The sequence below is a fragment of the Xenia sp. Carnegie-2017 genome, unplaced genomic scaffold (assembly GCF_021976095.1).
Source record: "Xenia sp. Carnegie-2017 unplaced genomic scaffold, XeniaSp_v1 HiC_scaffold_6, whole genome shotgun sequence".
Classification (NCBI taxonomy): domain Eukaryota; kingdom Metazoa; phylum Cnidaria; class Anthozoa; order Malacalcyonacea; family Xeniidae; genus Xenia; species Xenia sp. Carnegie-2017.
In genome coordinates, this window is record NW_025813526.1 from 7,633,669 (window position 1) to 7,760,852 (window position 127,184).

At 33.7% G+C, this 127,184-nt stretch overlaps 7 protein-coding genes, 10 long non-coding RNA genes and 1 pseudogene across 20 annotated transcripts; 9 read left to right on the top strand and 9 right to left on the bottom strand.

Annotated features, from left to right (window-relative positions):
* Positions 1-1,221, top strand: part of LOC124457045 — a 6,563-nt pseudogene extending 5,342 nt beyond the window's left edge.
* Positions 1,222-4,389: 3,168 nt separating this feature from the next.
* Positions 4,390-4,596, bottom strand: LOC124457533. The gene is made up of 2 exons (XR_006952649.1): positions 4,560-4,596; positions 4,390-4,440 (listed from the first exon to the last, which is right to left on the bottom strand). It is a non-coding gene; the product is annotated as an uncharacterized LOC124457533 (long non-coding RNA).
* A 9,648-nt stretch (positions 4,597-14,244) lies between these two features.
* LOC124456814 lies at positions 14,245-14,505 on the bottom strand. The gene is made up of 3 exons (XR_006952479.1): positions 14,470-14,505; positions 14,360-14,394; positions 14,245-14,257 (listed from the first exon to the last, which is right to left on the bottom strand). It is a non-coding gene; the product is annotated as an uncharacterized LOC124456814 (long non-coding RNA).
* Positions 14,506-24,635: 10,130 nt separating this feature from the next.
* On the top strand, positions 24,636-29,379 carry LOC124457047. Its single transcript, XM_047007339.1, has 7 exons — positions 24,636-24,959; positions 26,709-26,841; positions 27,012-27,205; positions 27,784-27,931; positions 28,181-28,249; positions 28,620-28,691; positions 29,126-29,379. Exons 1-7 carry the CDS (start codon positions 24,834-24,836, stop codon positions 29,377-29,379), a joined length of 996 nt encoding a protein of 331 aa, XP_046863295.1. The 5' UTR covers positions 24,636-24,833.
* Positions 29,380-33,154: 3,775 nt separating this feature from the next.
* On the bottom strand, positions 33,155-34,786 carry LOC124457600. The gene is made up of 2 exons (XM_047007823.1): positions 34,627-34,786; positions 33,155-34,371 (listed from the first exon to the last, which is right to left on the bottom strand). Exons 1-2 carry the CDS (start codon positions 34,658-34,660, stop codon positions 33,716-33,718), a joined length of 690 nt encoding a protein of 229 aa, XP_046863779.1. The 5' UTR covers positions 34,661-34,786; the 3' UTR covers positions 33,155-33,715.
* A 193-nt stretch (positions 34,787-34,979) lies between these two features.
* On the bottom strand, positions 34,980-36,190 carry LOC124457601. The gene is made up of 4 exons (XR_006952677.1): positions 36,169-36,190; positions 35,378-35,536; positions 35,237-35,306; positions 34,980-35,032 (listed from the first exon to the last, which is right to left on the bottom strand). It is a non-coding gene; the product is annotated as an uncharacterized LOC124457601 (long non-coding RNA).
* Positions 36,191-36,643: 453 nt separating this feature from the next.
* Positions 36,644-39,509, bottom strand: LOC124457599. The gene is made up of 8 exons (XM_047007821.1): positions 39,378-39,509; positions 39,141-39,249; positions 38,654-38,877; positions 38,172-38,221; positions 37,932-38,016; positions 37,560-37,736; positions 37,318-37,461; positions 36,644-36,752 (listed from the first exon to the last, which is right to left on the bottom strand). Exons 1-7 carry the CDS (start codon positions 39,399-39,401, stop codon positions 37,357-37,359), a joined length of 774 nt encoding a protein of 257 aa, XP_046863777.1. The 5' UTR covers positions 39,402-39,509; the 3' UTR covers positions 36,644-36,752; positions 37,318-37,356.
* A 12,578-nt stretch (positions 39,510-52,087) lies between these two features.
* On the bottom strand, positions 52,088-54,161 carry LOC124458340. Its single transcript, XR_006953136.1, has 2 exons — positions 53,788-54,161; positions 52,088-53,654 (listed from the first exon to the last, which is right to left on the bottom strand). It is a non-coding gene; the product is annotated as an uncharacterized LOC124458340 (long non-coding RNA).
* A 2,049-nt stretch (positions 54,162-56,210) lies between these two features.
* LOC124458251 lies at positions 56,211-59,824 on the top strand. 3 transcript variants are annotated; one of them, XR_006953097.1, is made up of 4 exons: positions 56,211-56,780; positions 57,100-58,221; positions 58,300-58,360; positions 59,589-59,824. It is a non-coding gene; the product is annotated as an uncharacterized LOC124458251 (long non-coding RNA). The 3 variants fall into 3 exon arrangements; XR_006953099.1 differs by having other exon boundaries at positions 57,107-58,221; XR_006953098.1 differs by lacking the exon at positions 59,589-59,824 and having other exon boundaries at positions 58,300-58,394.
* Positions 59,825-60,271: 447 nt separating this feature from the next.
* LOC124457048 lies at positions 60,272-61,498 on the top strand. Its single transcript, XM_047007340.1, is given in 3 exon segments — positions 60,272-60,601; positions 61,149-61,446; positions 61,448-61,498. Coding segments are annotated over 3 exon segments (366 nt in total). The 5' UTR covers positions 60,272-60,584.
* A 1,326-nt stretch (positions 61,499-62,824) lies between these two features.
* LOC124457919 lies at positions 62,825-65,139 on the top strand. The gene is made up of 2 exons (XR_006952885.1): positions 62,825-62,943; positions 64,731-65,139. It is a non-coding gene; the product is annotated as an uncharacterized LOC124457919 (long non-coding RNA).
* A 1,437-nt stretch (positions 65,140-66,576) lies between these two features.
* On the top strand, positions 66,577-67,957 carry LOC124457921. Its single transcript, XR_006952887.1, has 2 exons — positions 66,577-67,165; positions 67,310-67,957. It is a non-coding gene; the product is annotated as an uncharacterized LOC124457921 (long non-coding RNA).
* A 2,460-nt stretch (positions 67,958-70,417) lies between these two features.
* On the bottom strand, positions 70,418-70,831 carry LOC124457920. The gene is made up of 2 exons (XR_006952886.1): positions 70,747-70,831; positions 70,418-70,508 (listed from the first exon to the last, which is right to left on the bottom strand). It is a non-coding gene; the product is annotated as an uncharacterized LOC124457920 (long non-coding RNA).
* Positions 70,832-71,683: 852 nt separating this feature from the next.
* LOC124457049 lies at positions 71,684-73,497 on the top strand. Its single transcript, XM_047007341.1, has 5 exons — positions 71,684-71,692; positions 72,253-72,323; positions 72,400-72,487; positions 72,901-73,059; positions 73,378-73,497. The coding sequence occupies exons 1-5, from the start codon at positions 71,684-71,686 to the stop codon at positions 73,426-73,428; spliced, it is 378 nt and encodes a 125-aa protein (XP_046863297.1). The 3' UTR covers positions 73,429-73,497.
* A 3,266-nt stretch (positions 73,498-76,763) lies between these two features.
* Positions 76,764-82,847, top strand: LOC124457050 (DNA gyrase subunit B-like). Its single transcript, XM_047007342.1, has 9 exons — positions 76,764-76,809; positions 78,124-78,360; positions 79,123-79,359; positions 80,009-80,059; positions 81,625-81,738; positions 82,121-82,137; positions 82,199-82,285; positions 82,373-82,553; positions 82,629-82,847. Exons 2-9 carry the CDS (start codon positions 78,130-78,132, stop codon positions 82,845-82,847), a joined length of 1,137 nt encoding a protein of 378 aa, XP_046863298.1. The 5' UTR covers positions 76,764-76,809; positions 78,124-78,129.
* Positions 82,848-85,515: 2,668 nt separating this feature from the next.
* LOC124458511 lies at positions 85,516-86,260 on the top strand. Its single transcript, XR_006953239.1, has 3 exons — positions 85,516-85,538; positions 86,046-86,112; positions 86,190-86,260. It is a non-coding gene; the product is annotated as an uncharacterized LOC124458511 (long non-coding RNA).
* Positions 86,261-100,398: 14,138 nt separating this feature from the next.
* On the bottom strand, positions 100,399-104,011 carry LOC124457865. Its single transcript, XR_006952848.1, has 2 exons — positions 103,888-104,011; positions 100,399-100,645 (listed from the first exon to the last, which is right to left on the bottom strand). It is a non-coding gene; the product is annotated as an uncharacterized LOC124457865 (long non-coding RNA).
* Positions 104,012-104,107: 96 nt separating this feature from the next.
* LOC124457866 lies at positions 104,108-115,213 on the bottom strand. Of its 2 annotated transcripts, XM_047008035.1 has the most exons (3): positions 114,750-115,212; positions 114,271-114,337; positions 104,108-104,167 (listed from the first exon to the last, which is right to left on the bottom strand). In XM_047008035.1, the coding sequence occupies exons 1-3, from the start codon at positions 114,974-114,976 to the stop codon at positions 104,144-104,146; spliced, it is 318 nt and encodes a 105-aa protein (XP_046863991.1). In that variant the 5' UTR covers positions 114,977-115,212; the 3' UTR covers positions 104,108-104,143. The 2 variants fall into 2 exon arrangements, with proteins under 2 accessions (XP_046863991.1, XP_046863990.1); XM_047008034.1 differs by lacking the exon at positions 104,108-104,167 and having other exon boundaries at positions 113,794-114,337; positions 114,750-115,213.
* Positions 115,214-127,184: the final 11,971 nt, after the last annotated feature.

Sequence of the window (127,184 nt, forward strand, 5' to 3'; positions counted from 1 at the left end):
TCTTATGAAGCAAGTGCTTTCTACAAAACATTTAAATTATTTAATTTCAGTGAACTTGAAGAATCATTGCTTGTTTTACCGTTTGACTATGTTATTGATGTACTGAAATTTCTTCTTGAGTAGATTAAGGTAAAGTGAAATGTATTTTGACTCCGGTGTCATTAGTTCACATGGTACAGGTTTTCAAATTTTGCTAATCCCAGATGTACGTGATTGTTTAGAATGGTTGGGAAACAGAGTTAAGTTGTCGATGTTTGTTCTTTCTGCTGCGGTAAGATTAAGACGTAATTTTGTTTTTGGTTTCGATCGATATTTTTCAATACGTCTGTCTTTAAATCATTCCCTAAGAATTTCATCACGTTCCTTCAGTATTGCTGAATATATGATACAATTGGTGAGATACCTATGTACAATGCTGGATATTTTTCATTTTTTCATATTTTGTTACGATAGAATACATCACAACAAGATCATATCCATCCTGAACTACTGCCAGTAATAGACTCTATCAGATCACATTGTCGTAGCCGAGTTCGCGAAATGAAGGTAGGAAGTTGTACGTTTATGAAAACGCAAGTATCGCCAAATTTCTCCCGTAATTTTACCATGCGCTACACGACCGTTAATTTATTCGTGGTAAATTTTGTCGACACTTTAATGACTGTAAACTAAACATGAAAAAGTCGTCAATTTGATTGGTTAAGAGCAATTAAGGCTTTCTTTCACAATACAGTGCCAATCTTAATACTGAGTTTGGCTTTGTATTAAAAGATTCATAGAATATTCTTTTGTGTATTAACAACAGAAAAAGTATGTATTTAGAAACAAAATATTCAAGAGTATGAAGATTTCATTTTTCTCTAGTTTTTAATTTTTGCTAAATTAATCGTCTTGAGTTTTTGAATTGTGTACTTCAAACTGCCACAGATGACTTTTGCAATTATATGAACTGAATAAATTTTCTTGAATTTTACATCGACGCCGATAAAACTATTGCACACTTGTAATGATTGCTTTATCTTTAGGATACTGTTGGATTCAATTTGGCGGGACTACAGTTTATTCAAAGACAGCTTGAGAATCGTGACGTCACATTCTTTGGCGAAACACGCGAGAGACTGGGACAAATACGAAAAAGAAGAAGACGATTGTGAGGAAATTTCGATGAAGGTTATTTTGTTGTTGATACTTTGACAATTAAAACGATTGTCTTCAAAAGTACACAATGGCTGCGGTTGATTTCTGTCTATAGCCATCTTCGAAGATCCCTAACCCAAACTGTACCCCTAGAGGGACAAGGAAAATCCCGTGTGCCCTTTAAATTACAATTTTCGTGATCAGCAGACGTTTAAATTTTGCATGATTCAGCAGTTATTGATACTGGATCAGGCTTAAAAGCTAAAGAAAGAATTTCGATCTTGGTATTTTAATAACTAAATAATGGGCTAGCCAGACAAGGACAATCGGAGTCTTTTACTTCTATGACATTGAAATACATTTTTTGCGTCTAATCCTAGCTCCCAGCTACATAAATAATCTTACTGCAAACTGATTTCAGAAAAGTTAAATTTAAATGAAAGTGAGATCATCAAATTCAACATCACAACTATCGGTGAATACCTCCATCGAATGAAAATATAGAATTAAAATAAGTTATTACATTACGTAGGGGAGTAATTCCAACTATAAACAAGAAGAAATAATGAATCGATTAACAATTATCAAGCAATTCACCCATCTACAAAACATATAAACAAAAAATGTATTTTATGAGTTACCAAAATGAATACAGAAAAACTGCATCCTCATATGACAAAAGTCTGGTCATTTCAGCATTCAACAAAGGGATGTAAAATTGTCATGGTTCTTCTAAGATATGGATTTATTTTCATGAAAATGACCCAACAAACACTTCACTCATTTTAAGGAGCTTACAACTTCAGACTAGATAGATTGCAAACGTACTAATCTCATATACACTGTAAAAGTTCCATACAAGTTTCTTAGCTAACAAAAAAAACTGTTCCAGTAACTAAATGACTATTGAAAACTTGAAAATACAAATGTTTGTATTGAATATTATCAAGAATATATTTAAACTTTTTTATATACAACTGTTGTTGTTAGGACTTTAGTGTAAATTTTTTCTTTAATTCACGGACTCCAAAATCTTGTAGAAATGTAGAGAGATTACCAGGAACACGTAGATACCAAAGATAGATAATCCACGATAGATTTAAGAGCTAAAATTTTCGAACGAAGATGAGCGCGTGATAAACAAAACAACCGCCGATCGAACAATTTATAAACTTTGATTTCTCGGCGAAAAAGGACCAATTTCAGCCAATAAACTCTTGAAATGATCGCTAGACTTTTAGCTACAAGATTATACCATAAAGTAAGGCCAATGAACAATTTTGAAGGAAGAAGATCAAAATTTCGAAGAGCACTGCCGGAAAATTCAATGGCCTTGCATTTTGACCTTACTGTGGCAAGATATCAGGCCGTGTAATTTAAGTAGGCCATGAAAGCTTCAATGTTAATTTCTTTAGTATTGCTCGTTCATAACAATCTTTTGCTTTTGTACTCTCCCATATCACTGTAAACCAAACCCAGATTGTTGTACGTTGTCACGATATTAACATGGTCAGGTCCAAATGCTTTCGTTTGAATTTCCATCGCTTGTATGCAAAAATGTTTGTCTTTTCGTACTCTCCTATTTTACTGTAAACAAAACCCAGATTGTTGTAAGTTTCGCGATACTAACATGGTCAGGTCCAAATACTTTTGTGTAAATTTCTAATGTTCGTTCGTAAAAATCATTTGCTTTTTCGTACTCTCCCATATCACTGTAAACGAAACCCAGATTGTTGTACGTTGTCGCGATATTAACATGGTCAGGTCCAAACGCTTTTTTTTTGAACTTACATCGCTTGTTTACAAAATGTTTTGGCTTTTCGTATTCTCCTATCTTACTGTAAACAAAACCCAGATTGTTGTACGTTGTCATGATATTAACATGGTCAGGTCCAAATGCTCGTTTGAATTTCTATGCTCGTTCATAAAATGTTTTGCTTTTCGTACTCTCTATATCTATGTAAACCAAACCCAGATTGTTGTACGTTGTCGCGATATTAACATGGTCAGGTCCAAATGCTTCCGTTTGAATTTCCATCGCTCGTATGCAAAATGTTTGGCTTTTCGTACTCTCCTATCTTACTGTAAACAAAACCCAGATTGTTGTACGTTGTCGCGATATTAACATGGTCAGGTCCAAATGCTTTCGTTTGAATTTCCATCGCTTGTATGCAAAATGTTTGCTTTTTCGTACTCTCCTATTTTACTGTAAACAAACCCAGATTGTTGTACGTTGTCGCGATATTAACATGGTCAGGTCCAAATGCTTTTGTTTGAATTTCCATTGCTCGTTCGCAAAATGTTTGCTTTTCGTACCTCCCATATCACTGTAAACCAAACCCAGATTGTTGTAGGTTGTCGCGATATTAACATGGTCAGATCCAAATGCTTTCGTTTGAATTTCCATTGCTCGTATGTAAAATGTTTGGCATTTTCGTACTCTCCTATTTTACTGTAAACCAAACCCAGATTGTTGTACGTTGTCGCGATATTAACATGGTCAGGTCCAAATGCTTTCGTTTGAATTTCCATCGCTCGTATGCAAAAATGTTTGGCTTTTTCGTACTCTCTATTTTACTGTAAACAAACCCAGATTGTTGTACGTTGTCGCGATATTAACATGGTCAGGTCCAAATGCTTTGTTTAAATTTCTAATGTTCGTTTGTAAAATCTTTGCTTTTCTTGTACTCTCCCATATCTTTGTAAACCAAACCCAGATTGTTGTACGTTGTCGCAATATTAACATGGTCAGGTCCAAATGCTTTGTTTAAATTTCTATTGTTCGTTCGTAAAATCTTTTGCTTTTTCGTACTCTCCTCCCATATGTTGTAAACCAAACCCAGATTGTTGTACGTTGTCGCAATATTAACATGGTCAGGTCCAAATGCTTTCGTTTGAATTTCCATCGCTCGTTCATAAAAATCTTTTGCTTTTTGTACTCTCCTTTATTTCTGTAAACAGAACCCAGATTGTTGTACGTTGTCGCAATATAACATGGTCAGGTCCAAATGCTTTGTAAATTTCATTGCTCGTTCGTAAAATCTTTGTTTTTCGTACTCCCATATCTTTGTAAACCAAACCCAGATTGTTGTATGTTGTTGCAATATTAACATGGTCAGGTCCAAATGTTTTCTTTAAATTTCCTTCGCTCGTTCATAAAAATCTTTGCTTTTTGTACTCTCCCATATTTCTGTAAACAGAACCCAGATTGTTGTACGTTGTCGCAATATTAACATGGTCAGGTCCAAATGCTTTTGTGTAAATTTCTAATGTTCGTTCATAAAATCTTTGCTTTTTCGTACTCTCCCATATCTTTGTGAACCAAACCCAGATTGTTGTACGTTGTCGCAATATTAACATGGTCAGGTCCAAATGCTTTGTAATTTCTATTGTTCGTTCGTAAAATCTTTTGTTTTTCGTACCTCCCATATCTTTGTAAACCAAACCCAGATTGTTGTAATATGTTGTCGCAATATAAACATGGTCAGGTCCAAATGCTTTCATGTAAATTTCCATCGCTCGTTCATAAAAATCTTTTGCTTTTTTGTACTCTCCTTTATTTCTGTAAACAGAACCCAGATTGTTGTACGTTGTCGCAATATAAACATGGTCAGGTCCAAATGCTTTTGTGTAAATTTCTATTGTTCGTCGTAAAAATCTTTTGTTTTTCGTACTCTCCCATATCTTTGTAAACCAAACCCAGATTGTTGTACGTTGTCGCTATTAACATGGTCAGGTCGAAATGCTTTTCATGTAAATTTCCATCGCTCGTTCATAAAAATATTTTGCTTTTTCGTACTCTCCCATATCTTTGTGAACCAAACCCAGATTGTTGTACGTTGTCTATATTAACATGGTCAGGTCCAAATGCTTTGTTTGAATTTTCATCGCTCGTTCATGAAAATCTTTTGTTTTTCGTATTTCCATTCTCCTGAAAGCAACCAACCCATCTCGTTGTACGAATATGAAACATCAACATGATTAACACCTAACACTCTAGTTTGAATTGTTGTTATATCCTTAGTACATTGATGGCCTGTTTAAAGTTGTAAAATTTTTTAATACATTTGCAAAGTATTAGCAATTTTCCAATTGCTTAATGTTCTTGTTTTGATGATTTTACATCGATCAACTTATTTAGGAAATGTTGAAATGATGAATTTGTTATGAATTTAATTAGATGGGGAATTATTTTGATTTGATCTCTGTCTTCAAAATGATAGAGTGCCCAAGCGACTTGACACGCAAGTAGAGACATCTTAGTCGAATTATTTTCTTTTGTTTACTGCAAGAGGTCTGCCAAATTTGATAATTTATGATGGCTTCATGTACAACGCGATGCAGGCGGATGTCGTTGTTTTCCGATTGAAGAATTAACGAACAATGCTTTTAATTGAGAAGACATATATCTTCTGCAGACGTATGTGGATCAGTGCTTTTAATAAATTGTATGATAATATCTTTGTAACGGATCGAAAGATATTATCGAGAAAAGACCAAAAACTTTTCCCATTAATATGGATTCTGAGTACTTTTTTTGTACTGCCAGCTCAACAGTTTTCAATATAGTTGATTTACCTCCAGAATATGCTGTATTGATCTTTGAAATGTGGCATCCATGCTCTGTCGCTCTTCAGTCAACTTATCGAAATATTGTCTCCACGTGAATTCCAGATTTGCACTATTTACACTACCTACGTAGTAAGCAGCACTTGCCAGGACCAATGGTTGACGATCTAATTTTTCTGACAAATTCTTTTTAAAAAACTCTTCATCATGATTATGAATATCGGAATAGACAGATAGAATTTGACGACATTCTTTATCATTCATACCATGACTGATTGAAATGTGTTTGTTTAAATTGTCATCTGGTGGTATAGCATCGGTATTTTGGACAGTTATATAATTTGTCCATTTTCCAATTATGATCACCAACTTGAGGTAATAATGGATAAATTTTATCCAGTTCAACCACGTTATCAACAACAATCCACCATATTCTCCAAGATTTCAGTTTTGTGTCAGCAGGAAATGAAAGTGTTTTATTCTGTCTTCGCTTTTACATTTTAAAAACATTTTCAATAAAATGTTCATGGATGTTCAAACGTTGACATAGGTCATTATAAGTTTTTAAGAGAGATTCCATCTTTTCCTTCGAGGTCATCACAAATGTAGTTTTATTTTTCCCAGTCAACAGAGTTAAACATTTTCACGCAAATTTGTCTAGCTAATTGAGATTTACCACTGCCAGGATACCAGAAATATAGTAGTATGTCAGTTTATTATTGTTAGTACAAAAACAAGCTATTGAGATCTGCTGTGATTTGATTAAGTAATTTTAATACGTTTAACAATGCCATGATTTGGTTTGCAAGGAAGTACTTGAAAAGAATTAAATTTGTTTCGTTGTCTTTTATTTTATTAATTTCATTGAATGAAAATCCTAGATCTTGAAACGAATTTTCAATATCACAAACCATTTTGTCAAATTCGGAATCAGATACTTTACCACTACAATCATGGATAAATTTGTTTCTAACAATACGAAGTGCATCAACTGCAGATCTAACTTTTGAGTTAACTTTGTTCCAATTGAGTTGGAATACAAGTATTGCTGCAAATAGTTGTACAATCCCACTTACTGGAAATGAAAAATCCACTAATGTTGTGAAATAATGAATTCTTTTCATAGCAGCAAAATGATAGAATGGGGAATGCAAATTTTATATGTTTTTGCTATATGACGACTTGCAACACAATATATAGATAAAACTTGGTATCAAACCATTTTGTTCAATAGCTATAAATGATGAGTAGTGTAGCTATTTATAGACCATGCCATTGAGCTAAATACAACTGGGACGCTACCTTTTATGAAGCCAAAACTGCGGGAAATCACCTCTGCGGTGTAATGGGTGGTGATAACGTTCCAGTGAGGGATTTTAAACTCATTTGTCATTCCTTTAATGAAGCTCCCTACAGTTCAACTGAGATTCGGTGTGTTTCAGGTAGCCTTCACTTACAACATTATTTTGATCAAACACACTCAAATTTGGAAATATGATTGCAGGATAAGAATGACAGTAAAGTCTAAAGATGCTTGAATAGGATAACTGTTCGCGTTGTTGTGGCAACCATGTCTCATTTTCTTTTACACTTTTATCGTCAAGGTTTTTGGAACTCATGGTATCGTTTTTTCGGTTCAGTCAATATTTCTGATTTTTTGCTTGACGATTGTTATTATTCAAGAAGCATTTTGTTTAACAACAAAGTAATTCTTTCTATTTGAATCTATTTGAATTTCGTTTGCTCACGGTATGTAGATGGAACTGTTCATGATGTTGTTAAAGATATGTAAAATAACTACATGAATCTTCCTTACAACGACGGAATCTGATTTCGAGTGAAGAGGAAGCAATCACCACAAGAGATTTGCAAGAAAATTCAAAGTGCACCTGCCAAATTTGTATATAGATGGAGTATTGTGAGAAGAGTACTCTAAGGATAGCCATTGACGAGGAATAGTACAAGGACCAACAGAGAATGTGGTTGATTCATCGTGAGATTGTGGAAAGGTGCTGTCTAATTGCAAAATTACCCGAGAAGAGAAGTTATTTTCTAGATTGGATCATAAAAATATTGTAAGGCAAGAAGAAGTTTATCTTCCAAATTAATCAAAATTATATAACATAATGGTTCAAAGCGAGGTTCAATTTAGACGATACAAAATTCTTTGGCTTATTAAATGTTATCTTTGTGAAACTTGTAAGAAAGTGATAATCCTTTCTTCATGAAGCCCATGGATACTTTTCTTCATTATGGGAGAGTCATATTATAAAGAGGCTCGTTCATCACGAGAGATTTTGAGGAAGTTACATTGTAAAAGGTAACAAGTAAAAAAAATGTATGAACATGCTTAGAGTCGGTTTACGTTATGAATCAAAAAGCAGAAATTGTTTGAAAATTTGCAATATCTTTGGATGTTCTAGTTTCCTTTCAAAGAAGAATTATGTTAAAGAAAAAGATAAATTTTTTGAAAATGAAATCCTGTTTTGTTCTATGCCTCCCGTTGCCCCGAGATATATTTGAGCACTGAATGTCTCATGTTAATTAAGGGAACCAGATAATCCTATCAGTCCTGTAGCCCATGGATGGTTTGCACGTGATACGCGAGAAACAGTAAATGAGAGCTCAATCAGAAAGATATAAACCAATAAAAATTGTATAAAACATGTTTAAGGTTGTCTTAAATTATAAGTGCAAGAAAAAGCACAGTGTCAGAAGAAGTTATTGAAACATTACTTGGTTTATTTTATGAACATTGGTTTATTTTGTAAACAAAAACATAAATTGAAAAGCAAAAGACCTGTTTTCGGTCCATGCTTCCCGATACCCTCTTAAGCGTAAGGCACTAGAACGCCGCATGTTAACGTTTTGGTAGAGATATCGGCCCTCCACGCTGTCCCTTGGGAGATGCAATAGCAAGCTTCCGCCCATCAAACCACGAGATCACCTGCGATAGGTTTTGCTTGGGGTACGCAGGAGAGGCGGTCATGACCGAAGTCTGGGCCCTAACACTGCATACTATATCGCACCCAGCTTCCACTGCTAGTTAACATCTAGCGCATGCCCAGATGATTTCTCTATTATATTGTTACTGCGCGCAATTTACTTTCAAAAGTGGTGCTAGTAGATGTAGTTGGTCGTTGCCATGACCATGAACTTTGGTGAATGGTAAAGTTGACTGCGCATGCTCATTGAGATCACGCATGCGCAGATGATTTATCTAAAAATTTTTGTTAGATGGAGCCATTATTCATAATCGGTACTTTAGTACATACAGTTGGCCGCTGGCTAACCATGAACATGAAGTGTTGGTGCAGTAGATACGCATGCTAAGATTAATTCTCAATTAATTTGGACCGAGCAAGCTCTGAAATTGTTGCTTATGAATTTGCTTAGCAATTTTCAATAAAATTTTTGGCACGCTGTTTGTCTCTTAAGATTGTTTAACAATTGCATATCAAACACATAAACACTTTGTTACGCCACTCGTAATATCTGTGACAATGCAGATGATTTTTTTTCCAAACTTTGTATTCCATATTTTGCGGATAAAAAATCCTCTAACATTTATGACAGATTTTACATTCAAAGATTGAAGTAGAAGAAATACTGAAAATGAAACTTCCAACAGTGAAACAAAATCAAGAGGACAGAGATGACAACAGCTTAAACGACGGCGACAGCTTAAACGACGGCGCCAGCTTAAAGATAGCTTGATGAAATTGGAACGTATTAGCACATAGTCTACGCTCGAGGGTTTTGGATGAGAACACGTTCACCTATGAAAACACCAATGATTCCAAGCATGTTGACGACGATAAAAACTCTAACGAGGAACATGCTCCAATACAAAACAATCCGTTACTAATAACACAAAGTCTGCTTTCAAATTTGTTCAAAAAGAAATATCGATGAATCATATACAGTTTGAAGCTCGTTGGCTCACGTAATATATAGTAGTAAGAATTGTCTTGATGTTGTTGAAAATGTGTAAAAATAACTACCATGCTAGCGTCTGTGCTACAAACATGCACCATCGCCCCCACTGTGGGACGATACCATTGACAACACCCTTCCTCCTGGTCTATATTGGCGGAAATTGACGCCATAAATCCCAAACGTGGAAATCGTGACAATTTGTAGTATCTCAAGATGAATTTCCACTATTTAGACTCTTCTTCTCCTTTAAAATGGTCTTAACAAAATCTTATCTGCGTTACGTCGAAGCTGGAATCTTTATGTAGTGGGAAGCAGTTAGAGCTAATGTGTGTCTTGTTCAAAGTGGCGAGAAAAAGACGTGAAATTTGCCGCGCGATTGTTCCCGCACTAGAAAATGTATATATTTGGGACGCTAGACTTGGCGAAAAGTATTAGAAGAGAATTGTTGAAACCTTAAAACAATGTTGATTTTCTACTATTAAATGTGTTTTTATGATATGCTTATCTAAATGTCTAGGTGAATGTCTTACAAGGTAACAAGAGCGAAGTTACATGTCTCGCTCTCAGTCCTAACTCTGAACATCTTGCTGTTGGGTGAGTAAAACAATCTTATCTAATTAAATAATCAGTCAGTCGAGCAATTCGACAGTCAGGCGAGCAAAATATACTCGTAAAGCAGCGGCCAATTCCAAATTTACAAGCGACTACAGGCAATAGAAGCTTTCAGGCAAGTTGGTACTCAGAAAGATTGGCTTCTTTGTAGCTCAGAAAAGAATGCATTGTTCTGTTGGCCTTGTCTTTGGTTTTGCCCTGGATCGTCATCTTCATGGACGCAGACGGGATTCTAAAACATAAAGAATTTCCATCCGATTGTAAGAAGCATGAGAAGGCAAAATCGCACATGGGTGCCTACAAGACCTGGAAGACTACGGTTTTCAGCCCGTATCGACTGTCTCATGTCACAAACTAGACGTGAAGAGATTCAGCGTCATAACGAGGAGGTAAGGCAAAACAGGGAAATGTTGAAACCATAACAGAAGCTGTTTTATACTTGTCTAGGCAAGAGTCAATAGGGGGCATGATGAATCTGGCAAGCATGAATAGAGGAAATTATAGAGAGCTACTTGAAAGTTTTGCCAAAATGGGTTCTGTTTTTGAAAGGCGATTGCATGGAAGGCTTGCTGAAACCCACCTTGCTGGGGGAGGGCGGTTTACTGGAGTCTCTCCTAATATTCAGAAGGATTTGATTGATTGTCTTGATAAGATAATAGAGATGAGATTTTTAAAGGAAATATATTGCTGCACTTCTTAAGTATACAGGTTGATTAGGCAACTGATGTTTCTGTACCAAAGAACAATTGAGTGTAATTTGTCTGAATGGAAAGGGAAAGCGTCATTCAAAGACAGTTTGGGTTTGTTGATGTTAGTTGTGATAGGACTGACACTGCTATATCATCAGTGGTTAAGGGTGTTAAGTCAATATAATAATGTGAAAAGAAATTTATTGGACAGACTTATGATGGTGCATCTGTTATGTCTGGTCATCTCAATGGTGTTCAAGCTCAAGTTCAGCAGGATTATCCTTATGCTCAATTTGTTCACTGTGCTGCCCATAGACTAAATCTAGTATTACAAGCTGCATCCTCCATCTCACCTGTTAAGATTTTCTTTGTTAATATTAGTGCTTCTGCACCTTTACTAGCAATTCTAAAGAAAAGCTTTACTATCATCCCATAGGCTTGAGTTTCCTAGTCCCAGACACAAGATGGTATTATAGGCCTATGTCAATGTATTGCATTCTAACTATGAGAAACTGATAGACATATTTGAAAATCTTACTGATAATCCAATAAATAAGGTTACTGGTTTACTTGGAATTTTAATGGCTTTGTTTGTTTCTTGGTACATGTTTGTCAGAGAATTCTTGAGCAGTCATCCATACTTTTATTCTATCTTGCAAGACAAGGACACTGACTTTCATTATGGAATGAGTAGGTTTGAGAGATTCAAGGCCTTTGTTGCTTCTCTGAGAAATGATACAGAATATTGTCAGTGTACAACCTGGCTGTTGAGAAAGTGGGACCACCAGTAACCAGGTATGACCAACGGCATAATTACAAACAAATGTATTTTGAAATTTTGACACAATTGTACTATGCTGACTGAGCGATTTCAGGATATGGAGCGTTTTAGATTTTTGACCTTGTTAATCCTAGGGTGTTTAAGATGAAAGGTGAAGTGCCCTCAGAAAAGATAAATCTTCTAAAGGAGGTTTATGGTGATATGTTTGACATACCAATGCTAGTTAGCCAACTTTGTTTTATTTACAGAGATAAAGACTTTCACTGTGATTCATGCGATGAATTATTGAAATAATTTTTAATTCCATTATCAATCTAGTATTCTGTGAAGTTAAAGATAAATGGGGTTTTGTCAATTACAAGTGCTTCAGTTGAGAGGTCATTTTCATGTTTGAAGAGGGTAAAAAATTATCTTAGAAATACTTTGAGCCAAGGACGTTTTAGTTCTCTTTGGGATTTCCATTCACAAAGACATACTGTCAGAGAAAGAAAACGCCAACACATTGCATGATGAGGTAGTAAAGAAGTTCATTGAAACCACGAAGATTTGCTTTACAAATAGGTATTCATATATGGCTGATAACAAGCTGATGATGTCTTACGTCCATGGCATGTGAGAATTTTCCGAACTTTTAATGCAGTCAATGATGATTGTCATTTCAGCACGACAATTTCATCACAACTTTTGATAGTTGTTGATGACAAATCTGAGCCTTTTCGGTTCTTTGTTAAAGTTTCTTTACAAGATGTACATAGGTATCTATTTATGTATGTGGTGTTGAGAAAATAAATCACATATCTGCAACTATTTTGAACTGTTTTCTGCTTTACTATAAGATCCTTCGGCAATTAACCAAAAATGGTTCTATTTCCTGCATAAATATCACGCATTTGCTTTCTAAGATTGCCGTTCGACGTTCTAGGGAGTCTAAATTCGGTTCGCTCGGCGCCAACCATGGTGGCGCCTCGTGAGCCCGACCAAATGTTTTCGCTAGCTACGCCACTGTAAATAATATTATAACATTTCATTATGTCTAGTAAATGATACTTGTATATTTACTTCATTGTGGCTAATCAAATAATTTCAACAGTAAAAGGTATGGTTGTAAGAACACAAGGTCAGGCAGGGAAGGCCTTCAACCCAACTTGCTTATAAAAGCCAAATCCTGGACCTCTAACTTATAAAAGCCGATTCACCCTTCCCCTTGTATTTGATATCTTGATATCCAGGAAAAAATGTCAGTCAACCTAAAGTATGTATGTTAACAAAATGAAAATCATTGGTGTACATTCCACAAGTCCCAAACTATTTTAATTTCTACATTTTTGTTAGACTAGATAAATTACATCCCTTGACAACAGGTAATAAATTTGCCGAAATAAAATAATTTTCTTTGCTTTTGAAAACTGAACAGCTTTTGATCTTAATGTATGTAATAAATTTGCAGCTGCTTACAGGGAGAAGAATGTAAAGCTTAACCTGCATACATGCACCTCCACCTGCAGTTTATTTAAATTTTAGGTATGGCGATGGTGTCATCAGAATTTGGAATATAAATAATGGTACATTCGTGACATTTAGGTACATTCTGTCATGGAATATATATTTTTCAATTTTGGTTCATGCTCAACCATTTTTACCATCGGTACTCTGATTTCCATTACTAAACGGTCCAGAACCTATTTCAAAAATTTTCAGTAAACAAACAGTTAATATAACTCATATGAAAAAAAAAATATTTAAAATTTATTTTCTCTTGTAAGGTTTATCGCAGGTGCTGCAAATTGTTCAGCACGTTTTTGACTGGTAGGTTTGTTTCCTACACTGCTTGGCAACATGGCCCAATCTTTGCATATGTAGCAACGTCTTCCTGTTAAATATTCATAAGGAAGTTGTAGTTCATAACACTTTTTATTTGTTTGTGTCATTAGCTTATTTCTGTTAACAATAATGCATGCAACTTGAAAGTTTTCAACCATCTAATCACGTTGATGTTTTATCACTAGGTCAATCAAACTTCTCTCATACATTAAACTCTATACAAAAAAAGTATATAATTGTCAATTACAATGGCCATGAAAGAAATGTTATTTCATTTTTTCTCATTACTTTTCTCGCATTCATTCATTTTGTGGCCTTTGTGGCCACAATTATAGCATCTTCCTTCATTGAAAAAAACAATGGCAATTATCAGCCTGGCATCAAAGGCAATTAGTACATGTATATACTATACCATGCCTTTTAAATGAATTTTTTTGCTTTGACATTGTTCTCTACATAAACAAATCGTTTGTTAGGTGCTGTTTGATTTGTTATGTGTGTATGATTAAATTTCAGGTTAAAAGACTCATGGTGAAAGACTCATGGTGAAAAAGATTCAGGTGAAAGATCAGTGAAAAGTGCTCAGGGTGAAAAAGACAAAGTATCATGAGAAAGCTGATGGGCATATATCATATATGAATGAGAACAGTATTGTATACAAAGCACTGTTTTACCTTCTTTATTTTTTTGGTTTTCAGAATTGAGCCACCTCAAATGTAGTAGATTTTAGCACATTTTGATGCATTGATGTATTGTGTAATAATGCAAAACAATCATTAAACAGTATAACCATTTTTGGCTAAATACACACTTGCATTTTCGTTATCTTCTCTTCAGTTCCCTGACCTGTTTTGAATGCAATTGAACTATTTGAGGATTTTCAGTTTTCAAAACAAAACAAATTTTATACACATTTGATACCAGTGTCCATTGCTTTTTCCCTCATCTGTGTAATCTAGCATCTGGTGTTTTGTATGCAAAAAACGATAAAGTGTAAATAGATATTTTGTAAGAAGGGATTTAAACCATGTAAATGAAATAATTTCAAGGAATAGAACTTTCATTTCAGGCAAAAGATCGAAGACTCTGGGGACCTTCCAAGACGATTTTGGTGACATAAGCTTCCTAAAAAGTCTACACACTTACGTGATAAGGTGATCTCACTTTTCTAATGATGTTATCTTTGCTTACCTTTCTGAGAGATTTCAAACCCGAAAATCCCATAGGATAGCATTGCACCAACATTGTGAAAAACCATCCGTCAGAAGTACCTCGAACTGGAATTCGATCCCGATAAGATCAAGACTGTGTCCACTGCTGCCGAAGGTTTGTAAATGGTCATTGCGATGATCAATATGATAAGTAAAATGAAGCATTTACTTGTTATTCAATGTTCATTATAAAATAAAATCAATGCAACGCATGCGCTGATTGCATAAGCGTGGAGTCCGTTCGATTCTGAGCTCAATCAATCAAATCAATCAAAGAGAATTTTGCAAATGGACCATGAATACATGTTGCTGAGAAAATTTAAGCGTTTGTTTTAAGTTGTTTGTTTTGCATTGTTGTTATTTTATAGAAAAAAATCAAAATTTTGTTTTGTTAGCTTGGCTTATGCAAACCTTTGAGACGTTTGTGAGAGCTCTAAAGTTGGTGCGTATTATTTACATAAGATACATTGCAGTACATCACTGTACATCATTTTACATGAGGATACATCACAGTGCATCAATGTACATCAGTTTACATAAGGATACATCACAATGCACCACTGTACATCAGTGCTTCATCTAGATCTGCTCTCGAGTTATACCAATGGTCTCCTCAGTTTGCATATGCCTTTGCAAACACAGTAAACATCTTTAATTTTTTAATTACATTCAATTCACCGTGATTCACTGTCTATTATAAGGTAAACGCGGGGAAGAAGGTGTTCTTATGGGTAGAGGTACCATGAGGAAGAAGTGGAGGATAAAGTTTGACAAAGAAGTGTGAACGGGGGAATGGGGATGGAGAGTTCTCAAATGTGCAAATGTTCCTTACGGAACGTAAGCTGTTGTGAGGTTAACAGCGTACAGGAGGATTTTCGTTCACATGGAGTTGATTTCTGTTTCATTTAGGGTTGCCCGATGGTAGCCCAAAGAAGGAAGCCATTGCTGCTGAGGCTGAGTTAGCTGTATATGGAGGCAGGATATGAGGGCAAATAAAAGTTTGTGTACAAGTATTTCAATTCATCAAGCCGCACCAGAGTTACTTCAAATTGACTGTGTTCTTTACAGTTTTATTACACAAGGACACATTTGGATCAACATGCAGGGTCTTCGTAAGGAAAGAACGTTTAATCGTTCCTGAAAAGTTCCGGAATCGCTTTGACCAAGTCTCAATCCCTTTGACCAACTCAAATCAGTTTTGACCAAATTATAGTTTCGCCCAATCTTTTATCGCTTCGACCAAACTGTACATCAGTTTACTATCAAAATCCTAAGTGGTTCAAGCAAATTCTAGCGTTCGGTTTGATGTTGAATTTTATCACAAGTGACGTTAAAAATTGAGGATTCTTTCGCATCGGGAGACCTTTATTATTCGATGTCTGGGACGTGTTAATCTAAAATGAGGTCATCACTAGAGTATTGTAAACGTTCGTCGTCCTCTACTAGGGTTTGGAGAAGAAGCGGTCTGCGCTTCGTGAAATCCAGGCTAAAACTCGGGAGATTGCAGGAGAAATTTGAAGCAAACCTGAAAAGAGAATGTCGATTTTATCTCTGTTTCATAATCTCTTGCTCGCCCTGACAGAGATTATTGAGGCAAGTTAAAGAAACGACTGAAAACTAGATGCAACACTGAATCTGGTAACAATACGCATCGTTAATTTTACTGGTTTCATCTGTTTTTGCTGAGACATTAAATTTTCTTGTCATAGAGTTGACATGTAAAGCAAGGACGAAAGAGATTATTGAGGCAAGGATGAAAGTACATGTGTATACGACGTTGGTTATTTCAGATCTTTACGGTCTGTTGTTAATGTAACCTTCGTGATAAACGCATGTTTCTTTGTATGGGTCTCTTTAATTTCGAAGAACAGCTCATCCCGCATACGTCACATCCGTTCGAGCTGTTTTATTCAGCTATTCTGCATTATTCCGAGCTCGCAAGAACGGTTTCCAACTTTGTTCTGATATCATGTTTTATAAAATTTTTTATCGTTTTGGCAGGAAGAACTTTACAAATGTAAAACTGCAAGCTAAAATATGCAAAAAGATACACTACCAAGATGTAATGACTCATTTTGCTATGGCATTTTGAGATATTTACCACCAAAATTACAAATGAATAAATTTTGAATTAAGCGGCAATTTATGCGATAGTTCAAACAAAATGCACGTATAATAGGCAAGATTTCTTCAATATTGCTCATGGACCCGCATCGAGGTGTGTATGGATGTAGATTGATCTATTACAGGGGTAGGCAACATACGGCACGCGGGCCGGGTCCGACTCCTGAAGGGATTTTGACTGGCCCGCCGATTGTATCCGTCTATATCTGTGATTAAAATATTAAATATTATTCATGTAATAATCCGGCCCACCAATAACTTCATTTTCCTAAATCTGGCCTGCCGACTGGAGAAACACGTTGAAGAAATCGAAAACCTTCTTCCAGCGCAAACAGGGTAAGGTTATTGATTATTCGGACCTCGAAATTTTTACAGCCATTTGTTGTAACAGCGCCAGTAATATCGTTGGTTGATGACACGTGATAAGTGTCGCTCTTGATTGTAGCATTCAAGAATGGATGCTAGAGACGTGACGTGAAACAGAGTTGAATTTTACATTTCTTGACCGAAGTCTTCGCTTAAATATAAAGTTTGAAGACGACGAGTATACTGTGAAGGATATTGACCTTGCGACCGACTTTCCAGGTTTTTTATAGTATTTATAATATGATCTTGACCTTGGCTAACACAGTGAACTGTATTATAAACTGGAACGCTAACTTTAATGCTAGCTCAATACGACATTTTGAAGCCAGTTAAGATGTATTTGTATCTGAGTTTTTAGGTTTTCCTAACAAATCTTGTGTGCTAAAACTTTTCATGACAAATTGTGCTACTGTATTTTATGTGGATCGTTGTTGATTTTCTGAATAATATCATGAAACTTCTAAAAACTCAGAAAAACAAGCTTCGTTTCGGAGATGACGGAAGATGGCGGTGTTGTTAACGTTCCAGTTGATATTTACAGTTCACTGGGCTGATGATAGAGAATTCTTGAGGTAGTGTTGAAACATGATGAGATCACGGGGTGATATTTGAACACGATGGGATTATAGGGTGTATCTGAGAAGGGAACACAAAGCCTAGAATATTGTAAGTGGGCTAGATGTGATAACTCATTTCTATACTTCTTACTTAAGCTGAGCAAATGCATCTCCTTTGTAAAAAACGCAGTAACCATGCGCGTTGGATCATATGTTGCATTTTAGGCACCAGTCCACCCATTAAAACACTCGCCATTTCTTTGATCAAAGAGCATTTTGCCTACCGTCAACTCTCTTCGCTATTTTCGAATCGGAGTAAAATCTTAAAGGTAAGATAGCTGTCCTCTTAAGTTAAACCCTTTAGTACGCCCCATACTACGAATTCTGATGAATGCAATTTCAGCTCCTTCATCAAGTGTCGTACGCAAGTGTACAAGCGAGGATGTTGGTGAAAGCAATCGAAAAATTTACTGTTGATCACATCATTGTAACTGAAGACAAGATGTAGGTATAGTATGGTCTGCTGTTTTTATCGGGGAATCTGTGAGGTTGAAAGAGCAACAGTTGGGAATTTGCCTCATTCGAACGTTTGAACCCAAAAAACTTTACATTTCTAATAAACCGGGTAGAATTGTCGAGTCATTCATTTTGAATAATGAACAATTTCAATGACTGGTGAGAATTATCAAGCATTATATACAATACCTTCACGACCAGGATTACTCTGACCTAGATCGTCCAGGTCAGAGAAGTCCTGAGAAGGACTATTGGTGTTGACGTTGGCTGTCACGTGACTAAGAAGATGGCTATCGCTGACTGTATCTATCGCTAGGCCATCGAAACGTCAGTCAACATCAACACCAAGTTATTTTAATGGACTTTATACTAACCTGGACAATCTATTATCTAATGTTCGAACATGTAACGACACTACAGCGTTCGAATCTATTAACATGCATAACTTAGTTGTTTGTTACAATGTTTGAATCGGTTGGTTTGTTAGCTAAGAACTGTTTTTTCTGAGGAGGATCGCAGAAAGTGCAAGCCCAAACCTCTATTTCACAGTTTCTCGAGTATATTACTCTTTGTACAATCCTAGACTCTACGACTCCAATTATAGCGCGTTCATACTGAGTGCCGGAGTCGATACCTTTGGTTTGTCATAAATCTGCAGGTTGTTCACACTACGTAGTACCTACTAGATTCGTCTATTTTATAATTTCATGTTTTTCATTGTGCCATCAACTTTTGAACCATACGCCTGAATACGCTGTCTCTCTGTACATGTTACCAGGTGTCGTCGTTTCACATTGGTGTCCGTGCTTCGAGAACTCTTCCGTACTTCTGGTACCGCCTTCTTTCGTGGTGCCCAGACCCGGCATTTGACTGGCACCATCAAAATGTCGTGTTCATTACTTGGTGTCCGTGCCGGGGCACCAGTCTGAATGCGCTATTAGTTTTCCGTATCTAATAATAAACTTTGTTAAGTAAAACGAATTGTTGAGAAATTTATCGTGTTTTAGTTTGAAGACAGAATTTTCGGAGTTACGAAAGGTTTTGAAGTTTGTCGTTACATTTGATCTGCGCTCTCTCGTGATAGATGGGAAAAATACTGTTCACAACCCAACAATCATCGGCACTTGCGTAAGGTACGTTTATTTGATGAAGGCAACGGAAGTAAAATGCTGAAAGTTCACGTGATTGATTTCACTCACCAGTCTACCGTTTTAGAGTTCGCTAGGGTAACGCTCGAAATGTTGACTAAACATCTGCCTCAATTGTCAGGCGTTTGTTGATGATGTTATGACGTGCAAACGCTCTGCTACGTTGAGTTTTAAAATGATAACAGAAAGGATCGTGGAATAAAATATTCCTCGACGCTCAGCAACTGCGTATATATCTATACAGCCACAATATTCAGTTACATATACGGTTTGTTGAGTGTGTTGTTGCAAAGCACTAAATAGTGTTGAGAAACGTTTCAGGAGTGTGGAACAATGAAAATGTAAAGCGGTACGCTTTGTTGAGTGTTGAACAATGAAATGTTGAGGTAATGTTTTGTTGAGTGTGGAACAATGAAAATGTTGAGGTACGTTTGCGGAGTGTGGAAACAATGAAAATGTTGGAAGTATACGTTTTGATGAGGTGGAACAATGAAAATGCTTGAGGTAATGTTTTGCAGATGAGTGTGGAATAAATGAAAAATGTTGAGGTACGTTTGTTGAGGTGGAAATGAATGAAAATTGTTGAGGCATCGTTTTATGAGTGGAACAAACGTGAAAAACAATATATCGTCTTTATTGAGTGTGGAACAAATCGAAAATGTTATATGCATCGTTGACAGAGGTGGAACAAATGAAATGTTGAGGCATCGCTTGGCGGAGGTTGAACAACGAAAATGTTGAGGCATCACCTTTATGATGTGGAACAATGAAAATGTTTGAGGTACTGCCTTTGCGGAGTGTGGAAACTAAATCGAAAACGTTGAGGCAACGTCAATTGATGGTGGAACAGAACGAAACGTTTGAGGCATCGTTGGCGGAGTGTGGAATCAATCGAAAACGTTGAGGCACGTCTTTGTTTGAGGGTGTGGAACAACGAAAACAAGCTTGAGGGTACTGCCTGGTGAGTGTGGACCAACGAAAAACGTTGAGGTATCAGTTTGTTGAGTGGAACAATGAAAACGTTTCGAAGTATCGTTCTGTTGAGGTGAAATCAACGAAAAACCGTTGAGGCATTTCCTTGCGAGTGGCTGAACAACTGAAAATGTTGAGGCATCGTCTGATGAGCGGACAAACGTGAAAAACGTTGAGGTACTGTTTTGACGAGTGTGAATGGAAATGAAAATGTTGAGGTGCGTTCTATTGATGCGTGGAAATCAACGAAAACTGTTGAGGCATCGCCTGCGGAGGTGGAAATCAACGAAAACGTTGAGGCAATTGCCTCTTGTCGAGTGTGGAACAATGAAAACCGTTGAGGTAACGTTCTGGTGAGTGGAACAACGAAAATGTTGAGGTGATTGAGTGCGGAACAACGAAAACGGTTGAGGTATCACTTTATTGAGCGTTGAACGAAAACGTTGAGGCAAATTATGTGGAACAACGAAAATGCTTGAGGTATCGTTTTAAGGAGTGGAAATCAATGAAAATGTTGAGGGCATCGCCTGGATGTGAGCGGCGGAATCAAAGGAAATGTTGAGGCACTTTGTGATGTGAAAACAATGAAAATGTTTGATACTTGCCTTGTTGAGTGCGGAACAATGAAAAACGTTGATACCTGCCTTTGACGATGCGGAACGAATGAAAAACGTTGAGGCACGCCTTGACGAGTGTGACAATGAAAACGTTTGAGGTGCTGCCTTTGGTGAGTGTGAACAAACGAAAATGTTGATGGGCATCACTTTATTTGAGCATGGAACAATGAAAAATGTTGAGGTAATTGCCTTTGTTGAGGTGAAACAACGAAATGTTGAGGTACTTTATGAGGAGTGTGGAATCAACGAAAACAAGTTGAAGGTAATGTTTGATGAGTGTGGAACAATGAAAATGTTGAGGTATCGTCTTGATGAGTGGACAATGAAAAACGTTTGAGGTACTGCTTTGATGAGTGTGGAACAATCGAAAATGTTGAGGTATCGTTTGCGGAGGTACTGCCTTAAGGGAGTGTGGAAATCAATGAAAACGTTGAGGTACGTTTTGTTTGATGCGGGATAAATGAAAATGTTGAGGTACGTTTTGCGGAGGTGGAACAAATGAAAAAAAGCCATGTTATCGCCTTTGTTGAGTGTGGAACAATGAAAAATGTTGAGGCAATCGTTTTGGGAGGTTGAACAATGAAAATGTTTGAGGTACGTTTTGTTTGAGTGTGGAAATCAATGAAAATGTTGAGGTACCGCCTTTATGGAGTGTGGAACAATCGAAAATGTTGATATATCGCTCTTTTGTTGAGTGGAACAACGAAAACGTTGAGGTACTGCCTTTGTCGATGTGGAAATCAACGAAAACGTTGAGGTAACGTTTTGTGAGTGTGGAACAAAAAATGTTGAGGTAATGTCTTGATTGAGTGGACAACGAAAACGTTTGAGGTAATTGCCTGATGAGTGTGGGACAAATGAAAATGTTGAGGTTTTGTTGAGTGTGGAACAATGAAAATGTTTGAGGTACGCCTGCGGAGGTGGAACAATGAAAATGTTGAGGTATCGCCTTGTTTATGGAACGAATGAAAAATGTTGAAAGTCGTCGGTGAGTGTGGAATGGAATGAAAACAAGTTGAGGCATCATTGAGGTGGAACAAATGAAAATGTTGAGGTCAAGTTTCCAGGAGGTTGGAAACAATGAAAATGTTGAGGTACTGTCGGTTGAGTGTGGAATTGAAATGTTGAGGTAAAGTTTGGTGAGTGGAATGGAATGAAATGTTGAGGTAATGTTTGTTGAGTGGAATGAATGAAATGTTGAGGTATCAAGTTTTGTTGAGGTGGAATGAATGGAAATGAAAAAGAGGGTGGAATGGATGGAATGGAATGAAATGGATGGATAAATGGAAATGGAAAGAGTGGAACGAAAATGTTGAGGCAACACTTGGTGAGTGTGGAACAATGAAAATGTTGATGCGTACTGTCGGTCAATGAACAACGAAAATGTTGATAAGTATCGCCTTTATATGCGGAACAAACGAAAATGTCAGGCTAACGTTTGATGAGTGTGGAACAATGAAAATGTTTGAGGCACGGCTTGATGAGTGTGGGACAAACGAAAAACGTTTTGAGGTATCACTTATTGATGCGGAACAATGAAAATGCTTGAGGCATCGCCTTTAGAGGTAATGTCTTGGTGAGTGCGGAAATCAATGAAAATGTTGAGGTACTGTTTTGTTGAGGTGGAACAAATGAAAATGTTGAGTCAATGTGGCTCTTTGGTGAGTGTGGAACAACGAAAACGTTGATAATTGCCTTGGTGATGCGGGAAATCAAATGAAAACGTTGAGGTATCGCTCATGAGTGTGGAACAACGAAAATGTTGATAAGTAACGTCTTTATTGATGTGGAAATCAATGAAAATGTTGAGGTACGTTTTGTTGAGGTGGAACAACGAAAACGTTTCGAGGCACGTTTGGCGGAGTGGTGGAACGATGAAAACGTCGAGTAACGTTTTGTGGAGTGGAACAATGAAAAACAAGTTGAGGTAATGTTTGACGAGTGGCTGAACAACGAAAACGTTGAGTATCGCTCTTTGCGGAGTGTGGAACAAATCGAAAAATGTTGAGGTACGTTTTGTTGAGTGTGGAACAAATGAAAATGTTGAGGTACTGCTCTGGTGGAGTGTGGAACAACGAATGTTGAGGCATCGTTTTGGTGAGTGTGGAACAATTGAAAATGTTGAGGTACATTGCCTTGTTGAGTGTGGAACAATGAAAACAAGCGAGGTATCACCTGGTGGAACAATGAAATGTTGAGGTATCGTTTGTTGATTGTGGAACAATGAAATGTTTGAGGTATGGTTTTGGTGAGTGTGGAACAAATGAAAAATGTTGAGGTAACAAGCCTTGGTGGAGTGTGGAACAATGAAAATGTTGAGGTACGTTTTGATGAGTGGAAATTGCAATGAAATGTTTGAGGTGGTTTTATGAGTGTGGAACAATGAAATGAGGTATCGTTTTAGTAGTGGAACAATGAAATGTTGAGGTAACAATGGTGGAGTGTAAACTGAAAAATGTTGATAATCGTCTTTGCGAGTGGAACAACGAAAATGTTGAGGTATCGTTTTGTCGAGTGTGGAACAATGAAAAAAACCAGGTACGTCTTTGCGAGTGTGGTTCAAACAATGAAAAACGTTTTGATATACGTCTTATGAGTGTGAATCAATGAAAAAAGTTGAGGCACGTTTTGGCGTGGAACAACTGAAAACGGTTGAGGTACTTTCGCGAGTGCGGGAACAATCAACGAAAATGTTGAGGCATCGTTTTGATGATGTGGAACAACGAAAATGTTTGATAACGTCTTTGCGGAGTGGAAACCAATGAAAATGTTGAGGTATCGCCTGGCGGATGTGGTTCAACGAAATGTTGATAATCGCCTTAAGGGAGTGTGGGAAACGAAATTGAAACGTTGATAACGCTTTATGATGAACCCAACGAAAATGTTGAGGTACGTTTTATTTGAGTGTGGAAACAATGAAAATGTCCAGGTAACAATTTATGAGTGTGGAAACAACGAAAATCGTTTGATATAACGTCTTGGCGGAGGTGGAACAATGAAAATGCTGGATAACGTCTTTATGATGCGGAACAACGAAAATGTTGAGGTAATGTTTTGGTGAGTGTTGAACAATGAAAATGCTTGAGGACGTTTGGTTGAGTGCTGTTGAACAATGAAAATGTTGAGGTACGTTTTATTGAGTGTGGAATGAAATGTTGAGGTACGTTTTGGTGAGTGTGTGGAACAAATGAAAATGTTTTGAGGTATCGCCTTGTTGAGTGTGGAACAATGAAAATGTTGAGCGCTGTTTAGTGAAGAGTTTGAGCAAGTTTGAAAGTTTTAATAGTTTTTCTCGATTTTTACAGCGAAGAAAGCATCAAAGAGAGGCTAAACGCGTTTCCAGCATTAATTCAAAATCTTCCCAAAATTTTAGCACGGCGGATGAGTTACTTCATGTTGTTCTTGAACGGACACGAGTAGTCCAAAATTATTCGAAAGTTATTGTTGAGTTTATTTTACGTAATCCAATCATATTAGAAATGAATTGATTACGTAAAGTAAAAAACCTAACGTATTACAGGCTGCAACATCATTTCTATGTAACATTTATATATTCAATATATTACACCCGTTTCACCAATTCTAAAACGCTTAAAGCGTTAGTTCTAATTTTTAGAAATGCGTTACGAAGCGTCAATAAAATGTATTCCGCGCATTCTGATGTATGGGATTCACGAATTTATGAAATACTTTATTTAGTCATCTTTATTTTCCTGTTCTGTGATCTGGCTATGGCGGAAAACGTTCGACGTTCAGCTTCTTATGATATTTTAAATGACGAACAAAAAAAAGATCTTGAAGGATTATTATGATCGAGGAATGATTTCAACAGCAGCTAGTATGAGGGATGTCATCCAAGAAGCTGCGAACCAAGCTAATATCACGTTTGAAAGAGTCAAGGTAAACAGAATGCACGAGTTTATATTTTTTACCCGCGCTTTCTTTTTCATTAGCAACGAGTGATCTTCGCCAGTATTTTTTGATCTGATGGGTTTAGTTATTGTTGCTGTAACTGACATTAAATATAGTGTGCATTTTATATCTTCTAATTATACCCTTAACTTATATAATAGACAGTTTACAAGATGTCAGAGATATATAAACAGATATACTTAGGATTTTCCCTTTATTGGGGAGAGCATGGTTTATTTTTTGACTGTACCACAATACCAGTGTGTTTATATTTAGTATTGCTTGACAATTGAAAATTGCAACGTTTGCTGACGATGTTTGTAAAATTTATTCTACTGTTAAAATTTTAACTTGGCCTATTAAGCGTATAATTATTATATTTTTATACTCACACTTGTTTTTACTATGTACTATAAAAAACAAGCTTGTTTTTATTTGTATTCAACCCTCTCGAGCTTTTATCTTTCTCTGTTGTCAGATGTAATATGTATGTACCACTGGTTACTATATCTTTTTGCATTAAATCGAACTGTAGTTTTCTTCAATAATGCAATTTCTCCTTTATAAAAGTAATAAGATTATAGTATTTACATACATATACTCATTTCATAATATTCATATCATAGTATAGAGGTGCCACAGGTAGTACATCTTAAAAAGGGGTGGGAAAACTTGGTAATTTTTCTATTTTTGAGTATGCCTTCAAGACTGTTGATCACAAATTTTTCGTAGTATTCTGAGTTTGTTGAAACTTAAGGGCAGGCATTCTGTAACATTATCACAAATCTTATAATCAGAAAACCTATGGTTTTCCCTCGATTTTCCCTCGACAATGGTTTTCCAAAAATTAAATTATTAAATGCATTTTCTCTATAACACATTTTAATGCCCACTGGTGTTTCCCTTTTCCATGAAAGACTTGCCTGGGATTCATGCTATAACAAACAGGGACCTTATCATTTTGCAAATAATAATCCTGAAATGTAGGTAAATTTGAGAATATTACCATTAATTAATTGTTTTTTAGAAATCCATAGTTTTCACAGCAAGTGAAATTTTACATTGCATGAATAAATAACTGAGCAGACTATGCTGTATTCATTGCATGTTTTGAAAGTTTGCAAATGACAGAATCGTTGCAGTTTATGGAGACTCAATAATGTTGAATCTACCTTAAATTGTAAATGCTAGAGATGTTTTTCTAATTTCTACTCTCTGCTAGTCACCCCATTATAATGTATATAATTGCTTTGAAGGTTTAATTGCATTGGGTGCATACCATTGAAGGTGATCAAGGCAAAACCTAAATTAATATACCTTAACAAATTTTCTTATTAATTAGGTTAATAGTCCCTAAAAATTTTATCTTGTTCAGGAATAAGTCACATTTTTACTTTTTGGCTCTCCTAATTTACGAATAATTTGAGAAAGAAGTTTCATATAGATGGTGGTTCAGTAGTTACATACTTAATGAATTCTGTTACTGGTGAAATAAGCTCATGCTTATTGCAGAATTTTCTAATGAAATTGTTTGATTGTTTGGTTTGCAAAGAAGCATTTATATTTTTTAACATAATAATTTTTTGTTGTTTAGACTAAGTTAGCATATCCTATTCTTCAAATAACTTGAAGGCTTCATGTTAGTACTCTATTTGTTCATACACCATGTAGTAAATAACCTTGGTTAACCAGGTTAGCTACAAGAAAAAGAAAAAGTTTTATTTTTATTTCTTCTAGAAATGGATTGGGAATGAAAAGCAGTCCAGAAAAAGAAAAGCCAGCTCTCATCAAGATGAGGAGTTAAGACTGTGCCCTTCAAAGCGTAGAACTACAGCATATAATCTTTTTTGCTCGCATATGCTGAACTCAGGTTCTGATCTATAAACTGTATGTTTTTTATGGCCTGTACAATATGTATCATCTTTATTCCACCAAAAGTGCTAAGACAAAACCTGTGCAGTCGTCATTTAAACCCAAAAGAGTACTTTGTTTCTTTCTGTTGTTATATGCCTTTTGTAAATATGCATTTTGTAATTTTAGAGGAATGCAAGCAGCTGAGCTCTAATTCTGAGAGGTTGAAGTTAGCTGTAGACCACTGGAACTTGTTAGGGGCAGAGGAACGTGTGATTTGGGCAGAAAGAGCAAAGGCTGTTCAAAGCAATGACATTCATGACCTGACAGTTAAGCAGCGCACAAACCAAGTGAAAAAAGGGAAAAAGCAGCTTTTGTCACAGGTACAGCTGTTATTACCCACTGTACATATGTACAGTATTATGATATAAGAGAATGATTTTTACTTTGATTGTTTGTGTAGATTTAGTTGAGCATCTCTATAAACATAACGTGATGGTTTGTAAATTTCAATCCATTCTAAAGGAAAGACAATTTACCTAAAGAAAACTTCTACTACAAAAAAATTTGTAAAAGTTGTTATGAATTGTTAGAAGTAGCAAATAAATGCTGAAATTTAGCCAAGTCTACTGGGTTACAGATCCACAAAGTTAGCATTTTGTAACGTTTGCAATTTTACTGTGGAAAATATTAGCATTGATAGACCAGTGTCATGGATGTGAAGGGGGAGTATTTTGTAAGAAATTTTGCAATCCCCATAGCTTTAGATAGATTAGGGTGTGAGGGCTCTAATTTCCCCACAAAATAATAGTATACGTATCATAAAATAAGGCCAAAGCAATTATGATAAGTGTTTAATCTAACACATTGTAGATGTGTTGATTTTATACTTTTGTTTACTTAGAGAAAAAATTGCTGAAAACTTATGCTGTGTAAATTCAATTAAATTTCTCTTTGCTAGCTTACTTACTTAGAAAGTCTTGGTTGTGAAGCAGTTGTTTTATTCTTGGAGCCTGGTGATTCTTGTCTTCAACAGTTTGGAACAGAAAAAGGAATCAACTTTTTGAATAAAAATGAAAAAATTGGTGTCAATTTCGTTGAGTATTTGGGTAAGTGCTGTACCTACACAGTTATTTTCAGAAACTTGTGGGTCTTGGAATACTTGGCATTATTTCTCAAGCATTAGTGCTGTTCCAAGAATGTTTATTCAGTTGTGCCCTTCGGATTTCTTTTGAAAGTAAATTGCTTTCAAAAGTAATCACTTGGGCTCAGTTGGATATATGAATAATCCTCTCCTCCCTTTCCATTTATTTTACACGAGCTTTATTTCTTTATCAATGTTTTTTTTTGTTAAATAGATTCTCCAAAACAGGTTGTCAGAAAGTACCGGGTGTGTGATGTGATAAAACTATTCAACCAGAAATACAGTAAGTGCAAATTGCATTTGAAATGATTTTCCATTTTCTGAGCTTGTGTCATGGTTGATATTTTTTAGTCCATTTTATACACAATTCCTTTTTTGACAATCAAGTTATTTTAAGTCAGCATGAATGTTTTGCACCATTGTGAAACATTTCCAAACTTATCAAATCAAATCATGGGAAAGAATGCTGTTTCGTAAAAAATGAACAATGTGCATTACAGTTTACATATTTAGGAAATATCATTTATTGTGTCTGTCCTCATAGTTTTGTACGTGTTAAAATCTCTCCCCATAAATATGCGGGACTTTTGTTATTGTCATTGATTGTTGCTAGCTACATTTATGTATTACCCATCATTGTAATTTTCTTGAAGGTGAAGCTTGTGGGAAAATGTGCCGAGTACCTTATTTAAAAGGAGGATTTACTGTTACTGGTTTGCCAGAAGGTATTACATTTAAAACCCAGTCAGTATGGTATTAAACAGATTTCCAACATTATGAAAAATGCGCAGAATATTCATTTCAAAATAATCGAATCACCGCAAGTAGAAAAGTTTTGACAGAGAATCGTAAATATTCTGATCAGAGAGAGAATGTTACCGATCTGTGTTGAAGAAAGTTGTTTTTGAAGAAGCCAAAGTATCAATGTGCTTGATACGTAACTAGCTGATTGAAGAATGCGATTTGGTGGTAACTGATGTAGATTTGACAAAGTCAGAGCTCGATTTGTTGACTGGGAAACTTAAAAATTTTTTCAAACCTGATGCCTTTGCGACTCTTATTGCCAACTGTAAAAGCAGTCGAACACACGAAGGATACATTCTTCCGGTTTATACTGACTCTGATGAACCGTATTGGCTCTTCTATTATCCTGGTGCAGCTGAAGGCATTGAATCATTGTCTACTGAAGATAAGATTTGGGGATATTGGTTAGACAAGATGAGCTCAGAGCTAACTTATAAACTCATTAAAACCCAAAAAACAAACATTATTGGATTAAACCTAATCTGTTACCAGGACAAAGAATTAGGAACTTTAAGGTTAAAAACCAAAATTTTTACATCCCAAATAAGCATACCTTTCGGTTTTCACACGTCTGTTCTGGAATGCCTTGCTAAACAGGATTTCCTGTAGTGTGTTAAACTTTTTTTTGTATAGCATGTTCATGTTGTTACCAATAATTGTATGCACCTAAAGTATTCGTATTCTTATATTATGCACAAATGTAGTTTGAATGTTAAGAAATAACTATCGGGGGAAACGCGTAAAAAAATTTCCAAATGTTCTTGTTTACGTTTTGTTGTTTTTCTCACGCTATTTCAACACCACGTCTATTGTCTCCACTATATATTGCCTTTGCTCATTGCATTTATGCCAACTTGTGATTTTGCATGACATTCAGATACCAGACCAAAATACTTAAGAAATTTCCTGGAATACTCAAAGTTTTGAGGCTCACAAAAGTCTCAAAATCTCTAATTTTGAATCAATGAATTAAGCCCATTTTCGTTCTTTGCCAATTTTATTTGTGGATTGTTTAATAAAGCTTCGTAGCTACCCCAATGATAAGTAAAGTCATGTGGCATTTGTCAGAAAATGGGTAAAGCACATTGCAGGTTAAAGGAATAACTAAAAAATATAGACATTGTCAATTGTTAACCCATTACCCCTTATACTAGAGTATACCATTTAAAAAAAAGTTTTAGAGATTTGGTAACAGTTTTACAAAGTTATTCTAATGGAAAAGCAATCGTTTTAAATAAAATATGCAGTTTTAATCGCTTTAGTAATCTATGTTTTTTTTCAAAATCTGTTTACCCTCCATACAACGATGGAATGTGCTGTAATGATGAGTTGCAAATGAATTTGCAAACATGTGAAAGATTGGTAAATGTGTTGAATAAGATTGCAAATAAAGATTAAAAGGAAATTTTATATGAAGTTTTGTTTTCATCTAATGAGAAACGTGTTATCTTTGAACGTGATTTAGATAATAAATTAAGTTTGAAAACACAAAAATCATACCATGTTGTGGATTAAAATGTAACTGTTTATGTTAATGATGATGATGAGATGATTGTTTCAAACCCACTGATCTAAATGATATTACAATGATTGATTGGACGGATGAATTTTACAAAATATATATCAGAAAAGATAACGATTTAAAAACTATATCACAAAAATTTCGACAATTTGTTGGATTTTGTCGTGATTTATTAAAAAGTGAAGAAGAAAAGAAAAAATCAAAGGAAAGGAAGCTAAAGAAGAAAAAGTAAAAAAGAAATGCCAAAAACTGTACCAAGTAAAAAAAGACAAAAAGATATTGAAAATAGTAATGACATTTAAGCTATTAATGTATTGAAAGAGTTTTCTAATAAATTGGATATTCCAATACATGATTGCAATGGTTATAGTGAATTTATGAATGAAATTTTAGAGGAAAAATTGGAAAGAAATATGATTTTGTAGAATTTTATAAAAAATATGGCAATGATAAAATTGAAAGAACATATAATGATATATTTTTTTCAAAGCTTGATTTTCATCATCCTCCAACGTTTGTGAATGATGGTGATGAGGAGAACGAAGAAGAAAACTAATAATTTAATTAACAATGACTTTATAAAAAGAGCTGCAAGATTATTAAAAGGTGAACATTTAAAAGATAATAAACAAAATATACATAATTTGTATCAAAAAAATATAAATTTTTAAATATAAATGTATGAACAAAATTTATTTATGGAATATTGATTTAGCTGAAATGAAAGATTTGGCAAGATATAATGATAATTTGTGTTATTTGTTATGTGTAGTTGATGTTTATTCAAGATATGGTTTTGTTCAGTTATTGCAAAATAAATCTAGTAAAAATGTTATGGAAAAATTTGAAGATATTGTATTGAAAGAAAATGAATTTCCTAAAGAAATAGTATCACACGAGGGAACTGAATTTCAAGGGTTTCGAAAAGAATTGTCAAAAAAATATAATTTTCCAAATTATAATATTTATAATCGTGAAATTAAAGCTACTCATGCTGACAGATTTATACAAACAATTAAACAGATGACTGGAAAAACTATTGACTTTTTGCAAACAAGAAAAGGAAAAAAAATTTACTTATGAAAATACTTACATTTAATTGTGGAAAGATATAACGAAAATCCTTATGTGGATTACTTTCTGACAATCCTTCACCATATGATGTTTATTTAGGCGGAAAAAAATTACATCAAAAGATTATCTCATATTATGAACAAAAAAAGAGATAAAAATTTAAGTATATTAAAGAAAAATGATAAAGTGCAAATTTCAAGAATTAAAAATAATATTTTTGAAAAGGAAAGTTTAAGACAGTGGGTTAATGAGACTTTTTATATAAATAAAGTTTTTTTGACGGATCTTGTTACTTATAAGCTTTGTGATAACAACGGTGAAGAAGTTCAAGGGAAATTTTATTGTGAACAATTAAAAAAGGTTACAAAATGAAAAATATTACATTAATTTGTAAAGTTAATAATAAAAATTGTTGAAAAAAACTATATTAATCATTTTGCTACAACATTACCTGGTCAAATTGATGCATTAAATAATAAAAAATACATAACAGTGTTAAACGTTTTTTATCCAAAAACAGCAAAAACATTAATGTAGATGAATTCTGGTGTGATTTAGAATTAAAATTTTCGAAATCTTTTATTCAAACGGATGTTACAACTAAAAATATTGATATAAGTTTATATCCAATTTTAAAGGTTAATTCACCAAGAATTAAAATACCATTGGGAATATATAACAATAAAAAATTATATCGCTTTTGAATGATTATTTAAACGATTGTAATATTTTTTAAGAATAGAAATTGTAAAAAAAATATAATTTTAACAAATGGATATATTTGTTACTATGTTCAAGGGAAAGAATCTTATCCTAATCAGGGTAAAAATATGATTTTAAAAATTATATATGGATAAAACCTATAATAAGCAAAATAAAATATACTGATTATGCTTCAGGAAATGATACAATTGAATTTAAATTAAATTTTTCAAAAAAATTAAGTTTTATGTTGGGGTTAGACAAAGAAGTAATAAAATATACATTTGACTCTGGATTTGATTGTAAGAAACGCGAATTTGAAAAAAATAAAATTATTCCATTGTCCATATCTTCCTGATGAGACAGTTAGAATCAATAAAATGTTTATATATCGTGACAAAATTGATAGAGAAATTGTTGGTAATTCAAAAAGGGAATTGTTATGTATTGTTCCTTTACATTATGCAAATGAAAGTGGAGACAATTTATTTGTGTACAATCATCCAATTATAAAAAAACAATTAATTTCTTCAATTATTAAAAATTTAACTATAAAAGTATTGCATCATCAAGGCAATTATACCATTTGATTCTATAAATATAACGTTGGAATGTCAAATTGATTTAAAAAATGGAAATTAAAATACGACCTATTAAATTACTGCAACATACTGATACTTTATCTCGAAATTTTTTATTCCACAGATGGATATATTATATCCATTTAATTTAACAAGAATTAATAAAAATAATATTTTATATCGAATAAGGAGTTTAAAACCAAAAAACCTCAAAAAAGGAGTAGTATTAAATTAAATATTTTTTCAGCACTTCCATATAATTTACTCATTTTACAAGTGGAAATGTACAAAAATCCCAGAACTTGGTGAAGTAACTAATGTGCAAAATTGTTTACCAAACAGTATAAGAAATTCGATAGCAAACCAAATAATATTTCATCTTTTTATTATTACATAAAAACCTTTTTTTAATTTAAATGGTGGATTATCTAAACTAGATGCTAGTGCTAATTTTAATTTACAATCAATACATATAATGAAATATAAAAAAGGTCCTTTGATTCTATTTTCAAAATATATAATATTTGAATTGGAGTATGATGATTCAGATAATAACTAATTACTAACAAAGAACTAGATATACTTCTGGACTTAAAATTTGAAGAAACTAATGAATTTCAATAAAAAAATATATATTATTTATAAAAATAATTTGTGTAAATACTATGGAGATGTATTAGAGGGTAATAGAATGAAATATTGTAATCCATATTATAATTATATAAAATATAAATTTAATTCTATCACTGAAAAAAAGGAATTTTTTAACTGATGCTGCACTTAATTCTTTATTATAAAAACAATTATCAAAATATGTTGCAAAAGAGAAATATAAACTTCCTATATATATACATATACATAAAGTGTATAACAATGTGACCTCCAGCTATCACCCTAGTAAAATGGTGAATGCTGCACTTGGGACACAGGATGTATGGTTACACATTGTATGGATTGTTTTGTACAGTCCCCAGAGCGCTCAAACCTATAAAGTTGAGCTTTGCATATAGCGAAAGCGTTCACTATTAACTTATAATTATATATATATACACGTGTGTATATGGAATTATTCTAACTCGGTGTCTGATTCAAAATCTGAAAATTGAAGCAGTGATTCGCAGTCAGTCTCGTTATCAACTGAACTGGTTTCAATCTCTAATGTATCCTCAATTATGTTTGTTGGACGCAAAATAGATAATGCATGCTCTGCTTCTATCTTGAAGAATGGTAATTTACTCTTACTAGCTTCTGTTAAATAGTCATTTAACATATGTTTCAGTGAATACAGTGCATTATTTATGTTAATTAGATCTTTCTTAAAATTTGCTACAGTTCCTCTCAAGATTTTGCTCTGAACTTCCCCATTAACATTGATATAGGACTCCAGTTCTTGTTTCTTATCCAAGTAATAGTGTACTAGTCTTTCTGTTTCCATTTCTAACATCTCTTGTTCCTCTTTGCATCTTTCAAGAAAGTTATGCAACTCAATAGCAGAACGTTTAGCAGTGAACGGTACTGTATCTTTATTTGTTTGAAAGTTAAAATCACAATAAAGTTGCGACCTTGGATCTTTTGCTTCGTCGAATTCAATTTTTCTAGGTAGTCCTTCAATCCAATCTTCCAAAGACTTTAGTGATGCATTATACTTGGCTATTGTAGTTTTAATGGAATTTGTTCTCTGCGTTATTTGTTTGGAAAGTTTAACGGCTATCGCTTGGCCATCTGAAACGCAAGATAACGCTCGGTTCAATAAATACAAGTTAAAGTCATATAGCATTCATAATTTTACTAAAGCAGTATACCACCAATACAGTTTCTGTAAAAACTACTATTCAATGGGTTTTTTTCATAATTCCAATTCGAAGTATTAAAAGTATTAAATGACACTCACTTAAAAGGACTGGGCAAGTACGCACTAAAGTGAAAGACGTTTGAAATGCTTAGCAGTATATTTAAATGTTACATTAGGAAGAATACCTGCATATTTATTCTTTAAGGATACAAGGAACATCCTTTCAATTGCTAAAGAAAATGCTGACTCAATAACAGACTCATTCCGTTTCAGCTCCAGCGACAAAGCTGCCGTATTAAATTCTCTCTCCCAGGTTTCCACCTCTTCGCCACTTTCTTTCTTCTCTCAATGTTTTCAACCTGTATCGTTACTCTAAAAAAATACATCAAAACAAATTTAAACGATAATATTACAACGAAACGACTATTGGTTTAAGGAGATTGAAATTCTTCTCAACACTTATTCACGAGGTTTTATCAGCGACAAAAAAAATGCACAATTCATATAGTCAAAAGGCTTGCCTTTCTTAGTCTTTTTACAATATCCGCAAAGTGACCATGATCAACTTCCTGAATACAAGCAATCTGCATTCTATAACGAAAAAATGTCATCTGATAGTAATGATTAATTACTTCAGTATTACATAAACAAAGCCATACACTACAAAATAAACAGTGACGACATTACGCATTTATCTCAGCAACCTATTGAGCAAAACTACAGAATCGCATTTGTAAAAATATTTATTCATGCACTTGATAAACTTTATATATCAAAATTGTATACCTACAGTACCTTAGCTGGTAAAGTTGCAATAAACTTTCCACATATTTTTGTTGCCATGTTAACGGAAGTGCCCGTTTTGCTACAAGAAATAATCCAGTCATCTAATAAAAATTATGAGCCAACAAGTTGATGGAAAGGCACATTACATACAATTCTTCTCATTAATTAGTTTTTCTTCTTCCTTCATCCATGTCTCTAATAAATCAGAGTCATACAGAACATCTAGCTTCGAAAATAAGTCTTGTATTTGTGATTGCGTGTTAGTAATAAGTTCAGGACATCTTTTAAGTTTAGCAGCTAATGAAGATCCTAAAAAAAATCAACAACTTCCAGCACTAAATAAATAATATACAAAAAACAGAAGGGGGGGGGGAGGGGTTACTAGTTTACAAAACGTTGACTGATCAAACAGTTGTGTGTACATTACTAAAGTGATTATATCAGGGTCTGGGACAGGATTTCTTTAAATAGTTAAATCAATTTTAAGAGCCCTTGCAAAAGATCAAAACACACGTGCATTGAAGATATAGCATTTTCTATACCGGTTTCAAGTAAACAAAAAACGTTTACACAGTACAAGTTTTGGGACGCTATTTCCTTCTAAAAGTCTATAATATTGTATGGTGTTGATACTTTTTGAAGCGATCGTGTTGTCCTATATATGTCAATTCCAGCTTTCAATCACCTACTTGTTGGCCAAAAAACCCCATCAAGATAAAATTTTTGTCTATCAAATACACGTATTGCAAATGTTCTCAAAATCAACTTGACTATTAAAAGAAGTTATTTCCCTGAGCCTAACACGTGTACTTTCAGTAAACACACCAACCAAAGTGTTCAAGTCGACGAGAAGAATAGTGCAGTAAAGCATCTGTCAGAATATCAAGACGGCGACCAGAGCTCATCTCCTTGGTCATGCCGGAAAATCCCGAAGAAATGACCATAGTCTTTCCACTCCTTCCCATCAGTTAATCCATATCCTTTTTTTCTTCTTGGGTTAAATTGTATCTACACGACAACAAATAATTTGCTATTAGCTGCTTATAACTATTTCTATTGAGACCGAACATTATTTTTCGTACCCAATAAATATTGTTCACGTGGATGCAATGATAGCAAAACATTTTGAGTACGTACAGAACAGTCTCTTTTAAATCTATCATAAGATGTATTGTTATCATCAGAGAAATAAAATTAATAAAATGTACAAACCTGACACGAGGACTTATGACCATAGCAGTGGAAGACAGGAATAGCATAATCGGCTCTCTTCACAAAATCATGCTTTCCATTTTTCTGAAAAGAACAGAAGATGTCAATACAATTTTACTTGGTTTTATTACGGTTTAATGAACTCTACTGCACAAAGTCATTATAAGCAAACAAAATAAACTATTAATGCTTTAAAAAACCAACCATTAGGTGTGCCTTCAAAGTACATGCAATGTCATACATGATTTTTATTGTTGTGTTTTCGTTGGAGTTAGAGAGCTGGTGTTTGACACTAAAAACTGAATAACCAATCCTAAAAAAAGAAGCAAATACTGCAGCTAGGACATTACATGATTTTGGTAAAACCTCTTAATATTGCAGACACAGCAACATTCAACAGAAGTTTCACGAAGGTCATTAGCGTGTTCAATTGAAATTTGAAATATAGTTTCAAAAGGCGAAGTGCAATGGGCTAGTAGCCCAGGGCTAACTGCTACAATCGAATTAACATAACATGTTTGTATCATTTTGGGGAATGACTAAAGCTATACAACAGAAAGAGCCTGCCACTTGGAAAGATTTTAAATGGTACACAAAAGATCACTTCATTGCATGATGAAAGTATGTCATGACTGTTACCAGACTTTCTACTTTTTATTAACTCTAATGGGGTTAGACAATCTTGCCTGCTATAAATCATTGCAATATTTGAAACAAAGATGGGGTGGGGCTAGTATGTTCACATGAAAGCAGGTTTATAATAAATGATGCTTAGATAGCCAGACTATAAGCTGTAGGTCATTGTGGTATGGTCATGGTAAGTGGATAATGATTGCCTTAAACATTAAAGAAAATATGTTAATGACTTCAAAAAATACCTTTCTCCATGTTTGATATTCATAAATCCTTTAGGGTAATCATGCCGGCAGACACAACCAAAACACCTTTCTCATCGAATAATTTGTTTCTACCTTTGATCGAATCATGTCATTTACTTCACCTGCCTTAAACTCATGACAATCCTTAACAATAAAAGGCTTCGTAATATTCAAAAGTACATAAAATAGCAAACTTGAGGGAAGACAATTTCTGAAATTCAACCACATTTCCCAATACTTACAGTTTTAGCTTGTTCAGCACTTGAAGTGTAGTTATCAACAAATGAATCAACTTCTTCTTGATTGTGGAACAAAATGGAATTATGCCTTGACAAGAACTGAGCCTTCCCTGAAGTCTTTTTTCTCACAAGACCAAAACAAGCATCCATTGATTCAATCAGAGTACCAGCTTCATCAGGCTATCAATGGATGAAATGAATAACAATGATGCTTTTAGAATGAAGACATTAACAACTTCCCTACAACTGTTTTTAAATATTGTGTTTAATGGCTAAATGTGTACAACTCCGCAGAACAAATGTCTATTAAATTTTTAGAATAAGAAAGCTAGCTATGAACGAATTGCAAGAGATGCACAATTATAAATTTCGTACTTTGGGACAAAGAGGGCACAAATATCTCCCTGGGACATGTTGCTTTACAAGCGGGTAACCATTTCTCAACAAATGCCGATGATACCTGCGAAATAAAGAAACCACTAAAAATTCAATCATACACTATTACCAGAGCAATCATGAGACTTCAAGATCACATCCCTCAGTCTTTCTACAGTACTTTTCGCATCTAAGTTTACACAATAATTATAGTTTATGAAACTAATTTATATTACAAACCGAAACTCATCAAATGAGTTGCTGTTCAGTGTTGAATACATGTTCTTAATCTATAATGAAATAAAACAATTACAACAATATACACATGCACAACAAGAGCAGGAGCAGGGTGAAATATTTAATCTTTTGTAATGTGCCTTTCTATGAAAGATTAAGGTTACAGTTCAAGAAAACCAAGTTTTTCTATGTTTTAGGCAGGTAACTAGTAATTGTTACAAACTTTTAACAAGCTGTTGCACTGCTCTGGGGTATCTATATCATGGGCAGCTGTGCAAACAGGATTTTTGGGGAGGAGATGGGAAACACTCCTAAAATGTCCCTTAAACTTACAATGCACTGTTTGATATCACACACCTTTTCAAGTTCTATAAATAAAGACCAATGTGGGAGAAATATTGGGAGGGGGGCAGTACCCCCTTGTTGGCAACACAGAATGAAGGTACACATGTATTTCTTTTTACACAGTTGAAATGAATACTTACCCACAATGGTAAAGAGGAGCACTTTGTCCATATTTTTAGAGCATCGCAGAATTTTCGAAGTGAAACATGACATTCAAGAAGTAAGGTTTCAGCCAACTCCATCATCTTAAAATGAAAAGCTAAAGAGGGACGAGTAGCACTGCCAGGCCAAAGTTTCAATCTTATTAACGTTATTGAATCTTTTTCACACTCACAAAACAGAATTTGTTTCTGATGTTGCCGGCCTATTTGAAAAAATACACTGCAAGTTCTGGTTATCATCATCATCAGCATCATAATGAAACATACAAAGATCACAAAGAAAGAGGGTAGGTGGTAATTAAACATGAACTTTGCAATAAAATTTAGAATTTACCATGAAGCTAGTATTTAAAGAAGAAATATTGATTTAAAAAAATGAGCATGCAAAGACCTTATGTATCAACAAAATGCTAAGGTTGATAAATTATCAATCATTAAGTGACTATATCTAAGCTAGTAAACAAACCATATTGGTCAATGCAAATGACATTTCTTGCTTGAGCACTATGGCAAGATTTCTGATGCCTTGCTGCAAGAATACCATGATTGGGAAAGTAAGGTAATGTATACCCATCCTAAAAACATAATGCAAGCTATGTTTCAATAGCAGTTCATACAAATGTATGATACAATGACCATGATGACATGAATTGAAATCAACGTTTGATCACCAAACTTATACACCACAAAACGTCATCATAACTGAATTTATCTTTATTCTTTCCATCCATACATTAAACCGTTCAAGCACATGGAAGTAGTTGCTTGTTTCGTGAGTGCTGTCAGCACAACCTTTGCAAAAATATTTTTCGTGTGCGCATTCGTTACAACAAAATTCCACCCTAATCACACCACATTCAGAGCATTTTTCTTCGTTAAGAAAAACTTCTTCTTCAATTCTTCCGTTTTACAAAACTCTCGTATTGTTTACCAGCCTTGAAATTCTTTTTCCCGTGTGTTCTGATAGTTTGTTGCATAAGTATGCTCTTCATCACAGTAACCTTCACCTTCATTAGACTCGTACAAACTATGTCGTTCTATCGCTCTAGAAGGGACATTTGTTGACTTTAATTCTTTTGAAATATGATTTGAAGCTTTCACAGCAATATTCTTCGTGATTTTCTTGCCACTCGTAGAGATAGATCGAACGCGAAGTTTGCAAGATTTGAATCGCTTTGAGGGGCGAGTAGCCATTTTGAACCAAATGTACGGAGCTGCACGGAGCTACACATTATCTAAAGAAACTGGAACCTAGTGTAACATATCTTGTAGAATGCGCGGAATACATTTTATTGACGCTTCGTAACGCATTTCTAAAAATTAGAACTAACGCTTTAAGCGTTTTAGAATTGGTGAAACGGGTGATGTGAAATGCAAGAACAGCACAGAATAATTGTACAGCGAAAAGTTTTAAATTAAATGATCATTCTACCCCTGACTCATTCCATCAAGGCTTTAGGAAAATATTGCAGCATATGTACAAACAAGAAACTTGAAATTATTCATCGTGATAAAAGCAATCTTTGGAATAAACGCAGTAAACTGTACATGAAGTATATCCACTCGCGCAACGTTTTAAATTACCGCACGCGTCAGCAATTAAATAGCAAAGCAAGAGACAACCGTTTTTGTATTATTAGATGCCTGGAGATTGCTTTGGCAAAATTTTGAGAATTTTAATTTCTTTTATTATATATACGCTCTATGGTATTGAGCACTTTTATTCACTTCAAAAAATTTTATATGTATTGCACGCCATATTAAGTTCCATCAAAATCTATTGTCTTAAACGGATTTATGTTATATATTTATGAGCGTTTGCCCCCCTATCCCCATTCCTACCCCCATTTAACGTTTTGCGGCGCTGTACTGGTAATATATGGTATAATTAAAAACATAAAACTGCATGTTATTTTGTACATTTTTATCTGAAAGCGACGATTGCAAGCACACTGTTTCATTCAAAGGATATAACGTCATAATCATACTCTGAATGATTTTAAACTAATGTTCTCACAAATATGGAAATATACTCTGTAGCGTGTAGGGCTGGAGAGAGAAGCTATGCCTTGGAACGTAAAGCACTCGTAGCTTATGTGAAAATAGTCCCAGAGAACGCACAGAAATCTTATTTTCGAGTATACTATCTAGCGATTATCGAAAGAAAGTTGAAATTGTGCACTCGTAAGATGAAATTATGCACTCTGAAGGGTGAAGAACAACACAATAAAGACTGATTTAAGTGATTTTGAACTTAATCATACACAATTGCGCATAAACAACTTAATTAAATGATAAGGGAATCAACATACTATATCTGAAAATTTGTTACCATAAGTTTATCAACGACAAGTTGCACAGACATCCACTTCTCTGAGCGGCGATCAATTAAACCAGCGAAACCCTTTTCTCTCTCATCAGGACTGCAAACAAAGAGTGAAACGATTAACTTAAGACAGAGTGAAACCATTTGTATATGAAATAATGAGGACATGCATGTTTGTAATGAAAATTTGCATAGCAATGAGGTGGTATAAGCGTTTCTTAATTCTTTAATTTATCTTAAGAAATTTCAGTAAAACTTAGGTAAATATTCGTTTTCTTTTTGAATAAAAAGCTAGCAAAACTACGTTTATCAAGCCGTGAATAAAATTTCACAAGAACAATAAAATTCTTAAATGTCCCTCTCCCAAAAATTATTTCACTTAAAGAATACAGCCTTCATGTATATTGCTCCTATTTGTTTGAAAATGAGCATTTATTGGGGGAAAAGAATCGAAGACAACTTGAGTCACAGAGTCATTTAGTAAGAAAATAATTTTTTTGTTAGAGGGGAAGTTTTATAATTATCTAGAATGTTTTGGTGAAAAACAGTTTTATGAGTGCCAAGACTTTGTGAACACGTGACTTACAAAGCAAATGAAGACATCGAATTAGTTCTTTTTCGCTTTACCATCCCAAACACAGCAATTTATGACGCTTGAAGACGTTACAGAGGCATTAATTAGCTAAAATCAACACTAATTTTCAAATTTCAAAATTTCGCTGTTATAGTTGATAGCAAATTATATGTCAGAGTTAAGCCCAAATTTGGTAAGTTGTTGCTAAATGTGTTGCTTTGCATCATTTCATAGTATTGAATACGACAATAATTTCCACAAATTATTTGAATTATTTGGATTATTTGGATTGCCGTATGTGGATGAATTATTTGAGAGTGTAATGCTGTCAATGAAAGACAAAGACGCATTATCAAATTCACAAAATCTTTTGAAAGAAATGTCCCCACCACCAATGAATGTCATGCTGCAAAAGCAACCCAGATCTGAGGTGCTACTAAAACAGGTCCGTCGAAAATGCATTGTGGTCAATGATGTCCCCCGCTCAATTCCAGGTAATTAATAATGATTATATAACATGTTGTAGCTAAACATGGTTTGAAAATCATTTTAAATAATAAAAATGTTTTTGTTTCATGCCAGCAGCTACCAGTGTGCCATTCTGCGACTCTTTTTGCAATAATCCACAGTCTATTAGTGTAATATTTGTCAAATTGCGTCGTTATTAGCAAAATTATCATATTTTTAAACGTTACTTACCAACAATGACAAGTGCATTTCTAGTGCCAGGCATTACGCAGTTTAGTCGGGCTCTGAAAATTCAGCCCGACCAAGAAGTAAAATCTATAGTGGAATTATCTGCGATCTGATTGGTTGACAACAACAGAGCAAACTCAAATGCGCTGTTTCGCAACATCTAGTCGGGCTCTGAAAATTCAGCCCGACCAAGTAGTAAAATCCATAGTGGGAATATCTGTAATCTGATTGGTTGAGAGTAGCTGTGAACACACTCAAACGTTTAACAACATCTAGTCGGGCTCATTTTCAAAAGCGTGACTTGAATTTTGAGCTTTCGAAATATACTTTCGGAAATCGTGATAACTTACATTACAATGGCTTCGGCTAACGAAATCGATATAATAAGTGAACTGCAAAAGAAACCATTTTCTGTTCGACAATCAGGCGAGCAAAATATACTCGTAAAGCAGCGGCCAATTCCAAATTTACAAGCGACTACAGGCAATAGAAGCTTTCAGGAAAGTTGGTACTCGAAGAAAGATTGGCTTTGTTGTAGCTCAGAAAAGAATGCATTGTTCTGTTGGCCTTGTCTTTTATTTTGCCCTGGATCGTCATCTTCATGGACGCAGACGGGATTCAAAAACATGAAGAATTTCCTATCCAATTGTTAGACCTACGGTTTTCAGCCTAGTGTTGACTGTCTCATGTCACAAGCTAGACGTGAAGAGATTCAGCGTCATACATTAGTGTCACAAGTTCTAATTGAACAAGCAGAATCTATAAAAAAGGTTGACGTGCGGACAAAGTTATCTACAATGAGATGCACGAGGAATGAAGCCGAATCTAATGATTCTAAATACTTTAAAGTTCTCTGGAATACATGGCACTGAATTTCTGAAAACGGGAGTTTTTTCCAGTGAAAGAACCGTTGTTAAAAGTTCTTAAAAACAGGCCTGCGAACAAAAAATAATAATCGGAAAAATTTAATCACTGTGAGTGAAAATATGGACTCTATTGTAGAAGCTACCAAAATTTCAAAGAATTCAGGGCTGGCCAAAGTTTGTAATATGTGCATTATCATAAGAATCGTCAACTGAATAATCGCCTAATTTATGCTGCCTTGCAACTCCTTCAATTCTCAAATTATCTATATTACTATACCAGTTTCATGTATGGCCGTCTTTGAACTAATCAAACTAGAAACCGACTGTTCGTTCGTCTAATTTATGCTGCCTTGCAACTCCTTCAATTCTCAAATTATCTATATTACTATACCAGTTTCATGTATGGCCGTCTTTGAACTAATCAAACTAGAAACCGACTGTTCGTTCGTATTGTATGCCATTTGGGTATAGTCACATTCAAAAATGTAATAAAGACGTTAAAGTCCCGCATGATATATGATTAGTCGGGAAATCAAGAAATTAACGCCGTCTAGCTGTAATGCAATTATACAACGATAAAGTTTGTCAGTCAACGACTCAACGCATAGGACTTCTTCGCTCAGATACTGACCGTAGAGCATTTTTATTAATTCCAGCAAATTGCAACAAATGTAAAAAATAAGCGACATTCATGCTATGTTTACTCGAATCACTGCACTTAATGCTTAATATTAACGAGATAGTGCTTCTCAACACCTCACTTTTAATATATTTCAAAACTAATAAAGCAGTCAAAATCTACGTAAAAGCTATAGCAGGAATTCAGAACTACCTTCATTTAGGAATCCGTACCATATCCAACTGTTATCATCACCTTTATCTTCCAAGCTTGCTAAATTCTCTCTTTCATCCATAACCAAAATCTACGTATCTCTGATGAAGCATTTATTTTCAAGCGTTTCTTACAGCAAAGAAATTTATTGTAGAACTCATCATATTGCATTTATTGAGCACCCTAAACTCTGAATAAGGTATTAAAGACCAATGATATGCGATAAGAGTCAATAATCTTTCAGCTAAATCATATGGCGTTCAAAAGCAATGTCAGGCAATTGAAATTTACTTTACTTTGACTTGTTATGAAAATTTTATATTAACTTTTAACACAAATTTGCATATTCAATTGATATCGTTGCCCAGTCAACCACAGTGAAACGATATCAATAAAAAGCCCTAGTAGTAACCTAAAAGACATTTTGCTATGCAGTTGCTAAAGATTCACAGTGCGATGTATTTATTCTTTTAATCTTAAATCCTGATCTTCCATCCAACGATCACAGTGAACTGTAAAGCTCGCCAAGCATTCTTTCTTCTTGCTTTGGAGTTAATCTCAGAGATGATGTATTACATAAAGTTGTTTGTGTTTTCCACTGATAACGACATTGATTGCATACTTTTAAATTTGTCGTGACCAGACCATTTAGTTGCATCAACCTTGCTGATAGAAATGAAAAATCTATTTGTTGACTTTGGGAAAGTAGCTTCAAATATTACCAGTATACAGGGTGTATAAAAATGAACAAACAGGCGCGAGATCTACCAAAACGTTTGGATGGAATAGGTAGTTGGACTTCCACTAGTTCATCTGACAGTAAATTTTGCAAGTGAAAATAGTGCATGTTACCGAGAGCACTTTTGAGATCTTTTCCGCACAAAATGTCAAAGCTAAAGAGCAATTGCACTGCACAGGTTTAAAATATGGTAGATGTTCAAGGTAACATAGTTTTAGGACTGATTTGGCATTTTTTCCATCCGCACGCGAACGCTTGCCATCCAAGACGCGGTTTATTTTTGCTACTTTGCTACTTTCTATTTGCCGTTTTCAAATCATCATCAACTATTCATATTTCCATAATTTAATGTAATATTTATGTATAATTGATGAGTATTATGAAAAAATAGCATTTAATAACGAAAAAGTAAAAATTACGCGCAATCTGAAAGGTAAGCGTTCGTTTACGCATTAAAGCCAATTTTCCTAACGATAGCTTAAACAACATGTGTCATAATTCAACCCTGTGTGTTCCAATTTCTTCTTAAACCTTGGTCATTTCTAGAATCATTTTAGCTAATTTTCTGCTTTGGAAGGTGCTTTGATTACTTAACGTATCGCCAAAATTGTTCACTTTACAGTGATAAACATGAAACTTTGTATGATTACTAAGTTCACCTAGATGAATAATTTTGGGTATGGAACCATGCAAATTTTGCACTTGACGCTCAGGGGCTGATTACATGAGCCCGGGTAGCCGGGATTCAGTCAAGCGTTAAATGAATTTGGCAAATGGAAACGATTCAAAACTTATCATCAGGTGATTTAACCAAAATGATTTAACACATCGCTGAATCCCGGCTACTGGACTCATGTGAACAGCCCCTTATTAATGAGTATTCTCAAATAGCGCCTCCATGAAAATGAGGCTGATCATTAAAATGCTAATTAATGACTAAATTTCAAAAGAAAAAACAAAAGCAATAAGAGAGTTATTTAGCAAACACGACGTTTCGTCTAATACGCCGTGAAATTTTCGCGAGGGATCTGAGTCTAGGACACCACCACGTCGTAAAGTATTTATGATTTAGCAAAGCTTTTGTAGGACTCCTGCAAATGATAGTATGAAACAAGTTTCATCTATTTCGGCATTTTTCCTGCTGGATCGTGTTTTCCGATTATTTTAAACTAATTTTTTGATAGCAAAAATATACTGCTGTTTATTCGTTTCAATAAAATTATAAATAAAAGCAAAATCACTTTCTGAAATATTACCTGACAAAAACAAAATTTAGTAAGAAAAACTGCTTGAAAAAGATTTGCTTTTACTGTTTACAAAAAGTAATAAGAAATTTTGTAATTAAATTTATGTAGTGAAAGTAAAATATAAGATACAATGAAAAACTGCTTTTGAAGCACGCGTGAGTAGATTAACTACGAGTCTGAAATAAGCATTAAAAAAGAAAAAAGTATCATCGTGAAATTCTTTATGTTTTAAATCGCTCCGGGTTTTGTTTTCAAAAAACAGCGCACAATAATTTGTCAATTACGGAACGATTGTAAACAAATTTCAAAATAAATTTAAAAGATGAAGAATGTCTTGTATTTGAATAATTATGTAATACTGTATGCCATTTATGACCTGCATGTCAGCAGGATGCCCGATAAAAATGAACCATAACAATTTAGCTACATTACATATCAGAGGTGAGTTTTTTTGTCTCATTTTGACAACCCATTCATGTCATTGAGAAAAATATTGATAAAGTAAGGAAGTAAAATATTTTCAAACATAAATAATGACTGAAAATTTTCGTACGTTCAAATAACTCCGGGTACCCGTAGGGTAACTGGTGTTTTAAATTTGCCCGTGTTTTTGTTTATTGTCGGTGTTGAGAATTGGCAATTCCACATTTCTGGCATAACAAATATTGGGGAACAATTATTTGGTATTGCTTTGATTAATTTGCCTTTGCAATTGTAAAGTAAATTAGTATGACTTGCTGGGATTTTAATTCACCAAAGTTTTCCAAAGTGAACGATTGTGTTTAATCAGAATGATTGCAAAATACAAACTATATTTGATTATTATAACACGAGATAAAAATTATATTGTGCCATGAAAGCTTGGAATATCGTTATAACATAAAACTTCTTTACGTCAGCAGGGCTGCGAATGCTGAGTTTATGTCGTTTTGAACTGGATATAGGACAAAATAAATTTTACATGGATAACAACACGGACTGATCAACATGCAGAAAAATGTGTATACAATTATAAAACTTTCCACATGAAAGAATTTAATGCTGCAAAATAACGATAAATAGGCTGTCGTTGAGCTTACAAATCAACTGTTTCCATCTGTAAAATTAAACAGAATTCGAAGAAATTCCACATATCATGTTGAAACGTCTCCAGATTTTTACGATATATACGAGTACAAAACCCTACCCAATTTGCTTTTTAAAATTGTGGAGCTGTGTAATTATGAAAATTATATCTTTATAATATTGCCTTGTGTTTTCTGTTGTGTATTATATCATATTGTATTTTTATCAATTTTTCAAAAATTTCCCGGCAAATTGCTGTAACTTGCCCGACTAGACCAAAGATTGAACGAATTGGGGGTTGTCTCTCACACACACACACCTACCTCCCTCAGAAGTTTCGGTCCTGTTTATATTCATTAGTCTGACTACGCATTGAAAGAATATAACACATCAAAGGAATCCGATTCAAGTTAAAACACAAGACAATAGAAACTCTGTATAAAGTAAACATTATTTAATCTTATGTCTGAAATTAATTTTATGAAAAGATTTTCAACATGTAATGGTTTCCCACGTTGGCTTACAAACAAATTTATCAATATCTATGACTAGACCTCTCAAACATAACCGTGAAGAAATGACACAACCTGTTATTTAGATTCTTTCCAGAGGATGATAAAGACACTTTTGTGGATTGTGATATGTGATGTCAACACAACAACAACAGCGGGCAATGTTACCGATTTAAAGTTATTCATTTGTGGTACAATTTGCCAATATGTATCATACAACGTGTTCAAGATACATTTTACCGGATGTTCTAAAGTGAACGCAAACAATTGGTGAAAATTAATTTTTTGGAAGAAGTGACCAAACTGGACCGGGCAGAACAGGGATTGTGATGACCCAAGAGCAACTAAAAGTCTAGACGCGATTAAGAGCCCAATATCACCCTCAGGGAAATATGTATTTAGATAGAATGAATACTTTTAAGAATATTAGAAATTTATTTAATAGTTAATAGGACGAAATTTGATCTTCCTTGATATTTTGCTCCTCAAGTTTGGCTTTTTTCGTAAGGTACTAGTTTACCGGACGTGACGTGTTCTTAAGAGCACGGTGCATTTCAACGCTTAAGAAATATAGTGTAAATTCTATAATAAAATGCATGATGTGATCATTTATTAATTATTCATTTCATTTTTAATTTCCCTCGCACGATGTCCTCCAGATTAAGATATTCAACTTGATTTGGATTCTTTCATATTGGACTACATTATGGAGATGGAAGCATTGCTGTTTGATACCACGCATCTCAATCACGAAAATTCACTCAACACAAGTTTAATAAAAATAAATTTCTCGACTTTGCTGCAGATTTCAGTTATGTCACATACATGAATAATCAATAACCATATACCATGATAATCATATTTATTATTAATAATTTTATATGATATTTTATATGATATTTTATGATACCATGCTGTTTGCCGGTTATGACATTTAACAGAAAACTTATTTGACCCTATTGACCTTGCTTAAAACTTTACCATAAATGGGGCTCATTCGAAAAGTTTATTACCACAATACATTACCCATATTTCATGTTTGGGATGGAACTTAGAAAAATTCTCACTATGTTATCTTGTAACTGCCTTTATCTATTTAACACTGTAACACAAAGGTCAGATGAACATAGTAATTAATTCTTAAGTATCGCTAACTGTAGATGCACGCTATTGGGGTAAAACGCAGATACGGACGGACGAATGACATTTGTGAACCAGCAGATGATCTAGATGATGTGCACGTCAAGGCTTATCCGTCAGTGATGAGTGATCCGCATACACGAAAGGATAAAACACGAATATGGGCAAAATAAGTTTTAAGCTATTTCAAAGCTTATCTAACGCAGATATGGTTTGAGGCTTTTTCAATGATCGAGAAAATTGACTGAAGAAAAACAAGAACAATTATTATTTGATTTATAAGAATCATTTCTTTTATTCGCTATTATACATTAGCAAAAAATGTTATGTTAAAGTGTCTATATTACCAATTTTAGCCCCTCCCCCCATTTTTTAGTAGCTAAATTAAAAGAATAGCATTTGGGGATTCCATTTCTGCAATTATAATTTGAATGTCAGCATCTGATTTCCATAAATTATTTTATGAACGTTCACAGTTGCCATTTTCAGCCATATTTTTGCGAACTTTTTGATCGTATGATAAGGAGTTGTGACGTAGATGGTTGAACACATCCAATCAACATGGCATATTTTACTAGTAATCTATACAAAAACGCGATGGAAACGTTGTGTTGCTGGGCCAACCTAATCAAGTTGGTTGCGCCAGTCACACAAAAAATAAAGGAATATCTATTGATTTGTTTCCTAACGAAGAAAATGAGTGGCAAGGACGCGAGAAATAGATAAATTTAATTTAGTGGGTAAACATTGACAGGCTTTGGGGCTTTCTCTACCTCGCAGGCTTTTTTCCATATTTTGAGGATTCTTGTTTCGACCTTAATTTGAGTGTGCTAGTGAAACTGATAAGAATATTGACGAAAATGCATCCAACCATTGATGTGGCCGGTATACCAGAGCCGTAAGAAAAGCAGGTAACCGATCGAAAGCAATGACAATGACAACAAAGTCCAAGTTTACGATTATGATTAACTATCCAGTTTAATAATATACTGCCATAGGCGGCCCAGAATCTGTTTGGGCTTTTTATGCAATCGATTTATGTAGTAAATATCAGTGTTGCCACTCACTATTTTACAAATTCCCAAGATTTTGAGCAAAAAGTCCCAAGATCCTTTAAAATATCCCAAGATCCCCCACAGTCATTTCTGGGGGACCCCTTTGTCATGGGTACACGATTAGCCGCACTAATGAACGCTAATGTAAGGACTGGAATGAATTGATTTTTGTTTTAATTTTAATTTCATAAAAATCGATAGTTTATGTATATAAGTGTTGAAATGATGAAATATAGTTGTCAAACTTCCACTTTAAAAATTATTTTCAATATTCACTCCCTCCTGATTTCTACTGTTCAATAGTAAAGACAACCAAGAAATGCAATAACAATTAATAATATTTTCGATCCAAAGAAATGCTTCAGCGTTTTATGGAATACACGTACATTAATTTAAAGAATATCCACGGTAAAAGAACTTATATTATGTTCAAATAAACATCAGATTCAGACGGCATCTTCAGTGGGAGGGTGTGAAGGTTGTCAAGCTTATTTATAAACACGTGTCACACTTATTTATAAATTCATAATACGAGATAATATTACCTATAAAATATTTAAACAAAATATCCCAAGATTTTACAATATTTCGAAAAAAACTCCCAAGATCCCAAGCTTGAGCAGAAAATCCCAAGATCTAGGGAGAAATCCCAAGGCGTGGCAACACTGGTAAATATATTTCTTGATTTATATGCAATTTTTGTCACGCTTGCTATCTCGCGTGAGTTACACGTATGTATGGTCTTCAAGCTATTAGCCATAATTTAAAAAGGTAGGCAAATCTCAACACAAAAAAAAGAAAGTGTTTTCTTGACGATGAATTATCGTCCACCAGCGGTGTGAAGTAAACATCTATATAAATTATAAGAGCGTGACCACAGTACAGTATGTAGCTACTATTCAAGACCGTGACTTTGTTAGTCTAATGTTGCCGAGAAAGTTGTGTATGACCTCATCAAAAACTTGAGGTATGGGTTTATCGTTAAAATGAACCTCAACAAAAGAAGCAAATATCTTATCTGCGAGAAGCGACAATATTTCATTTCGTGAACATTATCACATCTAACAATCGAACAAAGTTTCTTTTTTTTAAAGAAATGTGTTTAAAACAAATGTAGTGTTAATAAACAATATCAGTTGTGTAGAACGCAATGATATACACAATGATTTGTTTTTTGTGCGAGAAAATCTAAGTTTTGGCGATTGGTAAGTGTGATTTTTTAAGTCTAAAAATGTTAAAAACACTTAAAACAGTCAAAATTATCGTAATGACAGAGTACCAAAATGGTTTTGAATTGCAAAATCGTCAAGACTACGAACGGTTGAGTTTACATAATTAATTGAATTTACTCATGATGAACAATTTGGTTATAATAAACAAAATGAATTTGCAGGAAATGTTTGCAAAAAGTATTGTGTACCAATTAATTTCTACTGGTATTGCCACATTGGTTGTTTCGACCTAAGTAAATTAGTTTATCTCAGACCAATCTTTATATCATATTTTTTTGGTGTTAACATTCAAATTGTTACAGTGATGTGTCTAAAAAATTTAATTCTATAAAACACTTAAGCATTTCCTCCTTTTCGAAAATGTTTTTGTATCGTAGTTTTCACTGATTATCTTTCGTGTGAAAACAGTATTTATAAAATAAAAACAAGAAAACGCGTGCGCTGATTGGTCTAGAGCCGTGTTTGCATTAGCCCGTGCAAAACACATCTGAGCTCAACCAATCAAATCCATGAAAACAATCAACCAGTCAAAGAAAATTTGCAAATCGATCATGAATACATTTCAGAGGAAAAATTAAAATGTTTGTCTTTTTCGCATTATTTTTATTTTATAAAAGAAATAAAGATGTTTTTCATGTTCACACTTGCTTGTGCAAACCTCGGAGACGTTTGTGGGAACTCTCGAGCAGGTGCAACCAACGGCTTGCACTGATCTGCTCTCGAGTTCTCCCAAGTCTCCTCGGTTTCCATATGCCTGCGTAAACACAGTAAACATCTTTTAGTTCTTAATAGAAATCAAGAGAGTAAATGATGGAAATATTATGAACTATATATTTGAACAGTAATAAACCGGTATGTTCTTAAAAGCAAGTATACCTGACCGCTTGTTCGCTCCAGATCTTAAAAAATCATTGGTTTAACCATTCAAAAACCATTAATCTTAAAAAACCATTGGTTTAATCATGGTTTAACCGAATTTGAATATACATCACAGCTATTTGTAACCAAGAGATGGCGAGGAAAATGTATTTGATATCAAAGTCTGGACAGTATAATTTTGAAACGTAGAACGAAAAGTTTTATCACGGAACAGAAGTGAAATTTAAGAATAAAAAAACAATTCAACAAGTTTACGTGCTTGATGACTGAATTAATTAAAGGACTTCTTGCTATTATAACAAATAATATAATAATAATTACAATAATGTAACGTAACAGTACAATTACGATAAGAGCTGATTTTGCATTAACACTTCCTTAGGAAAAAGATATAATTATACGAAAATGCAACATGCTTATGCATCTCTTTCGGCATGGTTGAAGACATTTGACGAGCATTGAAAGAAAGGTTTATTCAATCAACACAAATTCCACACAAGAAAATAGAACATGCAGTTTTTGACGCAGGTTTTAATGCAAAATCGCAATTTTCAAATACTTATTTTCAATAAATTAGTTGGGGGAGTAGATTTTCTAACGATTCTATCATGCCTATTGGTAAGTTTACGAACGTTTGTAACACTATAGCTAAATACCTTTTTTACTCTGAAATATCATCAGCATGCATCCTTCATATAAATAGACGTCGATCACAATTCAAGTTCGATCTCTATCTATCAATATTGAGATATATATACTATACAATAGAATCTATACGTGAAAATTTGTCAACACGCCTTTATACACTGGATATCAACAAGAAAGTTTCCTTTGTAAAAGTACATAACGTTCAGAAGAAAGTTCAATGTTTTTATTTAATTTTCGACATTACGGTCTTATAATTCATTGTTTTCAAAAAACAAACAACGCATGTCATCATAGAAATAGGTTTATCATAATTTAACAAAAGTATTCGTATCGTTTCCAAGTAATTTCAATCTACTTGAATCAGCTGTTACGAACGTCCCGACTAATAATAAAATGGCTGCTTTTGGTTCAATTGCTCGTAACAAAAGGAGTAAAACCTTGTGGAGAAGTTGTTGTCAATTCTTAAAATATTTATTTAATATACTAATAATTTTGATATAATCGTTATAACATAAATGTTTAAATGTTCAAACTTATGTAGACAACTGCTTTCAGACTTTCAGTGACTCTTTCGTTGATGGATAGGATATATATCTGTATTCTTTGATTCTTTTCTTAAATAGTTCGTCTTCTTTTACATGAGCTTTCTTCTGATGTGGACTTATACTAAGCACCAACATCACTACAACGTTCGATTTTCGGCTTATATATGATTGCACAATGAAGTACGATTAAACGCTTGTGCGTAAATTGTGGTCAGTTGATTAACCATGTATCCTGTAAGTTGTTTGTGGTCAGTAGGTTGACCACGTCCTGTACGTAAGCTTTCCTGTTATTGTGGTTAACATACACATGCATGTATGAGTAAGGCATTTTACTAATTAGTTAACTAATAATATTTAAGTATATACCAATAATAAGTATCATTTACATGATTATGTATTACCATGTAACACCCTTCCCCTTAAGAAAAAAGAAAGATTGAAAAGCTTTCTTTAAGATAATAATGTTCTAAGGTCGTGAGAGACAATCAGCGATGAGGTTGTCTCTACCTTTAATGTGTTTGATAACAAGGTTGAATTCGGATAATAATAGACTCCAACGGAGCAAACGTTGATTCTTGTTCTTCATTTTACTGATGAAAACGAGAGGGTTGTGATCGCTAAAAACTTCGAGAGGATTTCCACATGAAGAAACATAGACATCAAAGTGTTGTAGGGCCAAGATTAGAGCTAAACATTCCTTTTCAATAGTGGAGTAATTTTGTTGATGAGTATTAAATTTTCTTGAAAAATAACATACCGGGTGATCGACACCATCCTTGTCTTCTTGTAACAAAACTGCTCCTGCTGCAACATCACTTGCATCGACAGCAAGTTTGAAGGGGCGTTGAAAATCTGGAGCGGACAAAACCGGGGAATGTTGTAATAGGGCTTTTAGCTGGTCAAAAGCGTTCTGGCATGAGGTTGTCCAAGTAAAATTGACATTTTTCCGTAGCAAATTGGTCAACGGTTCGGTTATTGTTGAAAAGTTTGGGCAAAATTTTCGATAATATCCAGCCATACCGAGAAAACGCATTAAGTGTTTCTTTGAAGTGGGCTGAGGAAATTTGGAGATCGCTTCGACCTTAGCATTGACTGGTTTTACTTGACCTTGTCCGACTACATGTCCAAGATATGTCACATGACCACATCCAAATTCCTTTTCGCAAGATTGATGGTGAGACGAGCCTCACATAACCTTCGAAAAACTGCCGCATTATTTTTAGATGTTCTCCCATGTATCACTATAGATAATTACATCATCAATATACGCTTCACATCCTTTGATGTCCATTATGATGTGATTAATCAAACGTTGGAATGTCGCTGGAGAGTTTTTCATACCAAATGGCATGACTTTATACTGAAAAAGTCCCTTGGGTGTAACGAATGCAGATATTTCTTTTGCTCTGTCGCTTAATGGTATCTGCCAAAATCCTTTTAGAAGATCGAATTTGCTTCGATCATTATATGAACATTTAATGATCGAACTGATTTTTATTATTTTACAAAGCAGTATTTATCTGTCAGGCAACTGACAGATAATATTTTATTTGCTGACTATATACATCGACTAAAAGGCAACTGACAGATAATATTTTATTTGCTGACTATATACATCGACTAAAAGGTGTTAAGTTACATGACGGCATGCACTAAACATATCGGAACGTTTATTTAAAATGTTCTATATATATATAAGGTATAGATATCTATATATCTATACCTTGAGTATACTCTATACCTTGAGTAACAACCACGAACGAACTTAATGATCGAACTGATTTTTATTATTTTACAAAGCAGTATTTATACTATTTATTACAAACAACAAATAATATTATTGGCAGGAGTAGTTCCTCTGTTTACACTATATATGGTATATAAGGAAATTTAACTAACGTCAATAACTGTTCCTTGGCTCTTAGCCGTGTGGGAACGGATACATTAATAAACTAAACTACGCACATTCTATTTCCTTAACATGTTTTTGTGGTTTATGAGCATGACTCAACACCAATTATTTCCAAAATATTGCCAATACGGCAGTTGTCAAGTAGTTTCATGCATTCTGACTTACTCTGCAGCGAAAGTAGTGTTTGCAATTCAGTTATTGTATGTGCATATGCTTAGTGTGATGAAGCAATTAAACTTGCAATACCTTCGTATTGTTATTCCACATACCGCTTTTTACGAATAATAAAGAACTCAGAACGTTAACATATTCAGTGGCGTAGCTAGCGGTCTGGCTGGTCGGGCCCAGCCCGACCAAATATTTTCCCAAAAATGAAAAATTTGTTTTCTTTAAAATTGGATTTGCGAAAATTTTAAATTCTGCGACTCTTTTTGGAATAATCCACAGTCTATTAGTGTAATATTTGTCAAATTGCGTCGTTATTAGCAAAATTATCATATTTTTAAACGTTACTTAGCAACAATGACAAGTGCATTTCTAGTGCCAGGCATTACGCAGTTTAGTCGGGCTCTGAAAATTCAGCCCGACCAAATAGTAAAATCTATAGTAGGAAGTGAAGAAGAGAATTGCTGTTGCAAAATTGAAATTTCAAGACTTGCGATCCATCTTTGTCAACCGAAACTTATCAATGCCACTCAAAATACGATTACTCAAATGCTACATTTGGTCAATCTTGACTTACGGCTGTGAAGCCTGGACTCTAACTGCTGACCTGGAGAAAAACTTAGAAGCAGCAGAAATGTGGTTTTTGAGAAGGATGTTGAAAGTGTCATTTATTGATCACGTCTCAAATGAAGAGGTTATGAGAAGAGCCGGTGTGAAGAGAGAACTACTCTCCGTAATAATCGAGAGACAACTTCGTTTTCTTGGCCACGTAGTTCGGAAGGAAGGCCTGGAATGTGTTGCGCTGCAAGGAAAATCGAAGGAAAAAGCACGAGGCCGTCAACGCATAACGTATTTGGACAGAGTTAAGAAAGTTACCGGAATCGCCAACACTGCAGAAATCTTTGCCTGTGCTCGTAACCGTCAACGTTGGAGAGACATGGTAGCCCAAGCATGCATCATGCATGGCACCTGAACAGAACATAGTGGGATTATCTGCAATCTGATTGGTTGACAGCAACTGAGCAAACTCATATGCGCTGTTTCGCAACATCTAGTCGGGCTCTGAAAATTCAGCCCGACCAAGTAATAAAATCTATAGTGGGAATATCTGTAATCTGATTGGTTGAGAGTAGCTGTGAACACACTCAAACGTTTAATTAACAACATCTAGTCGGGCTCATTTTCAAAAGCGTGACTGGAATTTTGAGCTTTCGAAATATACGTTCGGAAATCGTGATAACTTACATTACAATGGCTTCGGCTAATGAAATCGATATAATAAGTGAACTACAAAAGAAACCCTTTTCTGTTCGACAGTCAGGCGAGCAAAATATACTCGTAAAGCAGCGGCCAATTCCAAATTTACAAGCGACTACAGGCAATAGAAGCTTTCAGGAAAGTTGGTACTCGAAGAAAGATTGGCTTTGTTGTAGCTCAGAAAAGAATGCATTGTTCTGTTGGCCTTGTCTTTTATTTTGCCCTGGATCGTCATCTTCATGGACGCAGACGGGATTCAAAACATGAAGAATTTCCTATCCGATTGTAAGAAGCATGAGAAGGCAAAATCGCACATGGGTGCCTACAAGACCTGGAAGACCTACGGTTTTCAGCCTCGTATCGACTGTCTCATGTCACAAACTAGACGTGAAGAGATTCAGCGTCATAACGAGGAGGTAAGGCAAAACAGGGAAATGTTGAAAACCATAACAGAAGCTGTTTTATACTTGTCTAGGCAAGAGCTTGCATTTAGGGGGCATGATGAATCTAGTAGCAGCATGAATAGAGGGAATTATAGAGAGCTACTTGAAAGTTTTGCCAAGATGGGTTCTGTTTTTGAAAGGCGACTACATGGAAGGCTTGCTGAAACCCACCTTGCTGGGGGAGGGCGGTTTACTGGAGTCTCTCCTGATATTCAGAAGGATTTGATTGATTGTCTTGATAAGATAATAGAGATGAGATTTTAAAGGAAATATATTGCTGCACTTTCTTAAGTATACAGGTTGATGAGGCAACTGATGTTTCTACCAAAGAACAATTGAATGGACAAAGGGGAAAGTGTCATTGAAAGACAGCTTGGGTTTGTTGATGTTAGTTGTGATAGGACTGACACTGCTTATCATCAGTGGTTAAGGGTAAGTTAAGTCAATATAATAATGTGAAAGAGAAATTTATTGGACAGACTTATGATGGTGCATCTGTTATGTCTGGTCATCTCAATGGTGTTCAAGCTCAAGTTCAGCAGGATTATCCTTATGCTCAATTTGTTCACTGTGCTGCCCATAGACTAAATCTAGTATTATGTCAAGCTGCATCCTCCATCTCACCTGTTAAGATTTTCTTTGTTAATATTAGTGCTTTCTGCACCTTTACTAGCAATTCCCCCTAAAAGAAAAGCTTTACTATCATCCCATAGGCTTGAGTTTCCTAGTCCTGGTGACACAAGATGGTATTTATAGGGCTCATGTCATCAATGTATTGCATTCTAACTATGAGAAACTGATAGACATATTTGAAAATCTTACTGATAATCCAATAAATAAGGTTACTGGTTTACTTGGCTACCTTAATGGCTTCTTGTTTTGTTTCTTGGTACATGTTTGTCGGAGAATTCTTGAGCAGTCATCCGTACTTTATTCTATCTTGCAAGACAAGGACACTGACTTTCATTATGGAATGAGTAGGTTTGAGAGAATATTGTCAGGTGTACAACCTGGCTGTTGAGAAAGTGGGACCACCAGTAACCAGGTATGACCAACGGCATAATTACAAACAAATGTATTTTGAAATTCTTGACACAATTGTGACTATGCTGACTGAGCGATTTCAGGATATGGAGCGTTTTAGATTTTTGACCTTGTTAATCCTAGGGTGTTTAAGATGTAGGAAGGTGAAGTGCCCTCAGAAAATATAAATCTTCTAAAGGAGGTTTATGGTGATATGTTTGACATACCAATGCTAGTTAGCCAACTTTGTTTTATTTACAGAGATAAAGACTTTCACTGTGATTCATGCGATGAATTATTGAAATATATTTTTCAGTTCCATTATCAATCTAGTATTCCAGAAGTTAAAGATAAATGGGGTTTTGTCAATTACAAGTGCTTCAGTTCAGAGGTCATTTTAATGTTTGAAGAGGGTAAAAAATTATCTTAGAAATACTTTGAGCCAAGGACGTTTTAGTTCTCTTTGTAGGATTTCCATTCACAAAGACATACTGTCAGAGAAAGAAGACGCCAACACATTGCATGATGAGGTAGTAAAGAAGTTCATTGAAAAACCACGAATACTTGCTTTAATGTCGAATGAATGTTTTATGAAGTGCGGTATTTGAAATTAAATGAGGATATGATCTTCGCACTTTGCTGGACAATTTAAGCAATCGTCTCAGGACCTGAAAAAATCAGGTGACTCAACGGGATTCGAACCCATGACCTCTGCGGTGCCGGTGCAGTGCTCTGACCTACTGAGCTATGAAGTCACACAGTGGTGAGCAGGTCAATATTGTTGGGCTCATGTTTTCTCGTGAAAGGAATGTCGAATGAATGTTTTATGAAGTGCGGTATTTGAAATTAAATGAGGATATGATCTTCGCACTTTGCTGGACAATTTAAGCAATCGTCTCAGGACCTGAAAAAATCAGGTGACTCAACGGGATTCGAACCCATGACCTCTGCGGTGCCGGTGCAGTGCTCTGACCTACTGAGCTATGAAGTCACACAGTGGTGAGCAGGTCATATTGTTGGGCTCATGTTTTCTCGTGAAAGGATGTCGAATGAATGTTTTATGAAGTGCGGTGAAATTAAATGAGGATATGATCTTCGCACTTTGCTGGACAATTTAAGCAATCGTCTCAGGACCTGACTTCATAGCTCAGTAGGTCAGAGCACTGCACCGGCACCGCAGAGGTCATGGGTTCGAATCCCGTTGAGTCACCTGATTTTTTCAGGTCCTGAGACGATTGCTTAAATTGTCCAGCAAAGTGCGAAGATCATATCCTCATTTAATTTCAAATACCGCACTTCATAAAACATTTTCATTCTTTCACGAGAAAACATGAGCCCAACAATATTGACCTGCTCACCACTGTGTGACTTCATAGCTCAGTAGGTCAGAGCACTGCACCGGCACCGCAGAGGTCATGGGTTCGAATCCCGTTGAGTCACCTGATTTTTTCAGGTCCTGAGACGATTGCTTAAATTGTCCAGCAAAGTGCGAAGATCATATCCTCATTTAATTTCAAATACTGCACTTCATAAAACATTCATTCGACATTCCTTCACGAGAAAACATGAGCCCAACAATATTGACCTGCTCACCACTGTGTGACTTCATAGCTCAGTAGGTCAGAGCACTGCACACCAGAAGGGTTCGAATCCCGTTGAGTCACCTGATTTTTTCAGGTCCTGAGACGATTGCTTAAATTGTCCAGCAAAGTGCGAAGATCATATCCTCATTTAATACTTGCTTTCTTACACAAATAGGTATTCATATATGGCTGATAGCAAGCTGATGATGTCTTACGTCCATGGCATGTGAGAATTTTTCCGGGAACTTTTTAATGCAGTCAATGATGATTGTCATTTCAGCACGACAATTTCATCACAACTTTTGATAGTTGTTAATGACAAATCTGAGCCTTTTTCGGTTCTTTTGTCAAAGTTTTTTTACAAGATGTACATAGGTATCTATTTATGTATGTGGTGTTGAGAAAATAAATCACATATCTGCAACTATTTTTGAACTGTTTCTCTGCTTTACTATAAGATCCTTCGGCAATTTAAATTAACCAAAATGGTTCTATTTCCTGCATAAATATCACGCATTTGCTTTCTAAGATAGCCGTTTCCGACGTTCTAGGGAGTCTAAATTCGGAAAATTTCTCGCTCGGCGCCAACCATGGTGGCGCCTCGTGAGCCCGACCAAATGTTTTTCGCTAGCTACGCCACTGAACATATTTAGCTTTATTATAGAGCAATACAATGGAAGGAGAACAAGAAAGTTGACAATGCGCATACGATGATGTTTTTTTTTACAAAAAAGTTAAAGTGGGTAAAATCGTTTTCGCGGCAAGAGGATAAAACAATTCGCGCGCGTAACGATGGTGACATTTAATATTTATCTTTCAGTTCACGTTTCACGTGACTAATTTCAATATGACTGCTGTGTTCCGATCTCTCGATTTAGCTACAAGTCATATATCTAGTGATGCTAATGGCCCTTGTATTTCTTGCACAAGTTTAACAAAATACACTTGTTTAAAGTGCAAAAAATTTATATGTACAAGGTGCTCTATTTTTGAAGACGACGAAGAGAGTGTTGGTTGGAAAGCAGGACGAGCGGTTTCTCGTTGCGATGCATGTTTTCGTGAAAAGATTGGGAGTGAGGAAGTCGATCAAGAAAGTGGTAGGAGTTCATCTTCTCGGGCGAGCATACGTTCATTTCGACTGTCCTCTTGTGAGATCACCGAAGGCGAAGTTATGGGTCCAACTGAAAGGTATGTATGTAAGTTATGAAGTATGAAATCCATTTATGGTATGTAAATATGCTATGGTATTTTATAGTATCATTGAGCTTAATAAATAGTGTTATTATTTCTATTATATATGGTTGTCATTGTAAATTTTTTAAAATTCTGGCTTAAATAGTGTTAGAAATGTGTTCATGGAAGTAGTCCTTTACTCGTTTGAAACAAACAGGTTTATTTTAACATAGATTTAGAAAAAGCATGTTAGATTTAGTTAGATTTACTAAGGTATTTTATTTATACAACTTTTGCATACAAATGCACATCATGCTAGGTATTGATATTACTAAATTAACAGTCATAATTTCTACAAGCCATCACATTAGGGAGTCATTACTTGTTTACAGTGCAACTTCTTGTTTCTCATTACATTTGTTACAATTTGGTTTTTTTCGTCATAAAGCATTTTTATTTATTATCTGTTCTTTGCATGGTCGATAGTTTGAAATTTTGATTAATTACAAAAAATTGAATGAGTAAATCATGTTAAGTTAAATTTAACTTTGTTTCTTTTTAGTGTGGAATATGATGAGTTTGAACATGATTTACTTGATCAGTCAAATGACGATAGTGATTTGAAAGAAATTGATGAAAAGAGAAAAAAGAGACCTGGCCGTAAGTCTACTTGGAACCCTGATGATGTAAATGATTTAATTGACATCGTTTTGAACAGTGATTATTACAAAAGAAAACTTATATTCACCAATACAAAGTGCCAACGAAATAGTGAGAGTTATGGGGAAATTTTAAGAGAACTGAAAAAGAGAGCTTTAGCAAGAGGTAGTGAGTTGAAGTCCAGTGTAAAGCAGTTACATTACAAAGTTCAAGAAATGTGTTAGTGACTGTAAACATGCTGCTTACAATTAAAATGCATCTGGAATCAAATGTTTTCAAGAGAGTCGTGGTCTTGGGGACTGGTTTAAAGCATTGTATCCTGTAGTAAAGACCAGAGATTCTTGTAATCCAGGTCTGGCCATAGAGCCAGATACTTTTGGAGCATCGCCAAGTCCATCTAATTCTGAAGCTTTAGATGATGATGAAATGTTAAGATCTTTGGAAGTAACTTTTAAGACAACTTTACAGTTTCGATAACAACAGGAAGCAGGGCTGGATTAACCACTCGGGAGGACTGGGGACCACCTTATGCTCGATGGCCTTTTTTTACCACATTGTTGAAAGTCCTTTGCACCTCTAAAAAGCAAATAGACATTCATTTCATTTGAGATTATAACTGGCCTCTGTCCAAGGTCTGGCGCTGGTCGTTGTTCAACACCATTAGTCCATTGTTATTACAGACATTGGACTATTTCTCCTGTTGTCGTCACTTGTATTATCAGTAAGCAATTTGACTAATCGGGTGGGCGATCCCTTTTCTCTTGTTTTGTTGGTGGCCAAGGACCTGAACTATTATGTCCACCCCTTAATCCGGCATTGACATGAAGCATATATGAATTGCACTAGCCAATTCTCTAATGGTGTTTACCATAAGTTAGAACAAAAACCAAAAGAAGATACTGCTCAACATGAAGAAATGGGAACTAATAAAAAAATCCAATTCGTTCTTCACGCATAGCATAAATCGACGAATTGTGAATATAGCTTGCTAATTTTTCATTCTTAGATACGAGCAACAAGATTAAATCTCTAAATTAATTAGATGTTGATCAGCCAAGTGAAATTAATACAGAAGGCCGTGTCAATTTTTTTAAAATCACTACTGAGAATATGTCTGGCCCAATTTGCTATACAATCCATACTTTCGCCAAAAGTTCGACTCGTTTTTTAGCTCCTTGACCCAACAGCATGTCGTGAAAAGTCAAAACAAATCTAATATTGCCTAAACAAACACTCCAAATCAACTATATTGTGAACCCTTCTGGATTTCTTATCAATTCCTTGAATATCAATTGTTCACCTACGTCACTTTTTTATTTCATATAGTCCCACATAAAGACGAGGAGAGAAATGTTTTGAAATCAATCAAACAAAGTAATATTGATAACATGCCACGGACAAAAGATGACTCAAGTCCCTTTGTACTGTTGATGAACAAACTGTCGCAGACATTTCCGTCGAAAACGAGGCAAGAAAACAACCACTTTTTCATACGATAGCCATTTTTCATCGCAAGCATTTCAATTTTGTTTGGAAATTATCTTTATCGACAATACGTAATTGACTGTCTTAGAGAGGAACTTGTCGAGTTGTTAAAGATAGCCAAGGGGACTTTCGGAGATAAAGGTTTTAGAGGAAAGAAAATAGAAGAAATCGTTAAGCGAGTTATGAAAATCACTGTTTGAGTACATAAGCAGGTATGATTCAATCGTTTACAATGATTTGTAAGCGTTTAAATATACTAAGACTACGTTTACACTACGCCGGAGCAAAAGCGTGACGGCAAAATTTGACTGCGTTTACACGTTTAAATTCACTGTCAAAATTCGTTAGTTGTTTGTGAAAGAGGGCGCCATTTCTTATTTTCATATTGCTAGATGTTTATAGGTCAAAACAATGATTTGTAATAATTACAACGACACCAGTCATTAAAAGCTTTCCAAAACATAAAATGTTCCCCATTTTCAACTATGCGCTTCAGACCGATCCGGAGTAGTGTAAACGTAGTCTAAGTAGACAAAAGCTGCACTTTTAATCCTCCTTTTTCATACTTACGATATAACTGCTAAAACATTAAATAGACTATTGTTAAAAATCGACCAACCTAACACGAGCATATTCATCATTAAAGTTGCATCCGAGTCCAAGAATATTTCACTGGAGGATTAACTCGATGAATATCACGTTGGATATCGAATTTTTCATACCTTTTTTAGTTTACGCAAGAATGCAGAACACGCATTATTGTTTTATATAAAAGCCCATCTGTGTAAATCTTTAGTTAAAGTTGAAGAACATGTTCAAAATTAAAAGCGACGGTCATTTTCCTTCTCTCTCTCTCTCCGTCCTACATTGATGTTTTAACGATATGCTGTAAGTGATCCAAGAATATCGTCGTGGTTTACAAGAATTTTCAAAAGGGGTCATGAATTATTAAAGTTTGTTCAGACATGTGCATTGGAAGATAAAAGTATTTTTATCGAGTAACTGTATTTCACTTTTCTTTATACCAAAAGTTAGCAACTCTGCTTCATGTAATTTCAAATCAAACGGACGAGAATATACTCGAGTATGCTGCATATGCATAAGAATAGCGAGGGCGGTGAAAATGCTGTTCTGATATTGAAGACATGTCGTTTCGCAGACACGTTTACGCTTAGCGTAACTATTTTTCATTATCATATCGATATCTAAAAAATTTGTGGTAAGCGTAATCGCGAAAGCTTAGAATTCAGACGCCATTTTGAAATGATTGATTGATAATTAGAGGGCTTATGACATCCAAAGATATTTCATCCTTTAATGACATGCATAATATTCAGGTATCTCTCTGTTCTGCTAAGTGATCATACGTGATTAACTATCTTTTTTGGTTAAACATTTTTCAGAGGTGTCATGTTTCGCCCAATCATGTAAATCTACGGACGAAAGTTGAAGTGTAGCAACTGCGATTAATTTGGCGCGCCTGGCATGACGGTCCACCCTCTTGACTGGAGATGATTACTCTAAAATTGCTATTTCATCTAGCCATAGCTATAGCTCATGTACTTTATAATTTTAGTCATACGGTTTTTGTCTGCCCAGGCCTGACGTAAGATAGAAATAAACTCGGCTAAATCATTGTTAACGGTTTTTCTGCGCAACGGTTAAATGTGACCTTGAAAGTGCCATAGGAACTATCGAAATACAAAAAGATAGTCGTAGTATAAGCTTCGTGTAATCAAATAATAAGTCTTTATAACACAACATGTACCTAAAATTATTTCAGTTGATCCGATATGATCGCTAATATTTCGACAAGGCTGACGGGAAGTTTTATCAAAGCGTTGTAGAAAGACTTTTAAAAATAAGTGAACATACTTGGCGTTCATCCTATTGGACTTGTTAAGCTAGTGTATAGTAGCTACTGTTGCTAAATGGCGTGTGAAAAAGGATGCGTTGTTAAATGTCACTAATGCTCATTTTTGTTGCTTCGTTTTAATAGAGTCCGTGGATTTATGTCACTGACAGATTGGCCTAAATTGAGAGACACTGAAAGAAGAAATGTCCAAACAGCAAGGAATGCTACTTTTCAGCTGAGTTCATTATTTATTTACTGGCGGTTACATGAATGATGTTTTTTTGCGTTTTTGTTCACTTAAAGTCCATAAAACCTTGGCAATCAATAGATGACTTGTCGTGTTCTGTAAGGCTAAAATATCGCTGTAATGCAAACCAAAAAGGGAGAAACTTTACTAAAAAAGAAAAGAAACTTCTACAAAACAGAGGGACGTTCTTGAAAATTTGTTCATACAATTACGTATGCATCCAGGAAAATTTCATATGTTTATAGTTCGGATTGTTTATAGTTGTGTATTTATTGTTATTTTGCTATAAATGAATGTACAATTCCATTTGTTGTGCAGATATTGTTATTTCGCTGTACATATAGCTACTAAGGGGTGTTTATCGTTTTTTACACACTAAAATTCCCTTGTATTCTTGTGTGTACGGTTTTGCATGATTGTGAAGTTCGTTACATGTTTGTAAATGTAGATCGTCCAGGTTGGTATAGTCCTGAGAAGGACTGTTTTTGTTGTTGTTGACTGACGTTTCGACAACCTTAGCGGTAGTCATCTTCAGAGTCAAAAGCTTTGTCTTAGTCATCTTCAGATTCAAACCATTTACTTTATTGTAAAGTTCCTCTTAATTTGTTTCGTTTGTTTCCACTTCTGATATTTTCCGTTGTGCATAGTCGACTTGTAGCTCAAGATTTGTTTCTTTTCTAATGCATGCAAAAGATGCCAAATTCTTTTTATTTCATAAAGGCCATCATTCAATATGAGTTCGCACATTTTCTATTTACCAAAAACCTAAAATCTCTAGCTTTATTTTAATCCACCGTGAATAAACAATGTTTGAGAGTTTATTTTTTTCGATTGAAGTCATGAAAACATAGATAAACTAAATTCCCAGAGATTTAGTCAAAACAATGTTATCACTCATAGCATGTGTATTTCTTAAAGTTTAATTGATAATGTTCAATGCAATTTAACTTAAGCTGACCGTGTCTCTCTAATAAAACGTTTTTACGACCGTGGTTATTTATGCCGAAAACTGGCATAGCTTATATTTGTAACACATTTTTCTAAACACTTTAACACCGTTAGCATTCTCATCACTTCTTTAAACTTGAACTGACCGTGTCTCTCTAATAAAATGTTTTTACGAACATGGTTATATATGCCGAAAACTGGCATACTTTATATTTCGACCACATTTTTCTAAACACTTTAACACTGTTAGCATTCTCATCACTCGTTTAAACTCAAACTAACAATGTCTCTAATAAAACGTTTTACTACCATGGTTATATATGCCAAAAACTGGCATACTTTATATTTCGACCACATTTTCTAAACACTTTAACACTGTTAGCATTCATCACTGTTTAAACTCAAACTAACAAGTCTCTCTAATAAAACGTTTTACGACTATAGTTATATATGCCGAAAACTGGCATACTTTATATTACTACCACATTCTTCGTTTTATTACAGAGACATTGTTTAAACGTTTTATTACAGAGACATTGTTTAAACGTTTTATTGCAGAGACACTGTTAGTTTCAGTTGAAACGAGGGATGAGAATGCTAACACTGTTAAAGTGTTTAAAAGAATGTGGTAGAAATATAAAGTATGCCATTTTCATATAACCATGGTCGTAAAACGTTTTATTAAGTTTAAACAAGTTATGTGTTGTAAATTGTCATGTTATGTATGTAGAGTGTGACTGTATATTTTGATACTAAGATATAACGGATATTATGTTTATGTAAAATGTTCATATATTACTAGACAAATAGGAAAATACGTATATAGTTATTAAACTGTGGTTTCAGTGGAAATCCTGTACGTAAATTCAAAATACTTAGGAACACTTTTCTACCCAATGTGGCATTGCGGTAGGATGTAGGTAATGACGGTACTCTATAAACGGAATGGCGTAGTGCAAGTCATGCAAACGCCCAAAATTATATCCTAATAATTATAATATAAATAAGAGCTTGCAAGCGTTGGTTCGGGAGTTCGGAAAACAGACGTTGTTAGACGTACAAAAGTGATAAGTTGGAAATCGTATCGCAGGAGGCGATAGCGTTTGAATAAGTTTCAAGTTTAAAGATTGACGGTTGGCCGTAATCTCAACGTTTCAATAACATATTTGTGTCGCAAAGAACCAACGTTTGGAACTCCGTATCATAAATCGTGCACAAACCACTGTAAATATCCTATCAAGTGTTAAATACAATTGTCAAAATACAGTCCCATCGTTCGAGTGAAGTTTCGAGAGCAGTGAACCAGCACTTCGCGCAGATTGTGCGAAATTATGAGAATGCTAACAGTGTTAAAGTGTTTAGAAGAATGTGTTAGAAATATAAGGTATGCCAGTTTATTGCCGTTACACATACCGTTTTGTTTACTATTAGCAAGAAAAGAGATTGCACTAGGTTTAATTAATGATTTATTTATGTCTTTATTGTGTGTTTTCTAAACTATGTTTAAAATTGATTGCAATTCTTCCAGATGGCAACAACGATAAGAAAATTTTCAGGAAAATTCTCAACAAGGCAAAACTAACCGAAATCGTCGTTTCCTATTGGAATTACAGTACAGACTTAAGATAATACTTTGAATAATTAAATGTAAAAAATGTTAAAAAAAGAAAATACATTGTCCTAAAAAGAATACGTCAAATGTATCTTTACGATAAGTTCTCCACACTTTATGTGATTATTACACATCCTATTAATAAATTGATGTGTACAGTTTAATGAAGAAAACATCGAAGAAGAGTACCAGGACATGGAAAAAGAAACTGAAATAGAGGAAATAAACGAGAAGAAAGCACACGAGTTCGAACAAGAAAAGAAGCATGAAGATATCGACGAAGAAGAAATTCAAGATAAAGATATGGACTACCAGCACAACTCAGAGAAATATCTTAAAGAAGAAGAAACGAAGATAACGAAATGAGAGTATATAATTTCAAGATAACTAAATGGATTGAAATTTTCCTGAACTAAACAAGCTCTTCTTGGAGCTTTTCTGAACTAACAAGCTATTACTTCAGTTTCTTGGCTGTTGATTTTTTGAATGGAAACTTTCAAATATCAAGAAACAGTCAAAAAATAGGAATTTATCTGTCAAATAAAATACTATCGATGTCTCAAAGTATAGTTGTTATATTTTTGTTGTGTCATTTTGAATTATGAAATTGCGTGGTGACAGGCGCCTTGTGGTTTGCCAGATATTTTTATTGGAATTTGACAAAGAAAATCAAACTGAAGTAATATCAAACTGAAATTATCGACAAAGCAAAACAACCTGCTCACAACGAAAAAACTTACAAACAACATATCACTTAGAAATGTCTTAATTTCTACGACAGCACTTAATGCAGGTTGTATAAATAATTTATTGAGAATGATTATATTACAATGCATTTTACAGGTGTGGATATTTTGCTCTTAGAAATTGAATAGTCTCGACATGGATCAAAATTACAAAAACCTTTGAATTGAACAGAGTATGAAATAAAAGCACAAAAGCTGCTTATTAATAAAGTAACTATATCTTTTCGCCAAATGATATTATTTAACATCAAGTACTGTATTCATCGCGTGTGTTGTAATCGAACTCCATTAAATAGACGGACGAAACGAAGGAACTAACTTTGTGGAATGTGGGATAGTTTTAATCTTATAACAACATGCGTTTTCATTCTTGACAGTCATGTTATGACACTGAGCAGTGAACATTTGCTGAATATTCTTTAAGTGTTCTCATCGACGAAACATTGACGGTATCTACGCATTTATTATAATACAAAAAGCATATAAATACGGTTCTAAAACGTGTGAGTACAAAGAGAAATTAAAGACAGTCGTGGTTTCATATATTGTTTGTAATCTCAAACCGTCGGCAAAAATTTCCTCAAATATTGAGTTTGAAATATAACTTCGCTCATGGCTTTGTTATCTGAGAGAATATTCTGTTACTATACAATCTTTGTTTTGCTGTCTTTCATGGTAAATCATCGCGTTAGGTCATCTCGATTTCTTCCTACTGTTGTATGGGATCATTTAAATCCAATGTAAGTAACGCCATATTGCTTAGACTGTTTTCATAAAACTGCTTGATTACACAAAATGACGCTCTGCACTCTAGGCAAAGCACTGATTTGACTGTCTGTTTATATTGATGAAAGTACGATGTGTTGAACAATTGCCTCTGTTCTAGAAAAATTTATTTAAATAAAGTTTCATTACGTAAAAAGAATTATTATATAAATATTAAAGTACAGAATATAATGCTTAAAACAGCCATAAAGAAGAGAAACAATATATGTTTTTTCTTTGTGGCTGTTTTACGCATTATATTCTGGGCTTTAATATTTATATTTCGATTACGATTCCCGCCTAGTTGCATGAAACAACTATCATGGAAACAGCCGTTTTACATTCGTTTTACATGCAAGTTCATGATTTCATGGATAGTTCAATTTTATCTGTAGCTTGGCGACCATTAAAATATTTTTCAAACAAACAGAAAAATAAAAAAAAAACAGTATCCAGATTTCGTGCAATTGAAGTGTTTTCTTTATTCGCTATTCCTCGTAAGAAAATATATACCTAATTCTTTGAATCCATTTGTTAAAATTACATTTTCTTTTAGCTTCAAGACAAAGCTAATCCAGGAATAGCGAAGTTGAAATATCTGACCGACAAGTGTATTTGTACCTGGACAAAATAGCCAGCACACGCGCTTTGTTTCAATCTGGAGTTCAAACGTGACTTTAAAGTCGGAATAGTTCAACCTGTCCCTGTGTCCGTGTACGACTATTATGATCCAGGTAAGGGCTTATTTATTCACAGCTCGAGAACTTTGAGATAGGAACGAGTTGTTTCACTACATACATATATTAGAAAAGCAAGATTTTGTATCGAGCTAGTACTTATAGTGGAGTATCTTCTTTCTTCCATATCTTTAGAGAAAATATGTACGAAGTTCTACGGTCCTAAAGTTGACAGTCGTCTTCATGACTTCATCTACGGACTTGCGACCATGACTCGTGTAAATGTGCTCAAGGTAGGATAAACAGTTGATATCCATGTGTAGTATCATGGATAAGAAATAACAATTGTAAATTTTCCACAGATAAATGCAGTTTCTGTAAGCCTTCTGATGACGCCAACGTCGTGATTAGACAGCTGTGTCGAAAATATCACTCCAGTAAGTCTTGTGTTTTATACAGAGGTTCCATATTTTCATCTAAAGTAATCATGACAAGAAAGTCTCATAGTTGCCATGAATAAAGTTCGCCTCAAGCATCAATGCAACATATTGTCGATTGCTTGTGTTTTCCAACATTAAACATCAAGTGTTGGGAACGTAAGAGGCGAAATTTTTGTCTGACTACATAATTCCAATTGTTAGGTTTTCGAGGAGTACTACGGTCCATTAATGAACCGTAGTACTCCTCGAAAAGTCCGACAGTTTTTACAACCTCCAACAGGCTCTGGCTACTATAAAAGGATGGAATCCAGTATGGAACCCAAAATATTTTATGGTGGATTACTCATTAGCAGAAATAGGCGCGATAGAAAAAAGTTTTCCCGATGTACAGGTTTGTGTTTGCGACTTTCACAGGTTGCAAGCGCTAAAACGGTGGGCTTCAGCAAGCAAGAATGGATTGTCATATGAACAGCAACAACACTTCCTTCTGCAAATGAAAAAGATTGCTAATGTCAGTACCAAACAGGAGTACGACAAGGCAGTAAAAGATTTTCGAGAGTCCAAAGTGTATAAAGAATGCAGCAAGATGAGAGAATATGTTGACCGTACGTGGTTTTCTTGCGCTGTCAGATGGGCACACGCTTTCGAAAAACAAGTCACCAACATTGTTAATACTAACAATGGCGTTGAGGCTCAAAACAGAGTCTTTAAATACGAATACTTACCCCAAAGTATTGACAAATCTGTGTATGGTATTGCGGTGATGTTGGTTGAATCTTTCATTCCCGATGTTCTTCAGCACTATTTGGATGCAAATCTACGACTGAGTAGCGCCTACTGCAAGTACAACCCATCATTCCCAGAATACTTGCACAACAGACCTCCGCACTTTTTGAAATGTTGCCTTAAAAATCGATACGCTTCAGCCATTTTCAAAATGGACGACATAACTCCGGTTAATTTAAAGAAGGGCACGTTCAATGTCAAGAGCGAGAGCAATGTTGGAAAAAAAACATTTCATAGACTTCCGAGAACCAAGTTGTACCTGCAACATATGGCATACTACCCATTTCCCTTGCAAACATTTTTTCGCAGTTTTTTCTTTCTATGACGAGTGGGATTTCGAAAGTCTTCCAGAAGACTACCGAAATAGCGTTTTCATCACTCTCGACAATGAACCTCTTGGATTGCCACAAGATACTACCGCAGAAGAACTAGAGGAAGCCAATACGTCATCATGGAGCACCATCAAAAGAGACGTTGTTTTGCAAGAATCGTTGTCTTCTGATAACAAAAAATATATCCACGACATACCCCACGAAGAAACAGTTAAATTTGAAACTACTTCAAACAAAAGTTCCAAAAGGCTCAGAAAGATCTTGCAAGAACAACTGGGCCAAATACACAGTATGACCTTCCTGATCGACAACGAGACCACTCTACAAGAAGCAGTGCAAAAAGCTGAAAGCTTGAAACAGTTTCTTGAACAAAACTTTCCCACAGAAAATGGTTTGCCTCTTCGATTGAGTCCTGTGAAAAAAAAATTAAAAGGTTACCGAGACAAAATACCATCAAATCTTTCATAAGGCCCTACCTCCCAGACGACGCAAGACAAAAAAATCTACACCATTTACAATAGATCTTACTAATGTGGGCGATGAAATGGCACAAGTAAGACAAGTTATTGAATTGCTTTCTTGTCATTTCTTAAAAAAGCTTCTCTCAAATCATTACTTTTATGTTTAAAAAATTTCTTATCCGTCCGAAAAGAGTAAAAAGACAAAAGCACTTATCTTACTTTCCAATATCTTATTAAAGTATTGTTTCAAAAGTAATTTTCACTAGCCATTAGATATACAATACAAAGGGCATCACCAAATTGTGGGTTTTTGTCTTCTAAATCGCACTCATTTTTGCCATACTCGAAAACAACGTTTGAAAAAGTTGTTCGTAATTCTTTAGATTACATCTCGTCACGAGTATTTTCTTAAAGTAGTCTTTTTATTTTCATAGGTATCCACTAATGTGCAAAACCAGGAGAATGAAAAAAGCAATTCAAGCAGGTACAAACACATAGCAATAGAGAAATATTGAATGGAGAAAAAATTTTCCAAAAATATTTGTGCAATGATGAGAGGGGGGTAGTAACATTTCAGTGTAGTATTTATATTTACTATGTAGTAATTATTTAATATGAGTGACATTTTGATATTTACACAAAATTATTGCAGGTGGAGTTTGTGCCTGTAATAGATAAAAGAAAAGCAGACATTCAACTAAAACAAGATTCCTCCAGCAACAAGTACATATAGAAACCTTGAAAATTAGTGGGAAAGAACTTACGATAATTCAGATGTCAATCATATTCCAAATTTCAGAACAGACCATTCTATATTGAGGCCTCATTTGCTACGAACACCTGAATACTGCTGGTGTGATGAAGATGCTATGGCACAATATTCTCTGGTAGGTTGTTAGGAAACTTAAGTGAACCTTTTATGAACAGCATACAAAGTCCAAGTGATCCAGAAATGTTTGAACTTGTGTATAGTGCATCAGCACATCATTAGAGATGTGTATAAGCACATCATTAGAGATATGCCATAATGACAATCCATTATTAAAGTAAATGGTTTGAACTCCTCATTTGACTCTGAAGATGACTACCGCTAAGGTTTTTGAAATGTCAGTCAACAACAAAAACAATCCTCTCAGGACTATACTAACCTGGACGATCTACATCTACAAACAAATACCATTATTATTGCGACTTTATTGCAGGTTATGTATAGTGGAATAGAGTGGAATTGTGTCATTGCATAAATAACAAGAGAATGCCAGGCACATGTTTTTCTAAATACAACATTTTACAATTTTAGGGCATTGAGCAACCTCTATATGTCATTGAGGTTACAGTTCATCCCTACCCAAGTAAACTTGTTGAGATTTGGGACAATGCGTACCATCTGGACATACACCCAGTTCATGAAGATGAAGAAGGCAATTGCTATTTTCGTAGGCAAGCAAGTCTCGTACAGGTGCACATCCTTAAAATGCTTACAAGAAACTATGCACAAAAGTAGTTTTAGAAATCATCATTCACCCATCTGTAACATGCAAAACGACCTCTGCTTAAACATAAAACTTGGTGAACTTCCATTAATTGACCATCTTGCTTTCAATAGTACAAGCATTCCGATATATATGAACAAAGTAAAGAATAAGTGAGACAATTTTATGAAGGGATCATTAGCAAGTATGTAATTATTGCCCATTGGCCTTTCAAGATAAAATTTGGTTTTTGACCTGTGCATTTCTTTCCCTCATTTAAATCCAATTTAAACATATTTGTTAGGTTGAAAGATGAAGTTCGCCTGGCAAAAGCACTTCATGTGAATTTAACTTGAAGAAAAATTGAGAAACATGAAATAATTTTTCTTCAGATTCTTCCAGAAGAAAAGTCTACAAACATTGCACGCAACAACCAAGGAATTCCATCCCACTTTAAACATAATTCTTACATACTTCTTATTTAACATTAAAGTTGTTATAAATTATTATGATGCTCGAGTTATTGTCATAATTCTGTGAAACTTCACATCAACATTCATCTGGGTTTTAAGAAAGTGAAGACATGTTACTTTGAAGGAAAGATTGCCAACCCTTTATTTTTTGCCAGGCAAAAGTTGTATATCCTGCTTTTAGTAGTGAACAGTTAAAGAAGTGTGATGCAGTGGATGTGATTTAAGATCTTTTGATAGTAAGATCATGTGATGCAGTGGATTTGATTAAGATCTTTAAGGTATTGCCAGTACACAGAAGGCCTTCTCAAGGATTTAATGTGTAATAGTGAGGGCATCTGCAGCTATTTCTCGGCTGTGTTGAGTCTGAAGATCACTTAGTTTCTTCTTTAAGATGGACAAACCAGACAAAACAATGTTTTCAGGACGTAAGGAACCACAACTCTGAATACAAATACAAACATCTTGGACAAAGTGACTTTGATGTCCGGCAATGATAGCTATCTATGGAGTAACATGACAAAGCCACTTGACCAAAATTTCACTATGTACTTGCTTTATACATAAAAATACCTGACAAACAAACTGATTCATTTACAAGCCTCAAAACTCATGCTTCACTATAAACTGGATGACTGGCATAAAGAATCAATTGATTATTGAAAATTTACCTCAACATTAAAGAAGAATTTGTCCGGCCTTCCTGTTGGATCAAACGGCGCTTGGTCTGGAAGATAAAACATTTTATTAACTTCTGAAACATGCATTCGTAAATTTTCAATGCTGGCATGGTTTTAAAATATTGTAATTGTTCCTTTTACATACATTCATCCTCTTCCAACAGCGAATATTCACTTTTCGGCCTGCAAATTTAATGGTTTCCATCATTTCAGAACTAAGATTGACATAATCAGTGATATGTTTGTAAATGTATATCGTCCAGGTTGGTATAGTCCTGAGAAGGACTGTTTTTGTTGTTGTTGACTGACGTTTCGACAACCTTAGCGGTAGTCATCTTGAGAGTCAAATGACAAAAAGCAGTCATTCTCAGGACTATACCAACCTGGACGATCGATTTACAAACATGTAACGATACTCCCAGGTTCAAACCATTTACTTTATAATCAGTGATAGTTAAAGCAACATTACAAGATCCCATACCGCACAAACATTTATTTGATTACATGGAAATGAAGAAAGTGCAAATGAAAACAATATTGTACAAAACCTACAAAAATACAATAATATTATGTACCATTCCTCGACTTTGGGATAAGTTGTGTGTCTGAGAGCAATGTCAGGATCATACTCAAATGCAACACCAGCTGTAGGATTCCATTTTGCATGCTCTTTTGCAAACCCCTAAAGATCAATAAAATATGGCTATCAAAAGACGATATGTTTGAAGAAGACAGAAGCAGATGAACATAATACAGCATACCTTCTTGGCAAAGGCATGTAACTTTAGTTCCTGTTCAAGAAAAATATTATTTAAAGGACTGCAAAAAATGTTAAGGGGTAGGATTTCACAAAACTCGAGCACAGGTTGAGTGTTCACAGCCAATATTTGTATAAAGACATGAAGACAGCGACAGCAAAAACATACAATTTTTTTTCTCAAATTTAATTTGTAAGGTTGGTCACATGGTGTAAGGTTGGTCATATGATGTAAGGTTGGTCATATGGTGTAAAGTTGTATTTAGAATAATATACATGAAAAAATTTCTCAATTGGTTATGAGCAGTGCAATTTATTTTTGAAAACTGTGCTCCTAATTGGTTAGTCAAACAAAGAAGTGATCTACGTAAGAGCCAATCATAATACAATATTTCGAAGGCGGGAAAGTTTAAGTTATTGTAAACAAAGCAACTACAATGGCTGGCGAAGTTTCAAGTTGATTTTCTTTGGCGAACGAGTTTACAGTTCACCGTTTTCAAAGTATTTCTGTATGAAAACATGAACACTGCTAAAAGTAGATATCTTGTTCTAGCTGCGTGTGCGGAAGCTATGGTGTTGTGAAAAGTAATATTTGACGGAATTCAAAAATACGAGTCGGTCGATATTTACAACTTGCCGGCAGGATTGAGAAATTTTTTCATGTATATTATTAATAAGTAATAGCATGGTTTCACGTCCAATTTGGGAAAAACAGGCACTCGTCCTTCAGACTCGTGCAATTTTGATAGTCTTTGAAAAACTCACTCGTGCATGTTTTTCCCGAATTGCACTCGAAATCATGCTATGACATATACGAATCATACCTTAGTGGCAAATCGAAGTGAACATAGGGTTTCCTGGAAATAGTCCTCGCGAGGAGAAACATTCACGAACATCAAACTGAAATATGAATGTATTCTTTACATACACAAATTATCACAACTAATACATGTTAATACTTCATGTCATCTACAATGACGTGTGTACATTGATGAAAATCTGATACACATATATTCAGTAATACCAACCGTATGGCGTTCCGTTCCGGTCATAATTATATGAAGTTGATCAAACGAAAAACAATCGCTCATAAATATGTCGAACTTTCAAAGTTGAAGTTCAAACGTTAAAAACTAAAACAAAATGCCCAATGTCAATAGCAAACATCAATGCATACATACTGCTTGTTTGTATCACTTTGTAATCTGTCGATATTTAATCATTCTTTGTGGATGTAGAAAAATTTATGTCGTTTTTGGATAAAAAGATTCTCAAAAGCTTGCTAGTTACTTTTTTCATAAACGTATCTCTTTGGGTGGACAAATAATTATTCAAAACTATGGAAAGCTCAACGGTTGAAAACGCGCCTAAAGAGGAGGACCAAAACTTGGTATTGAAATGAATACTTAGTATTTTGAAATCGCACACTTCTAACTGTTGCCCAAGTTGTACGAAAGAGGGAAAGATCATCGTGTGATGGAATTATCATATTTTCCACGAATATAAACAAACAAGAGATGTGCTTTGTATTGTGTTTGACAATGATGTTTTAACCTTTCAAACCATTTGAATAAGTAAGAGAACCCAAATGATGTTTTAAGGAATGTATTGTGTTTGACAATGATTCTTTAACCTTTCAAACCATTTGAATAAACAAGAGAACATAAATGATGTTTTAAGGAATACTAATTGTGCAGAATAACGTGATTCTTGTGAGAAAAGACAAAGATCTTAACTTCGTGATAATACTTCTTTTACTATTTATTTACGAAGGTGATGCAGAGCGGTATCGTCGAATACGTCGTACATGATATTCAAAGACAGAGTGAGGTGTGAAAAATACTCATTTAAATCGAACCATGTGATAAAACATTTTCTAAAGAACGATATAACTAGCTTAGGATCTTTTGTATTATTTGATTCTAGTTGGGTATGGATCCACAAAGGTTGGGGGAGGGGTTCTTGTTGTGTATTGATCCACAATGGTTGGGTGAGGGAGCCTAGTTGGGTTTTGATCCACAATGGTTGTAAAGGAGCTTAGGGGTATGGATCCACAATGGTTGGGTGAGGGAGCCTTGGTATGGATCCATGTGGAGGGAAGCCTAGTTGGTATTGATCCACAATGTAGGTGAGGGAGCCCTTGTATGGATCCACAATGGTTGGAGGGGAATGGGTAAGGATCCACGATGGTTAAGGGAGCCTTTGTTGTGTATTGATCCACAATGGTTGGGTGAGGAGCCAGTTGGTATGGATCCACAATGGTTGGGTGAGGAGCCTGGTGGGTATGGATCCACGATGGTTGGGTGAGGGTGCCTAATCGGGTATGGATCCACGATGGTTGGGTGAGGGAGCCTGTTGGGTATGGATCCACGATGGTTGGGTGAGGGAGCCTGTGGGTATGGATCCACGATGGTTGGGTGAGGGAGCCTAGTTGGGTATGGATCCACTATGGTTGGAGGAGGAGTTCTTGTGTGATCCACTTTGGTGGTGGATGGGAGGAGGGATTGGGGTCCACAATGGTTGAGTAGAGCCTAGTTGGGTAAGGATCCACAATGGTTGGGTGAGGGAGCCTAGTTGGGTATGGATCCACGATGGTTGGGTGAGAGCCTAGTGGGTATGGATCCACGATGGTTGGGTGAGGGAGCCTAGTTGGGTATGGATCCACTATGGTTGGAGGAGGGGTTCTTTTTGTGTATTGATCCACAATGGTTGGGTGAGGGAGCCTAGTTTGGTATGGATCCACGATGGTTGGGGGAGGGGCTCTAGTTGGGTATTGATCCACAATGGTTGGGTGAGGGAGCCTACTTGGGTATGGATCCACAATGTGTGGGGGAGGGAGCCTAGTTGGGTATGGATCCACGATGGTTGGGGGAGGGGCTCTAGTTGGGTATTGATCCACAATGGTTGGGTGAGGGAGCCTAATTGGGTATGGATCCACAATGTGTGGGGGAGGGAGCCTAGTTGGGTAAGGATCCACAATGGTCGGGTGAGGGAGCCTAATTGGGTATGGATCCACTATGTGTGGGGGAGGGACCTTAGTTAGGTATGAATCCATGATGGTTAGGGTAGAGGCTCTAGTTTGCATTATTTTTTGTTGGCTATCTGTTTCCCTATACCATGTCAGACATTTTTTGTTATTTCCAGAATAAAATGACTAGAAACAGTGGCGCCAAGACAACGAAGTTAAAAGGAATTCCAAAACTCGACGACGCTAACGATGCTGGGGGAAAGAACTCCATAAAGTGTACCCTTATTTTGACCGAGGGAGATTCGGCCAAAACGCTAGCCGTCAGTGGTCTTAGTGTAGTTGGTCGAGATCGTTATGGTGTGTTTCCTCTACGAGGAAAATTGCTCAATGTGAGAGAAGCTTCCGGTAAACAGGTGCGTACAATTTAGGGAAGTGTGTTCGATTATCTCAATAACGTTTGCATAATTTTTAGTGTGTTAATATTTCGTTTTAAAATTCGCACCCATCTTGCATTCTCTATAGATGAGGCTAGGAGAGGTTTGCAGTTCTACCTAAGTCCTTTTCTGTTTATTGTCCTTATCATGCATAAAAAGACGAGGCTAGGAGAGATGTGCACTTCTCCCTTAAATCCGTCCCTTTATGTTGTCCTTACCATGTATACAAAACAACGTAAAAAGACGAGACTAGGAGAGATGTACACTTCTCCCTTAAATCCGTCCCTTTATGTTGTTCTTACCATGTATACAAAACAACGTAAAAAGACGAGGCTAGGAGAGATGTGCACTTCTCCCTTAAATCCGTCCCTTTATGTTGTTCTTACCATGTATACAAAACAACGTAAAAAGACGAGGCTAGGAGAGATGTGCACTTCTCCCTTAAATCCGTCCCTTTATGTTGTTCTTACCATGTATACAAAACCAAGTAAAAAGACGAGACTAGAAAAGATGTGCACTTCCCCCCCAAATCCCTCCCTCTTTGTTGCTCTTACCGTGCATATAAACCAAGCGAGCTATTGTAAAAAACTTTTTTCAAACATATCACGTATCTTTTATATTCCTGCTTTCATACTGTCTTGCAACGTTTTGTGATATGTCTCAATAGTTTGAAGGCATTGCGATACATGCCACTTTATACTGATTTTGTCTTATGAATCTAACTATTTTCTTTTAATATAGTTGTCGGAGAACATGGAAATTAATCACATCCTCAAGATCGTGAGTCTAAAATACGGCAAAAAGTATGAGACCGAAGAGGATATGAAGAGATTGCGCTACGGTCGTCTGATGATCATGACTGATCAAGACCAGGATGGGTCTCATATCAAGGGTTTACTCATCAACTTTATACATCACATCTGGCCTGAACTTTTAAGATTGCCGTTTCTTGAGGAGTTCATAACACCAATAGTTAAGGTTTGTCGTTAGCTCATTAATTTGCCGTGTCAAAACAAAATAAGTAGGATTACTTTGCATAAGCAATTCAAGTGTAGCCTCTCAAGTACATACGAATGAGTTGAGACCACTGAACTGAAATATACTGTATAACGCACTCCGCTATTTCTGTGAACCATAACCGCCATATTGGAAGGTCCCACTTGATACGAAAAAATAATCATATTAATCAAAATCATATTTCCACGAAATCTCCTATGTTTATACATGGCTTTGAGTTCCAAAAATAACAGAAATACGTCGTCGTTAAAACTCTGGGGCCGGTTGCACGAAGCCTGGATAGCGTTATCCAATGGATAGCAAGTTTTTTTAAGCTTTTATAAAACCTTTTAAAAAGCAAAAAGCATAAGATTCAAACAGTGCAATCACTGAAAGAAAATATTGCTTCGAAGATTACGAAATTTCTTTGTCGTAAGAAAAATATTAGCACCTTTTTGACAAGTTTGGAGATTTTTGCTATCCAATGGATAACGCCATCCAGGCTTCGTGCAACCGACCCCTGTCGTACGTTAAAGTTTGTTTTCGTTTCTCAAGTGGGACCTAGTAATCGGGTGATAAGAACAGGGGCACCCAATTACTTCGGATCATAAACTTTCATTATCTAATTCAGATTGTACAGGGTGACACCAAGAGTTCCAAACTTACAATACAACAGCTTATGGTATAACTTATGCCTTACCACATTGGGTTGGATAAGCGTAAACACTCCCCACGTCCTTCTCCCTACATTGTAGTTTTCAATACTATATAGGTACAGGAAACAGGGGGGCATGCTGGAACATTTTAGAGGCCTAAGGGCAGGTTTAGAACCTAAACAAACTTGATACAACTCTTCTTCGGAAGTTGTTTTCATCAACTGTAGAGCATTTTTTAAATAATTTATAAATTTTATAAATTTTTCAAGGGTCTTGTAATGGCAGGGGGCCCACAACGAGTTTTAGTTGTCTCGTCACCAGCCAGTATACCCCTGATACGAAATCTGTGAGAATATGAACGTTAATACAGTATAGAAATATAGTCGTAGTTAATGGATCCAGCCTGGCAGTTTATTCTACGTAAAAGAACAGGAAGAAATAAGATACGGCTGCCGTCGATAAGCTTAGCATATTCCATAAGTCATGAAGCGACTATCAGTTCGCTGATTATTCAGAGCAGCTGAGCTATAGTTGTACCTGGAACAGCTCGTAGTCAGCCATGTGAGCGGCAAGCCTTGTTAAACTCTGACGACCAGAGCCCCCGACGCCAACCAAGAGAGCATGACCACGTGGTTGCTTCAACACCCGTGATATGCGCGACACGTGCTCAATAGCAAACCTTAAAGAAAAAATACACAACAGAGTATTACAAGAAACGGAATGAAAGAGACATAATGAAAGGCTCCACATACAAGATGCGGATGATTGTTACGGTAAGAATTTCAATTCAGTGCCCTCTCCAATAATATAAAGGTGAGCCACTCCACACACCAAACGATTTGCCGCTGACATACCATTACAAGTACTTTATGTTGTTTTATGTAAAATACTTGCTATATTATGTTGATGTAACACGTTGATACATACAGTTTTACATAAATATATATTACAGTTGTAAACGGACTTTTTTTATCAATATTTAGAATGTATAATTGTTGCCCTCAACCACCTATGTTGCAGGGTTGTGCTGCTCAAAAATTACTCCTTTCCTTCGCCAATGCAGTACAATACAAATTCAGATGTAAAAGCTGAAAGTGCATGATTGACAGATGTACGTGCAATATATGCAAAATGAAAGACGAATACGCAATATGCGTATTCGCAATTTCCCAATACGCAAAATGAAATCTAAAGGTAGCAATAGCTGTCTATTCATGAATAAAAATTCTAAAGGCAGCAATAGCTGTCTATTCATGAATAAAAAAAGCACAGCGAAAAATTTGCCTTTCCCCTATTTAACGCTTCATCATTATGCTGGCTTTCGGAGCAAACATGGCGGACACTGGGTAATTTTACTTCCGGTGTCTCAACCATAGATATGTATAATAAACTGGATAGTGCATTGCAATCAAACGCCCAATCAAAAGTTGACTTAACTTATAAACCGATGTATTTTCAACTGGTATGTTCGCATCTTGTAAAAGTATGCGCATGCTATTTCTCAGAAGGCCTTCAAAATGACGCTATTGCAACATTGCATGTCCTCTTATATATCGCAATAATAATAACATATTTATCTTTTGATCATCAGGTCGAGATTAGAAAAGGTTACACGTCGTTTGAATGGCGGGAAGATTTGAAAGTTATATTAAGAAAGACTGCGGAAGGTGAACAACCCGGCGTCTTCCTCTTTACCGATACTCAGGTTAGTTGTTTTGTATTTTGATGTCAAACCCTTTTTTTTGTTACCTTTTTTGTGCTGGGAATTTTATTCTGCCGCTTGCGTTTGATAAGTAGCAATGCAGTTTATTGCAGTTTTTTTATCAGTGAATTTAGGAGAGGATTAGTTTGTATTGTTGTGAAGTTGCTCCCCGTGCAACCCTCACTCGTTGCACAGTTTTCTATCAGTGAAACTATTATTATGCTCTCCATCTAATCTTCTCTCCTCGCACAATTTCCTATCAGTGAAACTTTCTTAAAGGCTTATGCTCTATGTGTAACCTTTTCTCCTCGCACAGTTTTGTATCAGTGAAACTTTCCTAAAGGTTTAGTTTGTATTATGCTCTCTGTGTAACCTTTTCTCATAGAACTGTTTTCTATCAGGGTAGTTTTTTTAAGGGTTTAGTTTGTATTATGCTTGTATTACGGAGCTGTTTACTTTTTAGATTAAAGAGGAATGCAGGTGAGGTACCAAACCTTTTTGAACTGGACGAGAAACATGAGATTTGCGAAAAAATGCTTGTATTTGATAGGTAATATTATTTTAATGTTGTGTTTATGATCATGTTTTTTTTGTATTTGAGCTCACTATAACTTTCCTCACTCGACGTTTTTTTAAGACAACGAGAAAAATCTAAACAGACAGATCGTTCCCCTGTTGCCCTGTTCAATTTCTTCATCGAACGAGTACGAAATCAGCTGCACATTGTTCTAGCAATGAGTCCGATTGGCGATGCTTTCCGCACAAGATTACGAAAGTTTCCTTCTCTTGTTAATTGCTGTACCATCGACTGGTTTCAAGTGAGTGTTAAAAGGACGTGTAAAAAAGTGAGTATTAAAAAGACGTTTTGCTGCATTCTATGTTTTTTCATTCAGTTATGGCCGGCGGATGCTTTACAAGTCGTTGCCCAGCGGTTTCTCGCCGAGACCGAAATGTCCTCTGCGATACGAGTGGGCTGTGTCAAGATGTGCCAGGAATTTCACACGGGAACACGTGTTCTATCAACGAGGTTTCTTAGCGAACTGAAACGTCATAATTACCGTAAATGCTCGAATAAGCGCCCAGCTTCCAATAAGCGACCCGCTTCGAATTAGCGCCCCCCCTAGGACTCAAATTTTGAAATAAGCGCCCCCCTTCCAATAAGCACCCCCTCGAGAAAAGACGGGTTTTGCTAAGCGTCCTCTCAAATAAGCGCCCCACCCCCACCCCCACCCTTCCCCGATAAAAGATGAACTTCGGTACTCAGTTCGATACACAGTATTTTAATTTTTACATCGGTAACGGACATTCGTTAGAACTCAAAATCAATGTTCTTCAGAGGTTTGCTTCTCATTTGCTTGATTTCAATATCCATGTGGGCACATAGGAGCTTTACTTTATCAAGTTCCTCGTTAAACTTTGCTCCCAGTCGCCGGCTTCGTGTTACTGCTTTAAAAGTTCCTGGAACAACTAGGCCGTTTTCAAGTTTTCTTTTTCCAGTTACTTTTACCTCCACCGCATTATCCTCATGAGCTCGTAAAAATGTAAACACGAGGAAGGAAAGTTCAATGGGCGCATGTCCAACCAGCTTGCCACTGTCTTGAATAAATGTTCCAATCGCATATTCATCGTGCTCTTTAGCCTCCTTTCGATCGTCTTTCCGACACACTAGCCGTTCTCCAAGCTGTGGTGACCATTCAGCTTTATAAACATGGTGTCCTCTTATCACAGACGCAAATTCTATTTCGTAAACCATTTGCCAAGTAAAGGTATAGCTTGAACGCGCCATGTTGTAAACAGCAGATGAATGTCACACACGTGTTTGGTAGCACGTGATACAATGTGATCTTCTCATGGGAGGTCTTTTCCGGCCTTCTCGCATTACAGCATGCTTACCTTTGACATCATGGACGAAAGTATAACTCTAGCATCTACATCGCACGCAGGATTGAAGAACTCTTCTTATTCTAACGAATTTAAACTTAAGGCTGTTCAATTTGCCGAAGAGTGTAACAGTAACCGAAAAGCCGCAGCAAAGTTTGGTGTCGACCGCAAGAGAGTAAGAGAATGGCGACAAAAGAAAAGCAAATTGGAAGATACTAGCAGCAAGAGAAAGCGGCTTGAAGGAGGCGGACGAAAGCCATTCGATGAAGACCTAGAAGAAGCATTATTACAGTGGGTACATGAGCGCCGTTCCAATGGCCTTCGTGTTTCCAGAAAAATGATCGCAAGCAAAGCAAAATTTTCGATAACGAGAAATGCAAAGAGAAGGAAATGCCACCATCGTTTCTTGCCAGTTCCGGTTGGTTACAGCGGTTCATGTCAAGACATGGTTTGGCAATCAGACGCAAAACCACTGAATCACAAAAGGACCCCGAGAAAGTGATAGACAAACTCATAGCGTATGTTTTGCAGATTCGCCGGCAACGTAAAAATCGCTTACCAAGACAGGGATATCATTGCAATGGATGAGACAGCAGTATGGCAAGATATGGTATCCAATACCACGGTCGACAACATTGGCGAAAGCACAATTCGATTGAAAACAACTGGCCATGAAAAACGAAGGTTTCAGTGTGTTTGACTGCAAAGGAGACGGTACCAAACTAAAGCCGTTCATCGTTTTCCAGGTGCCAAGAGAGAGTCGAAAGCACTGAATGAGGAATTCAGAACAAAGTGTGTCGTAGCGTCCTCGATTAATGGATGGATGAATGAAGAACTAACCGTTTCTTGGGTTAAAAGTGTCTTGGGCCAGTTTTCGTTCACCAGACGGATGCTGGCTTGGGATTCTTTAGATGCCACGTCTTAGACAGCGTTAAACAAGAGCTCAATCGCGCAAAGATAGATCCTGTAATTATACCTGGGGTGTACGAAATATATCCAAGCGCCTGATGTATCGTGGAACAAACCATTCAAAGCCAAAGTGACTGAGAGATATGACGAGTGGATGGCAAATGGTCAACACACGTTTACTGCAGCAGGGAACATGCGAGCTCCTCCTAGGCGAGAGATTGTCCAGTGGATCATTGAAGCATGGAATGATCTGGATAAGGACATTATTGTTAACTCCTTCAAGTGCTGTGCGCTGACACTTGCTGTCGACGGTTCTCAAGATGAGCTGATACACTGCTTAAAGCCGAGTCAACCTTGTCATTCTGGCCTGGCACAACTGAAGGCAGTTCAGCAGCAACTTCAGCAAACACTGGAGAATGATCCTTTTCAGGATATCACGCTATCAGATGTTGAAGATGCTGCTCCTGTGTCAACATTGCTTGATGACAGCGATACAGAAATTGAGATTGATTAAGGATCAAATGGTTAGCGAAAGACGCGATATAGCATAAACAATGTCAGTACTATTTTCATTGTGTGTTAAATTGAAGACAACCGCTGAACATTAACGGCAGGCTTTCTTTATATATACAAAACATTTCACGATGTTAAACGCATTGTACAATACACATGCCCTTTAACGGGCACCAGGAAATCGCTTGGAGAACATTTCAAGTTTCACAAAATGTTAATGTTGCTTTCTAGAATGTTAACGTTTTCAAAATTTTCATACTTATGTTACAGTTAAGGTCACAAGAAATAAAAATACCAGTGTCATTTTCACGTCAAAAATCCGAAAATGAAATAAGCGCCCCCTTCCAATAAGCGCCCCCCTTCGAATTAGCGCCCCCCTCTCGCCTCCAAAAATTAAATAAGCGCCCCGGGCGCTTATTCGAGCATTTACGGTACGTGACACCAACGTCATATCTTGAACTCATCAACACGTTTAAGGTTCTCCTTCAAAAGAAACAGGGGTGAGTAAAAATGGAAGCACGATTGATTTACCAGCTTTATTTAGTCTTGCCGTACATCAGTGTACATTAGAATACATCATTGTACATCAGTGTACATCAGTATACATCAGTATACATAAGAATATGTCACAATGCATCACTGTAATCAGATTGTAAAAGAGTGCATAACGTTTTGTGTCCGTTGTATTTGATACACGCAAGGAGCCTGGGCCGAGTTTGTCTGCAAACCTACTTCACTTTTGTGGCAATTTATGTGTTTACCTCGGGAAGATTCTAATGATTGCCATCGCTTTTGATGGTATTTATTCAAATCCATCTGATGACAGTAAGGAGCTGTGCATGGCGCAATTTTGTTATGAAATTAACTAAAGAATTCTTACTTACTTTCGACTTTGCGTTCATCCAAAGAATCACCTACTGTATGCCTGTGTCAGCAATCCACATCTTTTTCTTTGTACGTTTTGTTTGTTCAAAATTCAAAGCATTCACATTTTTGCATTGTTGCAGTGAAGTAATCCAGGCAAAGAATCGATACGAAAATGGTTTACAAAGGTTGAAGAATGCCGCTTCGGAGGTTTCTTGTTCTCTAATTTATCGTTCACTTCCTATTGTTGAATGATACCTGCCATGGCGCTTTCTTTGTATCTGTAGGTATCGGTTATGCAACGGGAATTGGAAGAATTGCAACCACAGCTCGCAGTTGCTGGTAAAGAGGTCGACGAAATGCAATGTAAGAATAAGATTGTTACTTGTTTTTTCACTTGGCGAATATTTTATTTTTGCATCTATTTTTTGTTTCAGTTACGGTTTCGTCACATTTGAGTCGAAATCGTCCGTCAAAGCTATTGAAAATATCGGTGTAAAAAAAAAAAACCGGTTTATCGGTGTAATAAATGTTTTAATAACGATGATTATAATACTTTGAAAAAGGAAAAAATGTATTTTTTACGAATGCAAACAAAACAGTTTTCAAAACAATTAATTGAAAATAATTATAATGTAGTCGAAATGTGGGAATGTGAATATTTAAAAGATAAAAATATAAGTGAAATAAAAAGTAGGAAAGAGGAATTTTTTAATGTATTACCGTTGCATCCACGTGATGCATTATATGGTGGTAGAACATCACCTTCATGTTTATATTATGAAGTGAAGGAAAATGAAAAGGTTAAATATGTTGACTTTACGTCATTATATCCATTTGTTCAAAAAAAGTATGAATATCCTTTAAATCATCCCGAAATATATTTAGAGGAAGAATGTTTAAATATTGATGTCGGAAGTGTGTTTGTTAATTAAATGTTGTATATTACCCCTACTACACTTTTATTTCCTGTTTTACCCTTTCGCATTAATAATAAATTGATATTTACACTATGTTACACTTGTGCTATGGAAAAAAATCGAAAATGTAATCATAATGATGAGAAAAGAGCATTAAAGGTACATGGACTAGTGTTGAAATAAATAAAGCTATTGAATGTGGATATAGAATAATTAAAATATATGAAATTTATCATTATAAAACAGGGGTAAAATTTTCGGAGGGTTTGTAGACAATTTTATGAAAATAAAACAAGAAAATAGTGGTATTCCTAAAGAATGTTATAATGAAACTGAGGATGAAACTGTTAATGAGGATGAAAAACTGTTAATGAAGAAAAATTAAATGAATTTATATTAGATTATTATGAACACGAAGGAATTCAATTAGATAGAAGTAATATTAAGAAAAATATATGTATTCGTACCATTATGAAAATGATTTTAAATTCATTATGGGGAAAGTTTGCACAAAATGATAATGCAGTTACAGTATCATTTATCAATAACTTATATGATCTACTGTATTTAGCAAACAATCATACTAACGAATTAACTTCTTTAAATATCGTGTCTTCGGATATTTTAAGAACAACACATAAAAAAAATGAAACATGTTCGTCAATTTTACCCAATCGTAATGTTGTTATTCTTTTGTAACAAGTTATGCAAGATTAGAGCTTTTAAATGTATTACATAAGCTGCAAGACAAAGTTTTATATTATGATACCGATTCAATAATTTACATTAGTGTTGATGGAAATGATATTAAAACGGGTAATTACCTAGGTGACCTTACTAACGAATTAAAAAATGGTGAATATATTAAATCATTTTGTTCTACGGGACCAAAAAGTTATTCTTTTAAAACAGATAAAAATAATGAAATAGTGCATGCAAAAGGATTTTCTTTAAAGGGTGATGGGAAAAGAAAATAACATTTGATTCGATAAATGAGTGTGTAAAAGATAATGAAAAATAATTGAAGTAATTTATAAAGAAAAATATCACGTGATAACCAACAAAATGTATTTTTAAACGAAGAAGTGAAAAGTTTGCATTCACTTTTGATAAACGTATAGTATTAGATAATTTTTTACAATTCCTTATGGTTATTTTTAGATTGAAAATATGATATATAAACCAGTTGTAAAATTTCAACATCCTTTTATGATGACTATTTGTGGACCATCACAATGTGGAAAAACACATTTTATAAAAGAATTGATAAAATTTAATGATGAAATCTTTGAACCCCTTTACAAAACTTTTATATTATTACTCGTCTAGTTATCAAGAAATGTTTGACGAAATAAAATCTATTATTAATGAACAAAAAAATACAGCCCTGCAAAATTACGAATTTATCAAATGCAAATTACACATACCCTCTGTAACTGACATAAAACAAAAATTAGGAAATCAAACATTAATAATACTGGACGATTTGATGATTAATGCAACGGATAATAAAGATAATACAAAAATTGGATGAAATTGCTACACGAGACTGTCATCATGAGGATTTTTCTATCATATTTACATGTCAAAATTTAAATTACGGAAATACAAAATTAAGAACAGCTAGAACAAATAGTCAATACATTATTGTATTCAATAATGTAGGAGATAATAGGAATTTAAAAACATTATTGTTTAATAAGGGTTTATCAAAAAATTTCATGGAATGTTTAATAGACGATATGAATGAGAATGATCATGGTTATATTGTTTTCGACAATCATATAAAAAGTAAACATAATGTAAGAATTAGGAAAGATATTTTTCCCAATGAACTGACAACAATATATGATGTAAATATTTAATTTTATTTCTGAAATATATTTTTTATTAAATAAAGATAGTTCTTTTCGCTAAATGACTTGTATAAATAGAGAGTAAATTTTCAAATTTTGTATAATACTTCTAACGAAATCATCTTATTTAAAAAAATGATTGTAACTTTTTTTGAGCATAATTACACTATACCCATTTTTCAATTTTGGTGTGAATTTGATGTGTTTGAAGATATAGTAAGTAATATAGGAAAAGAAAATGTAGAAGTCCCATTTGTCAATGAAAGGGACGAAGAGATATATATTGATGAAAACTTTGTCACGATAGTTTGGGGGTACTTTCTTAAAAATTCATTGATTCCTGAACGAGGTAAACATTTTGTTTAAATGTGATGAAAAGATTTGAATTGCTTTCTTAAATATTTATTTTTTCTAAAGTTCTAAGCAAGCCTGATTTAAGAATTACCGAGCTTCGTCTTTCATATAAAGATTTTGAAGAAGAAAAAGAAAAGTGATGGTTGTCATAGTATTTTACAAGAACGATTATGAAAAAGTACGTTTTACATTGGATGAAGTTGTATTCTCGCTATTTATCAGAGTATTCATGATGCATCCCGATTTCAATGATTATACACTTGATGAACTTTATGTTATGAAAGAGTTTGTTGAAAAGTTTTGGGACTTATGTATTAGACATGGATATGTAAGCAAAGATATTGATGTAATTCCTGATAAAATGACAACAACATAATTTTATTTTTTAAATATATTTTTATAACTACAACATATTTGAGTATTTTTCTTCTCATTTTTACATTTTCTTGCGTACACTTTTTTAATTCTTGGAAAAAACATTTTAGATAAACTTAACAATTTTTATCATTATCTAAAGTCGAATTATGATTAATTACATTTAAAATATTCATTTTAAACATTTTTGTAACAAAAAACAAACACCAAACCCACAAGTAGTTGTATTAATATTTTGACGTCTTTTATAAGAAAATATTTCAAAATTTAATTTTTATCAGTTGCAAATTTTTTCCATCTTTTATTTTTATAATGTTCTGGAGTTAATCCAAAACTATCAAAAAAATATAAATTTTTCCCATTTTTCCACGCTGCTACCCAATGTTGACCTGGTTTATCACTAGTATCTGTATTCCATATCTATCCACCTTCTTTAAAATCTATTTTAGGGTAATAATCAGCTGGAAAAACACCTTTGAATTTTTTTTTAAAAATTTTATATTTATTTCCCAAATTTATTAAATTATCAGTTGTTAAAAACTTTCCCAACATACATTTTATATCCATTTTTTTTATATATCGAATGTTTTATTTTCTCTCAATGTTTTTCGTCGAGAAAAATTAGAAAAACGGTGGGGTGTAGAACTCCCTAAATTTAAAGACGGTTCAGGAGTTAATAATAGTGGTATATGTGTAGATGATGATGTTGAAGCAGGAGATAGTAGTGATGAAGGACTAGATAAAATAGGTATTTGTGATGAACTTCGTCTTCTAGTATTGCTTGCATCAGAATTTATATACATCTCCTTAATTTTATTATTTTTAATATATGAAACCGGCATTCCTTTTCTTTTTAACTCAGGTAAAATAGATCTTAATTCATGTTCTTTGAGATTTAATGTTTTTCTATTAGATATTAAATCATTTACTAAATCAAAGTAGGTAAAATTAAATTTCTTCCCATTTATTTTTAAGTCTTTTTTGTTTATGCCCTGATTATTAAAAAATCTTGAAATTAAATTGTGATGTTGTGCTTTTGACCCCCTCGTTATTATTGGTGTTTTAAGGGAGTACCCCACCATCTATATTTAAAGTATCACCATCATCCATTATATCATCTGTATCTACAACGTCCTCGTTTTCAGCTCGTCTTAAATCACTCGCTTTATTCAAAAATTAATTAAATTTCCTTTTCTTTTATTTTTCTTTCTTTTTTAATATATTATATGCTTTTATTACTTCATGTCTTTTTGTATTAGTTATCCCATTAATTAAATCATCTTCCTCATCTTCTCTTCAATTCTGCTAATAATTTATTTATTTGACTTGTGTCAACAAGACCAAATTTCTCAACACTATCATTTACCATTATTTTTAATTATGTTATAAGCATCTTCTAATAAGTACCCTGTTTGAACATCTTCACATAATAAATGTTTTATATCGTCACTATGTTTTTGTTTTAAACTTCTTAATAACATTTTCTTATGAAATGGATTTATTTCTTCATGCAAAATTATTTTATCATTTAAAATATTTTTAAAATAAAAATCAAATTTTAAATATATTCTTATTTTAATTAATTTTATTCTATTTTCTACTCTAGAATTAATAAATAATTTCAAACTTGGAATAATGTTATTTTTTTCACTTTTTTTCTTTTGTTTTGAAAATTCGACTAATTTGACAATTGCTTTTAAAACCTCTTCATTTAAAATATTTTCTTCATCATCATCATCATCTTCATCATCATTATCATCGTTATCATCATCAAATTCATATTCATCATCATCATCATCAGAATCAAATTTTTCTTCATCAAATTTATTTTTTTCTTTAATTAAATTCTTTTCGTCTTTAACAATTTTTTCCGCATTTTCTTTATTATCTTCATTTTCCATATCATATTTTCCCCATTCATTTACATTTTCTTTATCATCCATTATAAATAAGTAGGGTTTATTACTGGATCAACGTGTATAATTTGTTTTTTTAATGGAAAATCAATATCAATTACTTTTAAAGTTTTTCTTTTAAATTTTTTCTTTCTCTTTAATTTATATAATTTTTGTTCTTCTCATGTTGAATACACAACAATAATAACAAAATTAAAATCGATATTCAAAATATATAGGATTTTATATCCATAATTCATTTGATTTCTAAATTCTCCAAAAATATCATCGTATGTGCTTCAGTTAATGCTTTTTAAATTAATATCAAATCCAAAATCCCTGTATTCTGACCCGATAAAACTTCGGTGAAACTATCTTGATTAGGAGATAAATCAAACCGATAATTCCACATTCAGACTTAAATCGTGCGTAATCAAAATTCATTTTTCATTTTTTATTTAAAATTTTCTTTAAATTCCAATATGCTTCTTTTCGACCGTAATACTCATGTGTTACTGCACGGTTAGTACGTGCACAACAATAACGGAAATTCAATAAATTATATAAGTGACAATTGAGTTGATGTGATCCATTAAATCTTGTTGTTTTTGAAAACTATAAAACTCTTGATGGTAAACCCCAGTGAATACATCATAACAGTTGATTGCTTGGGATCCAATAGGAAGAGTTTTGTAACAACTCTCATATTATTTACAAAATAATGACACTCTTTATTTTTTGTATCAGTTTATTATTTATGGCTCTACTCAATTGTTCATTTGGTTTAAACATTCTAGTATTTATCTTAAAATCTTTAAGATGAATATCATAATTTTGGGGATTATCAGCAGCTAGACCCATCAAATAATTTGTTTTATCTGCTCTTGCAAATTGAAATTTCAAATCACTAGCTGATGTAATCCATGTTGTTTTACCATATCCATTTATCAAAGTCATATCAAGTTGGTCTATAATTTTGCAAGTCTTATTATTTATAAGCTTTACTCGTGCATTTTCCCATTTACATCAGCTCCATTATTACCGTATTATCCGCAATTTTATTTACTACATCCATTTTTCCACTCCCATCCAATATATCTAGATTTACAGCACCTAAATCGCCACGTGCTTCATATGGTGTATATAAAATATTTTTTAAATACGAAATTCTATTATACTGATTAGTAATGTTATTTACTAAAACATCATTAATATATAAATTTATATTACACCACATGTTAGTTAGAGGTCTTGGATAAACGCATATGTTTAAATCATTAAATAAAGTACCACCAGCCATTAATTTTATTCTACCACTCATATCGAAGTCATCAGTTCTCAATAAACCATATTCGGATTTTGACATTATACATTCGAATTTTTTTGCATAAGGTTCGTCAGGTTCGGGATTTAAATAAATAGGTCTAAATTCTAAAAATGTGTGATTTCGAGGAACTGGTTGAAATAAATTTAAATTACTGCTTACAACATGATCATTTTTATCAATTTCATTTTCACTAACGCTTGCCATTTTTTTATTATTTTTGTTAGTTAGAACTTCACACTACCAACAAAAGATATAAAATGAAATGATAATTTTTTTAATAGCTTATAAATATATATTATTTACATTTATTTTATTTCTGCAAAAAATTCAATAAATCATCATCAATTCTCTTTCTTTTTCTCTTTGGAAAATCTTTTTTATTTTCCTTTTCTTTCTCTTTTACAGTATATTCTGATAATTGTTTTTTTAATAAATTATTAAGTGCCACATCAGTTAAACCCGTAGGTGGACAAATTCCTTTTTTTTCAGTGATAGAACTAGATTTATATTTTATATAATTAAAATGTGGACTACAATATTTCATTCCATTACCCTCTAATACATTTTCATAATATTTATACAAATCATTTTTTCTTTCTTCATTCATTTTTTTCTTCAAATTTTAAGTCCAAAAATATATCTAGTTCTTCGTCAGTGATGTAGTTATCTGAATCATCGTACTCCAATTCAAATAATATATATTTTGAAAATAGAATCGAAGGAGCTTTTTCATATTCCATTATTTGCATTGATTGCAAATTAAAATTAGCAACAGCATCTAATTTAGCTAATCCTCCATTTAAATATAAAAAAAATTTTTTATGCATTAATAAAAAAAATTTAATATTATTCGGTTCGTTATTAATATTTCTTATACTATCTGGTATACAATTTTTCACATTAGTTAAATCACCAAGATCTGGTATTTTTTGTACATTTTCACTTGTATTAGTAAAAAAATCATATGGAATAACTGAATAAATATTTAATTTAAATCCTCCTTTTTTGAAATTTTTTGGTTTTAAACTCTTTATTCGATATAAAATTTTATTATTTTTACTAATTCCTGATAAATTAAATGGATATAATATATCTATATCTGGCCAAAAAAAATTTTGAGATAAAGCATGATTATGATTAGGTATTTTAATAGGTCGTAACTTAATTTCAACTTTTTCAATCAATTTGGCATTCCAACGTTATATTTCCAGAATTAAACGGTATATAGTTTCCCTGATGATCCAACACTTTTATAGTTAAATCTTTAATAAATAAAGAAATTAATTGTTTTTTTATAATTGGAGGTTGTACACAAACAAGTCTTCTCCACTTTCATCTGCGTAATGTAAAGGGACAATACATAACAATTCACTTCTTGAATCACCAACAATTTCACTATCAATTTTATCACAATATATAAACATTTTATTTAACCCAATTGTCTCATCAGGAAGATATGGACAATGAAATATTTTAATTTTTTTTAAAAATTTACGTTCGCTAGAATCAAATCCAGAATCAAATGTATATTTTATTTCTTCTTTATCCAACCCCAACATAAAACTTAATTTTTTGAAAAGTCAATTTAAATTCCAAGGTATTATTTCCTGTAGCATAATCAATATATTCTATTTTGTTCATTACGGGTTGTGTCCAAATATAATTTTTAAAATCATATTTTTACCATTTTGATATAAGATTCTTTTCCTGACCATAGTAACAAGTATATTCATTTGTTAAAATTATATTATTTTTTCCATTTTTATTATTAAAAAAAACATTAAAATCGTTTAAATAATCATTTAAAAGCGCTAAAATTTTTTTATTGTTATATATTCCAGATGGTATTTTAATTCTTGGTAAATTAAACTTCAAAATTGGATATAAACTTTTATCTATATTTTTAGTGGTATCATCCGTTTGAATAAAGTATTTTGAAAATTTTAATTCCAAATCACACCAGCATTCATCTTCATTAATATTTTTGCTGTTTTGGATAAAAACATTTAACACAGATATGTATTTTTATTATTTATTGCATCAATTTGACCTGGTAATGTTGTGGTAAAATGATTAATATAATTTTTTCACCATTTTATTATTAACATTACTAATTAATGTAATATTTTTCATTTTTTAAACCTTTTTTAATTCTTCACGATAAAACTTCCCTTGAATTTCCTCACCACTGTTATCACAAAGCTTATAAGTAACAGGATCCGTCAACAAAACTTTATTTATATAAAAAATCTCATTAACCCACTGTCTTAAACTTTCCTTTTCAAAAATATTATTTTAATTCTTGAAATTTGCACTTTATCATTTTTTTAATATATTTAAATTTTTATCCCTTTTTTGTTTAAAATATTAGACAGTCTTTTGATGTAATTTATTTTTTTCCACCTAAATAGACATCATATGGTGAAAGATTATCGGAAAGTAATCCACGATGAGGAGATTCGTTATATCTTTCAACAATTAAATGTAAGTATTTTTATAATTAAAATTTTTTTTCGCTTCTCGTTTGCAACAAGTCAATAGTTCTTCTAATCATCTGTTTTATTGTTCGTATAAATCTTTCAGCATGAGTAGCTTTAATTTCACGATTATAGGTATTATAAATTGTAAAATTATATTTTTTTGATAATTCTTTTCGAATCCCTTGAAATTCACTTCCCTCGTCCGATACTATTTTTTAGGAAATTCATTTTCTTTCAATAAAATATCTTCAAATTTTTTCATAACATTTTTACTAGATTTATTTTGTAATAAACGAACAAATGCATATCTTGAATAAACATCGACTACACATAACAAATATCGCAAATTATCATTATATCTTGCCAAATCTTTCATTTCAGCTAAATCAATACTCCACAAATCATTTTTTTCCATATATTTATATTTAATCGATTATATTTTTCTTTTCTTTTGATACAAATTATATATATTTTGTTCATTATCTTCTAAATGTTCACCTTTTAATAATCTTGCGGCTTTTTTATAAAATCGTCATTAATTAAATTAGTCTTCTTCGTTCTCCTCATCATCATTTACAATCGTTGGAAGAGGATGGTGATAATCAAGCACTGAAAGAAAAATGTCATTATATATTCTTTCGATTTCATCATTTCCATATTTTTATAAATTTCTACAAAATCATATTTCTTTCCCATTTTTCCTCTAAAATTTCATTCATAATTTCACTATGATAAACAACGCAATCATATATTGAAATATCCAATTTATTAGAAAACTCTTTCAACATATAAATAGCTTCAATATCATTATCAATTTCAATGTCATTACCATTTTCAATATCATTTCCATTTTCATTCATTTTTTTTTTTCTTGGTACAGTTTTTGTCTTTTTTTTTTTTTTTTTTTCTTTAACTCCTTTTTACTTTGTTTTTCTTCTCTTCTTCACTTTTTAATAAATCACGACAAGATGCAACAAATTCTCGCAATTTTGTGATATAGATTTTAAGTCGTCATCTTTTCTGAAATACACTTTGTAAAATTCATCCGTCCAATCAATCATCGAAATATCATTTAGATCGCTTGGTTTGAAACATTCATCCCACTCATCATTATCATCATCAAGACAAATAGTTACACTTTCATCAACAGTACGAGATGATTTTTGTGTTTTAAAATAAGTTTTCCTGATTCACGTTCCAAAATAACACGTTTTCGTTAGATGAAAACAAAACTTCATACAAATCTTCACCTTCATCTTTATTAGCAATTTTATTCAACACGTTTGCTAATTTTTCACATGCTTGCAAATTCATTTGCAATTCGTCTTTACAACACAACCCATCATTGTATGGAGAGTAAACAGATTTTGAAAAAAGGCATAACTTACTAAAACGATTAAAACTGCAAACTTTATTTCCAATGATTGCTTTTCCATTAGTATAACTTTGTAAAACTGTTACCAAATCTCTAAAAGTTTTTTATAAATGGTAAACTCTTGAGCCATTTGTTTTATCTTTTCCTTAAAAAACTTATATCGATGTGTTGTTTGAAAGTATATGAAATCAAATGATACAAAACATGAAAAATAAGATGAATATATACCCTACAAAAATCGACAATTTTTATTTTTACAAAAATCAACAAATTTTTTACAAAATTATCAACAAATGTTTTTCATTAATCCCATTCCATTTTGTTATATTAATATATGGTCCCTTAAAAAATATAATTCTTTACCAATATTTTTTCTATATATTTTGTTCATTTATATAAATATTATTATAGTCTCTGAGATATGATTTATATTTTAAAATAAAATTATAAATTTTTTTGATCAGTAATTTTCAACTCGTTATTCTTTGATAAAAGTCAACAATATAATTTTAGAAAAAATTTTTAAAATTTTTCGTCGAATTGAAACAAATAAATTCCATTAAAATAACAATGAATTAAATTATTCCCATTCATCATCACCACCAATACAGATAGTTCCTTCTTCTAACAAATACGTATTTTCATAAATTTCTGTATCTCCAGAATTTTCTTTTCTTGGTATTTTATCTTTTCATAAATCCTCTTCAATAATATAACAGTGATAACAAATATACCACGAAAAATTAATGAAAAAATAATAATGTCACAAGAAACGTTATAATCATTTCATCTACGAGGACTTCCATCAAATAAAATCTTTAATTCCTTGATGTTTTCTTCCAACATGGATATAATGAAGTAAAGTCAATATATTTAACCCTTTCATTTTCCTTCACTTCAGCCATTTCTCCATTCTTATTGTTCTTATTGCTCTTTATTTAAACGCACAAACAAAAAAAATAATAAAAATAATAAAAAGGTTGACAAAAAAAATTAAAAATAACATCAACACCATCATCATCATCATCATGTACGTTCAAGTACGTTCATCAAATAAAGTCTTTAATTCCGTGATATTTTCTTCCAAAATCTTTAACCTGCTATTAAAAAATTCTACTTTCATAGAATGTATTTCGTTCAATTTAAAAAAAATACAACCAGTTATAAGTAAAAGACAAATGTAGGAATCATCCATTTTTCTTATTGTTCTTATTGTTCTTACTGTTCTTTATATAAACACCCAAACAAAAATTAAAATAATAAAAATAATACATAATATAAACAATAAACAATTATAAATAACATCACTATCATCATGATTATTTTCCATTTTCATACAATAATTTTTTTTCTTTCTTCTTCTATCAATTTCTTTTTCTTTTTCTTTTATAATAATATCTTGCTCTTTAATCTTGTGGTTAAGAGTTTCAATCTCTACATTCAATTTTTCAACATCTAATTTTAAAGCAGTCACTTCTTGAGATTTTTGTATACCAAAAAATAAAATATAATCCCCATAAAATTGTTGTTTATTCACATTCATCATCAATTTCAAATAAAAAATTATAATAAAATTTTCTTCTTAATACAGTTATGAGTATATATATGTATTAATCAACTACTAGGACATCGTCTTTGTCTTCAAGTTTTTTTAGCAATTTTTTATTTATATCAAGCAATTCATTTTTTTTTTTCACATAAAGATTTAATTACTATTTTCATTTCTTCAATAGTTAGAAATAATGTTTCTTGTCTTTCCACAAAATCTTTATTCTTTTCTTCAGCAATTCGAAGTCTTTCTTCTAAATCCTTTATCTTTTGTTCTGCAATATTTTTTTCCAACACGTAATTTGTGATTTGAACTTGATTACTATAATTTTCGAGCGATATTTCAGCTATAATTTTTATCTTTTTCTCTTTCTTTAACAGCTTCAAAATATTCGTCAAAAAAGTATTGATTAGTCTCACGAGATAAATCAAAATATCTATTCATATACCGCACAAAACTCTCACCATTATCCATATTTAAAATAGTTTTATCTTCTCTAATAATTCCTTCACTGTATTTAAACCATGTCTTTTTTGTTTACAAATCCATGCATTCTCTTTATATACACCACTATCGTCTATAGATTGCATACATATTTTAAAATAATCATATTGTTCATCATTTTTATGGTAAATTCTATAAAAATATTCGTTAGTTAAAACACTGTCTACAAGTACAAAGTTCTCATCCATTTTTGTTCATGTCTTCATTTGTTCGTTAATCTTTATACGTGGAATCAGAAAAACCAAAAGGTAGATAAATTTGATTTTTTCATTTTTCTTGAGTGTATTCACATACATTTGAGAATAACTTCCAACAATATTAGAGAATTTTAAATCCTCTCCATGCCATTTTTTTAAATCATTATATAAATCAGAAGAAACTAACAAAGCGTTTAACAAATCGATATAACCATGAATTAATGAACATAAAGTAACTTCATTTTCTAACACCACTTTTTTTAAAAATTTTTTTCTCTCTCTTTCTTCTTCCTCGTAAGCTTTATTTATTCTTTCCAAAGTTTCAGGAGGTATAGATGCCATTGATATCTTTATATACAATATACAAACCAAAACTTCATACAACGATACTATTGATATGATTGAATAGTAAATTTCACAACAAATGTTTATAACAGCAACCAACCAAATAAATAAATACTTCGTTATCTACGTTTTTCTTTAAAAACAAATCGTGTTCATTTTCTTCATATTTATTCAAGTCAAAAACCAGCTCTTCGTTTTTTTCTTCATTATACCATGGTGTATTTCTTAAATCATTGTACAATTGTTCATTCTTCAAAATATATCTAATAATTCGAATATAATCATGAATAGAAGAAACCAATTTCTCATTACAAACAAGCATATCTTTTAGAAAATCTTTCTTTTTTTCAGGTATTTTTCCCATTCAGAAAGATATGTTTGTGCTCTTTTAAATTTTGTTCCATATTATATCAATAGAGTTAAGAGAACACACTTAAAATAAAATGGGTAAAAGTGAAATAGGTAAAATTTATGAATTTTAACTGAATTTAACTGTAGTAAATGTATATATATATACTTTTACCAAATAATTATAAATATATAAGTGAATTATCTTTTAATGAATTTATTATTACCATATAAATCATATTGAATACGAAAAAAAATAAATAAAAAAATTCAAAAAGAATTTAAAAATGGAAAAGAAAAAACACTTTATATTATTACAAAACTATATAAAGTCTGTAGTATTTTTTAAAAGAGAAAAAAAATATAGATAGTTTTTGCTAATAGTATTGTATTAGTATTCATTACTAATAGACAGGTTATAAAAACTTAAGTAAAAAATGTCTATTGCTAACATAAATGCAATATATAGAGATCTATTTTATAATTATTGCTTTTCTTGTAAAACGTGTCAAAATATAAAATTCATCATAATTTATACTCATTTCAAGTCAATTACAACGTATTCATTTTCATGCTGACAATTGCTGCAGAGAAAACAAAGAAGAAAAAGAATATTTTGCAAAGAAACTAGAAATAGTTGATGAAAATATAAAGAAACTAAATTCTAATAGAGAAATAAGTAAAATAACTATACCCTATGATCACATCTTTAAGCTCTACATCAAATTAGATTATAAATATAGTTTTAATTGTTCATTTTGTCAAACTCATAATATTAAATTATTGTGTTATGGACGTGCGCCATTAACAACTGAAGATTCTATCAAACATCACGCAGAGTTTTGTTGTGAAGGAAACGAAAAATTAAAGAAAAAATTGAAAAAAATTGAATTTATCGAAAAGAAAAGAAAGAAGGAAAAAAAATAAAAAAGCATACAAGAAAGAAATAGAAATTAAAAAAAACATGATAGTTTATTGTAACCTCATTAAATTGTAAACTTTATTCATTTTCATACTAACATTTAGTGGAGAATAGGTGATTTATTTTGGAAAAATGGATAAAAATAAAATTAGTATTGCAAATGAAAGATATAGAAAATTATTTTACAAATATTGCTTTTATTGTAAAGAATGTCAAAGATATCAAATGGAGGCTTTATATAGTGCTTCATTACCAAAAAATCCAACACATTGTGTTTTTCATCATTTGTATGTTTGCTGTAAAGAAAAAGAAGAAATAAAAAAAATTGAGGAAGAAATTAGTTTTATTGAAGAAGGAAAGAAAGAAAAAACTTAAATGTCATATAAAACATACCATACAAGCAAAATCAATACAGAATACAGAAAATTGTTTTATAAATATTGCTATTATTGCAAAATATGTTTTCATTACGAAATTTATTTGAGTTTGAAAAATTTACCAACATCAACTGGAGCAGAAAGTATTGATTATCATGCAAACGTTTGCTGTAAAGACAAAAAGAATTAAAAAGAAAAATTGAAGAAGAAATTCAATCGATAAAAGAAGAAGAAAAAAAAAAGAGGGAAAATAAAAGATATATTAAGAAAGAACTTAAAGAAATAAAAAGAAAAAAAAACACATTATTCTATTTTTCTTTTTTGTAAGAAATTTGAATTTTTGAATGGAGAATAAAAGTGATAATTTTCTTCAAAATAAAAGTGATAATTTTCTTGAAAATGAAAGATATAAAAAATTATTTTATAAATATTGTTTTTATTGTAAAAAATGTCAAAGATCTCAAAAGCTTTTAAATAACGCATCATTACCAGTATACCCATCAGATTGTATTTTTTATCATACATATACTTGCTGTAAAGAAAAGAAAGAATTACAAAAAAATTGAAAGAAGTTAATTTATTCATAAAGAAAGAAATTATACAAAGGTAAGATATGATATTAACAAAACTCAAATGAGAATATATTCATTTGTAATCCAACTTTTGTTGTATTACAGAAAGAAAATACAAAAAAAAAAAAAATGAATTAAGGATATAAAACAAGACTACAAGAAATATCTTTATTTATAAAAACAACAAACATCTTAGTGCAAAAAGAAATTAAAGAAATAAAAGATATGATTACAAAAATTGAGGAAGAAAATGTTTTATTACATTTGAAATTACTTGATAAAATTAATGTACTAGAAAAAAATAACAATGTTGATGAAAATAATAAAACTAAAAAATCAACATTTGTTACACCTACTGGATTGGAAAATCTACTGCTAAAAAATCATTTGATTTACTTAGTAAGGAGGAAAATCCATTAGCATTTGATGCATCTTTTCAATCAAGATTTGGTGGTGTACCCATGGGATCATTTATTAAAAGAGGAAAAACCCCGTCATTTGGTGAATCTAGTGGTTTATTTTAAAAACTTTTTAATATAACATTTTAAATTGTAAAAACATGTAATAAATTGTTTTTTCTTATTAAAATTTTTTTGCAATTTTTTCCATTTTTTTCCATTTCTAAATTTATTTTTTTCAATTTCCTTCAAACTTTTTTCAATTTTTACAATAAATTTCATTTTTTTACAATTATCTCTATCTTTATACACTTATATATATATCCACTTGTATCATAATTATTCAGTCACTCAAAGAGAGAAGATGTCTTTCAAAAGTAGAATTAATTCAATTATTCGAGATGTGAAATTTTTTTGGAAATATGATGGTCAATACTTGTTTATGACAGGTCTTCTTCATATTGGATTTTTTTCTGTCTTCATAAAGCAACAACGTTTAGTTCAGACCTGTTAATATTGGTGTTTGTGATTAAATTTATTCCAATTTTTGGTAAGCATATTTTAATATTTAATATTTATTAACATTATGACACTTACTTGTTTATCATCATTTTTAGTCCTTTTATCGTTTCTTTAATGTGGATGAATCATTGAAGCGTGACAATTTGTATTACTAAATTGGACTTTGGACTTTCCATATTAATCATTTTTAAAAATTGACTTTGGACTTTCATCAATGTAATTATTTTGTATTGTATTTGAAATATATATCTTTTTATAAAATCTTCTTGTTTATATATTTTATATATTTTATATATTTTATATATTTTATTATTTTATATATTTTATATTACTCTTCTCCACTATTCTAATATATATATGTATATTATCACAGGCTCACCCTTCTCTATTTTTATGTTTACTACCGCTGACTGCCTCAAAAACGATCCCCCCGGTTTTTTTTATTATAAGATGTATTATGACTATTTTTAGACATAATACATTTTATAATAAAAAAACTTGAGCCTGCGATGATATATATATATATACTAGTTAACTACTGTATTTATGCAGGGTGTATAAAAAATAACTTTGGAAATTCATGTATGGTATAATTTCAATGCCTATTACCATACTAAGTCTGCAAGCACATAAAATATTGTCAGATACATGCTCATATTATAAATCTTTGTTATTAGCACAAAAGCTTTTCTGCTCCTGGGAATTTATTACTAACTTCGAACAGCAAAAAACAGTTCAATAATCAATAATGCATCAGTTGGAGAAGCATACTCATCAGGAATTAAAAGCTTAACACTTCGTCAATTCTTAATGGTCTTCTTTCTTCTATATACCGTGTATGGGTTTATAAAGGCTAAAAGTTGATGTTTTGATTGACAGTATTGCATGGTTAATTTGATCTAGAATTTTTATGCTATTTATGTTTGTTCATAACAGTATTTGGTGTACTGAAATGTCTACTATCAATAAATATTCTACAAAATACAAATAAAAGTAATAGGCAACAATTACTCTAAATGAACGCAGTACTATTTTTATTTGCTTTACAGAGGAAGAAATCCTAAAACACAAAGTTTGAAAATAGAGACTTCTTCCGGTAAGAAAACTTTTTAAAATGAGCACACAAAGACCTGGTCACATGATGCGGGTATGAAACTCAAATGGTTGACTCAGTTTACATGATGTGTTCAACTCAGAGTTTCATTCGAGATTGGTGTTGTGTCTGCACTGTTTGTAGTCTCTTATTTGAAGTCCTATAAATTAGCTGACCAAGTTTAACACTGTTGCACTTGCATTTGAATTTTTACAATCATCACTTTCAGTAGAGAAAAATATATTACCTTTCAAACTTTTTCATACGATTCATAAGAGCATTGTGTGAACTTGACCCTTAAAATAGGTGCAGCTTCATTTGCATGTCATACCTTTAGCATGGCTCCCATTTGACTGCTGCACTCAGGGTACAAGCAAAAACAAGCATTTATGGTAATTAGATGTCAAATTTTGACAGCAGGGGGCCTCTACTTGAAGACAGCCTTTTTATTTCCAAAAGACTTTGATGTTTCAAAGTTTAAACCCAATTTTGCTTAAAAATGTGTAAAGCTATTCTGAAGTTTTAATGCTAGTTTAACTAGTGTAGATTTACATGATGTATATCTATATATCATACCTTTCAGTTCTTATGAGAAACATACAGTCAGTACACAAATATCAACCAGTAGAACCATGATGAGATATAAGAATACATGAACATTAACCAGTAGAACCATGATGAGACACACAGGGAATACATTAACATTGAACCAATGGAACCATGATGAGATGTACATAAACTCTAACCAAGAGACACATGGTAAAATTCACAGTGAACAAATCAAAATAAACGAAATAGTGCCATCAGATACAGTGTAACAGTGAGTGCACATTCACAGAATTTCAGCCACAAGTCCCTGAAATGAGAAATGAGAACAGTAGTAAAAACAAATCAAATATTTATGAAATATTAATAGTAAATCATCATAGACTATGTATTTTATACAGTGCTATGTATATGTATACTAACAATTCAGCAATGTAAAGTATCACAACGCTATAACAAGTTATATCCTGAGAAGTTCATATCTCTAAGGACAAAATAGAGAATGTCGAGAATACCAACGTCCAAGAAAGACAATAATTAGAAAGGCAAATCCTCAGATGGTGTATCATCTGATTGTGAATCATCAGATGGTGAATCCTCTGATTGTGAATCATCAGATGCTTAATCATCTGATTGTGAATCATCAAATGGAGAATTATCAGTTGGCGAATTATCAGATGATCAATCCTCTTCTAGTAAATCATCAGATAGTGAATCCTCCAACATCGAATCATCTTATTATGAATATTCCTACAGCGAATCATACGATGGAGAGTATTCGGGCTGCGAATCATTTGATGTGTGTATCCTGTGAAAGCGAATCACCTTATGGTAAATTTTCTTACCGAGAATCATCAAATAGTGTTTTCTCCGCTAGCAAATCATCAGCCAATGAAATCTCCACCATCAAATCATCTAATGATGAATCGTACGACAGCGAATCAACTAATGGTTAATTTTCCTGCAGAAAATCATACAATGGACAGTCCTCCTCCTACAATGAGTCATCTGATGGCGAATCCTCCATTGAGGAATCATCAGATGGAGGATTCTCATATGGTGAAACATCAGATGGTGAATCCTCAGTTCGTGGATCATCTGATTGTGAATCATCAGATTGTGAATCATCAGATGGCAAATCGTCAGATTGTGAATCATCAAATGGTGAATCCTCAGATGATGAATCATCAGATGGCGAATCATCTAATGGTAAATCATCAGATGGTAAATCATCAGATGGTGAATCATCAGATTGTGAATCATTATTTGGCGAATCATCAAATGGAGAAATCTCAGATGGTGAATTATCAGATGGTGAATCCTCTTCTAGTAAATCATCAGATAGTGAAATCTCAGATGGAAAATTATCAGATGGAAATAATCAGATGGAAATTATCAGATAATAAATCCTCCAACATCAAATCATATTATTATAAATATTCCTACAGCGAATCATACGATGGAGAATATTTGGGCTGCGAACCATCTGATGTGGCATCCTGTGAAAGCGAATCACAGATCATTCATCTCTTACAGAATCCTCTGATGAGGACTCGTCTGATGAAAACTCCTCGGACAGTGAGTTTTCTGAGTCTTCTGAAGACCAATCATCGAACGTGGACTTGCCTGATAGTGATTCTCCTGAGAACGAGTTTTCTGAGTCTTCCCAGCCCCAGTCATCCAATTTGGTATCATCTAATAACGACTCCGAGTATTCTCAATTTCAATCATCAAGCAATTTTTCCTCTCACGAGTCATCGTCCAATTCATGCAGTGCTGACATACATAATGACAATACAGAGCCATCTACCCTACGATCGATGGACACTCATTACAACGAAATGCAGAATGTCTCAGAAAATCAAGCCACTGAACATGATGAGAGGTGTGTACTTCGATTGCCAATCCAAGAAAGAGACTGGGCAAGACGGTCTTCCAAGAAAGTCTTGGAGAAGTGACAGTGGAAATAGGAAATGGTACTGGAGTTTATCCCATACAAGAGAGCGGTATTGAAAATGGTACTGGAGGTTATCCTATACAAGGGAGCCTTGTTGAAGAATTCAATTGTTCGCCTTATATACCAGAAGAACTTTAAATCAACTTTGGCTCAATGTATCAGAACCTTTATATTTAGAAATAACCACTGTAAGTCAACTGTAAGTCATTTATCTCTATTTATATATTTAAGTATCACATTTTGTAACATATTTGCACTGATGATGGCATAAGATTGCCGAAACATGTCTGTAATAAAAAAAGTTTGTTTTATATATTCAGCTTATTTCAATTGTGCTTTTACCTAAACATATTTTTAACCTTGATCATTCATCAACAAGAGCTCAGCAAACTACTTTGTGTTTATTTTGTCAGTTCTTCTCATTATGCTGGCAAGCCAACAAAGGTCAAAGGGTTGAAATGTTCTTGTGAATCCTACTGCCATGCCTTTACATTTATAATTAAAAATTTAACTTTCAGTTAACTTTACAATTGTGGAGTCTACATGCACTCTGCTTATTATACGTGCAGTTATGTTTCTGTTAGTCAAGAAATGTTATGTTAAATGTTCTTTTAGCATTGTGCATTCAGTGTTGCCAGATCGTGAACAAAGTTATCAGATTTGTGAATTTTATGCTCTCTTCATGAACATTTCATGAACATTAAAAGTTTGTGAACTTTTTGTGAACTTTTCTAAAAACAACAGGTGAACTTAAGATGCAGGTTTATTCAACAGAATCAGCCTGCGAGCCAAGCAGGAAATGAAAAGGAAAATGTTATTTTTTAACAACAATGCTATACCACTATTTAAATGAGCAGACATTACAAAGACAAAATCACAAGTTCTTGCAATAATGCATCAACTTAGCTGTTTCTATCGAAACTAACATACACAAACCGGAGCTGTCATTATGAAGTGTCAATACTTTGAAATAGTACTAACACAACAAAATTATTATTTGACGGCTGCTTCAGTCAACTCCGAGTAACTAAAAAGCTACAACTATCCATCTCATTTGAAAACTCCTCGTATTATCATGTTTAAACAATCAATTAATTTATTTTTAAACCTGGGAAAGCTTCTAGTTAACTGTGCACAACTGTCAAATAGTAGTTTATTTTATTCTTTTTATTATTGTTATTACTATTATTATTATTATTATTATTATTATAGTTATTATTATTATTATTATAGTTATTATTATTATTATATTATTATTATTATTTGTTATATTTCGCTGATTTAATAGCGATTTTACAAGAAAGAAACAAGTCATAACTAATGGCTAATGGCAGCAATGTGTATAGTTCGTTATTGAGGATAATGTGTAGATTATTTTAAATCGGGAAGGATATATATTTATTTTAATCGAAGGATATAGTTCCCGATTATTTTTAATCGGGAACTGTTTAATTTCAACTTATGTTTACATTAAATGACATCCTTAAGCCAACTTTATTAATATTGATCGCTATTTTCGTGTTATACATCTATAATCATCTGGGATTTTTATATCATTATATCCATATACAATTGAATACATGAAAAGGCTTTATAAGGCTTGTTTCGTCGGTACTACGTATTATTGATGGTTTTGTTTGGGTGCTTTGCGTTTTGTTGTTTTGTTTTGTAGGCTAATTTGGGTTTCGTTATTGTTGGTCAATTTGGCTATATATATGTTCTTATATTCAAAGCGGTATATATCTATCTGTGACCTTCCTGAAAGACTACTGCTTCATTTGTTGGTTGCTGGGACAAACGTTTATTTCCGATCTTGATGTTCAGTTTGCAAAATATTTTCAAACCTTGTTTGCCTGTATTTTACAGTATTTTCGTGGAAGACAGTACAATGTTAGTGTGTATATTTACACTTCACTGGACAGAAACTAAAGAACTCGAAACCGCACAGACTAAACATGCATGCGAATTGAAACAAGCTTGGTACAGTAAAGACAAAATTTTTTATACACTCTATATATATATATATATATATATGCAAGGTGTATATACAACGTACTCTCCCGGCTATCACCACAGTGCAATGGTGACTCCTGCACTTGGGACACAGGACGTACGGTTATATATAACGAAAATATTAATTATAAAATCTAACAGGCAATGTCAAACATACACTATTTTTGTCCTTTTTTCGGATAAGCTCTTCATCCTTCTGTAAAGCTTTTTCTATCTGCTAATTAAGACGAGCATGTTATCTATAGCAGTTTAGCCAAAATTGTGAGTTTATATTAAAGGAGTCGAGGATTTCTTTCCGGCTTCAAGTTGTAAATAAAGCTCCAATATACAAAAGCAATTGTCCATGTTCCATTGTACTTTAATCCTTCGTTACGCGCTATGTGATGATTTACTTATTCTTGAATAAGTAAAACCATTCTAGTATATAACACATCCATAAGTCAATATTCGTTTCATTTCTTGATGATTCTCCTCGTGTCCTTTAGTTCCTATTCAGCTCTTCTATTTGTCCTCGCAGAGCACTATCCTCTTTATGTCGTTTGTTTCTTTGCCATTTAGTTTTCGTGTTTGGAAAACCTATGTCTTATATCTGTCTCAGGTTTGATTGTTAGTGTCTCTGGAACGCCTTCTCGTGTTGTATTGCTATTGCGATTCAATATTCTTATTTTGTTTTCTTGCTCCGTAGACTTGTGCTGAGATTTAATTCACTTGTATTTGGTGAGAATGTGTCTTGAATCTTTATATTCGATAATTATCTTTATTTTCAGTAAAATCGCAATGCAAATGCTTAGTCTTTGGCATTTACTTTACTTGTTGGGATAACCTAGCTCTTATATCTGTCTCAGCTTTGATTGTTAGTATCTCTGGAATATCTTGTCATGTTGTAGTTGTATTGCTAATTCGCTTCATTATTTTTATTTTGTTGTCTTGCTTCGTAGACTTTGAGTTATCCTTACGCTGGGATTTATATATCATTATATCCATGTACAATTGAATACATGAAAAGGCTTTATAAGGCTTGTTTCGTCGGTACTACGTATTATTGATGGTTTTGTTTGGGTGCTTTGCGTTTTGTTGTTTTGTTTTGTAGGCTAATTTGGATTTCGTTATTGTTGGTCAATTTGGCTATATATATGTTCTTATATTCAAAGCGGTATATATCTATCTGTGACCTTCCTGAAAGACTACTGCTTCATTTGTTGGTTGCTGGGACAAACGTTTATTTCCGATCTTGATGTTCAGTTTGCAAAATATTTTCAAACCTTGTTTGCCTGTATTTTACAGTATTTTCGTGGAAGACAGTACAATGTTAGTGTGTATATTTACACTTCACTGGACAGAAACTAAAGAACTCGAAACCGCACAGACTAAACATGCATGCGAATTGAAACAAGCTTGGTACAGTAAAGACAAAATTTTTTATACACTCTATATATATATATATATATATATGCAAGGTGTATATACAACGTACTCTCCCGGCTATCACCACAGTGCAATGGTGACTCCTGCACTTGGGACAGAGGACGTACGGTTATATATAACGAAAATAGTAATTATAAAAACCTAACAGGCAATGTCAAACGTGCACTATTTTTGTCCTTTCTTCTGATAAGCTCTTCATCCTTCTGTAAAGCTTTTTCTATCTGCTAATTAAGACGAGCATGTTATCTATAGCAGTTTAGCCAAAATTGTGAGGATTCCTTTCCAGCTTCAAGTTGTAAATAAAGCTCCAATATACAAAAGCAATTGTCCATGTTCCATTGTACTTTAATCCTTCGTTACGCTCTATGTGATGATTTACTTATTTTTGAATAATTAAAACCATTCTTGTATAAAGCACATCCATATGTCAATATTCTTTTCATTTCTTGATGATTCTCCTCGTGTCCTTTAGTTCCTATTCAGCTCTTCTATTTGTCCTCGCAGAGCACTATCCTCTTTATGTCGTTTTTTTCTTTGCCATTTAGTTTTCTTGTTTGGAAAACATATGTCTTATATGTGTCTCTGTTTTTTTTGTTAGTATCTCTGGATTGTCTTCTCATGTTGTATTTCTATTGCGATTCATTATTCTTATTTTGTTGTCTTGCCTCGTAGACTTTGAGTTATCTTTGTGCTTGTATTTAATTCGTTTGTATTAGCTTTATGCTTCATGATTCTCCTCGTGTCCTTTAGTTCCTATTAAGCTCTTCTATTTTTCCTCGCAGAGCACTATCCTCTTTATGTCGTTTCTTTCTTTGCCATTTAGTTTTCTTGTTTGGAAAACATATCTCTTATATCTGTCTTCTCATGTTGTATTTCTATTGCGATTCATTATTCTTATTTTGTTGTCTTGCCTCGTAGACTTTGAGTTATCTTTGTGCTGGGATTTAATTCGTTTGTATTAGCTTTATGGTCAGTAAAATCGCAATGCAAACGCTTAGTCTTCGGCATTTAGTTTTCTTGTAGGGATAACCTATGTCTTATATCTGTCTCAGCTTTGATTGTTAGTATCTCTGGAACGTCTTCTCGTGTTGTATTGCTATTGCGATTCAATATTCTTATTTTGTTTTCAAGCTCCGTAGACTTGTGCTGAGATTTAATTCACTTGTATTTGGTGAGAATGTGTCTTGAATCTTTATATTCGATAATTATCTTTATTTTCAGTAAAATCGCAATGCAAATGCTTAGTCTTTGGCATTTACTTTACTTGTTGGGATAACCTAGCTCTTATATCTGTCTCAGCTTTGATTGTTAGTATCTCTGGAATATCTTGTCATGTTGTAGTTGTATTGCTAATTCGCTTCATTATTTTTATTTTGTTGTCTTGCTTCGTAGACTTTGAGTTATCCTTACGCTGGGATTTATATATCATTATATCCATGTACAATTGAATACATGAAAAGGCTTTATAAGGCTTGTTTCGTCGGTACTACGTATTATTGATGGTTTTGTTTGGGTGCTTTGCGTTTTGTTGTTTTGTTTTGTAGGCTAATTTGGATTTCGTTATTGTTGGTCAATTTGGCTATATATATGTTCTTATATTCAAAGCGGTATATATCTATCTGTGACCTTCCTGAAAGACTACTGCTTCATTTGTTGGTTGCTGGGACCAGTGGCGGATACAGGCCAATCGTTTACCTCCCTCAACGTAGCATTACTATGAGTGCTCGTTTTAGCGCCGCAGCGCTGTAACTTTTTTTGATCGTAAGAGCAGCGCGGTAACAGGGGGCGGCGCTTAAAAGAAGCAGTGGCAAAAAAAGGATTCCGGATTAAAGAAGCACTTAATACAATCAATAATTCTGACTGTTTCGCTCAATATCAGAGCTCATCAGCATGCCTAGGCATGCTTCTAAAAAGCAGCCAGACATGGACAGTCAACTTGACTGCCATTTAGTTAAATGGTTGCAAAACTTTGCCTCAATGGTGCTATTATTTTAAGTTTCTTGTTTTCATGTTTGATGTTTGATTGTTGTTAATAATGACTATACGAACTTTAATCTTGTGTTATCCATAGCAAATCTGTCGATAACTTCTGACGTTTCGGGCACAATTTCTTGATGAACTCTCATCATGGCCAAACCGTTTAGACGCTCTGAAACCATCGTACTTCGCTTATAATTTTTCAGTTCGCGCAAAACTGAGAAAGAGCGTTCGCATTCGCAAGATGTGATAGTAAGGGTTCCAAGAATACGAAGAATAATTTTGATGTTTTCAAAGCCTTCAAATTTTAAAGCTTTTAAAGTTGCTGAAATTGAGTCTGGAATGGTTCCTTCGTAATCAACCCAATAAGTTTCCCAAAGCAAAATCTCTGAGTCCAAAGCCAATGGATTGGGTAGGTCATCGTGATAAAATTGGAAACAACTTTGAATTTTTCTTTCCAATTCATGCCATTGTTAAGAAGAGAAATCATTTTATATGGTACAATGCTAAGCCCATTGTACACATTAACGCTATCAGTATTGAAACGAGCTTTCAACGCAGAGTTTAGGTGGTCAACAAGTGGAATAGAAAAAATTCTTTTATAGTACTCAGATGTAGTTTTATAGGGGACATTAGCTCGTGTTGTCTGTCTTCCCACTGTCCTTGGCTTTGCTTCATCAATATCTAATTCTCGAGCCAGTGCGAGAGACTCTTCATACCATGTATCGTGATACTTATCAATGGAATTCCTAACATTAACAACAAAAGTTTTCAACGATGTAATAAGATGTAAACCATCCATGTCAATACTCTTCCCTTGAAGAAGCTGAGTAACACCAATTGTAGAATCAAACACATTTCTACAAATAACCAGGGCAACAACAAAATCAAACTTTTCCAAAAGATCAAGAAGTTCAGAGGCATCCGAAGAAACATTGAGACTGTGATCTTTATCTACATTTTTCTTCATTTCTCTCAACGTTTTAAACACAGGAATAAGAAGCTGCTGGAAAGTATCTAAGCCGTCGATTCTCTCAACCCACCTAGTTCGACACACATCTATTAATTTCTTTTTCCTACCGGCTGATAAAGAACCATGAAGGTCAATATTCTTTTCTAAAGGTATTTGTCGTGTAGGGAAATATTAAAAAAATCAGAAACTTTTTTAACTCTATTGAGCATCGATTTTACATCCATTATATTAATAGACTCACAAATCGCTAAATTTAATCTGTGGCTGTAGCAATGGGTAAAAAGAGCCTTATCATTCAAACGACGCAAATGAGCAGCCATCCCATTAATATGACCAGCAACAGCACCTGCCCCATCATATCCCTGTCCTCTACAATCAGCAATAGAAAGACCAAGGTTGCCTAAAGCATCAAGAACAACCTTAGCAAGCTGCTCACCTTTTAAGCCCCATTTACAAGGAAGAAATCCAACAAACTCCTCCCTAATATCCATATTTTGGTCGATAAAATGCAAAACAAGAGACATCTGTTCAGTATTTGAGATGTCTCGAGCCTCATCAGCAATTACAGAGTAGAACCTGCTTGCTTTTAAGTCAGAAATGATTTTATCTGTTATTACTTCACCACAGCATTTAATAAGCTTGTTCTGGGAAGTTTTAGAAATATACGTCTGATTCCTACCACATGAATTCAGATGGTCCTCTAACACCTTGTCCCCAGCACGCACTCTAAAATTAAGAAGTTCAACAAAATTCCCAACACCACCTGCAGAAAAATTACCAGTTTCAGGATGATAGTGCCCATCATCACGATGACCTCTAAAGGCTAAGCCCAAACGACCACATGTTAAGACCGTATCGGTAATTGAACTTAATTTAGCCGGTTACCTTCAACTTCTTTCTTAACCTTAGAATCAATAATAACATTAATGCCTTTTGTTTTACCAGACATGTTAGATTTGAAGGCAGAATAAACTGGAAAAGTAGAAGCATGCAAACCATTCAAACCATGAAAACTCATTTTGCCATCACTCTCTTTGCCATCATGACGTTTTAGCATTTTGGATGCATCTGTCCAACGAAGTGGCTGAGAGAATAGGTTGGAAATTTTGAGGCCTTATCTTTAAAATTATCACCAAAAGGACACATGGCAAACAAAACCCCATCCAAGGATGGAGAATAACATAACCATTCATACCTTTCTAACCAATCATAACGAAAAGATCTTCCATTCGTTTTTGGGAATTCAAAATTTTCATCTGGTCTATAAACATTTACTATGAGATTGTAAATTTCCCCATCGCTCATGCCTTTTCTTTTTCTCTGAAAGTTGCAACATCAAAATTAAGGGAATATGACAGTCAACAAGAGAAGAAGCCTCACTAAATGACACTATTTTATCAGAAGGGGGTTTTTTGTAGCAAGTTGCATCAAGAGAAGAAGACTTGTCAATACATAAGGTGCTAAGGCTAGACTTATCAGTTTTAAAATTACTGTTAGAAGGTTTATCAATGCAAGACAGCTGGAAGAATCGCTTAATATCTTGGTGTTCTTGTAGAGAAGAGTTGTCAGGATGCTTTGCTTTTGTTACACATTTTATGTTTTTCATTTTTTGTTGAGCAAAGAAGAGGAACATAATGGTTTGGCAAAAAGCTCTCGCCAGACTTAACCTTGCCTTCATAGCAGAATAATATGTGAACAGCAACATCCTTCACAATTGCTTCATTTGCCTAGCGAGGGTTTACATGTCTATTAAAAAGTAATTTGGGTCTTATGTCCCCACAATCTGGATAATAAGTAAATATTTCATTACCAATAACTGATGATAAGCCCAGAATACACAAGAAAGGTGACCAGGTACCATCATAACAATTTAAAATAGCTTCTTGCTTAATTAATCCTCATTCTTTAAGCCGGAATCTAAACATGAGGCCGATACTGATAATGGCAAAAGATTAACAAGACTAAGGTCATGGTGCTCAGTCACTGCCAAAGAAAATGCAGGATGTTTATTGTAAAAATCACAATGAAGGTATAGCTCAAGGGAAGTCAGTATTCTTAAAATACTTACTAAGCTGTTGTCTCCTACAAGCAGCAAAGATACTGAGCTGTAAAAACAATTCCCTGATGCTTGAGATCTACAAGGTTCAAAATAATCCCTCTTTAGTTTAAATTTCTTTTGTGTTGTACTAAACAGCGTAACTTTAAATATTAAACATCCAATAATGTTATATTACGTATTTAAAAACAGCTAAGCACATGTAACATTGCCATATAAAGTTATTCATTCAGATTCTTAATTTTCCTTACATAAATAGTATACCAGTATTTCAGTTAAATTTATAAGTTATTATTCGCTTATTTAATTATTCGAATAAAATACAAACTTCGATTGGTAAACGAAGGATTTCTGCACTGGCAAGTAATGCAAAATATAAGAATTACAAAACATCAGATATTGACAAGCTTATAAAAATTCAGATAAAGCATCGTAATCGGACAGAAGTAGAATAAAAGCTAAATTGAACAGCCATATCAACACATCGTTACCTGATTGCAGTGTAGATCTTTCCCTGCGATTTCATACTGCTTGGAATATATGTCTCAGCGACAATATGCCGGTACAGTGAATTGCCCAGTTTTGATCGAAGCAAGTAAGATGAACATCTTGGCTTTGAATTCAACTGCCCGCGTAGCTCGTTGTACAGAAGCAACAGAGCTTCTTTGTTGTTGCTGTTCATTGCCTCTTGGGCTTCTAGAAAACAATCTCTATCCATTTTCAGAAGAAATTGCGTGCGGTAAATGTTAACGATACTAGTATCTCGAAAGTCGAAAGTCGAAAATAGTGAGGTACGCTTGCTGTACTTGAGGGAGTTGATAAAATGCACCAATAAAATGCACTGTTAGAATAAACATGGAACATCGTAACCAATCATAGACATTATTCCAAACAAAGTTCAAGGTCAAAAACCAGCTAGTGCCTCAAAATATTCTCCTTATGCCTCAAAATTTTCCTTGGTACCTCAAAATTTCCTCAAGTCCCTCAGAAACTATGGTAACTGCAAGTTTTAGCCAATCAAAATGCTCATTCAAGCTTGGGTACCTCAGTAGCCGCTGACAAGTACCTCAAAAAAATCGCTTTGCTTCAAAAAGCAAACTATAAAAACTGGAATCAGATTTGAGTATTTTGCGATCAGATACTGAACGCTGATCGCAAATAGTAACTTAACTCAGTTAACTGGACTAAAACCTATGATCTCAATTATTACGTAATTCTTTGAAAATTTTATGTACCTCGCGTGAGGGTCTTGAGGTACCCTAGATCCGCCACTGGCTGGGACAAACTTTTATTTCCGATCTTGATGTTCAGTTTGCAAAATATTTTCAAACCTTGTTTGCCTGTATTTTACAGTATTTTCGTGCAAGACAGTACAATGTTAGTGTGTATATTTACACTTCACTGGACAGAAACTAAAGAACTCGAAACCGCACAGACTAAACATGCATGCGAATTTAAACAAGCTTGGTACAGTAGACAAAAGTTTTTATACACTCCTATATATATATATATATATATATATATGCAAGGTGTATATACAACGTACTCTCCGGCTATCACCACAGTGCAATGGTGACTCCTGCACTTGGGACACAGGACGTACGGTTATATATAACGAAAATAGTAATTATAAAAACCTAACAGGCAATGTCAAACATGCACTATTTTTGTCCTTTCTTCTGATAAGCTCTTCATCCTTCTGTAAAGCTTTTTCTATCTGCTAGTTAAGACGAGCATGTTATCTATAGCAGTTTAGCCAAAATTGTGAGGATTCCTTTCCAGCTTCAAGTTGTAAATAAAGCTCCAATATACAAAAGCAATTCTCCATGTTCCATTGTACTTTAATCCTTCGTTACGCTCTATGTGATGATTTACTTATTCTTGAATAATTAAAACCATTCTTGTATATAACACATCCATATGTCAATATTCTTTTTATTTCTTGATGATTCTCCTTGTGTCCTTTAGTTCCTATTCAGCTCTTCTATTTGTCCTCGCAGAGCACTATCCTCTTTATGTCGTTTTTTTCTTTGCCATTTAGTTTTCTTGTTTGGAAAACATATGTCTTATATGTGTCTCTGTTTTTTTTTGTTAGTATCTCTGGATTGTCTTCTCATGTTCTATTTCTATTGCGATTCATTATTCTTATTTTGTTGTCTTGCCTCGTAGACTTTGAGTTATCTTTGTGCTGGTATTTAATTCGTTTGTATTATCTTTATGCTTCATGATTCTCCTCGTGTCCTTTAGTTCCTATTAAGCTCTTCTATTTTTCTCGCAGAGCACTATCCTCTTTATGTCGTTTCTTTCTTTGCCATTTAGTTTTCTTGTTTGGAAAACATATCTCTTATATCTGTCTTCTCATGAATTATTTCTATTGCGATTCATTATTCTTATTTTGTTGTCTTGCCTCGTAGACTTTGAGTTATCTTTGTGCTGGAATTTAATTCGTTTGTATTAGCTTTATGGTCAGTAAAATCGCAATGCAAACGCTTAGTCTTCGGCATTTAGTTTTCTTGTAGGGATAACCTATGTCTTATATCTGTCTCAGCTTTGATTGTTAGTATCTCTGGAACGTCTTCTCGTGTTGTATTGCTATTGCGATTCAATATTTTTATTTTGTTTTCTTGCTCCGTAGACTTGTGCTGAGATTTAATTCACTTGTATTTGGTGAGAATGTGTCTTGAATCTTTATATTCGATAATTATCTTTATTTTCAGTAAAATCGCAATGCAAAGGCTTAGTCTTTGGCATTTACTTTTCTTGTTGGGATAACCTAGCTCTTATATCTGTCTCAGCTTTGATTGTTAGTATCTCTGGAATATCTTGTCATGTTGTAGTTGTATTGCTAATTCGCTTCATTATTTTTATTTTGTTGTCTTGCTTCGTAGACTTTGAGTTATCCTTACGCTTGGATTTATATATCATTATATCCATATACAATTGAATACATGAAAAGGCTTTATAAGGCTTGTTTCGTCGGTACTACGTATTATTGATGGTTTTGTTTGGGTGCTTTGCGTTTTGTTGTTTTGCTTTGTAGGCTAATTTGGGTTTCGTTATTGTTGGTCAATTTGGCTATATATATGTTCTTATATTCAAAGCGGTATATATCTATCTGTGACCTTCCTGAAAGACTACTGCTTCATTTGTTGGTTGCTGGGACAAACTTTTATTTCCGATCTTGATGTTCAGTTTGCAAAATATTTTCAAACCTTGTTTGCCTGTATTTTACAGTATTTTCGTGCAAGACAGTACAATGTTAGTGTGTATATTTACACTTCACTGGACAGAAACTAAAGAACTCGAAACCGCACAGACTAAACATGCATGCGAATTTAAACAAGCTTGGTACAGTAAAGACAAAGTTTTATACACTCCTATATATATATATATATATATATATGCAAGGTGTATATACAACGTACTCTCCGGCTATCACCACAGTGCAATGGTGACTCCTGCACTTGGGACACAGGACGTACGGTTATATATAACAAAATAGTAATTATAAAACCTAACAGGCAATGTCAAACATGCACTATTTTTGTCCTTTCTTCTGATAAGCTCTTCATCCTTCTGTAAAGCTTTTTCTATCTGCTAATTAAGACGAGCATGTTATCTATAGCAGTTTAGCCAAAATTGTGAGGATTCCTTTCCAGCTTCAAGTTGTAAATAAAGCTCCAATATACAAAAGCAATTGTCCATGTTCCATTGTACTTTAATCCTTCGTTACGCTCTATGTGATGATTTACTTATTCTTGAATAATTAAAACCATTCTTGTATATAACACATCCATATGTCAATATTCTTTTCATTTCTTGATGATTCTCCTCGTGTCCTTTAGTTTCTATTACGCTCTTCTAATTTTTCCTCGCAGAGCACTATCCTCTTTATGTCGTTTCTTTCTTTGCCATATAGTTTTCTTGTTTGGAAAACATATCTCTTATATCTGTCTTCTCATGTTGTATTTCTATTGCGATTCATTATTCTTATTTTGTTGTCTTGCCTTGTAGACTTTGAGTTATCTTTGTGCTGGGATTTAATTCGTTTGTATTAGCTTTATGGTCAGTAAAATCGCAATGCAAACGCTTAGTCTTCGGCATTTAGTTTTCTTGTAGGGATAACCTATGTCTTATATCTGTCTCAGCTTTGATTGTTAGTATCTCTGGAACGTCTTCTCGTGTTGTATTGCTATTGCGATTCAATATTTTTATTTTGTTTTCTTGCTCCGTAGACTTGTGCTGAGATTTAATTCACTTGTATTTGGTGAGAATGTGTCTTGAATCTTTATATTCGATAATTATCTTTATTTTCAGTAAAATCGCAATGCAAAGGCTTAGTCTTTGGCATTTACTTTTCTTGTTGGGATAACCTAGCTCTTATATCTGTCTCAGCTTTGATTGTTAGTATCTCTGGAATATCTTGTCATGTTGTAGTTGTATTGCTAATTCGCTTCATTATTTTTATTTTGTTGTCTTGCTTCGTAGACTTTGAGTTATCCTTACGCTGGGATTTATATATCATTATATCCATATACAATTGAATACATGAAAAGGCTTTATAAGGCTTGTTTCGTCGGTACTACGTATTATTGATGGTTTTGTTTGGGTGCTTTGCGTTTTGTTGTTTTGCTTTGTAGGCTAATTTGGGTTTCGTTATTGTTGGTCAATTTGGCTATATATATGTTCTTATATTCAAAGCGGTATATATCTATCTGTGACCTTCCTGAAAGACTACTGCTTCATTTGTTGGTTGCTGGGACAAACTTTTATTTCCGATCTTGATGTTCAGTTTGCAAAATATTTTCAAACCTTGTTTGCCTGTATTTTACAGTATTTTCGTGCAAGACAGTACAATGTTAGTGTGTATATTCACACTTCACTGGACAGAAACTAAAGAACTCGAAACCGCACAGACTAAACATGCATGCGAATTTAAACAAGCTTGGTACAGTAAAGACAAAAGTTTTTATACACTCTATATATATATATATATATATATATGCAAGGTGTATATACAACGTACTCTCCGGCTATCACCACAGTGCAATGGTGACTCCTGCACTTGGGACACAGGACGTACGGTTATATATAACAAAATAGTAATTATAAAACCTAACAGGCAATGTCAAACATGCACTATTTTTGTCCTTTCTTCTGATAAGCTCTTCATCCTTCTGTAAAGCTTTTTCTATCTGCTAATTAAGACGAGCATGTTATCTATAGCAGTTTAGCCAAAATTGTGAGGATTCCTTTCCAGCTTCAAGTTGTAAATAAAGCTCCAATATACAAAAGCAATTGTCCATGTTCCATTGTACTTTAATCCTTCGTTACGCTCTATGTGATGATTTACTTATTCTTGAATAATTAAAACCATTCTTGTATATAACACATCCATATGTCAATATTCTTTTCATTTCTTGATGATTCTCCTCGTGTCCTTTAGTTTCTATTACGCTCTTCTAATTTTTCCTCGCAGAGCACTATCCTCTTTATGTCGTTTCTTTCTTTGCCATATAGTTTTCTTGTTTGGAAAACATATCTCTTATATCTGTCTTCTCATGTTGTATTTCTATTGCGATTCATTATTCTTATTTTGTTGTCTTGCCTTGTAGACTTTGAGTTATCTTTGTGCTGGGATTTAACTCGTTTGTATTAGCTTTATGGTCAGTAAAATCGCAATGCAAACGCTTAGTCTTCGGCATTTAGTTTTCTTGTAGGGATAACCTATGTCTTATATCTGTCTCAGCTTTGATTGTTAGTATCTCTGGAACGTCTTCTCGTGTTGTATTGCTATTGCGATTCAATATTCTTATTTTGTTTTCTTGCCCGTAGACTTGTGCTGAGATTTAATTCACTTGTATTTGGTGAGAATGTCTTGAATCTTTATATTCAATCATTAGCTTTATTTTCAGTAAAATCGCAATGCAAAGGCTTAGTCTTTGGCATTTACTTTTCTTGTTTAGATAACCTAGCTCTTATATCTGTCTCAGCTTTGATTGTTAGTATCTCTGGAATATCTTGTCATGTTGTAGTTGTATTGCTATTGCGATTCAATATTCTTATTTGTTTTCTTGCTTCGTAGACTTTGAGTTATCCTTGTGCTGGGATTTAATTCACTTGTATTTGGTGAGAATGTGTCTTGAATCTTTATATTCAATCATTACCTTTATGTTCAGTAAAATCGCAATGCAAAGGCTTAGTCTTTGGCATTTACTTTTCTTGTTGGGATAACCTAGCTCTTATATCAGTCGCAGCTTTGATTGTTAGTATCTCTGGAATATCTTGTCATGTTGTAGTTGTATTGCTAATTCGCTTCATTATTTTTATTTTCGTACACTTTGAGTTATCCTTACGATGGGATTTATATATCATTATATCCATATACAATTGAATACATGAAAAGGCTTTATAAGGCTTGTTTCGTCGGTACTACGTATTATTGATGGTTTTGTTTGGGTGCTTTATGTTTTGTTGTTTTGTTTTGTAGGCTAATTTGGATTTCGTTATTGTTGGTCAATTTGGCTATATATATGTTCTTATATTCAAAGCGGTATATATCTATCTGTGACCTTCCTGAAAGACTACTGCTTCATTTGTTGGTTGCTGGGACAAACTTTTATTTCCGATCTTGATGTTCAGTTTGCAAAATATTTTCAAACCTTGTTTGCCTGTATTTTACAGTATTTTCGTGCAAGACAGTACAATGTTAGTGTGTATATTCACACTTCACTGGACAGAAACTAAAGAACTCGAAACCGCACAGACTAAACATGCATGCGAATTTAAACAAGCTTGGTACAGTAAAGACAAAAGTTTTTATACACTCCTATATATATATATATATATATATATGCAAGGTGTATATACAACGTACTCTCCCGGCTATCACCACAGTGCAATGGTGACTCCTGCACTTGGGACACAGGACGTATGGTTATATATAACAAAATAGTAATTATAAAACCTAACAGGCAATGTCAAACATGCACTATTTTGTCCTTTCTTCTGATAAGCTCTTCATCCTTCTGTAAAGCTTTTTCTATCTGCTAATTAAGACGAGCATGTTATCTATAGCAGTTTAGCCAAAATTGTGAGGATTCCTTTCCAGCTTCAAGTTGTAAATAAAGCTCCAATATACAAAAGCAATTGTCCATGTTCCATTGTACTTTAATCCTTCGTTACATCTATGTGATGATTTACTTATTCTTGAATAATTAAAACCATTCTTGTATATAACACATCCATATGTCAATATTCTTTTTATTTCTTGATGATTCTCCTTGTGTCCTTTAGTTCCTATTCAGCTCTTCTATTTGTCCTAGATACTATCCTCTTTATGTCGTTTTTTTCTTTGCCATTTAGTTTTCTTGTTTGGAAAACATATGTCTTATATGTGTCTCTGTTTTTTTTTGTTAGTATCTCTGGATTGTCTTCTCATGTTCTATTTCTATTGCGATTCATTATTCTTATTTTGTTGTCTTGCCTCGTAGACTTTGAGTTATCTTTGTGCTGGTATTTAATTCGTTTGTATTATCTTTATGCTTCATGATTCTCCTCGTGTCCTTTAGTTCCTATTAAGCTCTTCTATTTTTCTCGCAGAGCACTATCCTCTTTATGTCGTTTCTTTCTTTGCCATTGAGTTTTCTTGTTTGGAAAACATATCTCTTATATCTGTCTCTCATGAATTATTTCGCAGGATTATTCTTATTTTGTTGTTCTTGCCTCGTAGACTTTGAGTTATCTTTGTGCTTGAATTTAATTCGTTTGTATTAGCTTTATGGTCAGTAAAATCGCAATGCAAACGCTTAGTCTTCGGCATTTAGTTTTCTTGTAGGGATAACCTATGTCTTATATCTGTCTCAGCTTTGATTGTTAGTATCTCTGGAACGTCTTCTCATGTTGTATTATTGCGATTCAATATTCTTATTTTGTTTTCTTGCTCCGTAGAATTGTGCTGAGATTTAATTCACTTGTATTTGGTGAGAATGTGTCTTGAATCTTTATATTCAATCATTAGCTTTATTTTCAGTAAAATCGCAATGCAAAGGCTTAGTCTTTGGCATTTACTTTTCTTGTTTAGATAACCTAGCTCTTATATCTGTCTCAGCTTTGATTGTTAGTATCTCTGGAATATCTTGTCATGTTGTAGTTGTATTGCTATTGCGATTCAATATTCTTATTTGTTTTCTTGCTTCGTAGACTTTGAGTTATCCTTGTGCTGGGATTTAATTCACTTGTATTTGGTGAGAATGTGTCTTGAATCTTTATATTCAATCATTACCTTTATGTTCAGTAAAATCGCAATGCAAAGGCTTAGTCTTTGGCATTTACTTTTCTTGTTGGGATAACCTAGCTCTTATATCAGTCGCAGCTTTGATTGTTAGTATCTCTGGAATATCTTGTCATGTTGTAGTTGTATTGCTAATTCGCTTCATTATTTTTATTTTCGTACACTTTGAGTTATCCTTACGATGGGATTTATATATCATTATATCCATATACAATTGAATACATGAAAAGGCTTTATAAGGCTTGTTTCGTCGGTACTACGTATTATTGATGGTTTTGTTTGGGTGCTTTGCGTTTTGTTGTTTTGCTTTGTAGGCTAATTTGGGTTTCGTTATTGTTGGTCAATTTGGCTATATATATGTTCTTATATTCAAAGCGGTATATATCTATCTGTGACCTTCCTGAAAGACTACTGCTTCATTTGTTGGTTGCTGGGACAAACTTTTATTTCTGATCTTGATGTTCAGTTTGCAAAATATTTTCAAACCTTGTTTGCCTGTATTTTACAGTATTTTCGTGCAAGACAGTACAATGTTAGTGTGTATATTTACACTTCACTGGACAGAAACTAAAGAACTCGAAACCGCACAGACTTAACATGCATGCGAATTTAAACAAGCTTGGTACAGTAAAGACAAAAGTTTTTATACACTCCTATATATATATATATATATATATATGCAAGGTGTATATACAACGTACTCTCCCGGCTATCACCACAGTGCAATGGTGACTCCTGCACTTGGGACACAGGACGTACGGTTATATATAACAAAAGTAGTAATTATAAAAACCTAACAGGCAATGTCAAACATGCACTATTTTTGTCCTTTCTTCTGATAAGCTCTTCATCCTTCTGTAAAGCTTTTTCTATCTGCTAATTAAGACGAGCATGTTATCTATAGCAGTTTAGCCAAAATTGTGAGGATTCCTTTCCAGCTTCAAGTTGTAAATAAAGCTCCAATATACAAAAGCAATTGTCCATGTTCCATTGTACTTTAATCCTTCGTTACGCTCTATGTGATGATTTACTTATTTTTGAATAATTAAAACCATTCTTGTATATAACACATCCATATGTCAATATTCTTTTCATTTCTTCATGATTCTTGTGTCCTTTAGTTCCTATTAAGCTCTTCTATTTTTCCTCGAAGAGCACTATCCTCTTTATGTCGTTTCTTTCTTTGCCATTTAGTTTTCTTGTTTGGAAAACATATCTCTTATATCTGTCTTCTCATGTTGTATTTCTATTGCGATTCATTATTCTTATTTTGTTGTCTTGCCTCGTAGACTTTGAGTTATCTTTGTGCTGGGATTTAATTCGTTTGTATTAGCTTTATGGTCAGTAAAATCGCAATGCAAACGCTTAGTCTTCGGCATTTAGTTTTCTTGTAGGGATAACCTATGTCTTATATCTGTCTCAGCTTTGATTGTTAGTATCTCTGGAATATCTTGTCATGTTGTAGTTGTATTGCTAATTCTTCATTATTTTTATTTTGTTGTCTTGCTTCGTAGACTTTGAGTTATTCTTACGCTGGGATTTATATATCATTATATCCATATACAATTGAATACATGAAAAGGCTTTATAAGGCTTGTTTCGTCGGTACTACGTATTATTGATGGTTTTGTTTGGGTGCTTTGCGTTTTGTTGTTTTGTTTTGTAGGCTAATTTGGTTTCATTATTGTTGGTCAATTTGGCTATATATATATTCTTATATTCAAAGCGGTATATATCTATCTGTGACCTTCCTGAAAGACTACTGCTTCATTTGTTGGTTGCTGGGACAAACTTTTATTTCTGATCTTGATGTTCAGTTTGCAAAATATTTTCAAACCTTGTTTGCCTGTATTTTACAGTATTTTCGTGCAAGACAGTACAATGTTAGTGTGTATATTTACACTTCACTGGACAGAAACTAAAGAACTCGAAACCGCACAGACTTAACATGCATGCGAATTTAAACAAGCTTGGTACAGTAAAGACAAAAGTTTTTATACACTCCTATATATATATATATATATATATGCAAGGTGTATATACAACGTACTCTCCCGGCTATCACCACAGTGCAATGGTTACTCCTGCACTTGGGACACAGGACGTACGGTTATATATAACGAAAATAGTAATTATAAAAACCTAACAGGCAATGTCAAACATGCACTATTTTTGTCCTTTCTTCTGATAAGCTCTTCATCCTTCTGTAAAGCTTTTTCTATCTGCTAATTAAGACGAGCATGTTATCTATAGCAGTTTAGCCAAAATTGTGAGGATTCCTTTCCAGCTTCAAGTTATAAATAAAGCTCCAATATACAAAAGCAATTGTCCATTTTCCATTGTACTTTAATCCTTCCTTACGCTCTATGTGATGATTTACTTATTCTTGAATAATTAAAACCATTCTTGTATATAACACATCCATATGTCAATATTCTTTTCATTTCTTCATGATTCTCGTGTCCTTTAGTTCCTATTAAGCTCTTCTATTTTTCCTCGAAGAGCACTATCCTCTTTATGTCGTTTCTTTCTTTGCCATTTAGTTTTCTTGTTTGGAAAACATATCTCTTATATCTGTCTTCTCATGAATTATTTCTATTGCGATTCATTATTCTTATTTTGTTGTCTTGCCTCGTAGACTTTGAGTTATCTTTGTGCTGGGATTTAATTCGTTTGTATTAGCTTTATGGTAAGTAAAATCGCAATGCAAACGCTTAGTCTTCGGCATTTAGTTTTCTTGTAGGGATAACCTATGTCTTATATCTGTCTCAGCTTTGATTGTTAGTATCTCTGGAATATCTTGTCATGTTGTAGTTGTATTGCTAATTCGCTTCATTATTTTTATTTTGTTGTCTTGCTTCGTAGACTTTGAGTTATTCTTACGCTGGGATTTATATATCATTATATCCATATACAATTGAATACATGAAAAGGCTTTATAAGGCTTGTTTCGTCGGTACTACGTATTATTGATGGTTTTGTTTGGGTGCTTTGCGTTTTGTTGTTTTGTTTTGTAGGCTAATTTGGGTTTCGTTATTGTTGGTCAATTTGGCTATATATATATTCTTATATTCAAAGCGGTATATATCTATCTGTGACCTTCCTGAAAGACTACTGCTTCATTTGTTGGTTGCTGGGACAAACTTTTATTTCCGATCTTGATGTTCAGTTTGCAAAATATTTTCAAACCTTGTTTGCCTGTATTTTACAGTATTTTCGTGCAAGACAGTACAATGTTAGCGTGTATATTTACACTTCACTGGACAGAAACTAAAGAACTCGAAACCGCACAGACTTAACATGCATGCGAATTTAAACAAGCTTGGTACAGTAAAGACAAAAGTTTTTATACACTCCTATATATATATATATATATATATGCAAGGTGTATATACAACGTACTCTCCCGGCTATCACCACAGTGCAATGGTTACTCCTGCACTTGGGACACAGGACGTACGGTTATATATAACGAAAATAGTAATTATAAAAACCTAACAGGCAATGTCAAACATGCACTATTTTTGTCCTTTCTTCTGATAAGCTCTTCATCCTTCTGTAAAGCTTTTTCTATCTGCTAATTAAGACGAGCATGTTATCTATAGCAGTTTAGCCAAAATTGTGAGGATTCCTTTCCAGCTTCAAGTTATAAATAAAGCTCCAATATACAAAAGCAATTGTCCATTTTCCATTGTACTTTAATCCTTCCTTACGCTCTATGTGATGATTTACTTATTCTTGAATAATTAAAACCATTCTTGTATATAACACATCCATATGTCAATATTCTTTTCATTTCTTGATGATTCTCCTCGTGTCCTTTAGTTCCTATTCAGCTCTTCTATTTGTCCTCGCAGAGCATTATCCTCTTTATGTCGTTTTTTTCTTTGCCATTTAGTTTTCTTGTTTGGAAAACATATGTCTTATATGTGTCTCTGTTTTTTTTTGTTAGTATCTCTGGATTGTCTTCTCATGTTCTATTTCTATTGCGATTCATTATTCTTATTTTGTTGTCTTGCCTCGTAGACTTTGAGTTATCTTTATGCTGGTATTTAATTCGTTTGTATTAGCTTCATGATTCTCCTCGTGTCCTTTAGTTCCTATTAAGCTCTTCTATTTTTCTCGCAGAGCACTATCCTCTTTATGTCGTTTCTTTCTTTGCCATTTAGTTTTCTTGTTTGGAAAACATATCTCTTATATCTGTCTTCTCATGAATTATTTCTATTGCGATTCATTATTCTTATTTTGTTGTCTTGCCTCGTAGACTTTGAGTTATCTTTGTGCTGGGATTTAATTTGTTTGTATTAGCTTTATGGTAAGTAAAATCGCAATGCAAACGCTTAGTCTTCGGCATTTAGTTTTCTTGTAGGGATAACCTATGTCTTATATCTGTCTCAGCTTTGATTGTTAGTATCTCTGGAATATCTTGTCATGTTGTAGTTGTATTGCTAATTCGCTTCATTATTTTTATTTTGTTGTCTTGCTTCGTAGACTTTGAGTTATTCTTACGCTGGGATTTATATATCATTATATCCATATACAATTGAATACATGAAAAGGCTTTATAAGGCTTGTTTCGTCGGTACTACGTATTATTGATGGTTTTGTTTGGGTGCTTTGCGTTTTGTTGTTT

What these genes read in the sequence shown, in the direction of transcription:
- LOC124457049 (XM_047007341.1), top strand. An exon ending in CAAGATTCCTCCAGCAACAA is followed by an intron (nt 72,324 to 72,399) that starts GTACATATAGAA and finishes TCCAAATTTCAG; the next exon opens with AACAGACCATTCTATATTGA. An exon ending in GGCAAGCAAGTCTCGTACAG is followed by an intron (nt 73,060 to 73,377) that starts GTGCACATCCTT and finishes ATATTTGTTAGG; the next exon opens with TTGAAAGATGAAGTTCGCCT.
- LOC124457050 (XM_047007342.1), top strand. Translation starts at nt 78,130, where the DNA reads ATGACTAGAAACAGTGGCGCCAAGACAACGAAGTTAAAAGGAATTCCA. An exon ending in TCATAACACCAATAGTTAAG is followed by an intron (nt 79,360 to 80,008) that starts GTTTGTCGTTAG and finishes TATCTAATTCAG; the next exon opens with ATTGTACAGGGTGACACCAA. An exon ending in GTACCATCGACTGGTTTCAA is followed by an intron (nt 82,554 to 82,628) that starts GTGAGTGTTAAA and finishes TTTTTCATTCAG; the next exon opens with TTATGGCCGGCGGATGCTTT.
- LOC124457600 (XM_047007823.1), bottom strand. Translation starts at nt 34,660, where the DNA reads ATGTTCCTTGTATCCTTAAAGAATAAATATGCAG. An exon ending in CTTAAAGAATAAATATGCAG is followed by an intron (nt 34,372 to 34,626) that starts GTATTCTTCCTA and finishes CTTGCGTTTCAG; the next exon opens with ATGGCCAAGCGATAGCCGTT.
- LOC124457866 (XM_047008034.1), bottom strand. Translation starts at nt 114,976, where the DNA reads ATGGATAGAGATTGTTTTCTAGAAGCCCAAGAGGCAATGAACAGCAAC. An exon ending in AAGATCTACACTGCAATCAG is followed by an intron (nt 114,338 to 114,749) that starts GTAACGATGTGT and finishes TGAACCTTGTAG; the next exon opens with ATCTCAAGCATCAGGGAATT.
- LOC124457047 (XM_047007339.1), top strand. Translation starts at nt 24,834, where the DNA reads ATGACGAACAAAAAAAAGATCTTGAAGGATTATTATGATCGAGGAATG. An exon ending in CTCGCATATGCTGAACTCAG is followed by an intron (nt 26,842 to 27,011) that starts GTTCTGATCTAT and finishes TTGTAATTTTAG; the next exon opens with AGGAATGCAAGCAGCTGAGC. An exon ending in ACTATTCAACCAGAAATACA is followed by an intron (nt 28,250 to 28,619) that starts GTAAGTGCAAAT and finishes ATTTTCTTGAAG; the next exon opens with GTGAAGCTTGTGGGAAAATG.
- LOC124457599 (XM_047007821.1), bottom strand. Translation starts at nt 39,401, where the DNA reads ATGGAAAGAATAAAGATAAATTCA. An exon ending in GCTCCTCTTTACCATTGTGG is followed by an intron (nt 38,222 to 38,653) that starts GTAAGTATTCAT and finishes ATTTCATTATAG; the next exon opens with ATTAAGAACATGTATTCAAC. An exon ending in GTGCTGAACAAGCTAAAACT is followed by an intron (nt 37,462 to 37,559) that starts GTAAGTATTGGG and finishes TTTATTGTTAAG; the next exon opens with GATTGTCATGAGTTTAAGGC.